This window comes from Cibotium barometz, chromosome 7 (assembly GCF_041138505.1).
Source record: "Cibotium barometz isolate CiBa-2024 chromosome 7, ASM4113850v1, whole genome shotgun sequence".
Classification (NCBI taxonomy): Eukaryota; Viridiplantae; Streptophyta; class Polypodiopsida; order Cyatheales; family Cibotiaceae; genus Cibotium; species Cibotium barometz.
Window position 1 is genome coordinate 35890379 of NC_141052.1, and position 115000 is coordinate 36005378.

The window sequence follows — 115000 nt, forward strand, 5'->3', positions numbered from 1 at the left end:
GATGATACTCTACAAAATTTACCCATAAGTTTCTGATCGTCCCCCCCTCCAAGTTAAGGTGACAGGGTTTGGATCTTGGAGTAAGCAGGCGCAGTCACAACCACTCAAGCTAGTAGGGCTGGCTTGCAATATTTCCTCTACTTAAAGACAGGGGACGGCTGATGATGATGATTTCATTGGCTACGGTTGTTTGTAAAAGACCCTCACGGTGTCACAGAGGTAACACAAATTCAATCATCGCACCACGGTCATTTCACAATTACCTGACGTGCTTAGTTGACCACATAACTTCACCAATGCTCGAGACTCTTCTTCAACATTACCTCTGGAACTTTGAAAACACACGACATTTGGCAAAGAATATCAAAAAATGAAGAGCAAAGATTTCTATATTTATTGGTTACTGAGGTCAAATTTTATTTGCATTATTAGTAACTAACATACATAAAAGAGTTGCAAAAGCTGCCAAATTTTGAAGTGTAAACATCTCTCTAGAAAGTTCAATGCATAATCCATACTGTGCCTTATAATAGTGGGTAAAATCACCGTGGGACCTAAAATTGAGCTTCCTCCAGCTGTTGCCAAAATATCATATTAACAAAACATGCTCAGTTGTACGTACCGTGCAGCACCACCTCTTATTGGTATCTCTAGTCTTGTTGCTAATCAACTTTCCATGGTCAATGACGCAAGTGCATTCACCTCCTCCTTTGTTAACAACGCATCTATGAAAATATCAAGTCCTTGTCCTTCCATGAACCGCTCGATTGAATGGGTTGTGATGCCTGCACGATGGTCTGTCACTCGGCCTTGAGGAAAATTATAGGTCCGAATCCGCTCTGACCTGTCTCCACTACCGATCTAGGCCATTGGCATACAGCAAACCAAAATAAGGGGACGTAAGAACAAGCTCCACAAGAACACAGGAAGCTGAGGGACATGCATGGGTTCACAGCCAAGCAATATGCTACCTGAAGCTGTCGCAATTCAGAGCGAGTTGCACTTAATCTTTTTCTCTCTGATTCATAAAGCCGAGCACGTAAGATACTCATTGCCCTTGCCTTGTTCTGAAACCACCTTGATCTCCTTAGCCAGCCACCACAAAGCATAGAAGCACACAACAATTCAAACCGGAAGAAAATCCTGCAACAGAACTATTACCAGATGCTGAGAGCGCTCATCTTGAATCGCAACAGCTATTCCACTAGGAATGTGAGTTATTCGCACAGCACTGCTGGTAGTATTCACATGCTGCCCTCCTGCTCCTCCTGCCCTGTAAGTATCAATACGCAGGTCCTCATTGCGTATTTGGACATCTACCTGACCTCATAAAGGCAACAAACAAACCCCGCACTGAGTGAACAATCTTTTTGTATCAATGGCTAAATACGTTCAAGCCTGAGGAACCACCCCATCCAAGAGACATCCCAATGAACAATCATGATTGAGTTCTGTACATTTCTGGTAGCATGTCCTGTGTCAAGGGAAACTTGAGAACAGTCTTTTTCCCAAGGAGAAAAATATCTTTCTATTAGTAAATAAAAGTACTTCTAAAAGAAAACGGAAAACAACCCTCAAAAACAGGTAAAGTCAGCAAATAAAGAGGGAGGGAATTCCTCCAGGGCTAACTGCTCTCCAACCATGACCTGTGATCATCGGTGGGAGTTGATCAGCAGCCTTGTAGCATGGCAGATACGCTGGCTAGGGTGCTGCAAGGAGGGCTTGTGGAACCCTCTCCTACGTCGACCTGTTTTTTTATAAAATGACCTAGTATCCACACTCTTTGCAACCGCTTGGAGCACCTCCAATGCAGCTCTAGGGCTATGCAGGGAAGATGGGTAGCCTTCCCGCACATCTGAAGCCCCAGCCTTTTCCAGACCAGAGCCAAGGGTGGCATTGTCTGGCAAGATAAGACACCACTTTGGCTCTTCCTCACAGTGAACAGCTGGGCCCGTCTCCATCTGTACCCCAAGTGATGAAGTGGCCGTCAGTCATACCTTGATGAAGAGGCGAAGCACATGGAGCAATTTTTTCCCCTGTAAAATCTCCTACTTATTGTGGCTCACTGCTCATTGAGGTAGGAGCCTGGCTGTACATGTAGACTCGCAGATTGCCGTCACTACAGAGCACTGTGGGAGTCCAAGAACCGCCGTCTTTGGGATTGTCCAGCCACTCATCAGAAAGTTTGGTGGAGGAAACATGTGTTTCAAGAAGTCTATAACAATGGGACATCCACATGTAAGTCTTGGCCTAGCAATGACTTGATCCATGTGAGAATGTCTTTTGAGGTCTTTATACTAACTCATTAAATAAAAACTGTTCAAAAATCGAAGTGCTCGCTTGACATGACATGCTCTTTAAGCTTAGTAATCACTTCAGTTCTTGGAAGATCTAGCAGGCTTCTTTGTCAATTTGTAAGCTTTGTTATATTCAGTATTATACACTTGAAGAAACCTGAAGTCTTCTGTGGTAGTTTTTCTTTCCTCTCTTTCTCTCCTCCATAAATTCTCAGTTAATGCTTGAAAATAGTTTAAAGGCCGCACTCTCATTAGTGCACCCTGACAGCAGACCAGGCATGTGTTACCATGGCTTGATCATGCATAAGTTATAGAGGCTCATGAGAGAGGGCACCCTGATTCTATGTGCCACTCCCGTTTTCTCAGCTTGCATCCACATCTCCACAAATTGGGTTCTGATGCAAGACCCGAATGAAATTCTTGGACTGTTCACTGAAGCTCATCTGAGTGCCGTGGAGGCATCTACTACAACCAGCACAATGGTTAAACATAGCCAGGCAGCAAGAGGAATTGTGAAGAGGCCTTCTGTGTGCAAGTTGAAAATGACGACTTGCTATGGGTCAGTGTTGCCAGGCGTTTCGGAAACGGCAGGTATGAAACGGGTTTCATACGTTTTGAAACGTTTCATAAAAGGTAAGAAACAGGTACAAAAAGGTTTCATACAAAATACAAAAAGCATGTATATTTTTAACTTGAAATATACAAAAGAAAAAACTGTTGACATAACTTATAAGAGACCACATTAAATTCATTTCAATAAAAACAAAATACATGTAAGATATGATGATATCACAAATCACGTGGGTGATCACTGATGACTAAACAGAAATCAAAAGGATCACCACGTGGGTGATGAGTCATGACTCAAAATCCAAGATCAAAATAAATAACATGTCCAAAGTTCAAACTAAATAACATGTCCAAATAAAATGATACTGGCAGCTGCTAGCTACTATCGGCATCCTCATGCTCATCCTCATCTGCATCTTCTGCCTCTGCAGCCTCACTCTCAAGGTCACTGTCGGTAGCCGAGTCCTCAAATGCCTCATCCTCTAGAGGTGCAGGTGCACCACTAGTACTAGCCTCTCGAGAAGATCATGTAGTGCGAGCCGGAGCCATGATCTCCTCATAGAGCATAGAATAGATGTCTCTCTCCTCTTGAGGAATGTCGGGAATCTCCTTGCACTTCATGATATCAACCTTATCTGGATTCACTTGGCGAGGCTCAACGGGATGACCCTTTTGTTCTAGCAATCGGAGATTGCAATGTCAAAAGACAAGCCTCTCCAATTGTGCTGTGGAGAGTCTATTTCTCTTTTTCGTGTGAAAAAGAGCCTATGTACTCCAATTCCTCTCACAAGGCCCTGAACTGCAATCCTGGGAGAGAACTCTCAATGCAATCCGTCTCTACATTGTACAAAAAAGAATGTTAAGTTAGAGTCAAAAAGAGAGTAGCATTTGAATGTAGATTTTGAAAGAATAGGAGACAAAGATACAAGATTCAAGAATCAAGAACCTTACCAAGTTGGGTATCCCAATACCGTATTTCTCCCACCAAGACACCGGCTCCAACTGTGTCTCCCTAAGCAATGCAGTAGCTCGCCCAAACATATGGCTACCGTTGCGGTAAATGAGAAGCTCCTCCTCAAGCTTTCTCATAAGCTGTATATCACCTCCCACTCCCACCAACTTGGTAATGTACTCGATCCATCCTGACTCTAGCTCCTCATTGAGGTATTGCTCCTCATTCCTCCAAAGGGGATGCAAAATGTGAGCAACAGCATGGATTGGCCTATGAAACCAATCCCAACGCCGATTCTAGATCTCCTTAATATCTTGAACTCTACATGTGACATACATAAGAGATCAAGATTTATAAAATAACTTATAAGAAGACTCAAGAGAAATACTCAAAGACTAAAGTTAAAGCCCAAGGGTGAGCACCTGTGACCTGTCACGCGACAAGGAAGTGAAATCATTGAGAGCTTCACCAATTCTGTCCATGAACTCATAAAGCAGCCCAACGGTACTCCCCTCCATGTCTGTGAGCCGAAGGACACTATACATGGGGTGAAGTGCCTTCACAAGTCCCTCTGCATCCTGCCACCAAGTATCTCTCATGACCATACGAGAGAATGCTATAGACTTGGGCTCATCCTTGTCCTCCCATGCTGTCCATTCACGACACACAATAGTGCGTAATAAGCCATGTCGCACTCTCACTAGTCTCTCCACCACAATAAACATATATGTAAACCGAGTTTTGGAGGGCTTTAGAAGCTCAAGATCACTATTGGCCCTGTACATGCTCAAAACCTTTAGCCTCTTTGTGACAAAGTTCACCATGGTAGATGCAGCTGAAAATACATGGCTCACCCAATCAAGCTTCCCCACATCCTCAATCATCAAGTCAAGGCTGTGTGCTGCACAAGGTGTCCACACAATCTTGGGGAACTCCTCCTCTAACATCCTGCCCATGGATACACAATTGGACCCATTGTCCGTGATCACCTGCACAATGTTATCAGGCCCAATTTCATTGATTGCCTGGCGCATGTGGGACATAATGAACTCCCCTGTAACCACTATCCCTGGCACCGATGCATCTATGGCACAAATGAACATTGTGCCTTTGCAAGAGGCAGGCTTAGTTCCGTACGTCGTACGGATCAGATCGTACGTATGATTCGTACCGTACGGTATCGTACGTTTCCGTACGATCAGGTACAATTTTGCTATTTTGTAACTTCTTGTCTACAATTTTTAAGTTTAGGAAGTATTTTTTTTTTAAAACGTACTAATATCGTACCGTACCTCAAAAAATTTTAAGGTACCAATTAGTACCGTATTTTATCGTACCTTTCGTACTAACTAAGCCTGGCAGGAGGACACAAGAATGTTGTACACATTTCTCTTCCGCACATCTGTCCATCCATCACAAAGCAAAGTACAACCATACTTTGCCCAAGTGGCCTTGAGAGGCTCCATCTCCATCTCCACAGCCAGTTGCTCCTTGCGAAGCTCAGTAGTGCGCAATGTCTCGTAGGAGGGGCCATCCCACTCACACCCAATGCGGGAGATAGCTCTTATTGCCTTCTTCCATCGAGGAGTCCTGACAATGTGGAAGGATAATCCACATTGAATAAACAACTTCATCAACTCCCTCATTGCCTCTTTCATGGCAGCCTTTTGCATCCCTACCTGTACATGTCCTTTCTTGAACACTGGAAGACTAGTTCTTTTGGCTTGAGGTGCCGAGCTAGAACCACCTGCAACACCACCTGCAACCTCACCACTGGTATCTTCCTCTCTGATACTGCGAGTCCTCTTGGAGACACTTTGACGTGCTTCAGGCTCTCCCAGATTGGGGATATCCTCAAGGGGGATACCTAGCTGCATGGCCTTCCAAGCCTTGAGGCTATCATAGATTTCTTGTGGCACATGCTTACATGGCACGATGCCAAAACCCTTTGTGACAAATGTGCCTTCAGCCTGGTGACACTGCCATGGTGCTTATCAGCACAAAAGTTGCATTTCCACTTTCCGGAGCCCGAGCCACCATATCTAGACTCGAAGGTGGCATTGTTCCAAAGAGAATCACCTGTTCGAGGTATCCTACAAGGCGGGGATAAATGCAGATTGTTGGCCCTGCAAGTGCGACACAGAACATAAACTAATCTCATTATATGATTCATGATTTTAACTGTCATCTTGGCCAACAATAGAGCAAGGGGAAGAGAAGGTAGATAGCCTTAGAAGTTAGGCCTCAATAGAGCAAGGGTGGACCGTGGAACATAGTTGTCACGGTACGAAAATACGATACCGTACGGTACGATACCGTACGGGAATATTCGGTACGATATGAAATTTTGGGATACGTTACGATAAAATACGGTTTTTATTTTTTACACTTACAAGCTATGGAGCTTCAAGCTTGAATGTGAGGGAAGGTTGGGAGGGGAGGAGTCTATAGTGCTTGAGAAACCAGTACATGGATATGTGTCTCTCCCGATTGTCTCCAAAAAAGAACCTGGATGGGTAATGCAATACCAAAGGTCTCCCAGTGTAGCGTTTATGACTAAGGGACCGTCCTTGCACAAATACGAGGAGTGCATCTAGGGTGATAAGTTTAGGGACTCCTCTCTAGATCAAAATGGCCATGTCCAAATGTTCTCCCTTGTGCATAACTTGAGAATCTAATTGTCTAGCCTACCTATACCAGGGATCCCCAAGTGATGTAGCAAGATTCTCTCATCCTACCAATCAAGTGTACACTACCAGTCTACCTCGCCAGATTTTTTAGGTCTCTCCACAACCCCATATGGAATACTGAGTGGACACGAAAGTTGCGAAGTATTGCGAGCATTTGGGATCTTCGTAAAGCAGGGTTTCTATTTTTTTTAGCATTTGGAAAAAAAATTTCAAGGAAAAAAAAAATTTGGGGAGAAAAAAAAAACCTTACTCGTACCGTACGATATCGTACGAATTCGTACGGTATCGTACCGTACGACTCAAACGTACGAACAGGTTCGTACGCGTACGAGAAACAACCATGCCGGCGTGGAAGATATGCCATGAATATTGATGGAAGAGAAAAAAGTGTGCTGCTTTGTGAGTTGTGCAGAGAAAACCAACATAAAGCAAAACATGACATTACCCCTTTGGAAGACCTCCACAAGGCCCAAGGACACCAAGGAGCAAGCGGGCTGACACGAGCAATGGCAGGCTGGCACACAAATCGGCGAAAAGTCACAGGCGGCCGCCAACTGGGAAACGTGAACGAAAGTGCGCCGTACGAAACGATTCGTTTTTGAGGTTTTAAAAATATGCATGATGAAAAAAGTTTCGTACATTTCGAACCTGTACGAAACGCGTTTCTATGCAACTGTGCTATGGGTAATAGTCACATGAAAACATGTTTAGCCCCTTCAAAACATGATGAAACATTAAACACACAGATTGTTATAGACATTTCAAAACCTGGCATTTTCCCAATTGAGGAAAGCTCATTTTTTCCATTTTTTGCCCAATTGAATGACCAACGCTTCCCATCCTACAGTCCGCCAACTCTCCTACACACAGCAGCCCTCTCCTGCAAACTCTTTTGCTCTCCTCCCAATCTCCTCCCCTTCTTGTCACATGCATCATCCTCAATCATTACATATGTGTCATGCTAGGCTTCCATCTAGGGTTCGGATTAAAGTATAGCAAAAGAATAAGCCCAAGCGATCCCTTATCAAAAGACGCTACGCTACATGTGAATGCAACTAATGCAAATCGTAACAAAAATTAATGCAAAGTTAGCCCACTAGTTAACCTACTACCCCTCCCCCATATTCTATCCATCTTCCGCAGACCACAAGTCTTTTGGGGCAGCCATCGTTAAGAAGAGTAGTAGATTCAGCGTCACCAACAACTACCAATGCAAATCGGTTCATATTTCAGCAATTGGGAGAGAATGGAGGATTTCCTACTCTCTTCACACTAAGCTTAGTATGCAGTTTAGTTTTCAGCAGATCTAGAACGATTCTTTTTTTTTTCCGGGAAAAAGATCCTTCAATTAGTTAAAGAAAAACAGCCGCAAAGGGCTAAGTACAACCATGACGGGCTAGATACAGCCTCACCTCATATAAGGGTGGGAGACAAATGATCAAAGGGGAAGAGATGCTTCTCCTACGGCTGGCCACTATGTGAGGAGAAGGCTATCTCATGGGGGGGGGAGGAAACAACCATACAGGTGCTTTGTAATGCCAAATGGGGTCACCGCCTCTATCTGTGAGGAAAGGGCCAAGCCTCCAAAGTCTCAAGAAGGCTTCCCGCCACTTCCGCATGCAATCAGAACCTCTCTGCAGCTTCTCCCACTGACCGTGGAGGGTGTGAATGATATCAAGCCATATGCTCTTGATGGTCTCAACCGGTGGAGTGTGGGTACCCTCGATGGCCTCACTGCATCTAGCACGCCAAATGTGCCAGGCTGCTATGCTACTGCAAATCTCCCATCGCTGGCATGAGCCTGGTCGCCAGACACCTGCCGGTGGGGCTGTGACTGGTACTGCTGCAACACGATGGTGGGAAGCCTGAAGGGCTAGTCCTCCCCCATCCTCCTCGTAAGCCTTGACCACTCTAGCCTCGGTGGCCCAAGCGACAGTACCCCAAGTGATGATCCGGGTCAATGCCCTGTCCATAACGAAGATGCGGAGAATCCGCTCCCAAATCTGATGAGCCTTAGGTCAATCCCAAAGGCAATGTCGTTGAGACTCCCTCAGGTGGCCGTACCTCGGGCAAGCTGCTAGTTGAGACTCCCTCAGGTGGCCGCACCTCGGGCAACGCACCTCGGGCAAGCTGCTAACCGACCTCCGACTGCCAGCCAAGTACTGACCGCCAAACTCCTGTGTGCCGTCAGCCAAAGAAATAGAGTGATCTTCCTCGGCCGAAAGCTGTCCCAAAGCCTCTTCCAAAAATCTGAAAGGAAGCAATCTAATAGGCCCTGAGACTCCCAATGTGTTGCTGTTGCCGGTGTGCCATCTATCTCAGGAATCTGGATCCTGCGGCCAAGCCGCGCTGTAGATGCAAAGAAAGGGGCATCCAGAGTCTCCACCCGATCTGTGGGATCATGCCAAGTGCACTCTCCAGCGTCCCACTACAACCGCGTGAGAGGTCGGCACTCCCAAATCCATAGTTGCCAAAGTCTCTCCCTAGCCACCTTGGCCGGTGCTGGATCTATGTGCCATGCCCGTGCCCGAAAACCAATCACCCTCCCCCTCTGCAAGGTGCAACCTCTGAAATCCTCCAAAGGGTGCTCTGATCTCTCTAGTCTACCATGGAATCCAATAGAAAGAGTGAGCAGACAACTGTCCTCATCTGCTCCATGGACCGCCACGAGGATATCATGTCTGGTGAACAAGCCTAGCCACACCGCGCCGGGGGGGGGGGGGGAGGGGGGGGGGTCCAGTCTAGAATAGGAGCCAGCCACTCTTGAGGAATAGCTGAGTCGATGTCGATGCTGAGTCTGTCTCTACTCGAGATCCCTGCCAAGCCTCTCTCCTGCTCTGCCTGAGGTAACTGTCTATGTGCAATCCCATCTCCGAGAGACCTAGCTGGTCCGATGCTCAAGGCGCCCCAAGATATATGCGGTCGGGCCCCTAGCATGTGGCCATTGGGTAAACGGATCAAGGGGTTCCAGATCAAAGGTTGCCGAAGATGCTCCTCTGAGGCCACTGGAACAATCTGTCTGAGGGCTGGCCTGAGATGATCCCAAGCACGAAGTAGAGTGGCTCCAAATCTGTCCTCAAAGGGTGGACTAGTACTTTGCGGCCACGGGCCTCCAAGGCTCAGAGTGCGGGCTGAAATCCAAGCCAAGAGGAAATCCTTCCAAGGCTCACCACCAAGTAGGAGTCCTCTAACAATCAACTTGCTCAACCTTGGCCCTAGCTGGCCTCCCATCACTTCCGGCCCACAAGAAGTTTCGGATCAAACAATGTACCTGGCCAATACATGCCCAAGAAAAGGCCCAGCACAAGGTGATGTACCACATGGTGGCAAGCAGTACTTGGTTCGCCACCACCACTCTGCCTGCTAGGAATAGCCTCGCCGAGCTCCAGTATAAAAGCTTCTTCCGAATACTCAGAAGAAGCGGAGGGAGCTGCTGCTCGGGAGAGATGTCAATGCCAACCTAGCAACCCGAGGTATCGAACTAGAGTGCCCCTCGCGATCCACTGGAAAGCCTCAATTGGTCGCCAAGTTGAGGTGGATACTGAGCCTACCCAAAAACCACACGACTTGTGCTAGTTGATCTGCGCTCTTGATGCACGGCAGAAAATCTCTATAGCCTCGATGAATTTCTGGAGATTCCCAACATCTCCAACAAGGAAGGCTGATGTGTCGTCTCCAAACTCTGAGTCCAGCAGCTCCTGGCGCAATCCCTAAAGTTTGGTCTCCTGGGCAGAGAGAAAACTATTCATGGCACACCTCCCAAAAGGTAAAGATGTTGTCTAGAATGCTCCAATCCTGAACAAAACCAATATGAGTGTCGTGGATCAGGTCTGGGAAAGAAGACTGAAGTCGCCTACAGATGGCCTTGGCCAAAATCTTATAGGCTGTCCCTAGAAGGGTGATGGGTCTCCACTGCCGGATCTCCAATCTATCACCACCCTCCTTGGGAATCAAATGTATCAAGCCCTCTATGAGCCTCTCTGGCATGGCACCTGTGAGCACAATCTCATTTAAGGCAACGCGAAGGCCACCTTCCATGAGGTCCCAATGGCGAAGAAAGACAGAAACAAGAAGCCCATCCACCCCCGGGCATTTTCCCCTAGGTAATGCCTTCACCGCCTCCGCCAACTCCTCTGAAGTGAAAGGGGTCAATAAGAAAGACCGAAAGGAGGGGGGAACCACCTCTCTCATGTGCCTCCAGACTCTCTCGCGCGCATCCATCACCTGGGGGGATAGGGGTCAATAAGAAAGACCGAAAGGAGGGGGGAACCACCTCTCTCATGTGCCTCCAGACTCTCTCGCGCGCATCCATCACCTGGGGGGATAATGGGGCACCAGTGAGAAGAGATTGGAAGAAATCCGTAGTGATGGCTCTCTCATGCGGGGGATTAGAAACAATAGCTCCATCCTGGCCACGCGGCTTGCGAATACCGTCTCTCCTCCTGTGGAGGCCAGCTATCTCAAAGAAATCTCCAGTAACTCTGTCACCGGCCTAAGTCCAGAATGAAGCCCTAGCATGGTATCTATACTCCACCCTCCTCTCCTCAATGGACCGAATCTCCGTGCGGGCGGCGGCAATCTGACTCTTAATCCACGGGATGTCTAGGGAACTCTCCTGAAGACGCTGTACAGAGGCTAGGCCCCTCCTCAGACTCCTCTCCTGCTCCCGAAATCCCTCCAATCTACTCTAGGCTGCCTCCTATAAGAAAACATTGATCTCCCCAAGGCCATCATCCAAAGTGCACGCTGTAGAGCCCGAGGAAAAGTTCAATCCCGCCCATATCTGCTCCATCCAGCTGCAGATCTCGAGGTCCTGAATGAGGCTGTCTGGAATCTTGGAGCCCACATGCCTGTCATGCCTCCATGGGTCCTCTAGGGACAGAATAACCGGGGCATGATCTGAAAATGTAGTGCTTGCTAGAATACCAACCATGCCTCCACGGCTGCAAGCCCACTCGTCGACATAAAACCTATCTAGCCAAGAGAGGTTGGGGCCAGTGCTCCGCCTATCTGATCAAGAGAAGCTAGGACTCCCAAGGCTAAGCCCAAACTCTGGAGGAAGATGCCAAGGGTCCTATCCCCTAAGAATTAGTATCATCTCCTCCCATGCGGAGTACTCCGCTCCTAAGACTATGGCCATGCCACCTCCAAGTCTGTCCTCTGCTGCCTATTATCATATTGAAGTCACCACCCATGCACCAAAAATCATCATGCGGCAGGGCCTGTCGGACAGTGCTCCAAAAGATAGCTCTACCTACAGCAGCATTCGGGGCATAAATGTTGAGGAAGCCAACGCTATCCTCCCCAATCAGAATGGTAACCCACTTAGCACGTCCTAGAACTATGGCTCCCGATCTTATCACAGACGGCAGAAGCTGCTCACTAACAAAGAGAGACACTCCCTGCGTCCTTGAAGGGCCAAGGATAGAGACCAAAAAGCATAACTCCTACCTGGTAGAATCTTCTCGCAGCGGCGGGTATGCCCTTCAGTAAGATAGTGCTTCTCGAGGAAAAGAATGTCGATAGGTCCCCCCACCATAGCTCGCTAAGCTCTCCTCTAAGGATGCCTCATCCCTGAAAGCACTGATACCCCCCTAAGCCCTGAATGTTCCATGAGACAATCCTCATATCAATCTTTGTGTGAGGCGGAACTATCGGAAGTCTTGGGTGCGGACTTAGATGGGGAATAGTCATAATCTGTCCTGGTGCGAAGTCGCGCCAAGTGGGCGTGGATCCTGCCCTCCATGTACTGCCACTCTGCCCGAGCGCGAGAGTATGCATACTCCGTGCTCCATCGATCACAATGGAGATATCTGTAAGAAGGGGGGAGAGGTACTGCGATAGAGGTATGCATGAACACAAAAAGCAACACCTCCAGGCTAGAGGTCACCATCTCCCCTCCCTGGTCTCTGTGGGCTGATCCACCAAACTCCATCCTGGCCAGAGGCCATAGATGAGTAAGAACGTTGATGATGCGGAGATCCTGCAGATGATGCGATAGCTCAACTGCTTGATCCTGAATGGTAGCGGACACCGACTCTGGATCCCACTTTGTCCCGGGGGCTGTGCTCAAGGGAAAAGAGATGATCATCGCGCCATTCTTTGGCGTGGAGGGTCTGGAGTGGTGGAAGACCACACATACCCGAATAGGGGCTACAGTCTCCTCAAACATGTATGTCCCTTCCATCGGAAGACACCAGAAGAAACTATAATCCGTAGGCTGCCCCAAGATCCTAGGGGTGCGCTGGAGACTCAGGTGGGAGAGCCCTCACTAGTGCGGCTGCAATGGTCACCTCCACCGCCTCTGAAAAACAATGAATCAGGCAACGATCAGAACTCGCCGTCTGTCTCCTCTGTGGGTTACGTCTGTCTCCTCTGTGGATTAGTGGCTGCAGGGGGCGACGAGAATGCTTTGGAGGGGCCGAGAGGGGGAGGGGAGGGGGGGAGGGGGAGGGGGAGGGGGGAGGGATAGTAGGCACGGAGGAAGAGAAAGGGGCAAATGGAGCAACTGCGGGTAGAGTCGGAGGCGAGAGTGGGGGAGGGGGGGGGGAGGAGGCGAGGGAGTGCGGGAAGGCGGAGAGGGACGTTGCTAAGAGGTATCCATCAAAGAGGAAGGCTGATGGGGAAGGCTCTACGAAGAGAGGGTGGGGTCAACCTGCCCCACTGGGCATTGAGGGCAAGAGGAGAAGTCGCGACGAGGAATCGGCCGCCACATCGAGGGGATGGAGGGGTCCTCTCCGTGACTGGAGAGGGTCGCTGTCTGCGGGCGGGTGCTGTTGTAAGTGCTCGAAACGGTTCTCTGACAAAACCGAATCCTCCTGCATGCTGCCAGCCTGGCGCGCGACGACGCTCAACTCTCGTGCTTGGTCGACAACCCGGGCGGGGGACAACCATCTGCTACTCTCTAGCTGAGGGTCATCCATGGTTGGAACATGGTGCTCCACGGCCTGGGAACCTACTCCTCCCTTGACCCCCTGGTGAGGATCTAAGTGGGAAGTTGGGGAGGGGAACCACCAGGGGCGGTCTCCTAGTCTGACACCGAAGTAAAGCTCTGGCTAGATGACCCATCTGCCTGTAGACATATGCTCACTTATGGTAGTGCTATGTGTGAACAGGGCTTAACCAAGGGCACTTTTTCCCATGTGGTTTTTCCCCTTGGACATCAAGTGTGAAAGGACACTCTAACATATAATAATTTGTACTTCTATATTATATGGATGTGGCACACATGCAAGGGTTGACTTGCATTTTGTGGATACCACACTTTTGGCTCTCTCTCTCTCTCTCTCTCATTTCTGTGTGTGAGCTTCTCTACCCTGCACCTAACCCTAATGTGCAAGTTTGTGTGTGTGAGTGTGTGAGTCCAACACCCAACAATTGGTATCAAAGCTCAGAGCTGGCCCTGTGGAGAATCTGCAACAAACCCGGCGAAATTCCGTCCATTTCTGAGCTCTGGGGCGTTCTCTGGTTTTCGCAGCCCTGTCGCCACCGTCGCTGGTCCTCTGCTCGCCGTCGCCGCCCAGTCGCGCCAGCGCTTCTAGTGCGCAGCGATCTACCAGTGCCCAGCCCAGTCAGCGCAGGAGCCCGCCACTGCCCAACCCGGCCGGCTGCGATAGTGGGCAGGTCCCCGCCTCCGCCAGCTCCTCGCCACGCCTCTGCCTGGCCCGCCCGTCCTGTGTTCCGCCGCCGTCGGGTCCCTGGCGCCGCCCGTCCTCCGCCTGCCTCGTCAGCTGCGTGCGCAGCTCCTCGACACTCTGCATGCCTCCATCAGGCTGCCAGGTACGCGCACCCGCCTGCAGCTCCAAGTGCTTCCCCTCGTCGACACCTGCCCAGCTGCAACGACTCCCACCAACGTCCATCCTCACCTTGGTCTTCCCGACTGTGCTTCCGTACTGCATCTTCCCGGCTGTGCATCAGTACTGCCCACACGTGCAAGTACCTTTGTTTCAGCAAACAGAAAAATTAAACAAAGTAAACAAAATAAGCTTTGCAGGCACTCCGCTCTAGATTCGACAAATTTTGGGGGTTTGCCAAGAAGATTTGAAAGTTTGCAGGTGGTGCGCACCTCGGAGGAGCTCCTAGACTCGGAGTTTGCGGATGACACTGCTGTCTATCTTCAGGGAGGGGAGGAGAACCTCCGCCGCTTCGCCTCAGCCATGGACAGGTTTTGAAGAGCTTCGGGCGCTTTGATCAACTGGCACAAGTCGTGTGGGTTGTGGGTCAGTTCTATGCCCCCCCCCCCCCCCCCCCCCCCCCCCCGACTTGGAGGCCAGTTGATGGGTTTCAGTGGCTAGCCCCCGGCACTACAGTGCGCTATTTGGGATGCTATGTGGGCATTGACATATCTCCGAAGCAGCAGATAGCCCCCCTTCTTCTGAGCATTCGGAAGAAGCTTCTGTATTGGAGTACCGCTCGTTTATCTCTGGCTGGCCGAGTGGTTGTGGCCAACCAGGTTCTGCTTGCTACCATGTGGTACATCACTTCTTGCTGGGCCTTCTCTCGAGCGTGCATTGGCCAGGTGCAGAGGCTCATCAGGAACTTTCTTTGGTCCGGTGGCGACGGGCGGCCCGCCAGGGCCAAGGTGGCATGGGCTGTGATCACTCAGCCGAGGGAGAGAGGCGGCTTGGGCATAGTTGATCCTATTTGTCAGAGCCGAGCTTTGCTTGGCAAGTTGGTGGTTCGTGGCCTCCTACCAGGCGCTGAGCCGTGGAAGGAGTTTCTTGTTTCCAGGATTCTCAGCCGCACTCCTTCTCTTAGCGGCCCCTGGACCCCCAGCATCAGGTGGATCTTTACAGAGCAGCGATCCAGAGGAGTGGGCCTTGGTTTCGAGGAGCGTTTTGCAGCTAGCCTTCTGAGGGCCTGGGAGCATCTGAGGCCGTCACTCTTCCAGACTCCCCCGGGCACCGATGAGGAGCGCTTGAGGCAGCCATTGACCTGGAACCCCTTGATCCGACTTCCCAGTGGTCATATGGTTGGATCGCGATCTCATGTGTCGTGGGGCCCGTTGAGCTCCGGCCCAGCCCAGTCCTTAGACGACTGGATATGTTTTCAGCAGCAGCTGCCTCTAGAGGTTCAGGAGAGGAGACTCAGCGGGATGAGGGGCAGAGAGTTGATGAGGCAGGACATTGAGGCGGCCATCCCCCGGGAGTGGCGGACTCCAGTACAGGACCCTCCACCTCCACAGTGGATAGGCGTCTTTACTCGGCATGAGATCCTTCTAGCGGTCTGCGGCTCAGCAGAGAGAGTCGCCCCACTCACCTTCGAGGTGGGAGAGGGAGGCCAGCTTCAGAGGACCCGACTAGATTTGGATGAGTTCCAGGGTTGTATCTTTCAGAGGGTGCGGGTGGTCGGCTTTCATCAGAGACAGTGGCATGTAGACCCCTCACCGGCCTCGATAGGGGAGGACTATTCTTGGAGATTATGGGCTTGGGACAACAGGCCTCTTATTCGCCTTCAGTGGGATCCGGGTGAGTGGCTTTGGCGAGATCCCTATTCGGCCCCTACCATCCCCGGCACCCCCTTTTTTCAGTACACAGCGAGGCTGGGGCAGCGGATCCAGAGGCACAGGATAGCGGACACCCCGGCGGCGGCCGAGCACTGGCGGCGACAGGGGCTCTCCCCTGCCTTCCTTAGGGACTTCTGGCAGCGCCTTTGGGACAGCTTCCGGCCCCGGAAGGTGACGCTTTTTCTCTGGCTTACAGCGCATAGAGGACTGGCTGTGGGGGCTTGGCTAGCTTTTGGCAGACACCCAACGTCCTGCCCTCGGTGCGGCCATGCACAGGAGTCGCAGCGGCACTACTTATGGGATTGCCCACAGGCACAGCAGGTCTGGCAGCGCGCTCTCAGGATGGTTTTTGCAGGCTCGCCAGGTGAGATGATGGTGACGTGGGGTGCGGTGGCTTGGGCCACGGACAGCGGCCCGGCCCTTGGATACGAGGACGTCCCTGGCAGTGTGACCATCCAGGTCTCTGACAGGGCGATGGCGGTGGTTCCGACGCCAGACTTCTCTTCGGCAGTCTCCCAGGAGGGGGACGGGCACAGATGGGAGATGAGCAGCATGACGGCTTGGCACATATGGAGAGCCCGATGCAGGGAGGCCATAGACCGCCACGCGACTCCACCGACGGAGGTCATACAGGCTCTTTGGGTGGACATCATTCACACCTTGAGAGGACAATGGGGGAAACTTCAGGGCGACTCGGATCGCATGAGAGGTCGCCGCAAGGCGTTCCTCCGCACTTGGCAGCCTGGCCCTTTCCTCACCGCGAGCCCCCCCCAGAGAGCGGCCAACCACGGGGGTGGAGCTCCGGTGTTCACTGTATTTATTATCCCTCCTTGTGAGGTGAGCTTTGTAGCTTTATGACGTCTTCTCATTAACTAATAGAAGGATCGTTTTTCCAAAAAAAAAATGTGGTCCAATGCGGACACCATCCATAGGGGGGCCTCTCTACTTCGTCACATTCATCGATGACTACTCCAGGTTTGCTTGGGCTTACCCCTTGAAAGCGAAAGCAGATGTGTTTACATGCTTTCGACACTTTGTAGCAATGGCTGAAAATATGTGTGGATGTAAAGTCCAAACACTCCGCTCAGATAGAGGTGGAGAATACATGTCAAATGCATTCATGGATTACATGCTTCAAAAGGGCATCAAACACCAATGTATTGTGCCTTATACACCACAGCAGAATGGTGTATCTGAAAGGAAAAATAGATCTCTCATGGAGATGGCAAGATGCATGGTGAAAGCACAAAAGTTGCCTCACAAATTTTGGATGGAAGCTATAATGTGTGCAACTCATGTGTTGAACAGGTGTCCAACAAAAGCTTTGAAAACCATAACACCATTTGAGGCTTGGTATAGCCGAGAGCCAACAGTGGATTATATGCGTACATTTGGGTGTTTGGCATATGCACATGTGCCAGAACAACTCCGAACAAAGCTAGATGACAAAGCAATTAAATGCATTTTTGTGGGCTACAGCAATGAGAGCAAAGGATACCGTCTTTATAATCCAACTACACGAAGGATTTTTGTCAGTAGAGATGTGATATTTGCTGAAAATTCAGAACAGCCCATGTACAGCTTGTATAAAAGCAATGATACAGGCATACAGGACATGTTTGATGGACTTTTACCCATTGCAATTAGGGGGGATTCAGATCAACCAGCCCCTACACAAGAAAATCCTCATGTAGAACATGTGGAACAGCCAGCCATTCAGCCCCCTTCTATGGAAGAAGTGGAAGATCTTGTCAAGGAAGAGCAAACAGCCATAGACACAGCCAAGTCAGTGCCAAGATGGTTGCTGAAAACTTTGCAAGAAAGCAAACTTGCAGCTCCACTCACAGGTAGAACAAGGGCTAGTTCCAGCCATGCTTTGAATATACATCGTGGGGAGTCTGCATTAGCAATGGGTGGTCTCTTTGATTCAGAAGAGCCTTCTTCTTATGAAGAAGCACATGAGAATGAGCATTGGTTGCAAGCTATGCAAGCTGAAATTTCTTCTATCATGAAGAACAATACATGGGATCTTGTGGAATTGCCTAAAGGCAAGCATGTAATTGGAACAAAGTGGGTGTACAAAGTCAAAAGAAAGTCTGATGGTACTATTGACAGGTACAAAGCAAGACTTGTGGCTAAAGGCTACTCCCAGAAAAAGGGAATAGATTATGAAGAGACTTTTGCTCCTACTTCGAGAATGACCACAATAAGATCAGTGATTGCATTGGCTGCACATAAAGGATGGAAAGTGCATCAATTGGACATCAAAACTGCATTCTTAAATGGGGATTTACAGGAGGAAGTATATGTAAATCAGCCCATTGGTTTTGTAGTTCCTGGCGAGGAACATAAAGTATGCAGGTTACACAAAGCATTGTATGGGTTAAAGCAAGCTCCAAGAGCTTGGTATGATAAGATACATGCTCATCTAACCAGCCAAGGTTATGAGAACTGGGCTTACTCTCATACTACAGAGAGTGATCTGCTACCTTGTACAGGTTCACACTTCCACTACAGGGGGGATTTGTAGGCATATGCTCACTTATGGTAGTGCTATGTGTGAACAGGGCTTAAGCAAGGGTACTTTTTCCCATGTGGTTTTTCCCCTTGGACATCAAGTGTGAAAGGACACTCTAACATATAATATTTTGTACTTCTATATTATATGGATGTGGCACACATGCAAGGGTTGACTTGCATTTTGTGGATACCACACTTTTGGCTCTCTCTCTCTCTCTCTCTCTCTCTCTCTCTCTCTCTCATTTCTGTGTGTGAGCTTCTCTACCCTGCACCTAACCCTAATGTGCAGGTTTGTGTGTGTGAGTGTGTGAGTCCAACACCCAACACTGCCTACAAATGAAACATTAGCCAAGGCCGGAATACTCCACTCTCTGTAAAATGGGGGTGCCTCGAAGGTTGGGAATTGATATCGTGTGAGGCACAGAATCCGGCGAGGCAACATAGATGCGGATAGATGGAATCCCGGCTGCTCGTGCAAGGGCCGAGGCAGCAGTGGGGAGGGATTCCATCACTCTCCCAATGGCACCACCTATTACCAGAAGAAGAGGAAGGTATTCCTTCCCGAGGCCTGGAAAGCAAACACTCACGGGAAAGCTTGAAACTCTAGCGAGAGGGTCGGATGCCCGGTCGAAGCCGTGTTGCCACCATGCAAAGAAGCCTGGGCCGTACGCAATGCAACGGGGCTCAGCTGCATGACAAGATCAGACACCGCTGGCGAGTCGAACTCAACTTGGTAGTAGCCACGCCCTAAAGGATGAATGTCTGCGATCTTTGCATGCGCACCTAGGAGGCTAGCCTGAAGAAGATCCCTGAGTTGGCCACGCCCGCGGGGCAGCTACCGACAATCTTGCAAACCAGGGTGGAGGCCTCTAGTGCTGCAATAGTCGTGGCAAGGATCTAAAGGTCCACATCGGAAAAAGATAAGCAAGCAATAGCGGCCTCGGTGGGGGATGATGGAGCGGCTGCCATGGAGTCCTTGTGAGGGAAAGACAAGAAAAAGCCGAGGCTTGCCGAATAAAACACCCTGAAGACCTGAAACAAACCTGTAGGGAACAGGAGAAAAAGAGGGTACGGAAAAAAGACAGAGAGGAAGGGGATGGGCAGGCTCAAGGGGGGCAGAAACCCCGGCAAAGTGGGGGAAGCCCGGAGGGGGGGGGTGGGGGAGCGGGGGCGGGCGAGAGCAAAAAAAGGGGGGGCTGGCAGGCAGGAGCAAGGGCTGGGGGGAGGAGTACAGAAGGGGAGGGGGGGGCAGATGGCGAAGGAGGGGAGCAGAAAGAGGGCACGGGGGGCGGACAGAGGCGAAGAAGGGGGGTGGACAGGGGAGAGAAGCACTGGGGGGGAGGAGGGCGGCGAAAACGAGGGGGGGGGGGAACGCGGGGGCAGAAGAAGACGGGGGCGGGGGGGAGGCACTGTGACGCGAAGAGGGGGGGCGCAGGGCGCAGGCGTGCAGGGATGGGGGGGAGCGCAGAGCTTCGCGCACAACTCTTGCCTGTAATTCACATCTGATCTTTATCGATTCCTTGTGGATATTTCAGCTTTTTTCAATCTAGAAATAGATAATAGATCAGGTAAAGAGAATCATGTCTTCAATTGTCATTCCCTTTCCTCTCTATATATTTTCAGTTATGTGTTTCAAAGAGATGGAAAGAACCACGCATTTGTTAATGCAACAACATTGGTATCAGAGCAAGGCTTAAGAAAGACAATGGTTTCGATAAGTAATTCTTCTCTTGTGGGAAGACTTTTTCACGTGTTGAGTGCAGACAATTGATGGTAAATTTACGTTTGGAGAAGACAGCCAACATGGAGAGCTCATCACATGACACTCAAGATCCTTGAGATGCTGTGGCAGATGGAGTAGATATGCATGGATTATAGAAGAAGAAGCCGAGATTACAAATCCAGATAGAGAGGAAGAGATCACCAAAGATGTTTTTCCACCATTGGTTAAAACTCAGCAAAAGGGACATCCCTCAATAGCCAAAGATTTTCAAAGGTACGGGTGTGTTTCAGTTGGACCAGTGATTCAGAACGAGAAGATACAATCGAAAGTTCTAGCAATTGTAGGTTAGGGTTAGGGTTTGTGAATCCATCTCCCTCACCCTCTGTATACAAGTGACTCTCTGGAACAGAGCCTCCATATAGGAGCCGCAGCAAACTATGCCTGGATGATCTGGTGGGGGAAAGGTGGCTTGCTGCGTATCATCCATGATAACGTCGTGATCTGAGGATGCTCTGTTATGCGCTGCCAATCTGCCAGGGATAAATTTGGTGCCCAGAAAGGAGCTGCATGCTGCATATCCTCTAGTGAGTCTATCCTCTACTGCCTAAGACATATAAGTGCACTAACTCAACCCTGCTACCCATGTAAGTGATCTCTGTACGGGCTGAAACTAGGTACGAGGTGTGGTCCGTGGAATACCATAACCTTGGCTTCCCCAAGATTGACTGAGAGTCCCCCTCTGTGTGCAAAAATCCTGTAAAGCATCCATGTGCTTCAGTAGCCCTCCTCAGAATCTGCAATGAGTATCAGCATATAACAGGATGGAAAGAAGAATACCTCCTAGAGAAGCTCCTCTACCTCCGGCTGTGCCAATTAAGTCTGAGATCTCATCTATGTAGAGTGTCCAAAGAGGTTCGGAGATAGTGGACATCCTTGTTTCACTCCGATGGTACTAGACTCTAGAGACCTCCTCAAAGAGTCTTCCCGGGCATCTCACCCTGCCAATAACTAACTCACATTAGACAGGACCCCAAGATGATGTAAGCACTGTAGGAGACGAGCCCGAGGCACTGTATCAAAAAGCTTTTGCAGAAGTCCACAAAGCAATGGTATAGTCGGCAGCCATCTTCCTTGGCCTGCTTGAAGATAGCTCCAAGCTAAATATGTGATCCAGCATGAGAAGGTCCTCCTCAATCCTCCCTGCCCTAGTGCCATGTATCCCTCTCTCTGTGCCAGTGTAATGAGCTCAAACTCAAGTATAGATCTATATGGCGTGGCCAAGATATGGCCGATCATGATGGTTCTATAGTTATTAGGATCTATGGGGTCTCCCACCTTATCAATAGGCACACTAGTGTGTGATAACCAGGTGGGCGAAAAGCCCTTTGAAACGGCCCTATTAAACATATGGGCTAGGAGGGGTGCCAGGGTCTCACTTGCATAAGAGAGGTGCTCAGCCATAAGCCCCTCGTGATCTTGTGATCGGCCGTTATGAAGCCTGCGTGTAACCTTCACCACAGCCACCTTGTGACGAAGGTGGTGGTGATGGGACGTGCAAGCAGTGGATGTGGGAGGGGGGATTTGGTGGGGTATGTGGTATAATGAGTGTGCATATGAGCGCCAGGTATGTGGGTCTATGAGGGGGTGGGTAAGCGCCGTTCTCGGATCCTACGCCAAGCCTTGTCAAAATTCCCGCTTAGGAAGAGCTGGTATAAGTCCTCGTGCAGTTTGTGCTCATTTCTTGTGGCGAGTAAGGTACAGGTTAATCCGTTCAACGCCACACTTCTGGCTTTGGCCAGTAGCTAACTCACACAAAAGACGAGCACGTGATACGGCATTCGTCATCATACCAACGATTATGAGGCATGGTATGTGTGCAGGGTTTGGCGGTGGACCAATGGGGGTGCGGAAAACTGCCGATAGCGGATGTGTGGATAATTGTTGTGAGCTGTGAGGTGAGGGTGGTGAATGGTGCAAAACATCCAAGAGATGACGGTAAGAGCTGATTTGCATAGATAAGATCACAATCATGGGTGAAATGGATCTAGGTGTAGTGTGAGATGGACGGTCCCTACAGTGGAGTAGGTGGTGTGCAGATGAGGGTGAGGCAAGGTAATTGTGGTTGGCACCAAGTGGCCATGGTGGGATGGTAAAGTCAGGTATCAGCGAGGCAAGTTCCGGTGATCCCATAAGATAATAAACTGTGCTGGTGTTGGTGAAACGAAAGGGCAATGGATAGCTTGAAGGTAATGAAAGAAGGCACACAATCGACCTACACAGAGAAAGTTGGCAAAGGAAGAAAACTCACATGTAAGTGTATTGTGTGTGAGAGTAATGCATTAACAAAACGTTATACATCTAACTAATGCCTATTGTGCCTAGCTTCAATAAAGCCTAACTCCTTCATACATGTCCATTACAAAATGTATATATCTCCTACAAATCCCCCCCGTAGTGGGCCACCTGTTTGGCTCTTTCCCCCCCCCATTGTATGATTTAGCCGCTCAGTCCTTTAGACTGATGCTTGTATTTTGCAGCACCTAGGGAGAGTCTCCCGGGCTGCCATGATGTTTTCACTGCTCTTCTCTCTGTTAGGAGCAGGAGAGATCTCTTTTGTAGCCCTACGGGCGTTTTTTTTACATAACTAATGAAAGGATCTTTTCTCGGAAAAAAAAATCCCCCCCGTAGTGGAAATGTATAAGTACAGAGAGTAGACCAATTCCCAAATGGAATCAAGCCCAAAGCTTTGTGGAAAGCTTCGAACTTCCCTCGAGGAAGCACCTTGGTGAAGAGATCTGCCATGTTGTCCTGTGATGGACAAAAGATAAGATTGATAACCCATGCATGAAGCCTCTCCCATATATAATGATAATGAACCTCTATATGATTGCTCCGTGCATGGATTCCTTGCCATAGCCATAGCACTCTGACCATCTATCAGTATAAGAGTAGCACCCTTTTGGCTAGCACACAAGTCAATAACCAATCTCCTCAACCATATGCACTCAACCATGGTTGTAAAGATTGCTTTGTAAGATCACGATTCAAGAATGTTGTCTTGATATCCGCATACTCCATCCATGGTGTGCTGCCAATGCAGTGACTGTCCTAATAATAGTCATCTTTGACGTGGGGGCAAAAGTCTATTCATAGTCTATTCCCTTCTCTTGAGAACGCCGTCTTGATATCCAATCAATGCATACTCCATTCACGGTGTCCTGACAATGCAATGATTGTCCTGATAGTAGTCATCTTTGATGTAGGGGCAAAAGTCTCTGCATATATATACCTAGATGAATCCAGGAACATGCCCAAATTCACCTTTTAGGAACGTGCATGTTGTATACTCATGGTAGTCAACCCACAAGACTATATAACTATCAACTCCATTATGCATAGTATGCACTAGATACTACGACATCCCCACTAACGTCATCAGTGCCCAATAGTGGGTGTAGAACTCTGTATCTAGATATGCTCTCACACGCGCACTCCACACACACACACACACACATAAGAGCATATATTCACACAAAGCCCTTCGTACTAAGTTTCTGTCAAACCTCCAAAGATGCAAGGCAGACTCAGCCATAATGAAGCCTAGCACTAAGGGAAGAAGGAAATAGAAAGAATTAGTACAGCAAATAAGTAGTTGATAGGGTAAATGCACCGCTAAAGAGAGAAAGAATTAGCAAAAGTCTTGAGAATATCCCTTAGCAACAAGTCTTGCTTTGAATCTATCAATAGATTCATCCAGCTTTTGTTCGCGACTTTGTACACCCATTTTGTACCAATGACATTTTCACCAAAAGGCAAGTCAACAAGTTCCCGTGTACCATTTTTGATAATGAAACTATATTCATCCCACATGGCCATTGCTCATTGCCTTGAGCTTGCTCATAAGAAGCTTGCTCCTCTAAACCATACAAACTACCCATACAAGCATAGTCACCCTCATGCTTGCTTCTTTTGCCTGCCCGTGTCCTGCTTTCCAAAGGAGTTGAAAGTTTGATATCTTCAAGGATCCGAATCAGCCATCTAGGAACTGATTTAGCCGCTTGTATGGCTGTCCTCTCTTCTTGTATAGCTTCTTCAAAACCTGTAGGTATCTCTGGCTGGTCAACGGTCTGATTTTGCACATCATTCTGAGGCATATGCTGTCCTATATCCTGACATCCAGAGGCTTCCAACAGTTTATTTATGTGTAGTAGAGAGGGGCTGACCTGAATTTTTAGCGAAGATAACATCTCTACCAGTAAGCACTTTGTGAGTAGCAAGGTCATATAACCTGTATCCTTTACTCTCACTACTACAGCCCAAAAAGATACACTTCATAGCTTTATCATCTATAGCTTTGATCTCTTCTCTTGAGGTACATGTGCATATGCCAGATAACCACACATAAATACCCACACCTAGTACTCTCTTATACACTTTTATCCATTCGGTATTATCCAAGGTACCAAAGTACAACCACTTTGAGCAAAAGGACTTAATGAGCTTGAGCAAGGAGACAAGCTGACAACATCATTCGGAGTTGCGAGAATGAGAGCGGAGAACGTCTCGTCGAACTTGCCATAATTTACCTCATCTCGATCTGCATGTATGATGCATGGATTGTATAGAGCTTGTCTTACTTGTTTAGACACTGTATTCATTGCTTGTTTTCTTGTGGAACACCTGTGAAGGATCTGCACAAGTGAGAGATTTTCCGTGCACATGCCACCCGAGTGGTGGCCGGACGTGGGTGTTCTCTGAGCATGATCGGTGTATCGTGTGAGGGACACAAGCGGCTCCCGCGGCATTGAGCACACTCTTGGCTCCTTATTGTACCAAGCTTCATACAGTGTGATTGAGTTCAAGGCTTTTGTAGGGCACTTATTACGTACATGTGCTGCACATAAGATTGCCTCAAGCCAAAAGTTTGTGTAGCAAACCTTGACCTTTGACCATGCATCTAGCCGTTTCCGTTAAAGATCTATTCTTGCATTTGGCCACACCATTTTGTTGAGGTGTGTATGGCACCGTACACTAATGCTTAATCCCCCTTTTATGCAAAAAATCCTTGAATACATTCGACATGTTTTCACCTCCTCTATCTGTGCGAAGAGTATGAATTTTGCACTTGTCTCATTCTCAACCAAAGCTACATAACGCTGAAAATGCATGAATACCTCAGGTTTTTCCTTCATGGGAAACACTCATGTGAACCTAGTGTAGTCATCCATGAATGTGACAATATATAGATGTTCCTCCAAAGATGGTGTCCTCATAGGACCACAAACATCACTATGAAATTTGAATGAGTTGTAATTTGCTATTAGATCTCATTGAACCATTTCTTGGGAATGGCTTTCTATGCATTTTGTCAAGAATGCAACCTTCACAAACATGATCATCCGGGATCTCTATATGAGGCATACATTCCACCATATTATGCTTTTGCAAAAGCATCAAACTTCTGAAAGTTACATGCCCAAACCTGGCATGCCATAATTCAGCTGCCTTCATTGCATTTGCATCTAATGCAACTGAACATACTTGATGTGTTTGTTTGTCACAGGTATCTAACCTATACAAACCATTGCAAAGTGAACCTGTGGATACAATCTGCAACTCTTTCGTAGGGTTCTTGACAAAACATTTCTCACCTGCAAACTCCACATGCATACCATGCTTGGCAATAGTAGACATTGACACTGAGTTCTTCTTTATGCCTCACATAAACAACACATCATTCATGCAACTCTGCTTCCCATTGGCCAATACCAAAAGCACCTTGCCTATACCTTTAACAAGGTACGCTGAGTGATCTGCACAAGAGACACTCCGATTGTAAAGTCCTTTGCCCAAAACCAAGGTCCTTAACGAAATCATGAGGTAACAGGCTAGCTCACCTCCCAACTGCGACCAGTATCCACCGATCTTCCCCAAGCCAAGGCTAGGGCTTCCTGCACAATCCCATAGGCATGTGTCTAACTCCGGCGTCCCATACCACCAAAGCTTGCCCATAGGCCTTCGACACGCCCACCCTACGTACTCACTATGTGCGTGGCATGAGCATGTCTACTCTCCTGGTCCAAGCCAGACTATTGGTGGTGCATCCGCACAACTATGTCTCACAATAACCCAAGCTCACCGATATAGTGATAACTACGCCATAAATAGCTAACTCGCTATAAAAGGCCATTAAGCTTGTTTTATAAATCCAAGAACCCTAGCCAAGTATTAGTTTATTACTCCCTAATCCTAGGATCCCCTAACCCCACTAGATTAGTTCCCTAATCCGTAGATTAGTATCTAGGTACATAACATTCTTCCCCTCTTCAAACATTTACTCTTAAATGAAATTAGGGAAGCACTTATTCAAACTATAGCTACCAACTCCCAAGTCAAGTCCTCCTCTGTTCTATCTTTCCACTTAATCTTATATTCAAGGATCAACTTGTTCCTATGTTGGCTTTCCCTGAAATCTATAACCCTCTTGGGTTCATGTGAAACATAGGACGAGTCCTTAACCTCAACAAGTTTCAGAGAGGTTACAACGTTATCTTCAACTCCCAGCATCTCTTTCAGTCGACTGACATAAAAGACTCGATGAATTTTCACATTCCGAGGCAACTCTAGTCGATAAGCAACCTCACCAATCTTTTTCAAGATCCTGTAAGGTCCACATTACCTAGGGGATAACTTTTTAACCTTCCCCATACATAACATCTTTGAACTCTTGGGCACTCTCAAATAAACTTCACTGAACTCCCTCGGTGAACGTTGCCTATCAACATAAATCATGTACGATCTTATGCACGCAGCAGCACTTCTAATAGCCTCTCGTGCACTAACTAGCATTTCCTACATATATGGTAAGAAATCCCTAGCCGCATCAATCTGAATACCCTTAAGTCCAATTGTTACTAGAGATCTAGCTTGGTATCCGTGAATCAACATAAACGGACTATAACTAGTAGGCGCATGCTTAGCACTGTTATAAGCAAACTCGACTATCAAGATGTGCTTCTCCCAATCTGATGGTCTCTTGGAGACGTATGCACGAAGCATATCCTCCAAAACCTGATTCACCCTCTCTAATTGCCCATCAAACTGAGGATGATCATAGGAACTCATACTCAACGTAGTCTCCAATCTCTAGAAAACTAGCTGCCAGAAATGTCCAAAAAAACTTGGAGTCTCCCTATCATCGACTATGAGCTCACGTGGATCTCCAGGTTCATGTGAAGCACATGTGCGAAGATAACGGCAATGTGAGGGCAACGCAAAGGTCGGCGGCGCTAGTCGTACACAACAGCGACGGGCAGATAGTACAAGCGGCAAGTCATGGCAGGCTGCAAATGCTGCATGAGGGCATCTTAGGCCAGCACTTAAGGCAAGGGTGGAGACAGGATAGTTGATAGATGCACCAGCTGGATGGCGAGGAGCAGCTCTACCAATGGCTCTCAACAACAGGCAAGTGCTAAGCAATTGTAGGTCATCGACAGTGCATCAACAATGAGGAGCGCGAGCTTGAAACCCAAAAAAGCAAAGAAACCCTAAAAACACTCGCATACTAATTGTAGGTTAGGGTGAGAATCTACACAAGTACAAGCCTAAGTGATACGGGATCAAAGAGATCCATCGTGTGTGTGTGTGTGTGTGTGTGTGTGTGTGTGTGTGGAGGGAGAGAGAGAGAGAGAGATTAGAGAGAGAATGCTCAAAGAGAGAGTATTGTACGACTCAAGGATGTGATTAATTGACAGAAGCCATAGAGCCCTCTTGAAGTTGGCGCCCATTTGTGAGAAGGAAGGAGAGAGAGGGAGACAGGGGTCCACATACAAAAGATAGCACAAAGGGGTGCAAGATGGAGGTCACACGTGGTTCGATACTTACTTTGGACAAAGGGATAAAGCTTGGGCACGTGGACACTAAGTTGTGACCACCCCGAGACTTCAATGAGTGTGTACACAAGGCTGGTCATAATTTGCCCGAAAACTTATTAAAGTGTGAATACACTCACTTATAAATTAACACTAAGTACTAAGAGATAAATTAACACAATTTGACCGATACTTACCACCCGTCCACATGCAACATGACCATGTTGGCAGATAGTTTCGCATCCATGGTGATAAAGTTGCACAATGCGAAAGCAAATTTTAGGAGACAAGAAGAGCAAAGGAGAGAGAGAGAGAGAGACATCAGACAATGAACATCATGTTATGTAGCAAGAGGCTTTTACAATGGCAATACCAGCCAACAGATGGTGTAGAACATGTGCTTGTGAATAGATTAGATGATAAACAAGTGAAAATGGGAGAGCAACATCAACTACCGTCATTCACATCAACCAAATTTCAATAAGTATGATGGTAAGTGTGATCATTTAGCAGTTAATCAGTTCATTCATCAATTTATTGCTCATTTTCCATTAGCTAGGATCACAGATCCTCAGGATAGAGTCCATGTAGTGGCTCCCCATCTCACTGGTGAGGCAGTCACTTGGTGGCAGCATTGGTCTAATCTTCGTAACAACCAGACACGTGTCACAGCTTTTAGCTGGGATACATTTGTCCATGACCCAAAGACCAGATTCCTCCCGCCCCAGTACATGACCGGCCTGGCAGATGAGTTCTATCCATAGTCACAGGGGACGGAAGGGACGGCTGCCTGGAACACGGGGACGCCGAATCGGGACGGACGGACGGACGTCCCCCACGACGCGTCACTCACAGGGGACGAGGACGGGGACGCCGCAAGGACGGACGGACGGACGTCCCCCACGACGCGTCACTCACAGGGGACGGGGACGGGGACGCTGGTGGGGGACGGCTCTGTGAGGGGACGGCAGAGGGCCGTTGCTGGCTGTTTTTTTGCCGTTGCGCTCGCCGTTTTTGGCCGTTGCGCTTGCCGTTTCTAGCCGTTTATGGCTGTTGGCTTGGCCTTGGGCCTTGGCCCTTGAGCCTTGAGCCTTTGAGCCTTGGCCCTCTCTCTCTCTCTCTCGCCTATCTCTTGCTCTCTCTCTCTCTCTCTCTCTCTCTCTCTCTCTCTCTCTCTCTTGCCCTTGAGGCTTTCCTCTCTCTCTCTCTTGCCTATCTATATAAGAACAAGCCTCTACAAGGCTACAAGCACACACAACTCTCAAGGCTCAAGCTTTCAAGCTTCTTTTAGCTTCCAACTTCCAAGTTCCAAGCCTCTAGGCTCTCACACAAGGCCCACGGGCCGCCGCCCTACTATCTAGATTCTAGAATCTAGACTCTCTCTCTCTCTCTCTCTCTCTCTCTCTCTCTCTCTCCCTCAAGCCTCTTGAGTCTTCCAACTTCCAAGCCTCTAGGCTCTAAGCTTCAATGCCCACACACAGAGCAGACAGTGTGAGGTGTATGACTATGATGACATGGAGATCCTCCACCCAGTGGATCCAGAGGAGATAGGGGCTAGTCGGGCATCAGAGGACACTGGACCAGACAGAGGACATTATGGGGACCACTTACTAGAGTTGGAAGCCAGGCATCGTCTCGTTATTTATAACGGGATGCTACAGTGGCCGGGAACAGGAGGGGTGACATGCTTCCCACATGGGGGTCATACACGGACCGGAGGCACGGTGGTAGACTACATTATGGGGTCTTTGGAGGCATCACAGCTTGTCACCTCATTCTCCATTCCACCTCGTCCTATTGGGGCAGATCATACATACTTGGCATTTTCACTAGCCGGATCATCAGTATCACCAACCCCCCACATACCGACGCCACACACTACCATCTACTTCACACATGACATGGCAGACATATACACTGGCAAAGTAGAGGATGGGCTCCTACTCATGGATCCCCTGGCACCTATGGATACCATTACCGCCCAACTGGCATCACTCCTACACACGGCTGCATTGCAGAGCTTCCCACATCGTGTCCACTCAGGAGAGCCTGCGAGATTTGGGACTATGCCCCAGAACAAATGGTATGATGACGAGTGCAGAGCCCTATACTCACGGCTCCGCATACAGAGAGCCTTGGGAGCCATCACAGAGCAGGAGTCGAGGAGAGAAATGAGGAGACTTACTCGCCGCAAAAGGCGGGCCATCGCAGAGATACAGGAGCTAGAGATCTTTCATTTCTTCATGAGTAGAGATAGCCCTGTCTCATGGCGGCACTTCAGAGAGCCCCGGACACCGACACCTATTGCAGACCCATAGACATGGCACACATATGCAGAGGGCCTATACCACGCCCCACAGCAGCCACCTATACCTCAGCCACAGGAGCCTCGACCTACCACAGCTAGCTTCTTTACCCACTCGATGGTACAGGAAGCTATCCGCCGCCTACATCATGGACGGGCCGCCGACCATATGGGCCTGCAGGGTGAGCATCTCATATATGCAGTAGATTCTTTGGCTCCTTTTCTTGCACACTTGTTTAACAGGGCACTAGCAGAGGGTTTGCCTGCGGAGTGGACGATTCAGGAGAGCTTTCTCTACCACTGACCATGTATTCACTTTGAGATGTATGATTGATCAGGCCAGAGTGAGGAAGAGAAAGCTCTATTGCTGCTTTGTGGATTTCTGCAAGGCATTTGACACAGTACCACGAGAGAGGCTCTTTCAGCGCCTGCAATCTCTTGGCATACCAGCAGCTATGACATGGGGCATCTATGCATTATATGAGTAGGTTTTTGGGCGAGTCAGATGTCCAGGAGGTATGTCCGAAACTATTGCTAGCACCATTGGTGTGAAGCAAGGATGCCCACTTTCCCCCACACTATTTGGGTTATACATTGATGAGGTGGCTGACTTCATTACACCGGGAGGCGGAGATGGAGTTGATTTAGCAGGTACCTCAGTACATATTATGCTTTATGCTGATGATATTGTATTAGTGTCTGAGTCTCCAGGTGGTCTATAGCAGCATCTACATGCACTCGATGATTTTTGCACACAGAGGGGTCTTACTGTGAACCTTGGGAAAACCAAGGTTATGGTCTTTCATACATCGAGACAGGGCAGGAGTCAGCTGACATTCACTCTCGCAGGACGCCAGGTGGAGGTGGTGACATCATACGTGTACCTAGGGGTTACCTTCTCTGCAGAGCAACCACCCGCTTCACCATGGGTTCAGCAGCCAGAGCTAGATTGGGAAGTATGGACAGGGAAGCCTCCGTCCTACAAGCACTAGAGAGTGTTTGGTTGCGTTGCGTACGTGCACATACGCAGGGAAATACGCACCAAACTTGATCCTAAGTCTCACAAATGCATATTCCTAGGATATGGTGACAGAGGTGAAATGGGGTATAGACTTTGGCATCCAGTGAATAGAAAGATTATACGCAGCAATGATGTCATTTTTGATGAAACATGCATGTATAAGGAGCCTGCAAGGCAACAGGAGCCTGGCAGAGTCATCTTTGATGATGATGGACATCATGGACAACAACCAAGGGCTGTAAATCAGCCATTACAGCAACAAAACCAGCCCTTAAATGGTGCTGAAAATGGTCCAAATGGACAGCCAGAGATGGCAGAAAATATCCCTATGGATATCCCACAGTTAGAGGAGATACCGGGCATGATCTTTCAACCTTATGGCATGGAACATGAGCCACCAATAGGTGATATGCAGGCTGGACAGCAACCTGCAAATGATGATCAATGGGTACGGAGGTCCACAAGACCCTCCAGAGCCCCTGACAGGTTTGTTCCAGGGGTTGACTACTTGATGCTCACTGACTGTGGGGAGCCTTCTTGTTATAAGGAGGCTTTACAGAGGGCAGACAAGGCTCTTTGGGAGCGCGCTATGAAGTCAGAGATGGATTCTCTGCACAAAAATGGAACATGGAAGTTGGTGCATTTGCCTACAGGCAAGAAGGTTTTGCCATGCAAGTGGGTTTACACGCTCAAAGTTGCACCTAATGCAAAGCCAAGATACAAAGCCAGGTCAGTGGCTAAGGACTTCAAGCAGGAATATGGTGTGGACTTTGATGAGATCTTCTCTCCAGTGGTCAAAATGACCACACTTAGAGCTGTATTAGCTTTGGTTGCTCATGATGATCTGGATTTGATTCAGATGGATGTGAAGACTGCTTTTCTTCACGGTGATCTCCATGAGGAGATATATATGCAACAGCCAGAGGGTTATGCGGTGAATGGAAAGGAGAAGCTTGTATGCAAGCTGAAAAAGAGTCTTTATGGGCTCAAATAGGCACCAAGGGAATGGTATCATAAATTTGATACATTCATGAAATCCTAGGATTTCAGGAGGAGTGACATAGATCACTGCTTATACACCAAGAAAGCTTTGGATGGCAGTCTATTGATTCTCATCTTGTATGTTGATGATATGTTGATTGCCGAGAAATCTCGTAAAGAGATGGATGCCTTGAACAAGAGGCTGCATCAGACCTTTGATATGAAGGATTTGGGTGATGCAAATCACATTTTGGGTATGCGGATACTTCGGGACAGAAATCAGCATGTGTTGTATTTGTCTCAGAAGGAATACATTGGCAAAGTTTTGCAGAGGTTCAATATGGAGGGGGGGAAGAAGACTAGTACTCCTTTGCCTCCATACGTGAAACTCAGTGCTATGGACAGCCCACAGTCGGATAGTGACAGGGCTGATATGGCCAAGATTCCGTATGCTTCAGCTTGTCTCATGTATGCCATGGTTGCTACCAGGCCGAACATTGCATTTGCAAGGCCGAACATTGCATTTGCAGTGGGAGTGGTTACTAGATACATGGCCAACCCTGGCAAGAAGCATTGGGAAGCAGTGAAAGGTGTCATGAGATACCTGAAGGGCACACAGGATATGTGCATCTGCTTTGGCAAACAGGATGCATTAGTGCATGGTTACACAGATTCGGATTATGCCGGTCATCCAGATAACCGGAAGTCTACTACCGGTTATGTGTTTACATTCACAGGAGGTGCTGTGTCATGGATATCCAAGATGCAGAAGTGCACTGCCTTATCTACTACAGAGGCCGAGTATATTGCAGCCACAGAGGCTTGCAAGGAGGCATTATGGCTATCTCGGTTAGTGGTTGATTTGGGTTATACAGGGGATATTCCATTGTTGCATTGTGACAGTCAGAGTGCCATCCAGTTGGCAAAGAACCCTGTCTTCCATGCAAAGACGAAGCATGTGGATGTGAAGTATCACTTCATCAGAGAGGTGATAGAGAACAAGCTGATTCAGCTTGTCAAGATTCATACGGATGACAACCCGGCTGATCTGTTGACAAAGAGTTTGCCTCCAGAGCGGTTTGCTCATTGCAGACACTTGATGGGCATTGGATGAGGCTAGTTTCAGCCTTGATATGGCCTTGTATATTATCATGTACATGCTGATTTTTTCTTTTCCTTCACTTAAGGGCACATTGCCTTTAAGTGGGAGGTTGTTGGGGTAAAGGCATTATGCCCACCCTTATATAATGTACTAAGTGCACTATGTGTACTAGTGCAAATATACATGTGTGATAGGGGAGTCACACACTCATACTAAGTGCACTATGTGTACTAGTGCAAATATACATGTGTGATAGGGGAGTCACACACTCATACTTTGTGAGTTGACTTATCCCCACATGTCTTTCTCTCTCTCTCTCTCTCCCCCTTCTTCTCTGTGTGTCTCCCACATCAAACCCTAACTGTTTCAGCTGAGCTTCTTTAGCTCCTTCAAGAATGTTACTCCATCCACGACGCCGGCACCCTCCATCTCCACGGCCTCTCAATCATTACGTGGCCCACGGCGACAATCTACACTTGGGGAGAATTGGAACCCCAAGTTGAAGGAGGAGGTGGATATGGCGGTGGCCCGCTTCTTCTTCCACGACCACATTGCCTTTCAAGCGGCTAGGTAAGTGCAATCGATCATTGCCAATTCATCATTCATGTTTTCATCATCCTAGTCCCCCTCTCATTAGTAAATTACTTTCTTGAATAGGTCGGAATACTTCAAGGTCATGGTTAAGAAGATTGGGGAGTATGGCTCAACCTATACGCCCCCCTCATGCGAGAGCTTGCGCACTACATTGCTCGAGAAGGAGAAGCGCATTGTAGAGCAAGCGGCCGACAACACAAAGCGGCCATGGGAGAGGAACGGAGTCTCCCTCATTATGGATGGATGGAGTGACACCCGCAAGAGGAGTGTTCACGGCATGGTTGCATATTCCCGCGGAGAGATGTACTTCATCTCATCTCATGATGCATCCGGCACTGGGAAGAGCTCGGATGTGCTTGCGGCGGAGTGGGCTACCACCATGGAGATCGTTGGCCCCAAGCATGTAGTGGGCTTTGTTGCGGATGGGGAGCCTTCCAATAGGGCGGCGGGAGCTATTCTCCAAGGTATGTATGGACATGTCAAGGTGTCCTTTTGTATGGCTCATTGCCTAAACAACCTCCTCAAGGACATCGGGGCATTACCATGGATCAGCCCGCTCATTGAGGAGGCCAACACCATGGTCTCCTTTGTCCTCAACCACCAAAGACTTCGGCATGAGTTCAACAAGAGGTCCTGTCTCTCTCTCCTAAAATATTCCGACACCCGGTTTGCCTACAACTTTCTCATGTTGGGCCGGTTGAAGGATTGTAGCGGTGCTTTGAGGGGGCTTTTCCTTAGCGACGAGTTTGTCACCATGCAAGAGTCCCATACAAACACTGGCCAAGAGTGTAGGCTACAAGCGGATGACACCTCTTGGTGGGAGCGTGTGAAGACCACAGATGCTATGGTGAGGCCCATAGTCCACCTATTGAGGATTGTAGACGCTATGCAACCATGCATAGGCAAGGTCTACGAGGTCATGGATCGCATGATAGAGAAGTTGAAAGACTTCATGCCTGACGAAGATAGATACGAGGAGATCCATGCCTTGTGTCTAGGAAGGTGGAATTCCTACTACTCTCCATTGCATGCAGCAGCTTATGTGGTGGACCCAAAATTCCAAGCAACAAGCAGGAGAGCGACCCGGAGGTGAGCGCTAGATGGAGGATCATCTTGGATCGTCTTGTGCCTGATGCATTGGTTAGGCGCAAGATCAGGGACCAGCTTTCGATGTACAGGTCATTTCATGGCTCCTATGGCTGTCATGATGCACAGGTTGACCGCTCCAAAGTTGGTGCTACTCTATGGTGGGAGGACTTTGGTTCAGATGGACCGGAGCTGCAGCAGCTTGCCATCCGCATACTTAGCCAGGCCGTCAGCTCCTCTTGCTTGGAGCAACTTTGGAGTACCTACAGCCACATTGCCTCTAGGAAGAGGAATCGACTCGGGGTAGAGCGTGCCAATGACCTTGTCTTCGTCAGCGCGAACTTGCGAATGCTTTGCAAGAGCGTGACCAAGAAGGCAGATTCCTTCACCAAGTGGGAGATGAGTCAACAATAAGAGCAACAAGAGGATGAGGTGCAGGAGCACCATGCCAGTGAGGATGAGACTGAGGATGAGCTTGATGCTTCTTTGGCACAAGCTACCCATGACCATGAGACGAGCACTTCACGTGGATGATCATTCATGGATCATGATTCATGGGCCTTACTACTTAGCTCTAGCCTCTAGCCTCTAGTCTTCAGCACTTTTTTGTCATTGACTCATTTGAGTCCGTCCATGTATTCTGCCTCCTTAAGGCTTAGTCCTGACTCCTGGCTCTTGAGTCATGACTCATTTTGTATCTACTTAATTATTAATATGACTCAAAAGCTTACCATTTTAGTGTAAATTTGTGCTCAATTTGATGTACTTCCAAAGTAGAATAAGTGTAGAGTAGAAAAATTTAAAAAAAAAAGTATTTTTTGAGTGCCGTTCCCTCCCCCGTCCCCGTTCCCTACTTATGGCCGTCCCCCGTCCCGTCCCCGTTCGCGTCCCCTGTCACCGTCCCCCGTCCCTTGTGACTATGGTTCTATCGACTTAGACAGAACGGATCGCCAGTGCTTCACTTTTCCGGGAAGGTTATCACTTTAGCACAGCATTTAGGGCTATCTGCGCAGGCCAAAATGGAACAATTCATTCGTGGATTGGATCCCAACATTCAGTTCACAGTTTGTAACTTTGAACCCAATACATATGACCGGGCTTTGACTCTCGCTCAGAATGAAGAAATGAAGATGAACGGAGGCAAGCCCAAGTAGTCATCCCAGTCCAGTACCAAACCCCAGCAACATCAATCTGCTGCGCACAGCCACGGAAAGGTAATGCATCTTCTAAAGATGCTAAGAAGGACGGCAGTAATAGCTCCAGCTCAGGAGGTAAGAAAGATAAAGAATCTAAGCCTAAGAAAACCCCCAATGAAAAGGCTAAAGCAGGCATTACTGGAGGTTATCTTCCTCCAAAGAAGCAAAAGAAATACCAGTCAAAAAATAGATGTTTTTTCTATCACATCATAGGGCACGGTAAGAAGGAATGCCACAAATGGCAAGCGGAACAAGCCGCCAAAGCCCCTTCTGCCCCAGTTGCCACAGCATCCCCAACTCCTCCAGCCCCGCCTACTACCACCAATGCGATTCAACTTTTACCTTCTATGCATCCTATGCCATCTGTGGTATTTGATGCTAAGCAAGAGCGATACTGCACAGAAAAGCCTCATCCGAGCTTATGGCTCTGCCAAGGGTCGACAGTTTGTAGTCCTTTTCAATATGGACAGTTCTAAGGACGCCATCTCTCCCCAGTTGGCTAACAACCATTAGTCCCATATCATCTGGATGTGGACGAGTTCACACCTGGTCTCCGCACCCACATTTCTCAAAAGGCACAGCAATTTGCCTTTGAAGTTCAGAAGGCATCATTCCAACAAGATTTCATTGTCTCGCCTCTGTTGGGGTGTGACATGATCTTAGGAATTCAATGGTTTCGTCAGTATGAGCCTATTCCCGATTGGGGACATGACACTTTTACTACTTGTAAAGGTTTTCCTGAGCCTGTCATGATTCGTGGGGATAGAAGCATTCTTGGTATCCCATTGATTTCGCATATCCAGGCCCGACGAGCTATCCGCAACAAGGGAGAAGAAGGAGCACTACTTTATGTTCGTGCTCAAACATCATCGGTAGCATCTCTCCCATCTTCAGTCCCACACTTAGCATACCTCTTATCCAAACATCAAGACATTATGCTTAGGGACGATCTCCCGCCCAGCCTCCCTCCATCCCGTCCTGAGAACCATCATATTGATTTTGGTCCCTGGATCAGAACCTCCTAGCAAGTTTCCCTATCATCTTTCCAAGACCTTAGAGGACGAGCTAGAACGACAGTTATCTGAGCTCCTCCGAGCCGGATTTGTTCGGCCTTCTTCCTCACCATTTGCTGCACCCATCCTATTTGTCCAAAAACAGGACAAGTCTGCACGTCTTTGTGTAGACTACAGGGCATTAAATAAACTCACCATTAAGAATAAGTTTCCTATGCCAAGGATTGAGAACATTTTGGAACATTTAGACGGTGCTAAATTTTTCACTAAGATCGACCTCAAGAGTGGTTATCATCAGGTCCGCATTTTTTAAGCTGACATTCCAAAAACAGCTTTTCGGACAGAGCGTGGTCACTACGAGTTCGTAGTCATGCCTTTTGGGCTTACAAATGCACCCGCAACCTTCAATAAAATGATGTCAAGGATTTTCGCAGTCCTCATTGGGAAGTGTGTTTTCATATTCCTTGATGACATACTAGTCTTCTCAACCACTGCGGAGCAGCATGAGAAAGATGTGAAGAAAGTCTTGCAACTCTTGCGAGATAATGGGCTCTACATAAACGCCAAAAAGTCTATCTTCAGCGTTAAGGAAGTTCAATACTTGGGTTATATCATCAGTTCCGATGGGATTAGACTGGATCCATCAAAGGTTTGGGAAATCTTAGATTGGGACATTCCTAAGACCGCCCAAGAGATCCGCTCATTTGTAGGTCTTTGCCAAGCCTATAGTACCCATGTCCATCAGTTTTCAAGCCTTGCAGCACCTCTCACCGACTTGCTCAAGGGGGTGAAGACTCGAAAGCAAAAAGTCTCAGTCACAAGCAAGGCGCTTGATGCATTCCATGCACTCCAAAAAGCTGCCTCAGAAGCGCCTGTATTAAAGTTAGCATCTTGGGATGAACCTTTCGAGGTCATTACCGATGCAAGCAATGTAGCCATACGTGCAGTTCTCCAGCAAGACAATAGACCCGTGGCATACTGCAGTAGAAAGTTGGATTCATGTATAGTCCTTTGCATCATATTTACCAACCTTACAATCTACCAATCGCTCTTTCTCAAACCATGCTGGTAATACCATGTGGTACGTGTGTCCATGTTCGAGGAAAGTTCTCTAGCACAACACGATATGTAGGAAAGCAACTTGTTTTGCTAATCAATCCTTGACCTTGTTAGGTATTCCACCTTACAAACCCTTTTTGCTAGAAAACACCGCCACAATCATAGATTCTACCAACAAAATCCTTTCCGTGATAATCTTGCACAATCCTCATCCATATTTATCATGGATTAATGTAACATGTAGCGGAAGTATTCGTATTGGAGGATCCTGTCACACAAATGCTCACACCGTCTTCTGTATCCTAAGTTTCGCGAGTTTAGCAATCCACTTTAATACTTCAAACTTTTGAGAGAGAGAGAGAGAGAGAGAGAGAGAGAGAGACTGTACACCGTATGGGGTCTCGAATTACCCACTGAAGGGCTCCCTATCTCGTTATCGAGATAGTATTTGCCTTATTATCTCTGAAGAGACTGACGGTGTGACTGACGATAAGCCAAACGCAAGACCTCTGAAGACCAATAGTTGGGTTGAACTGCACACGATTGTAGAAGCACCAATGATGTCCAATCTCGAGCCTATGCACTCTTCCCAATGGAATGAGGGAGGGGTGCAAAGCTGAGGCTGAGAGGGGTTGTTTGGGACTTTTCTAGACTGTGTATGAATGCTGTAAATGAGTATGAATGTTGCGTTTTACCTTCACCAAGTGGCTGGAGCAAAATGATGAGTAGATGAATGCTGAAAACTGTATGGATGCAGAAAACGCAAGGTTGAATGCTGGCTAAATGCTGAAATTGGTGCGTTTTGTTGATGCAGGGGCTGAATGCTCATGCGTTGATGCGCCTAGGGCTGTTGAAAATGCTGAGGTATAAGTGCTGAAATCTGCAATCGCTTTATGCTCCTTGTGTTGAAGGCTCCAAGCGTTTGATTGCTCTATGCTGAATATGATGCTAATCTATTTATATGGACCAAAGGAGCCAGTCGGCTGGCTACAGACCTGGCCGATTGCTCATGTCCACAATAAATGCATAAAAGATGTATAAAATGCTGAAAATGATGGAAAATTTACCAAAAAATTCCTAGTAAATATTCTGATAAATACTAGATCATATCTGGGGGTTCTGCAATGGTCTAGATGCAATGAATGAATGATATGCAATATGCAAAATGTTTTCTAATGCAAACCCCAAGGTTTCTACTGACTTTACATGCATGAATGCGTCTCTTCAAGTGGGTTAAGGGACTTGGACTGACTGACTGACTGACTTGATATGACTGAGAACCAAGAAACATGGAAAACATCATGCATCGTTCAACTGTTAGGCAATCTCAACTTCATGGAGACATCACTTAACTTTTTAACTATTGGGAAAGGTCCAAAACTACGGAACGAAAGCTTGGGACAACGTTTGCCCACTTGTTTCAATTTGTTTCATGATACGCAGATAGACCCAATCCCCTTCCTTGAAGTGGACATCTCGTCTTGACTTATTTGCCTGTCTGCTATAGACTTTCTGTGCTTTGGTCAAGCGGTCCCTGACTGACTCAATGATTTTGAAAAATGCTTTCGTGGTTTTATTAGCCTCTAGAGATGGAGACACCAATCTCGTCAAAAGAGAAGAGAAACGGCGACCAAAGGCTACTTCAAATGGAGTCCATCCGACACTGGATGAATGAGTGTCGTTCAAGATAGCCTGGACCAATAGAAGATAACGTTCCCATTTAGACTGCTGGTCATGACAATATGACTTGAGAACATCAAAGGCCAACTGGTTATAAATTTCTGTTTGGCCGTCTGTCTGTGGATGGAATGCACTAGACAACTGCAACTTAGTTCCAAAGTTTTCAAATAATGCCCTCCAGAAATGCGAGGTAAACTTGGAATCTCTATCTGATGCAATGGTACTAGGCAAACCACAAATTGGGTACCAATGCTTGAGAAAAAGACGGGCTACATTCTCGGCTGTGGTCGTATGCTTGCATGGGATGAGCATGCAGAATTTACTAAAGCGATCCCCAATGATGAAACACTGAGTGTTATGGGATTCGGTGGATGCTGGTAGAGGCCCTACAAAGTTCATAGATATGTCGATGAAAGGTCCGTCGGGGATAGGCAAAGGTTGAAGTAAACCAGCCTTGTATATGGAACCTTTACTTTTTGACAAATCTTACAGGCTTGAACATGTGAATATACATCACGCCTTATTTTGGCCACTTGTCTCACTTTGATCCACTTTCTGACAAGTGTGAGGCCACTTGTCTCACTTTGATCCACTTTCTTGTTGCCACATGTCCCAATCTAAGAGATGGGTTCTCCCATAATCTTTATCTCTAAAAATATCCCAACCAGTAGACATTCTGTCATAGGCACTTTGCCGATTCTTGGTATATGCTCAATTTCAGATGTAATGACGCGAACAGAATTTCCATCGGAGTTGGGCCAAAAATAGCAACTCTCCTAACTTTTAGGAGTGTGGTCCTTTGTATTCTAGGATAATCCCCCGTTCCCAAAGCTTGTACTTTCCAAATATTTAGACATCCTTGAGTCCACCAGACCCCTTTCATACTGGAAAATGTCTAGGCTGGTGACAGGTTGTCCTTGGTGGAACTCCTTACATTTCAATTTTTTATGTGTATCCAACTCCGACCTTAATGTTAGGATGGAATTGGATTATTAAGCAAGTCACTTTATAGGGATACTGTAATCCCAATATCACGGATCCACTAGAGGAGTTCCACTCTAGCTTAGGTAAGGACTAGGAAACTTATGTGGATGCTATGGTGGGATATAAGAATTCAAGATTAGGCTTGATTGTCTCCTACTTGGATTCATGAAGACATGAATCTAATATAAGGGGGAGATAATGTTACATCCCTAACTAGGCCTTGGGCCAAAGTTAATTGAACCTAGGGTTAAGGGGATGTGCTAACCTAGGGTTAGGAGGTTTAGGGCTTAGGTGGGTGTGGGGGTTGATAGGACCTGTCCAAGAGGCGAAGGGCTAGCAAGGATGAGATATGGATTCTCTTAGAGTAAATAAAAAGCCAGCAGAGGCTTATAATGGCTAAAAGCTTAATAATAAAAGCAGTGGGCCAATAATAGCTTGGTTATTACTATATAAGTGAGTTTGGGCTCACTATAATGATTATTATGAGGAATCCTCACGGCATGCAAGGGCTCAACAAAGGGGGTTTCTGCTACCCAAGGCTAAGGGAGCTCCAGATCGCTGTTCACTGGTGGGGTTTGTTCCCACAAAGAACTTGGAAACTGCCCTTCCCCGCCCCCCGCCCCCCCCCCCCCCCCCCCCGACTTCTTCAGTACTTATGTTTTAATTCTTCTTTATACCCCTGGCATTTTATGCCAATTTGTGGTGTTTAAACCAGGCTACTGTTACATTAGGAAGTGTAACCTTCCTACTTTCCATGCCAGCAGCCACACACATAAAAAGAAACCTTCAAAACAACCAAACAAAGAAACATATCTTGGGGCAATGTTGTGGAAAGCTAAAGTGAGCTTGGAAGCTTATACTGGATGCAATGTATCATTCTTTGATGGCAAACCACCATGCCATGTCCTTAAGTCTCCATTTGTTGTCCCTGCCTTGGTAACAAAGTATTATCCGTGCCTAAGAAAGTTGATGTATATTGACAATGACCTTCGTTCTTTAAATGTGTGATGCCCTAAGGGGGGCGAACCTAACTTCGGTCTCTAGTGGCATGTCCGTTCTCTTTACATATTATTCTTTAACCCTCTCATCTGATGTGTCTGGTGGAACTTCGTATATGAATAGGAGAGCTTATATGTAGGGGTTTATTGAATTTCAGTGACAGTCAGCCATCTCCTATTGCCACTTACCTCTACTCATAACCAGAAGCCACCACCAATTGATAAGTTCCTAGAATAAAAGCCATTTTCAGCTGCAGCAAGCAAACAGACCAAAGGCAGATAATCTTGGGAGTCCTAATTCATGAATAGAAGTATTGAACAATCTGATTAAAAGACAAGAATGTACCTCATCAGCTTGGGGTAGAATGACCACAGACGCCGCACTTGTATGAACTCGTCCACTCTTTTCAGTTATAGGAACACGCTACAGACATCCACAACACCGAAGGCAAAGACCTATCATACATATGCAAGCATGCCTGGAAAATACATAATTTTTCTATTGAAAGGCACCATGTAGTGTGATGTAGTGTGACTAAGTTGGTATCCGAGCAATTGTTCTTTTGAAATGCACCATGTAGTGTGACTAAGTTGTTATCCAAGCAAATACACAGGGCAACAACTACACCACTATGACTCCAAAACTCATCAAGTGGAGTCTTTTAAAGATTAGAGATGCCTTCTGAACACATATTACAAGTGGTTTGGCTAGAGTGAAGCTGATACCTGAACCCTGTGTACTCCACTCTCGAATTTTAACTTCCCATATGTACCACTTCCAGTTATAGAGGCACTTGCTTCCTTTTATGAAAAAAAGAAAGAAAATGATTTAGGAGCTCCGATCTGATCCTTGGGGACCCACAACCATGATAGAATGATAAATAAGCCTCTAACTTTGAAAATTTGTGGAAGTATTCATACGAAAACAACCAGCCTGGCCTCGTGCCCAAGGACCGGCCGAGGATTAGGCATGTACCAAGGACCTTTAACTAAAAGACTCCTTCACTAGTTGCTATCAGAAGCAGATTTGTGAAAGAATAAATTAAACCCAGGTTAAGGACTCTCAGAATCTCGGACATGCTTCCCGCAATGGCTATGGAACAGTGTTCCTCTCCTTACCCTCTGGAGGGTCTTAAATAATGTTGCCCCCAGAGGACTCAGGAGCCATGGAAGCCATAGCAAGCAGGCCCACCAAAACCCAAACAAAGGGCAAGGGGAAGAAACGAAGGTATAGACTTCTACAGAATAACCCTGTCAAGGGAAACGACAGTTTCCTTGTCAAGTCAATGCACAACCAAAAACCCTGATATGTCATCTAAATTGGAGATCTCCGAAGAAATCTTCTGACAATAAACCTGTCACATCGGTCCCGCACGCAGATGCCATGGACATACTACACCAACTCAAGAGAAAGGCCCTAAGGCTGGACACCTGTGTACCACCAAGGGGTTGTCAAGGTCAGTGTCATGCACATCCCGCACACATCAGCATCATGCTAGTCCCGAACACTTTGTAACCTTCTTGTAATATGTAGTGTCAGGGCGCTCCGAGCACTTATTAGACTAGTCACTAATTTGTCAGGTAGCTAGACCCATATCTCAGACATCTTATACCTGGCATACTGTTGTGGAGCACCAACAGGTCAAAACCAGCACCTCCCTACAAAACGCAAGTGCCTAGGAGGTCAAGAAGCAGCCCACAGCGGTGTTTATGCAGAAGCATATCTCATCTCAGCCTGTAAGAGAAAAATGCAAGGTTCAGGAGCTGCCGGGAGAAGGACACCTGGTCGGCCTGCAAATCAGCCCTCCACACCGTCCACTGTACTCATCTTGGTCAGCATACAGTCAGGTTTGCAGCCTGAAGTCAGTTCCTACATTCATTTACAGCAATACAAGCAAATACACCTGTGTGTGGTGGCCCTTCTGAGGGTTATTGGGACCCAATCCTGTGTACTGTTTTCTCTCTCTCTTCACTCCATATCTCTCTTGCATAATTTCAGTTTGTGAATGATCTCTGCTAATCAAGTAAAAGGTTCCACCAAGCTTCCACATGTAATATTAGTATCAGAGCTTTGACAGCCTTGCACAGTAGGTAAAAAAAACTCATCGCATGTGAATGGTTTATTTTTGCTCTATGGCAACCTATAGGTACACATTGTGGATGGTTTACTTATGTTCTGGAAAACTCCTAAATGCTCCAACTATGGAAAAGCAAGAGGACATTATAGAGACTGGGTCTATGGCATCTCCCAATGTACCCACGGGCCACTACATCGACTGACACCGCTACTCCAACGGTGGGTACTTCATCAAAGCTTGTGATGTCCAAGGAGAAGCATGATCGCCTAGTAGCGGAAGCCGTGGGTAAGGCCTTGGCTGCCTACGAAGCCAAACCAATGGTTGCACAACCATTGGTCGCACAACCATCACCACCACCACCACAACCTCCACCTCCACGTTCTCCTTTACCTTCACAACCACCAACTAGCGCACAACCCCAAACACCTAGTGCACAACTCATATCTTCAGCACCCACCCAACCCACTCCTTCACAACCCCAACCTCCTGTGTTTATTACTAAGCAATATCTCGCGACACGACTACAGTATGAACATTAGTTCAAAATGAAACAACTTCAAATGCAATTGCAATTGGTAATTACCCTCAAGACTAGAATCCGACTCCAAAAGGAGAGACCTCGGAAAAGCACCAACAAAGGGACCAACAACAGCAGAAGAAACCAAGCGACGAGAAGAAGGACGACGGCGACAAGTAGAGCACGAGGCCTTCCTCTTGGCTCTCAACCAAAGACTTGCTCCGAGCCAAGTGAACCCTTTTCCAGAAAAGGTCACCTTCAATAAGTATGATGGTAAACTCGACCCCTCCACATTGCATTCTTGGATTCACCAATCGAGGCCTATTTTTCTGCAGTACATAGCTCGGATAAGGAAAAGGTTACATTGCCTATCTATCACCTCACAAGCGATGCCCTTGTGCAGTGCCAAGCCTGTGTGGGACCAGTTGTAGCCGACATGAAAAAGCAGTTTCTACTACCACACTGCCTCCAAAGACTCAACACTGAGTTTTAAGGCTTGCATCGGAATGCTCAACCCATTATCAAGTTTGCCAATAAGATCACTCACCTATCTTTTGGTTACAGAAAATTGATGATGACCAAAAGGGGCCATTCCTGTATGGACTTGATACAAACATCCATTGGGATGTATAGATGTTTCAACCCACTTCATTCGACCATACCATTTTGCTTGCACAAAATGCAAAAATCAAGTACAATAATGAAAAAGCGCAAGACCACCAAAGGAATAATATAACAAGTAAATATAGAAGGAACCCTATAAGAAGTAAGTATAGAAGAAGGCAAATAAGGAGTACTTATGAGATACTGGAGTGAGTTAGTATTTTGAACAACTATGGATCTTAAAAGTAGCTCATAAGTAAACTAAAAACAAGCCATATTATTACCGTATCAAAGCACAACCACTATTGGCAAGCCATAATCAAGACTTAAAATTGGAGGTATATCTAGGATCAAATTGCAAGGGACTATTGGGACCAAAGGCAGACCTCGGGCGCATAGTTGCAATGAAATGTGTTTCATTGCAACTAAATGAAACGAAGCGTTTCATAAACGTTCCAAATGTATGAAATGCAATTCTTTCATGTCACCTAGAAAAAGATACGATTTCAGCGTTTTTTTTAACCAAAGCCCGTTTTTCGAAAAAAAACACTTGCATGCGCCTGTGAAATAGTTTCAAGGAGCTCTTGTGTTGCACAAATCAGCCCCTTCCAGCTCCTCCCGCACTTCCCAGGTTCCGTGCCCACCATCTCTCAAGTTGGTTGTGTTGATTTGTTCCTTTTTTCTTCGATTTTGCAAAAAAAACACAAATTTTGAAATTTGGGGGTTTTCGTGTGCCAGGGTGCCAATCCAACCCTGCCTTTGTCAAGATGCCTTGCACTAAGGATGCCATGTGGGCCCATGTCACTCCGTTATCAAAATATGCTGGTTCAGGCACCCAAACGTGGAAATGCAATTTTTGCGGGGTTTGCTCAAGAGGGTCCATAATCCATGTCAAGGCCCATTTCACAGGTTTAAGCCCCACAGGGGACGGGAATGGACCAAGGAGGAACGGAAAGAGGGAACGACCTAGATAATTCCTAGAAATGATAGTAAATCTTAACATACAGCGCTCATTTTAAAACCCGTATTGCGTAACCTTGAAACAAAAGTTTAGATATAACCAAATCAGAAACACACTAATGTCTAGTGTACCACACAATTTGCATGGCTAGATACTAATAGATCTCAAAGGTCAAAATAAACTAGCCCACATCATACATGACATAAGTGACAAAAGACACAAAATGTGGCCCACCACCTAGATAGAAGAAACAACCCAAGTCAAGAGTCCAAGCCTCAAAGTGACATGCAAATAGTAAGGAGATATCATGCATAGCTACTGCCAGTGATGCCTTCAAGGAGATTATCATCTATCTCATCCAAGAAAGCCATATCATCAAGACCAACATTTGTAGCATCCGAATCTTCAACCCCATCCTAACCAGGATCTGCAAGTCCATGTGTCTTCTCATCATCCGAGGACTCCTCATCAAGCAATATAAACTTCTATGGTTTGGGAGAAGCCATATCACCAAGCAAGCGCAAATTAGCACTTACAAAAATCAAGTCATTGACTTGTTTTGTCCCAAATTTGTTTCTCTTCTTGGGGCCAACATGACCAAACACACTCCATAGTTGCTCAATCGGAGAGAAGCTTGCACCTTGAGACAAGATTCTTACTGTCAATGATTGAAGCTCTAGTGTACGAGCCCCATAATCCTCCCACCATAAAGTAGTCCCTATCTTAAACCTCTCTCTCTGTGCATCGACCGATCCAAACCTTCCCAACTTGCTGCGATAAAATCCAAGTTGGTCTTTCACCAACCTTCGTTTTTCAGCATCACAAACCTGCCTAAAAAGCATTGTCTCCCAACCATCTATCATTAGCCTCTAGTCCATATCCTTGGAACTCGAGATCCAAGACATATGCAGCAGCATGCATGGGAGAATGATAACCATTCCATCATCATGCTTCACATAATTCTCGAACCTCTACATATTTCTCATCAAACAAGCCCATTTTCCCTATTTTCTCTATCATTCGGTAAGCCCCCTCATTAACCTTACCAATGCATGGCTCCCGTCCATTTGCAATCCGCATCAAGTGCATGATCGGCTTCATCACAGGATTGATAGTGTTGACTTCATCCCAAAATGTGAAGTCTTGTATGGTTCTCACAATCTCTATGCCGGCTCTTGACCGAGAAAGAGCTCATCCCATCCACTCATTGCATACAACCAATTGTTTCAAAGGTAAGTTCACTTTGCATAACCTCTTCATCATGAGAAAGTTATAACCAAAGCGTGTCTCCGAGTACTTCACGAGATCCTTTTTGGGCGATCTCTTGCGGAATTCATTCCAAATATCCATGGCAAGCTGACAATATCCTTCAGTAAGTTGCTCAAACAATAAACAAAGCATGGACTAAATGTGATATATGCGGATACCTATCTTCAAGCTTTAGACCAACAGCTGTATTTGTTGCCTCACCATCAACTAAGAACTAAATAACATTCTGTGGGCCAACTTTCTCAATACCTTGGGCCCACTCTTCCACAAGGTGATCTACAGTTTTTCTAGTCCCAGAAGCATCATGTGAGGAAATAATTCTTCCTCGAGAATAAGCAACCATGCCATGAATGGACCTTTTTCGAGTGTCGCTCCAACCATCTGCAATAAGTGACACACCATTCTTTGCTCAACTTTCATGCACAGATTCTAAAGCACATTCAATTGGGCTTTCTTCTTTTGCAACAAGGTGGTACGTAGGGTCTCATATGAAGGAGTCTTGTATGTTGGGCTATACCGTGCAATCTCCTGGACCATTTCAATAAAATATGGGGACCTCGCAACATTGAATGCTACATGATCATGATAAAAGAATCTTACGACAGCTGCATCTACCCTCTCTTTCTTGCGGGGATCCCAAGCTACTCCCAAGGTTTGCTGCTTGCCAAAGCATGAACCCATAGGCTGCGAATCCTGGGAAAATGCAAAGCTCCCAAGTCCTCCTATTGTTGTCCATCTCCCAAGTGTACATCTTCCCCACATCTACTGAAGTAAGATGCATCAATTGTTAGTTTATTTCATGCACATGCTTTCTTCTCTTCACTTGGGTACTTTGCCAAAAGCTCTCTACACATTTTAGGTGTTGTCCCTGGGCATTTATTCACTTGTGGTTTTTCATTGTTTACATAGTATAGATGTGCTCTCACACGGTTTGCTCCTCCTGACTTCTCTTTGTTACATTGCTTACATTTCCATCGTGTTGCACCTCCCTTCGATGAATACCATTCTAGCCTTTCAACCTCGTCCCACCAAGTAGCATTAGAAGCTGATCGCTTTGAGTCCAAGGAAGCCATGATTTGTGCAAATTCGGGCAACAAATTGATTAGACTTTCAAAGTTATCCATGAGAGAGAGCATGAGAGAAATGAGTCCTTTTTTGTCTACTATATAAGGGGGAGAGACTTGAGAGTTGAGAGAGAGTAAGAGGAGTTTTAAATTTTACTATTTGCTACAAACTCTGCAAACTGTGACATGTGTAATTTTTAAAAGACAAAGTTTCAAAGTTCAAACTGAGAAAGAGAGAGAGAGAGAGAGAGAGAGAAGAGAGAAAGAAAAGCTTGCTGCGTTGCCTTGGAACTATTGAAAGATAATAAGAGTCGCGACTATTGACACGCTCTATCAACACTGAACAACACAGGCCTGGACCTGGAGGCTGGTACACGTGTCACGAGCAGGGGCGACTGGCTGCAACTAGGCTGGTACGTACGGGCGTGAGCCTTGAGGCGACAACAGTACGCGCAAGCGACGGGTGAAACAGGTACGCAGGCGTACAGCACGCGGGAGACGGATAGGTACGAGCATCGGGTACGTTTTGCCTTTTTTTTTAAATTAACCATATCATTTCATTCCACATGGAAAACAGCAGCCTGGCGTTCCGTATGGGCGTTCCCCCTTTGTTCCTGGCATTCCCCCGGCTGTTCCACCTTCCATGCGTTCCCTTGCATTGTTCCACCTGTTTCTTGCATCTTGGCCATAGGGAAACACGTTCCACCGTTCCCGAAGGGGGGGGGGGGGGGGACAACGTTCCCCTGCTACTACGATTGGTGCATGCAAACTAGTGCCTGCAAACAACAAAGCCAAGCTACAAGAATGGAAAAGACAACAACTGGCAAGACATGGTTGTGGGTCTCTACCTAAGGATATTGAGGCTAGTGAGGATATAAGTGATGCACCAAAGAGAACACGATTGGATTCAGAGAAAGATGCACAGAGCCAAGCAGGATTCGGGGGTGCTAGTAGTTCCACTCCCACAGCAACACAAACCCCTTTACCCGCAGCACCTAGAGCCTCTCTAAAGAGAGAAAGCATTCAAGCAAGCATGCAAAAGCAAGCAATTAAAGATGCAACTACGGAAATCACTAGGCTTTTCATCCAATGCACTTTCTCTTTTCACATTGTGCGCACACCACGATGGAAACAGGCCATGAGAGCAATCAGCCGCATTGGATGTGAGTGGGAGGGACCCTCATATGAGGTCTTTGGGGCTATCACGTTCCTCTACTTTATTGTTGTCATGCATGATTGCATCTATCAACATGCTTTACTTTGTGTATTCCAAACTTCAGTTTTCTTTTTTTGTATCAGCTCAGGATTCAGACTTTTTGTGATCACTTTGAGTGCCATTATTGAGTAGTTGCCAGTAGTATTGATGAATGAAATCAAGATTTTGATTCTTGATGTTACCAGTTCATTTATGCCAATTGGTCAGTTGGGTGCCCATTGTAACTTGGTCACCCAAATTCTTTAGTTTTAGCTTATAAACATGTTTTAATGTGTAAATGATGCATGTTTAATGTTGTTTTGCAGGGAAGGTGTCATGTGCACAGAGTGTATCTACCGTGTGCTACACGCACACAAGACTAGCTTCGAGGCTTGGGGAAGCTTAGAGCTAGGCAGGCTGATAGGCAAGCTGGGCTACGGATAGACTGACAGGCGGGCACCCAAGTATGGACGGGCGGGCGCCCAAGAGTGGACGCCCTATAAAAGGGTGGCCAAGGTTAGTCAATAGTTCATAGAGTCTCGTTTTTTTTTTTTTACAACACGCCTTGCTTTTCGTTTTTTGAACCTTCGTTGAGGGGTTTTAAAAACAACCTTTCAAAAAGCATGTTTTTTTTAAGAACAAAAAAGCATCTGGTTTTTTTTTAGTTTTTATGCAACTTGTTATGTGTAGCTTATGTGTTTTTTTTTAATGTTTTTTTCCAAGCTTTATGTGTGGCTTTTATAAAAGCCCTCAAGCATGGTTTTTTGTATTTATTTATTTTATTTTTTTAAACACAAAAGCAAAGCATAAAAACACATGTTTTTTGGAAGGCCTATAAAATTCGCCTAAAGTGAGCTTCTTACCACATCTCCTCGTACTCTCTAGAACTCTTCTTTGTTTCCAGTCAAGGTTTTCTCTCACTTGCCCTCTTCAAGATGTCGACCCAAGAATCAGAGATTGAACCCATTCCCAAATGTGAAGACTTGCCAACTCCTGAGGCCACTGATAGCGATCTTTTCGAAGATTTTGTATCCAAATCTAATTTTCATGAGTTTAAAGTTGCTTTCGAAGCTTCTTTCTCAAAACGTCAGGCACAAGTCACCGCGCAGATGCAGGCTTTACAGAATTCCATCCCTTTATTGACCACTACCATGTCTACTCTCTCGAGCATGGATACCTTGGCATCTCCTTTAGGCCCTAACATTACTCCGAAACAGTTTGGGGACAAGCAAAAGCAGCGTACCAAGGAGATTGTGGACACATGGCTACATAAGTGGCAGGTCCACTTCCAGTTTCATCTATATGACGATGGCAAAAAGATTCAGTTAGCAACAGGTTTCCTCTTAGGCAAAGCTTTGCTTTGGTGGAAAGAACTCAAACCTAAACCAACAACCTGGGCACAGTTTGAAGAAGTCTTCAAGAAAGAATTCCTCAAGAAGGAGGATGACTACGATATCGTTGCTCAGTTTGCCAGTTTGACCATGACCTCTGAGAACCTCACTTATGAGGTCTGCCTCCAGAAATTTAGAGACTTGCAAATGAAAGCTACGAAGATGGATTCTACTACTCTTTTGGGTTTCTTCGTAGCCGGTTTACTCGACTCGTATCGTTTACAGATAAAAAAACAACAAATGCAAAACTTTGGACGAGGCCATTCATTCTCCTCGTATTTATGACGATACAATGGTCTCTTCCAAAACCAAACCCGTGACCAAGCAAGGAAACAAGCACAGAAGGAAGTTCTCCGTGCCAATGGCTAGCACGACAGAAGGAAAGTCTTCGGACCAACCTTCGAAGAATTCTACTACGACTCCAACAAAGAAAAACCGTCTCCTCAAGGCTTCAAAGCTCAAGAAGGAGAGACGACGTTTCATCCGCGAACAAAAAGGACATGCATAACGAGTGCCTGAAGAAGAAGGGTGCAAAGACTAATGCAGGACCCAAAACGAAGGCAACCAACCAGTTGTCTTTGACAGGTACTTCAGTCACTGTCCTTTCTTGCTCTAGTTCATGTTCTGATTGTATGTTCAATCTCTAAAGTTTTTGGCTTGCATGATCTTCTCCGAGTTTATGGAGAAGTGAATGGCCATAGAATCCACATTCTTCTGGACCCTCGCAGCTCACACAACTTTGTTAATTACAAACTTGTGCAGAAATTGGATCTGGACACAACACCTAGTGATCATACCTACGAGGTACGCCTACCTACGGATCGGCAAGTATGGGATCGAAAGGTGGAGAAGCTACCGATCCGGATTCAGGACTACGAAGATATTCTGGAGTGCTATGTTATGCATCTAGAGCATGTAAACTTGTTATTAGGGATTGAGTGGTTTAAGACTCTTCAAGTCCAAATAGATTGGTCTAGTCATACTTTTTCTTTTGAACATAAGAACACCCAGTATTGTATCTTAGGTGATTGTATACATCCCTCTCAGGGACCTCTTGTAAATAACATTGATTTTGGAAATATAATGGATTCTTCTTCTCCTTTCCACTTTGTCTTGATTCCACTTTCTTCATTTCTCATACCTACTATGGATGTCAATGAATTAAGTATGTTTGAAAGCAAAGAATTAAAGAAGATACTTGATTCGTTTCAAGATGTATTTCCTAAGGAGATGCCATCGAGCTTACCACCCGAAAGGGCAATAGATTATCGTATTGATATGGTCCCTGGTGCTCAACCTGTCACCATTCCACCTTACAAGATGAGCTAGGCTGAGGAAGATGAGTTGACAAACAACTCGCACATTATTTGAGGATGGGCCAGATCCGTCCAAGTAAATCACCTTGGGGTGCGCCTGTGTTACTTAGGAGAAAGAAGGACAATACCTGGAGAATGTGTATAGATTACAAGAGATTAAACAAACTAACAATCAAGAACCGTTATCCTCTCCCTAGATCAGATGACCTGATTGACCGTTTAGCCGGAGTGAAGTATTTCACAAAGATAGATTTATGTATTGGCTATCACCAGATACGTATTCATGGAAGACGGGGAAAGAATCACCTTTCGGACTAGGTATGGCCATTACGAGTTTTTCGTATTATCTTTTGGGTTAACCAATGCTCCAGCCACTTTCCACTAAACGATGAACGATCTTTTTGTGAACATTTGGAGAAATTCGTGGTTGTGTTCCTAGATGATATTTTAGTAGATAGTCGTACTCTTGAGAATCACGTTAGTGTAACACGCGGAAGCTCTATCTTTCAGCCCTAAACACCACTGAGAACATGCTGATCCAAAAACGCAGACAGAAGGGAGAGTAGAGAGAGAGAGAGAGAGAGATGCGAAAAATTCAGTATATTCATATGGTACAAAAAGGTACTCAGTCCACAACCCTAGGCTACCTTGTAAAAAGGGTGAGCATCACCAAAATCTGCCCTACTCTAAGGACCCTAAGGATCCACTCCATAAAGGAATGAATGATTCTAATGATGAGCCTGGACTGCCTTTTATAGGCCCTTTGGAATAATGGAGTGCTGGCTGAGCAGTAGAGTCGGCCAGCCAACTGGATATATAAATCATAAAAATGATGCGCTTTGCAGCCACCTTGCCATGTCATGATGCTCCTTCAGCCGCCTTGGTCTCTGGTACAGCCGACTTGCCATGTCATGATGCTCCTTCAGCCGCCTTGGTCTCTGGTACAACCGACGTCTCCTGAAAGCAGCCGACAATACCCCTTCATGCAACCGACAGCATCCTGGTCTTCTCCAAGTCCACACTAGCCAATCTCCACTCTGTGCTCCATAATCCTCGTTCTTATACTCTTTTTCTGGCTGCCTCTTCTGGACCAGCATCTGAGAATGTCCATGGCATTTTATGCACATGACAGTTAGACACCTCACGATTGTCTTGACTATTTTAAGACAGAATCGACTGTATGCTAAATTCAGTAAATGTGAGTTTTTCATGACAGAAATCATTTACTTGGGACACAAGATCACAAGAGACGGGTTGAGCATTGACTATGACCGAGTTCAGAAGGTTCTGGCCTAGCCTATACCGCAGACAGTGAGACAACTTCGTTCTTTTCTCGACTTTGTTGTTTTTCTTCGGAAATCTGTGCGGGAGTACTCTCAGCTCACACTACCGATAACCGACTTGTTGAAAGGTCATGGACGTAAGTCGAATCAGCCTATCACTTGGCATAACGATCTGGATATGGCCTTCAGACTTTTGAAAGATAAAGTCAAGGAAGCACCTATCTTAGCACTACCCGATCCTAGTCGGCCTTATGTTCTTGAGACTGACGCCAGTGACTGCGATCGGGGCTGCTCTATCCCAAGATGGTAGACCTATTGCTTTTGAGAGTAGAAAGCTGGACGACACTCAATCTCGTTGGCCAACCCTTGAGAAAGAGCTTTATGCTGTCATTCACGCTCCCAAGGTTTAGAGGCATTATTTATATGGTTCCAAGTTTGTAGTATTGACTGATCATCAGTCAATCAAGTATGTGTGTGCTGCAGATGATTTGAGAGAAGAAAAGCTCGATGGGCTGAGTTAATGCAAGATTTTGATTTTGAAATCGGTTTTCAAAAGGGATCCATGAATAGTGTCGCAGATGCGCTTAGTCCGATTAGAGAGGTGAATACTTTGTCGTTCACCGAGATTTCTACTGACTTCTTTCAATCATTGAGAGGGCTTTGTAGGACTGATAGTTATTTTGGTCCATATTGGCAAAGGATCCAAAACGGGAGCTCATTGATTGACCAAGACTCAATGACGGAGCAGCCTACCATTCAGGCTGCGGGAGGCCAGTGGATAATTCGGAATGGGTTACTATTCCATAATGACAAAATTTGTGTACCACACGTCCCGAACATTAGGTCCAAGATTCTTAAGGAGTGTCACGAAGCCCCTTATGCTTGACACCCTGGGATACACATGACATTAGCTTTAGTAAAACACACTTTTTATTGGCCAAAGATGAAAGGGTATGTAGAAGATTATGTCCTCAAGTGTCAGGTTTGTCAAGCAAATAAAGCTGAACGCTTTAGACAGGCTGGGATGTTGCATCCTTTGCAAATCCCAGGTAATAAATAGGAAAGTATTTCCATGGATTTTATTACCTGATTGCCACAAACCTGTCAAGGCCACGATTCTATTTGGGTTGTGGTAGATCACTTGACAAAAATGGCTAGCTTTTTACCGACACGGAAGACCGTTACAGCTACGCAATTAGCTAGGTAGTTTATCAAGCAATTATTTAGACTCTACGGGTTACCGCAAGACATAGTCAGTGATAGGGACTCTAAGTTTACAAGTGACTTTTGGAGGCTTGTTTTTGAGAAGTTGGAAACACAAACCAGAAAAGATACTTGGATTTCATGAAAGACAATTGTGAAATACGCTACTCACGGAATACAAGATCAAGTGGAAGGATCGTGTTGAGGAGGACGCTACATGGGAGACATTGACTACCCTTCAAAGGGACTACCCTGGGTTTTTACTGAGCTTAGGGAGTGAGCTCTTAGAGAAAGGGAAGTATGTCATGTGCGCAGAGCATATCTACCGTGTGCTACACGCACACAAGACTAGCTTCGAGGCTTGGGGAAGCTTGGAGCTATTCGGGCTAATTGGCGAGCTAGACTAAGGATAGACTGACGGGCAAGCATCCAAGTATGGACGGGCGAGCCCCCGAGTGTCGACGCCCAATGATTGGCCAAGAGCCTATAAAAGGGTGGCCAAGGTTAGTCAATAGTTCATAGAGTCTCGCGTGTCTTTGTGAGAGCTCTATGGTCAGGAGCCTGGATCTAGTGCAAACATGCAACCGCTTTATGCAGCCGAGGCCGGCAGCAGTCTTGAGGCCCGCAAGGGTAGCTCCGTGGCGGTATGGGACGTCACGGGGTAGAGATTGGTCGGTACGTCTTGCTCGTTAGCTCAGCTCATGGCTCAGTGGGACAGCCAGACTTGTGGGTTGCCCACGGCTGTCAAGGTTGGGTAGTGAGTAAGGCCTGCACCCACTTCACGTTATTTGGCTTTGATTTGCACGTTTCGAGTATTGTATCAGAAGCATTCTACGAGGAGATCCTTGGGGACTTCACAAAAGGCAACATATTTTTTACATATTATAAACTTATATATAAATTTTGGGGCCTCGTTTATGAACCGTTTTTGAAACATTTATGAAACACGTTTCATGAAACGCCTAGCAACTATGCTCGGGCGTGACCCCAAGACAGTCAATGAAATGCGACTTCCACATCTTCACCCAAACTTACCACAGACAAGAAAGCCACAAAGGGCATGATGGGTGGACACTTAAACCCAACAGCAAGGGCACAGTATCAGCGTGAGAAATTGTGTTTCAGTCCCAAGAAACTAAATCCTTCCACCCCGGTCTCAGCCTTGGCAATTGTTGTTGCCGTTGAACCTGTCAAATCTCCCCTGCCTGAACCAGTTGTTAGTACTGTTATTAGCAGGATACTTGAAATTCAGCTGTCGAGAACCACTCCTAAGCTCAGCAAGGGACTGCAGACAAGGAAGAGCATCTCCTTAAGTGCCATGGCACTTTAGCAGGACACCCCGTCATTGTCTTGTTTGACTGTGGCAGGCTTGGTTGGATTGGACAGCAGTAGACTAGACAGTCACCGGATTTTGAGAGAGAATGAGTCTACAGGTTAAGTGCATTGCCCAAAAGGCAACACTGGTATTCCCTCGGGTGGAGTTTACATGCAATTTCTTAGTCACACCATTGATTGATGCAAACATGATTTTGGGTGTAAAGTGGTTCGGACACTACAAACCACACGTTGACTGAGATGATAACTTTTTGTGGCACATAAAGACATTACTGAAATTGGTCATCATCCAAGGAGAATGTGAAGTGCTACCTATCATTTCTAGTGTACGGTCCAGTAGTCCTAGTACTGTGATTCTTCTTATCATTGTTAATGTAGTTGGGATTAGCCATCTGAATGGGACTAGCCATCTGAATGACATTTCTAAGGAGCATGCACAGCCAATACCACGTACCCGATGCAAAGGTAGAAGAACAAAGAAGACGAACCACCAACGAAACACTCACCCACAAGAACTTCGTCACCCACCTATGTGGCCACAAGGGACACTTCAATGGATTACCGAAGCACAAAACAACGGTACCTCTGGCCATTCCGAAGCAGTACCACAATCCAGCATCAATGTCCAGTACACAAGACCCTCAAGAAGATGATTCTATCCAACCACATTACCGACCATGTCATCAAGCTAACCAAGAGGAGATGTCACATGTGTGAAAATAGTATTTTGTCCAGCCCTAAAAAGGGTATTTTTTTGGACTTTTCAATCTTATTTCTTGTTTTGTGGGTCTATGCTGCTGGCCGACAGCCTTTAGCCTGGCTGACCAGCAGCCCCACACACTATATATTGCCTTGCCTCTTCACTTCACCGCTTGTACCACATCATAGATCATATCAGGTACCATCTGCTGCTGCTGCTGCTGCTGGCCCTACACTACATCTGCTTTATCATCACCGCCTGTCATCTCCAGTACTTCAGCGTTTTACATCAGGCCACACCTTGGGACAGCAGCCCACTCTGCTACAGCACAGTACTTCAGCGTTTTACATCTGGCTACACTTTGGGACGGCAGCCCTCTCTGCCACATAGATCATATCACCGTTACATATCTGTTCCTGGGACAGCAGCCCTCTCTGCTACAGTAGAGCATACCAGCGTTTTACCTCAGCTCATGGGACAGCAGCCCACTCTCTGCTACACTTCAGCACATCAGCGTTTATCTTCAGTTCACTCTCTGGGACAGCAGTCCACTATCTGCTACATCACACCATCAGGACGGCAGCCCACTCTCTGCTCACCATCTCACACCACTGGGGACAGCAGCCCTCTCTACTCCTCTCCATCCCTCAGGTATTGCAGCACCCTTGTCACCAGAGCTTGCACCACCACCACTTGGGATGGCAGCCCTCTCTGCTCCTCACCACCCCTCAGGTATTGCAGCACCCTTGTCACCAGAGCTTGCACCACTCGGGACGGCAGCCCTCTTTGCTCTTCATCACCACTCAGGTACCGCAGCACCCGTCACAAGAGTTGGCATCCCTTCTGCTGCTCACTACCACCTCGGAGTGCCTATTCATCTACTGACGCAAGCCTTCGACACCAGCCATGCTTCTGCTCCGACCACCTCTCGGAGTGCCTTTGCCTCACATCGACACGAGCCTTCGTCTCATCGACCATGCTTCTGCTCCGACATCGTCTTTGCTTCTGCACTCGTCTTCTACTCAAAGTCACCTCACATCAAAGGTCTCTTGTACATATGTTCACTCACCATTTCATGCTGTGTTGTTTTGCTCTAATCTCTCGTACATATGGTCCTTTCATCCTTTTGCCCTCACATGGTATCAGAGCTATCGTGAGAGCGAAGAGATTGAAAACCTTGAGAGCACACAGCATGGATCATCTAACGCACTCCCCCAGGACAAATTTTTCTCACCAGAAGTTGATTCTCCAAACTCTGATCTAGACCACACAAGGAATGGGACTTCTTACTCAAAGGAGAGCCCCGTTCAAGATCTTACTTTGGGAGATGATCAACCCATCTACATCAACTCACCTTCACCACCTTTGCCTTCACGACCACCCTCTCTCACTTTATCAGATTTTGTTTCCAGAGGGGGATACATTCCTTCTACCAGTGTGTCAGTGTGGGACCCTAGCATCCATCATCTTCTCTCATGGTCCCCTTTTTTTGCCTAAGAGGGGGTGTGAAAACAGTATTTTGTCCAGCCCTAAAAAGGGGATTTTTTAGGTCTTATTTCTTGTTTTGTGGGTCTTTGCTCCGACAGCCTTTAGCCTGGCCGACCAGCAGCCCCACACACTATATATTGCCTTGCCTCTTCACTTCACCACTTGTACCACATCATAGATCATATCAGGTGCCATCTGCTGCTGCTGCTGCTGCTGCCGGGCCCTGCACCACATCTGCTTTATCATCACCTGTCAGCTCCAATACTTCAGCGTTTTACATCAGGCCACACCTTGGGACAGCAGCCCGCTCTGCTAAAGCACAGTACTTCAGCGTTTTACATCTGGCTACACCTTGGGACAGCAGCCCTCTCTGCCACATAGATCATATCAGCGTTACATATCTGTTCATGGGACAGCAGCCCTCTCTGCTACAGTAGAGCATACCAGCGTTTTACCTCAGCTCATGGGACAGCAGCCCACTCTCTGCTACACTTTAGCACATCAGCGTTTATCTTCAGTTCACTCTCTGGGACAGCAGCCCACTCTCTGCTACATCACACCATCGGGACGGCAGCCCACTCTCTGCTCACCATCTCACACCACTCGGGACGGCAGCCCTCTCTACTCCTCTCCATCCCTCAGGTATTGCAGCACCCTTGTCACCAAAGCTTGCACCACCACCACTCCGGACGGCAGCCCTCTCTGCTCCTCACCACCCCTCAGGTATTGTAGCCCCTTGTCATCAGAGCTTGCACCACTCAGGACGACAGCCCTCTCTGCTCTTCATCACCACTCAGGTACCGCAGCACCCTTGTCACCAGAGTCTGCATCCCTTCCGTTGCTCACTACCACCTCGGAGTGCCTCTGCATTACTGACGTGAGCCTTCGACACCGACCACCTCTCGGAGTACCTTTGCCTCACATGCATCCCGCACTTGGATGCTATGTACATATCCCATCAACTCAGGTGCAAGGCCCTAAGGCCGGACACCAGGCATGTTATGAGCCCTTGTCCAAGGACGAGAAGCCGGTGCATTGCCAAGGGGTAGTCCGGGTCAGTGTCATGCACATCCCGCACAGGTCAGTGTCATGCACACATTGTAACCCTCTTGTAATATGTAATTGGTTTGATGTACACACCGCAAAGGGGAGATGGACTAAGGTTCATATAGATGAATAAGGCAGCCTCCACCTAAAAAGGGGGCCATGGGTGTGTGGGGGTGCCCCGAGGCCCGGGGCCAAGGACCCCCACCTTTTGCACACCTAAAAGAGCTTTTGCCAACCCATGACCACCTCCACGGGAGGCAGCCAACCCTACTACTTGGCATACTCTTGTGGAGCACCAGCAGGTCAAAACCAGCTGCTCCCTACAAAATGCAAGTGCACAGGGTCAGCCAGCAGACCAGCTCCCTTCTCCACTATATAAGGGGCGCTTACACTTGGCATACTCTTGTGGAGCACCAGCAGGTCAAAACCAGCTGCTCCCTACAAAATGCAAGTGTATGGGAGGTCAAGAAGCAGACCACAGCAGTGTTTATGCAAAAGCACACATCACCCAACCTGTAAGAGAAAAAAGTTTAAACGCAAGGCTCAGGAGCTGCCCATAGAAGGACACCTGGTCAGCCTGCAAATCATCCCTCCACATCGTCTTCTGTACTCATCTTGGTCAGCATACAGTCAAGTTTGCAGCCTGAAGTCAGTCCCTACATTCATTTACAGAAGTACAAGCAAATACATCTATGGGTGGGGGTCCTTCTGAGGGTTATTGGCACCCCGATCCTGTGTACTGTTTCCTCTCTCTCTCTCTCTCTCCACTCCATATCTCTTTTGCATAATTTCAGTTTGTGAATAATCTATGCTAATCAAGTAAAAGGTTCCACAAAGCTTCCACATGTAACAAAACCATGAATATCCATTCTATTGACAAGTTGCTGTCATCCTCAACAGCTGCTGTTGAGGATGACAGCAGCAACCACCTTGTTGCTGCTGTTGGAATGTCCTGCTGCAGTATAGCAAGTTGTGGCACAAAAGGTTTGGGCACTTAAGCCAAACGATCTTAAGTCAATGGGAGGACATCTTCCAGTCCATGAGGACGAATTTCGATCTAGAGTGCGAGAAGTGCATATTTTTCGGGCGATGGTGAAGCATTATAAAATCCCACCTTGTAACCTCGAAGGCTTGTCTCTGTGATGTCAATCACCTCAAACTTCCAAGAGTTATTTTCAGCATATGCCTCATACCTAGCATAAACATGTTGGTAAAGATGTCTTCTAAATCATAAGGATTTACAATGTGTTCAGACATGCCAAGCGAAAGGTTACAATAATCTACAGAAAGGGAGTGGCAGCACACATTTTGAAAAGATCCATTGCAAACAAAGAGGCCTCATCCCCACCAGTACCTGTTTCAATGCCCAAAAGTTCAAAAAAAAACAGTTAGCATGAATCCACCTGGTATTGCTATCTGTTAGCCCCTAAACCAAAATAGCCAAGAGCCCCCACACAACCACCACCCCCCCCCTTCCCCCTTTCACTTGCCCTTGGCCTACCCCAAAGCAACCCAAAACTTCCTAGAGGACAAACATCTATGGCTAAAATGTGATGAAAGATGCCCTCATGTCAGAACCTCCTGGAGCCGTGATTACACCAGTGAGTCCATGTTGAAACACTGACATCACCTGCTCTGACCTCAAGAATGCAGCTTCTGCTATCAGCCTCGTCCCTTGGAAGCATCTTCAATAGCAGTTCCGGCTGCATTGCTTTTTCTTCTTCAGCCGCGGAGTGAAGCGCCCCCCCCCCCCCCCCCCCCCCCCCTCACTTGCCCTTGGCCTACCCCAAAACAACCCAAAACTTCCCAGAGGACAAACATCTATGACTGAAATGTGATGAAAGATGCCCTCATGTCAGAACCTCCTGGAGCCATGATTACACCAGTGACTCTATGTTTAAACACTGACATCACCTGCTCTGACCTCAAGAATGCAGCTTCTGCTATCAGCCTCATCCCTTGGAAGCATCTTCAATAGCAGTTCCTGCTGCATTGCTTTTTCTTCTTCAGCCACAGAGTGAAGCTCTTCGCTTGCCATCTTGCAAATGTCCACCTCATCCACAGATTCCTTTAGAAGCTCTTTTAGATTTTTTATTTCCTGACTCAAGCAAAATTCCAAAAAAATGATTCCAGCATGGCTAAGGCCCTACAAGGTGGTAGGAAAAGCTTGCATTGATAAACAGAAAAAAGAAGACCTTTTGCTTCTCCCTCAGTGCTGAGATGCAATAGACAAGCTCTTCCAATTTGCTTAGCTCTTTGTTCAATCTCGCAATCTCATCCGGTGATGCATCTGGCTGCCTTCAAACAAACGTCAAAAATCAGCCAAAAAAGATTGAAGAAAACAGTGAAGGCATAGAAACTAACATCCAGTACATCCAACCAAGGTTAGCCAACCACAGACATCGCATAGTATAGCACACTTAAGAGCACAAAAGTGACTACTCTATGGCCAAACCCTAAGCAACAAAGCATAAAAGAATTTGTAGACTCAAGTAGGGTTTGCATCAATATAAGCATGACAAAAAGCATGCAATTTCCATCCATTAAATCGCAGAGCCAGATGTACTGAATTGGGCATTTTATGCTTTTGTTGTTCCATGCATCAGGCTGAAATGAAGAATTCAGCATACCCAATTTGTTTAAACGCTATAACAAGTTAATTCAAAAGCAAGAGAAGGGTGCAAGAAAAGCATGTACAGTACACAAGTGTTGCTTGCCAATAGAAACCCCCCCCCACCCCACCCCCAAAAAAAAAAGAATAACAAAAACAAATTCTTCACTAAGTGGGAGTGGAAGTACAGAATGAAAGAAGAATATCAAATACCCTCCCACCGCTCAAGCAAAGGGGCTAAAAACCTGCAGCACTCTGCCAACTACTCGTATCAACTGCAATTGAATCTCTTGACTAATCCATTTTCTATGCTACTATCATGGCTGTCTCAGGCTGTGAGGGCGCTAGAGAGAGCTAAATATTATGAGCTGGTGACATGGCTCCTCACATTTATACATGCTTCTGCTCCAACTTGGCCACATGAAGAGCTCTGCATGAGTGATTGATTTACACACATCTCCCATCTCACAAAGCATCGTTTCTCTTGCTTTCATCACAGATACAAACCTATCCTGCACTCAAGAGAGTTGCATGCTTGCAAAAGGATGGTTATTTTATGGCCTGAAAGGTCCTAGCATTGCTGGCATGGTATTTGAGGCTAGGATTACACCTATGGGCAGCCCTGGATTGGGACACTAAGGGTAATTTGTGATTCATGGGCTGCGAATTTCCCTAAGGCATTTAAAACTGTTTCACGCAAAAAGATCTTCCATTTGCTCAAAGAGCTTGCCTATCCACATGAGCCAATTTCAGCTGCAATGACTCTCAAGAGCAGGTTATTGGGTGTGTCGTAACTTCAGCAGGTATGCCCAAGAAGATTAGAAGCACTATTGGAGTTAAGCACTGTTGTGCGATATCTCTGGGCTATTTTTGAGCCTTATATTGATGAATATCTCATTTTAGCCAGCAGTCACAGAAGCTGATTCTCTCTCCAGAGATACGTTTCTTGCTATTCTAGCATAAGCAGATAATATCACCCTTATTTCCTCCTCATTCGAAAGGCTTCAAAACGCTTATTTCCTCCTCATTGGAAGGGCTTCAATCGCAATTGGGTGCACTAAAGAATCCGAAGATAAATCTCAAAAAGACCAAGGTAATCACCTTACATAATTCAGGGTGGGAATGAACACACACAATTTCACATACAAAGAACATCCAATAGAGGTGGTGGAGTCCTACCCAGATTTGGGGTTAATGTCTTCTGGCCCTTGCTTTACCATTAGGCGGCTACTAAGGTCCACTCGGTGGTTCCTTGCACATTTGAAGAGATAATGGTTTCATTCCCATTTTCAAGCTCTATATAATAAGACTTTAGTGTTGGACTCTGTGATTCATCAACAGCAACCTTCATAGACTTTAGTCCGATCATCTACCCATGATAGCATGTGCCACATCCATAGAGTTCACTTGGACAAGGTGATACTATTAGACCACTAGATGGCTTCTCCATAAACGCAACCAGATAGACTGATGAGCCGTATTATCCTCATGAAATCCTTTTCTCACATCATCTAAGATACACAACAAGATCGTACAAGGATCCATGATCATGGAGGGCTGCAAGCCATACAAGGAAAAATCAAATCAAACAAGCATAAACTCTTGGAATGCAGTCTACCATGCAGTCTCCGGTGTGATTAAATGCACGGACATACTTTTTTTAACGTATTTATGTAGCGATATGCAAATCTGAGTTTGGGGCTAGACTGGGGAACCCGCCCTGAAATTCAAACCCCATAGAACTGAGCTACACTGCGATGCCAAAACGACATGTTTATGTATGATGACTGAGCCTAGTTCTTACCTGCGAGGCAGCCCTAGTCAATCCAGCGTGCCGTGATTCAATGGCAAGGGCTCTGCTGTTGAGAACTCTTAGTGTTTCTTCCGAAAGCCATGGTTGCCGTGATGCTATGGTGACAGAAGTATAATAAATTAGGAGGAAAAAGACAGAAAAGCACAGAAACCTGTCAAAGGTCTTACCGGCGCTTGAGAAATGGCGAGCTGATGCAGATAAGCTCCAGAAGGGGCCTTTGCCAGAGTCCCCTCTGAATGCAGCAGGGCGAGCTCGCTGAACAAGACCAAACCAGACGCGCCACTTCATCTCCTTCACTGGTGCCCTGCAAAGCATACACAACGCACCTGCATTGCAAAGAAGAAGTTTGAACCGCTGTTATAGCTTAACTCTTTAAAGAGCTCTACATCTTATAAATTCCTCCTAGTGTTTTCACTTGTTGCATAATAAGGAAACAAGGCCTAGAGAGAGAGAGAGAGAGAGAGAGAGATCAAATCCAATGCAATAACAGGATGACTAACTTGATTGGATGATATAAATACACATTAGGCATGAGCCCTTACATTTTTGGTGCTATACCGAGTTGCATCCTCGTTGAACTGTTCATAGCATAATGATTTGACCATCCTACCTTGCTTCAAGTAATAACAACATCTACTATCTTCATCCTAGATTTTAGCTCTTTTGTTACCCAAAGCATAAGAGTTTAGCTTTATGTTACCCCAAACATTGAAAAGATCATTTGTCTCCCGAAAAAAATATAAGGAAACTTGTGTTTTCTCTATAAGCTACAAGATTATGTGAATATAGTTTGGTTCTTTTAAACCAAGCACGAGCATAGTCCTTTTCATGCCCATAAAAACAAGAAAACTTATAATTTTTCTTTGAGTTACACGATCATGCTAATATGGAGGATAGAGATAATATCTTGTAACTAAGGAAAACTTATATTTGTTCATTGAGTTACATAATCATGCCAATATGGAGGATAGAGACAATATCTTGTTACTAAGAAAGTTCAACGCTTGGTTTAAGCACTATCCACATAAGGTTGTAAAAAAGTTATATTTGTTCTTTGAGTTACATGATCATGCCAATATGAGGGATAGAGACACTAGGATAGAGATAGTATCTTGTTTTACTAAGGAAGTTCAATGCTTGTTTGAGCACTATCTACTTGGAAAAAATATAAGGGTCATGAGTATTCAAGAAAACTATCACTTCACCTCAAGGGATGTTAAAACCACGTGTTATTGTTGTATACCTTGCCACCTCCACTATCTTGCCACTTTCATCATTGTGCCCAATCATAAAAATCAAAGTTAATTTGAGTAAATTATTCATTCAAAATATAGAGTTGTGCGAAATTGAGTAGTAGCATTGCTATGATGTCCTTCATTTTTTTTCTTTAAATGCTCAATAACCTTGTTTTAAAGATATACCTGAATCAGATCCTAATCACATACTAGCATAAATTATGTTTAGCCACCTAAGGATTCTCTTTTCAGTGTAAACCGTCAGTTTGAATAAAAGCACTTTAAAACTAATTATTCCAATCACATTGCAAGGAGGGCCTTAGTGTTAAATTTGCATTGATGATAAATGCATTGTCCGTGTGACAGAGAACAAGATAAACAAATTGTAACCACACTGGTGGTTTATACAAATTGGACATGTATGACAAGTGAAAATATGCCCAATTGTGGCATGATAGGTTTGGCCACACTTTTATTGGTGGTTTGATGTTTTTATAAAAACATAAATGCAGCTGGCTTAAAATGCAGCTGGCTTAAAATGCAGCTGGCTTAAAATGCAGCTCGTTTAAAATGCAGCTGGCTTAAAATGCAGCTGGCTTAAAATGCAGCTGGCTTAAAATACAGCTGGCTTAAAATGCAGCTCGTTTAAAATGCAGCTCGTTTAAAATGCAACTCGTTTAAAATGCAGCTGGCTTAAAATGCAGCTGGCTTAAAAAATGCAGCTGGCTTAAAAAATACAGCTGGTTGAAAAATGCAGCTGGTTGAAAAAGCAGCTGGTTGGAAAATGCAGCTGGCTGAAAATGTAGCTGGCTTAAAATGCAGCTGGCTTAAAATGCAGCTAGCTTAAAAGTTCAAACTCTTCATGTAAACAAAGGAGAGGAAAGCATCAGCGTATAACTCCATACGTATAACTCCAATTTTGGTACTAAGTGGGTTTTCAAAATAAAAAGAAAGGAAGATGGATTTAAGGCTAGACTTCTTGCAAAAGGTTAAGCTCAATAGAAAGGGATTGATTATGATGAAACTATTGCTCCCACTTCTTGTATTACCACTATTCGATTTACTCCCATTTCTCGTATGACCACTATCTAATTTGTTATTGTTCTGCCAGCACATTGAAGCGCATTACCCACTATATCAGAGTGGGTAATGTATGTATACCCTACCACCCCTCACCCATTTTAAACTTGCCCCCTTGTGTGTGTGTGTGTGTGTGTGTGTGTGTGCGTGTACATATATATAACCCTACCCACCACCCTTCATTAACCCTACCCACCACCCTTCATTAACCCCCGATCCCCGTAGCGCATAATCATACAACCCCTTGCCCCCTAATGTTTAAAATTATTTTTAAACTATATCCCTCTCAAAGTTTTAAGATTTTGAGGGGATGATTTGGATATTGTATCTTATTTGGCTTGTCCTCTTAAAATTTAAAGATTTGGAGGATGATTGGGATGATAGTTTGTTTGATTCGGCCATCATAATGTGAGATGAGATAAGATTTAAAGGATGGTTAGGACACTCAGTCTTATTTGGCCCCGATTTAGCATCTGGTCAAAAGGTGGAATGCTCCATTATGACTAGTTTCTACCCCTTAAGAACTATATCTCATTCATATGTAGGCATGGAAATGGACAAAAGCTGTGGGGATACTTGCCTTGCTCGTTCAAACCTAGGAGATCTCCATAACCTCCAAGCTCTACACTAATGGTTTCTAGCTCCAAGCTTCCATGCCTCCTTTGCTAACAAGAGGTTTGCTACACCTCCTTCTAAGGACACATCTTTCTTGCTCTCTACACTCTCTCTCACAAAGCATAAAGGGGCATATATACTAAGAGAAAGCAAGCATCTCCTGTCAAAGAGCTCAAAAACTAACTAATAGGCTTTGGTCATGGCCAACTTTTCTTAAAATATTTATAACGTTTATAGTGCATTTTCATAACAATTATTACTACTACTGTATGTAGTAAAAGAGTGCTTTTGCTAACCCCAAAATGGGTTAACATCCTCCCTACCTGATGTAATTCCCATCCTCTAAACATTGTTAAGGCTTACTTTCCAAGCTTAAGTTTATAATGACTCCTTCTAGATTATAGCTTACATAGTGTCCTTCCAAAATAAGGATGCAGGATCCAAAATTATGTTTTTATTATGTCTTCAAATGTAATGTGTATATATCTTAGTAAGCATCAAAGATGATGGTCTATATGCCATCTTATGGGGATTATCCCTTGATAAGGGTGGGTTTACATTGTTCTATGCCTTAGACCAACTTTGGACTAAATTCATTTTGAAAGACTCAAGATTTCACTCTCTTAGCAAGGTTTATTATTAGATTTATTACTTTTATGATTAACCATGAATTATGGTATTCGTACTTATCATTATCATGAGTTTCACACAAGCAAATAGGTTCTAATAAGATTAGGCTCATATATATGTTTGCTATATGCACTTAGGGCACACATGAGAGTGAGGGTTATACTTAGGATGTGGTGGCCTGATGTGTTTGTTACATTATGAAAAGGATGAACCAAGATGACTATGGAAATTACTTAGGTTGGGTGGCCTTACTTGCTTGGTGCATACCTCAACTTTGTTGGAATGAGGGTTGCAGAAAAGCACATAAAGCTTGGAGAAGAAGAAGCAAGAATGCACACAACACACAGTGTATTAGATTGTGTCAATGTACAAAGATAAGTTAGCCCTAGAATAATGGGCATATATAGAAGCCGGGGGAAAAAACCTCCTAAAGAGGGAAAAAGTGCCCCGGCGGTCCTAAGTGTGTTCACACACATCGCTGCCTATATATATGGTAACAAATCCCCCCTGGGAGTGATGGTGTGAACGAGAGCTGGCACTCATGTATAGGGAAGTGCCATGCCCAAAGTAGATCAGTCCACAAAGGGAAGCAAGCCCAAAGCTTTGCGAAAAGCTTCAAACTTCTCACGAGGAAGCGCCTTTGTGAAAAGATCGGCGAGGTTGTCCTGTGTTGGCATATATGCCAAGCTGATCTCTCCTGCTGTGAGAGTCTCTCCTGACATAGTGACAATGCACCTCAATGTGCTTTGTGCGAGCATGAAAAACTGGGTTTCTCGCAACTGCCAATGCGCTTTGACTGTCAGTGTAGATAGAGGTGGCAGACTCCTGTCCAACACCCAAGTCAGCCAATAAGCCATCTGAGCCACACACACTCAACCGTAGCTGTAAAAGCTTCCTGTACTCAGCTTCACAACTAGAAGTGGCCAAAGTAAGTTACTTCTTGCTCAACCACGATATGTATGAGCTACTGAGCATGAAACAAAAACCACTTGTGTGGACACTCTTGTGTCATAGCAACCAGCCCAATCTGAGTCCGAAAAAGCATGTAAATCTGGCGGCAACGATCCCCCCTTGGGATAAACCAACCCAAGATGTATGGTGCCACTCAAGTAGCGAAAGATGCGTTTAACTGCCTTCCAATGTGCTGAGACCCTGGGCTATGCATAAACCTACTCACCTGTGAGACTGCAAACTGAATGTCCGGCCTCGTAATGCATACATAAATGAGGCAACCTGATAGAGTGTGACATCAAAGTGATCTCCAACATCATGAAGACTCAACTTCAAACCTGTCTCCATTGGAGTAGCAACAGGCTTACAGTTTTCAAGGCCAAATCTCCGCAACAATGTCTCAATATACTTTTTGTCTGACACAAAGCAATACCTCCATACACTGCTTAAATTGTATCCCCAAATAATGATGCAAATGCCCAAATCTGACATCTCAAAAGAGGCATTCAAATCAGCCTTAAAATTAGCAATATGACTCTCATTTGGTACTGTGAGCAGCATGTCATCGACATAGAGAGCAATGATTAGATGTACATCATCCACACGTTTAATATACAAAGTGCTTTCTGTTGGACTATTCTGAAAACCATGTGCAGTCAAATATGCATGTATCTTTTCATACCAAGCTCGTGGAGCTTTCTTTAAACCATATAAAGCCTTTTTCAACCTGCACACTTTGTTTTCCTGCCCTCTTTGAACAAAACCACGAGGTTGCGATACATACACCTCCTCATGCAAATCTCCATTCAAGAACGCAGTCTTTATGTCCAACTGATGTACATTCCAACCATTATGAGCTGCCAATGCACAAATGCTACGAATGGTAGTCATACGACAAGTGGGAGCAAAGGTCTCATCAAAATCAATGCCCTTTTCTTGAGCATAACCCTTTGCAACAAGTCTAGCCTTATAGTGATCAACACTGCCATCTGGCTTTCGTTTCAACTTAAAAACCTACTTACATCCAATGACCTTTTTACCAATAGGCAAATCACACAAAGACCATGTACCATTCTTCATTATAGCATCATATTCACTTTGCATTGCAGCCAACCAATTTTTTGATTTTTGTGCCTCATTAAATGAAAGAGGTTCTTCCTCTTCACACATACTAGACACAGCCAAAGCATAACAATCTGATGCATAAGAGGCATGCTGAAAACCTGAACGAGTACGACTAGACATAGGTGCATCAATTTTACCATCACGCAAGGTTTGCACCAACCATTGAGGCATACCTCTAGCCTGCTCATTTTCAGCCCTATCTTCATAAATTACCTCCTGTAAATTTGCATCAGAAATAGGCTGATCTATGATGTCGTTTGAAATCTGCATAGGCTAATATTTGCCTCATTAGGACTTACATTTAAATTCCCACCTGTAAACAGAGGCAACAACGTATCAAATACATCCCATGAGCTCACACCTGTCTCTTTGGTACATGATAACAAAGGCTGCACAGCATCTTCCACAAAAACAACATCTCGACTAATCAAGATACGCTTTGACTGCGGATGATACAATCTGTAACCCTTGCTCTCAGCACTGTAACCAACAAAAATGCATTTGACAGCCTTATCATCCAATTTTCTACGTTATTGCACAGGCACTAAAGCATAGGCCAAGCAACCAAAGACACGCAAGTGACCAATAGATAAGATGAAGACTTGAGTGAGTACAAAGTTTATTACTTAAAAATTATGAGATATTACTAAAAAAATGAGATATTTTAGAATAATGATGCATTTTTGACACCTTGGTAAGGAGAGGGGGACTCGAGGTAGGCGCCTATTTCACATGTGTGGAAGGGTTTTTAATTCAAAAAAATTGTGATATTTTTATCTCTCCTCTCTTCTGGATCAAACCAAATCAAAAAGGGAGCCAAACTAGTCCAAATCTTATCCAAATTGAGTCAAATTGAACCTAGAAAATTCTAGAACCAGTTGGACTTGGTTAGTGGCCTTCCTCACCTATAAATAGACCCTTAGTCTTTTGTAAAAAAATATTGGAGCTATACCATGTGAATATTATATTAAAATAATCATATTTTCTATTATCCCTTAAAATTTTCTCTCTCTTGGGAGCTTGGAGCTCTCTCTCTCAACAACTCTTGAGTTGCTCTTCTCCTCTTAGTGGACCAATTGATTGGTTGGGGGCTTCACTGCTAATAGAGAATCAAGCCAAACTTGGAGAGAAATTTAAAATTTATGGTTTTTTCTAATTTATCTCAATGACTTTCTTCTTCTCAACCCCTCTCAAGCTTGAGAAACTTTCTAAAAAATTGTTTTAATTCAAATCAAGCTTTCCCTTAAAGTCTTAATGCTTAATTAAGAGAAAGTTAATCTTTATCCTTATTTGTAATGCTTTCTTTAAGTAAATCTCTCTCTCTAACAGAATAGCCATCTTTATGGCTAAATCCTTTGAAAGAGAATGCTTCTCAATGATAGTCTCTTAATTCAAAGCTAAACTCTAGGCTTGATAAGCTATAGATTAAGAAAATGGTATTTTTATGATTTTGTGTTACCAAAATAATGGTTATTTCTTTTAGATTATTTATAAGTAGTTAAAAACTACTTTGATTGATTCTAAATGAGAAATAGATTATCCTATCAATTTGAAAAAAGAGAAATAATGGAATTAGCTTAATCTAGTGAGATAATCGTAATTAAGTTTATGATTATGGTTAAAATTATGATTTAAATTCATAATTTGATTTTAAGCATAAAAGAGGAACTACTATCATATATCCTTTAGAAGTTTTTATTCTTTAGAAAAAATTGAGAATTATCAATAATAGCAGGCAAACCTATGGTAAAATTTTCAAAAAATAATACATATCTTAGTTTTATGCATAATGCTAAAAGAGGACTTCCTACCATATTCTAGGATTAGACATCCTATGAAAAAAGAATGATTTTCATCATATTCACATGAGAAATAATATTTATTTTTGTAATTATGCATAATTAATTGATTATGAGAAAAGAGTAAATTTTGATAAATTTATTTTTATGCAAAAAGAGAAATTCTCATGATATTTGAGATCCAAGTAATTAAATGGTAAAAGAGAAATTTTTGGTAAATTTATTTTAATGCAAAAAGAGAAATTTCCATGATATTTGATATCCAAGTAATTAAATGGTAAAAGAGTAATTTTTGGAATAATTCAAATTATGAGTATTTATCAAAAGTGAAATTTTGAGCATTATTAATTTTATTGGAAAATATGGGTAGAATTGATTTTTGTAAATCCCATGAATCTTTTACTTAAAAGAAGAATATTGAATATATTTCACTTGAGAAATTTAAAAAACAAAATAAAAATATCCATCGAGAAAAAGTACCTTTAACTAGGCCAAGCAATTGGAAGAAACTTAGAAAAGTCCCATCGGTATTGAAAGTAGAAAACAGTACTAAAAGTGGATGTGATGAGATGTGATGTGATGTGGATGTGGATGTGATGAGATGTGATGATACGTGAATGGGTGTGATTTGATGTAAATGGATGATAATGAGATGTGAATGTAAATGGGTGTGATGTGATGTAAATGGATGATGTGAGATGTAAATGGGTGTGATGTGATGTAAATGGATGATAATGAGATGTTAAGTGATAGATGTGCATGTGAATGAATGGATGGATGTGGATAGATGTGCATGTGAACGAATGGATGGATGTGGATAAATGTGCATGTGAATGAATGGATGGATGTGGATAGATGTGAATGTGAATAAATGGATGGATGTGGATGAATGTGATGAGATGTGAATGGATGTGATGAGATATGGATAGATGTGGATGTGATGTAATGTGGATGGAATGAATGAGATATGATGTGGATAGATGTGGACGTGATGTAATGTGGATGAAATGAATGAGATGTGATGTGGATAGATGTGGACGTGATGTAATGTGAATGGAATGAATGAGATGTAATATGGATAGATGTGGACGTGATGTAATGTGGATAGATGTGGACGTGATGTAATGTGGATAAAATGAATGAGATGTGATGTGGATGGATGTGGACATGATGTAATGTGGATGGAATAAATGTGATGTGATAAGGATAGATGTGGATGAAATGTATGTGATGTGATGTGGATGCAATGAATGTGATAGATGTGAATGGGTGTGATGTGGATGCAATGAATGTGATGGATGTGAATGGGTATGATGGATGTGAATAGGTGTGATGAGATGTGAATGAGTGTGATGAGATATGAATGGATATGATGAGATGTGAGTGGATGTGATGAGATGTGAGTGGATGCGATGAGATGTGAATGTGATATGATGATATCTGAATGGATGTGAAGTAATGTGAATGGATGTGAATGTGATATGATGATATCTGGATGGATGTGAAGTAATGTGAATGGATAGATGTGATGAGGATGGATGTGAAGTAATGTGAATGGATAGATGTGATGAGGATGGATGTGACGTGATATGATGAGGATCTGAATAGACATAATTAGATGTGATGAGATGTGATGTGGATGAATGTGATGTGACGTGATGTGATGAGGATGTGGATGTGGATGAATGTGATGTGATGTGGATGTGGATGAATGTGATGTGGATAGATGTGATGTGATGTGATGTGGATGAATGTGATGTGATGTGATGTGGATAGATGTGATGAGATGTAATATGATATGATTGGATGAGAATGGATGAAGGATGATGGGAATAGATATGATTGGATGTGGAATAAGCAAAGTAAATTGATTTAGAAGAATGTGGAATAACGAGAAATGATGTGGAACAATGTGGAAAGATGAGAGTTTGTTAGAAACTGTATTTATGACCTGTTTTTAAATGACCGTTTTATGTCAATTTTATGTCAATAATGCTGGGGAAGCATTTTGACCATCTTGTGAATGAGGTCGTGGAGACCTAAGTGATAAAGTTGCAACAGCTGGCTGATAGAGAGTCAACGGAGGATGTCTCGCGTAGCAAGGTCTCGGTCGAGGTCGATTTAAATGGTGAGCTTCCAGTACGGTGGATGAGGGACCAAGGAAGCGGCCTGTGAGTGAAGTGCTAGGTGACTTGCGAAGGAGCCTAGAGGGTGCTGACCATACAGTGCTCGGGCTCTGGGTTGTCGAAGATACCCATGCGTGCGTCGAGGAAGAAAAATGGAACAAGGTGTTAGAGTTGTTTTCTGAACTTGGGCATGGATCTGGTTGATTGTCCTTGTTGCTGCTGGTCCTCAACAGATGAGTCCATGGCATGAGTCCATGGCTCTTTTATATGGATATGTTGATCTTGTCGATCTTCAACGGAGAGTCCATTTAGATTTTTTTATGTGATTATATTGCCAGGTTTTATGAGCTAGGAACTATTGAAAAGGCCCCTGAGTGAACAGGTGGTGAGCATTCTGGTTTCCAATGATGCCATAGGTACACCAATGAAGGAATGATTGGAAATTAGAATTCAAGCTGGATATTTTGGAGAATTATGATCAGTGATACTATGGTTTCATTAAAAGATTGTTTTAAAGACAGCTGAATATGTGAAACAGGCAATTTCATATTGGGGTGTGTAAGTGGTGTGACTATCTTAAAGTTTGCTTGAAGCGCTGGCTAGGGAGCCTGGGAACTCTTTTCCTTAGTACCTGGGACAAAACATAACCAAATTTCTAAATGGATCCTATCACCTAACCCATGGGTTAGGCGGGACTGATGGATCCCTAAAATGAGACTCAATTCTGTTAAGTTGCGATAGTTGAAGTAAATCCCGGATAACCCTTGTTCTATGGAAAAGAATCAACGGTTGTGCCTCTTGATGAGGAAAAAAGCGTTGGACTCTATGATCCAAGTGCAAGTCTTTTCCTTGATCTGACCATGTGACTTACGGGTTCGGTCAGATCAGTTTGGTTAGTTAAGGCTCTTGACTATGTTAGAATAAAAATATCCTCGAGGAATCGCCTATGTCTGCTAGGTGAGGGAAGTTTTTTCGAGTTCGGCTTTGGAAGAACCGAGGGATTAGTCTCTTGTCCGGATATCCGTGGGGCGAGGCCCTGAGTGAGAGGTTCTGCCCTACGCAAGAAGTGCTACTTCTGCTGGTAGCACCCTCGGAATTCGTTGCACGGAGGGGACAGGGATCTTTCATATCAGACAGCCTTCCGATGCTTCGAGACTACTTCAAGCACTTTGGTGATTGCGTTAGATGGCCACACCGCTCTTCTAATTTCCATGGGATTCAAAATCTTCAAAATCATTACCACGAGTGAAAAATCATATAAGTATTTCTAACTTTTTTCTATCTTTATTTCTTTTTAGCATTCATCTGATCTACTTGTACTTCCGTCTATTCAAGAGAAACTCACAGCTTTACAAGCACAATTAGTCAATGAACGAACTCATAAACTTGCATTAGAAGATCAATTGAAATCACGTAAGAGGCATAAGCATGACATCAAAGGGGCGATAGTGATGAAGATTCTATTCTTTGAACCGTGAAAGAAACTTTAGATGCTCAAACGACTCAAAAAGAATCTCGCATTAGTCGTCGCAAAGCTTTTTCTTTTTAGAATTTTGATGGAAAGAAGGATGCACACACTCTTTTGGCTTGGCTTAGCCAATTCAATGACTATTTTTCGAGAGAGAAATTTTTCGAGAAAGACAAGGTCAAATGTGCTGCGAATCACTTGATTCAAAATGCTGCTTTATAGTGGAATGGTCGGCTTAAACCTTGTACTTGGGAGGATTTTCAGCAGCAAGAAATTAAGAAACATTTTCTACCTCCTCAGTACAAGGCTAAAGCCCGCCGACAACATTTGGATACTCTTAGGCAATTGAAAGGAGAGGATGTCCAAACCTATATTGAAAAATTTTGGAATGATCTCATTCAAATACAATCTATAGAAAAAGTGCATGAAAAGCATCTTAAAAGGAAGTTCATCTCAGGTTTGGATCCAAAGATTAGAGCGGAGGTTAATATGTTTCGTCCTCACACTCTTTCCTCTGCTAAATCTCTTGCTCTAAATTGTGAAAAGAAAAACGGTGTGCTTGGTTCCAATAGGAGAATCGTTCTTCTAAATTCTCCAAAGATTCGACATCTTCTACTGGTTTTGACAGGCATTCTTCATTCAAGCAACCTTTTAACAAGGGTCAAGATCAAAGAGGCCAGCAATTCAACAACAACAACAAAGCAAAAATTGGCAACAATAACAATGGAACGAGTGGAGAATCAAAGAAGACAGATGTTCCAGATTCATTGACTCGAGATGAAAAAGCAAGCAATGTTTGATGTTACACTTGCCATCAAAGGGGCACTATGCTAATAAGTGTCCAAATGACACCAACAAAAACAACAACAACAAGCCATTGGCATGGCTTAATATGGTGGATGGAGATGAAAAAACTGGCAATGGAGACGATGATGATGCTTACGAGATGACGACTACGAGCCAGAGTCTGATAGTAACGAATTCAATGGTAAATCTGATCAAGAAGGTACTTCTAACCTTGATCCTCATTCTTTTTCACCACATACTTTACTTAAAATGAAGGAAAAAATTCAAGATAAGGAAATCACAATCTTGCATGATGATGGTAGCACACACGACTTTATTTCTGAACGTCTTGCACATGCTCTTCATCTTGACATGATTCCTTCTCATTTTAAAGTAAAGGCTGCTTTTCAAAATCAAAAGTATAATTGCACTAAGAAAATAAAGAATCTTGCTTTTTCTATTGCACAATTTTCGGATCAACGTACTATCTTAGTAGCACCTTTGCATGGTATTGACATGATTTTGAGAATGCCTTTTCGACATGAGTACACACCACAAATTGATTATGCAAAGCACACAATGTCTTTTATGCATCATGGAAAGAATGTTTGTTTGCAAGGAATTTTTGAGGGTAAAGATCGATCACTTTTGAGTCATACTCAGGCAAAAAGGACTTTGAGAAAGAGGGAGAAAACCTTTTTAATTTTGGTTAACCAGCTTAGTGCTCAAGAACCATCCTAGGGATACATCCCATGAATTTTTCATTTCCAAATTCTTTGACTGTTTTCTTAATGAGTTACCTCCTGGACTCCTTAGATCACGTCCTGAAGATCATCACATAGACATTATTCCAGGTAGTGCACCACCTTGTAGAGCACCTTATAGAGTTAACCATCTTGAGCAAAGAGAAATTCAGACTCAAATTGAGGAATTACTTTCTCGGGGACTTATTAGACCAAGTAGTTTACCATATGGAGCACCAATTCTTGTAAAAAAAAATTGGTACTTATCGTATGTGTGTAGACTACATGGCTCTCAATAAGAATAATATCAAGAATAGATTTCCAATTCCTAGAGTTAATGATCTACTTGATAAATTAAGAGGAGCCAGCGTCTTTAGTAAAATTGACCTAAAATCTAGATATCATTAAGTAAGAATGGCCGAGCAAGATATCTATAAGACTGCTTTTAGAACTCAGACTGGTCACTTTGAGTTTTTAGTAATGCCATTCAGTCTTACTAATGCTCCTGCGACTTTTAGTCGTATGATGAATAGAATCTTTCTTGAGCATCAAAACTTTGTGGTTGTCTTTTTTGATGATATCTTAGTTTTTAGTAAATCTGAAGAAGAGCACGAAAAACAGTTGAAAATTGTATTTAATTTGCTCAAGGAAAATGAATTTACATTAATCACGAAAAGAGTAGTTTCTTCCAGAGTGAGATTGAGTATTTGGGGCATATAGTTTCTACTAAGGGCATACATGTTGATCCCAAGAAAATAAAAACTATTATGACATGGCCACTTCCCAAGAACCTTCATGAATTACGATCTTTTCTAGGATTGTGTAGCTATTATAGCAAATTTGTCTGTAATTTTGCATATAAGACGCACTATCTCACTGAACTTCTCAAGAAAACCAAACCTTATGAGTGGACTGAACTTCAAGAGAAATCTTTTCTTGCATTAAAATATGCACTTACTCATGCACCTATGTTACAATTACTTGATTTTTCACGTCCTTTCTTTGTGGTTGTAACCGATGCTAGTGGTAAGGGCATTGGTGTTGTATTAATGCAAGATGGTCATCCTATTGCTTTTGAGAGTAGGAAATTTCATCCTGCTGAAAGTAAGTATAGCACCTCTATGATGACAAGGGGTTGTCTACTGTAGTCCATGCATTGAAATTTTGGAAACATTATTTGATGGGCTCAGAATTTCTTATAAAGACTGATCAATAGAGTATCAAACATTTTCTTTCTCAACCACTTATTTCGGATAGACATATTAAATGGGTAGCTTTTATTCAAAGTTTTTAGCCTATTATTCAATACCAACTTGGTAAAGAAAATGTAGTTGCTGACACTTTGGGTAGAAGACCTTCCATTCAAAATATTTCTATGATTGAGAATACATCTTTTGACTCTATGCATGAGACTTATGATGACCAAGACCCTGACTTTAGTGATATTTGGTCTAGATTGAGAGAAAATCATTGGACAACTTTTGCTGAGTATTTCTACAATGATGGATATGTTCTCTTCCACAAAAGATTATGCATTACTCCACCTTTTAGACATTCTATTTTAGAGGAATTACATCAGCCACCTTATGCGGAGTATCGAGGTGTTTCATCCACATTTCGGACTATCTCTAATGATTTTTATTGGCCTAAAATGAAAAATGATGTAGCTAAATTTGTGTCTGAATGTGATGTTTGTCAAAAAGTGAAAAGTTATAAGGGTAAGAAACTTGGTTTACTCATGCCACTTCCTATTCCTAACACTCCTTGGGAACAGATTTCTATGGATTTATCACCGATTTTCCATTGACTATGAACCATAATGATATGATTTGGACCATTGTTGATAGGTTTAGCAAACAAGAATATTTTATTCCTTGTAAAAAGACTCTTACTACACATCAAGCTGCACATTTGTTTGTTAAACATATCTTCACACATCATGGTTTACCTTAAGTGATTGTTTCTGATAGAGATTCTACATTTTGCAGTGATTTTTAGACTACATTGTTTGATAATCTAGACACTAAATTGGATTTTCCACTGCATTTCATCCTGAATCTAGTGATCAAACAGAAGTGACAAATAGCACAATATTAGATTTACTTCGTGCATACGTTTTATCACAACCTAAACAATTTGATAAGTATATCCATATTTTACAAATTGCATATAACAACACACCGCATTCATCCACTAGAAAGGCACCTTTTGCAATTATGTATGGAAAAGCTTTACCTACTCCTATCACTCATTTGTCACACACTATTAAAGCTGCAGATCAATTCACCATTGATTTCAATTCCATTCATGATCATGTTCGTAAAGCTATTTCTAATGCACAAGAGAAATACACTAAACAAGCCAATAAGAAAAGGAAGCACATGGTGTTTCAAGAAGGAAAATATGTTTTGCTTTGTATTGAAAAGAGACATCTTAAAAGTGTTGAATACTAATCCTGTTGTTAAGTTAGCTCCTCATTTTTATGGTCCTTTTAAAATTACTCTCATAAGATTAATGACCTAGCATATAGGCTTTCACTTCCTTCTCATTGGAGAATTCATAAATATTTTCATATTAGTCTTTTGAGGCCTTATAGGGGACCAATTCCTACACATTGTGTATATGAGGAAGCACCTAGTCTTGTTGACCAAGTAGAAGAACTTCAACTTAAGGCTATTATTGACCATGAGACCACTACTACTTGCACAGGTACTGTATATAATAGATATCTTTTGACCTTCAAAAATCATCCTCGCAAAACTGCTAAATGGATGCATGAGCGGTTTTTTCGCACCTATCCCGATATCATCCAATCTTACTTTCAAACATGGGCCGGTTGATATGATGCAACTAAGGACAATTGCTATTCCGAGCAAGAGGGATGTCACGGTTTTTTCGTCCATCCTTCTGTGGTTAATTGGAGACACCTAATTACCATTATGTTTAAAGCATGGCACTTGGGTGATTCTAAATATTCCATGTGTAGGACATATGAAATTAGGGATAGCTCGAACTAAGTGTGGATTTATTACTTATGTGCTGTCGTGGACTTGTGGCATGTGTTGCTAACTCGAAGAATGTTTGAATGGACAACCTTGTAGGTTGGTGAGATTGACGTGATGGCGGTGATATGGTGCGAGCTATTACCAGGATGGTCCTCATTTTGATATTTTTTTTCGTACTATTTACGAGGTTTTGTATTTGGCCATTTGCATATGAATTAGCCCTTGGGGTTCTTTTTGTAATTATCCTTTAGTGTTTAGATAGGAACACTTTAGCTAAGCTTGTGTTAAAAGCAACCCCTATTTTTGTAAAGGGCAAGCCCATGCATAAGCGTGCATCTATTTTTGGCTTATGGGCTATTTTTGATTAATAAAGCATAAATACTCAAGAAGTGGAAGGAAGCTACCGACATTTCTTTAGGGGGATAGATTGCACCCAATGATTATCTCTTGTGTTTTTATGCTATGTTATGTTTTTATGATATTTATTAATTTTTCGGTTATGATAATTTGATTGAAGTGATGAACTAGTTGGTATTTGGTTGGACGGTGTGTCTCCCCATGATCCTAGTGGTTTCACACCGCCAAGGGCATCACAATAATGGGAATCCTAGATGGTGGTGCAAGAGTGAGCATAATCACTAAAGTAATGCTGGGAGAAGATAGCCAAGCCACGTCTAAAAGTTTTAGACATCATTGTCAAGATGGCTGACGGAAGATCAAGGTTCTCAACTTAGTTACATTATACGTTAAATGAGATTCATTTTATATACAAATAATGTTCGTTTTATACATTTTTCCTCTTTATACAAGCGTATTATACAGTGATACATCACATATTTTGAGTTATATGTTTAGGCCCTTACATTCCAATCGATAACTTTATCGATCGATAAAGTTATCGATTGATAAAGTTATTGATCGAAATAAATCACTATAAAATAGTACATCATTCCCAATGTACTATGTGCACAACTTTCAATATCTGAAGGCCCTAAGCTAAAAAAAGAGGCATTTCCTTCCAAGGTAGTGCTTCTAAAATTGTAAAATTAAAAATATTTCTAATATATTAAGTAAAAAAACCTTAGATATAGGTTTAGATATATGTGTTCCTGTGTTCGAAGTTTACTTCACACTTGTACATATATTTTAGAAAACAAAAATTAGTTTTGTCTTTCATTGTGTTCGAAGTTTGCTTCACACTTGAAAGATAAAGTCTTAGAAATAGGTTTTATCTTTTATTGTGTTCGAAGCTTGCTTCACACTTAGAAGATAAAAGTTTAGGTTTAGGCTTTATCTTTTATTGTGTTCGAATCTTGCTTCACACTTAAAAGATAATGCAAAATATAGGTAGCAGGTTTTATCCTTTACTGTGTTCGAAGCTTGCTTCACACTTTAAAGAGATTTTTAGAGTTTACGATTTATCTTTTTTGTGTTCGAAGCTTGTTTCACACTCTAAAGATAAATATCAATGAGTACATTTTATTCTATTATTTGTATGAAGTGGGATGCTTCAATATTACATGCCCATGAACACAAGAGTAATTAATTAGGAGCGTGGGAGTTATTACATGCCCATGAACACAAGAGTAATTAATTAGGAGCATGGGAGTTATTATCACGAGCGGTCCATGATAACCTAGAGTAGCCCATGTCTTATCATCACCCTCTTTGTACCTTCGGTTTTAGTGATGGTGAGAATGTGGAAAGACTTTGGGCCCATGGGTAGACTAGTAGGTCATCTCAAGTGCACTGTTAACCCTATGAGACATTGACAGATTAGGAGGTGGGATCTTTGGATAGCCAAGAACTCAAAACATGTTGATGTTGCAACTAGGTGCCAAAATTTAATACACTCTCTAACATTTTGGCAAAATGTTGATAAAATTGTCAATATTACTAAGCCTCTTGTAGAACTTCTCAGGATTGTGGACACTAAGAAGTTTGTCATTGGATAACTTAGTGTATTGGTTAATGTCTGAAGCTATACGGGTGAAAGCAAGATAAGGTGGTACACTTTCTACCAATTGCATTTGTTGCTACCACACTTGAAGGCAATCAATATTAGTGGATTTAATATCATCATGAGATGTATTAGCAATTTATCTAGTGCCCTTTAGATATAATAAATGTGAAACAAGATTAAACAACCATGTTTTAATTTGATAACTTTGCATAAAAGTGTTTCACAACTAGTTTTAAACCATTGTCCAGGACACAGGTTTTCAGTCCACCTTATCATGCTTTCACCCATATGGCATGTATAAAAGAATTTAACTAATTCACTATTAGGGAGAAGGCACAAATGGAAACCCAAGCTAATGAAAGACGGCTTCAATTGCATACACCTTTGCATGGGGCTGCTTTTGCCTTGGAGCCTTGCTGTCAAACTCATTCTCAGCCAGCAAACAATGAAGTGAGTGGCAATTTTAAAACAGTATGTGGTCAATTGTTGCCGGGTGATGATGTGAAAGAAGCCTTCCACCAACGTGTGAAGTTGGCGAATAGAATTGGTAGCTTTGGGAATTTGTGGCACTTGGATGCAATTAAGAAATTGACTGCTTCAATGTGGTGAAAGGAGTATGGCAGTGAAACATTCGAGCTGCAGCATGTAGCCACACATGTGCTTTCAGTTCAGCCTCGTCACAGGAAGTTGTAAAAGAAATTGGTCAGCATTCGATTTCATTCACACCAAACGACGAAATTGATTAAAGGTATCGTGTGCAGCTGGCTTGGTATACATATTTTGCAATATAAGAATGTTACATGTACCTCAGAATATAGCTACTCGTGCTACATAATCTTGTATGCCATTGCCTTTGACTACTGATGCAATTGTGCAAAAGAGAGATGTAGTTAAGATGAGGATGAATGAGAAGTACGATCAAATGCCTCAGATATGGATGAAGTTGATGATATAGTGCCAGTGTGTTAGTAGAAGAATAATGTACTTGTACTCATCAACTTGAAATAATCAATCACTAACATGAAATGTAACTTGAAATACAACATCAAATTTTTACGAGTATATATTTTCAAAAATAGAGATTGCTATTATAGCTTTAAATCATCTTTTACAACTAAATGTTTTTGAGTCTTTTAAAAAATATCAAAAAAAGAGTTTGTGTCACTAAGATAAGTCTTCTGCATCCTCTTGGGTGATTTTGGACTAGTTTAGCTCCCTTTTTTATTTGGTTTGATCCAGGAGAGAGGAGAAATAAAAATATCACAATGTTTTTGAATTAAAAACTCTTCCACACATGTGAAATAGGCGCCTACCTCAAGAGTCCCCCTCTCCTACCAAGGTGTCAAAAATGCATCATTATTCTAGAATATCTCATTTTTTAGTAATATCTCATAATTTTTAACTAGTAAACTTTGTACTCACTCAAGTCTTCATCTTATGTGAGCATTTAATCATTTTTGGGTATTTTCTTTTATTCTTTGGATTTATCTCATCCCAACACTTAGATTAATCCAATTGGCCCATTGGAACCTTAATTGGACCATAATCCAAAAATTTCTAAAAATGTAGACCCTTAGGCTAAGGTCCCTTTACCATTTTCAATTAATTCCTAATGCACATTGGAAAGTTCATTTTGAACTTCTATTTTAGGGGAATCCATTTTAGACACTAGGAGGATTTTTATATCCAAAGATATCTAAATTTTGGATTATCTCTCTCTAGATATTTTCTCTCTCTAAGCCAAAATAGGGTAAAACAAGATCTTTCTCCTATTTCAGAGAGGGGAATAATTTCAAGAACAGAAGGGGAGGTTCTTACACCTTTACACCTCAAAAGCTCGAGGAATCTTACATGATAGAAAAAATATTAAGAATCGAGAGTGAATTTAAGCTTCGGGAAGGCGTAAAATGACCAAATTTAAAAATCCAGCAACTTTGAATTGCTGTAATTTTCTGAGCCAAACGAGAATAAAAAACTAAAAATATGTCGAGTTTGAAGCTGGGCCAAATTCAAACAAATTTCGGGCTGATTTTGATGAAGTTTTGGCTTGAAGAAGCTTTGCGTATGAATCTCCTCTTATCTTTTTAGACCTTTTTGAGTAAAGCAAATATGTAATTTTTCTCCACCCTTGATTTTTGCAGAGGTTTCTCCATCGTTGTGCAAATTTAAATGCTTGGATCTTCCACAAAACCTCTCACACAGGGTACAGGATTTGTGCAAGAGATCATGTCGGACGCATCTGCTGATGGAACAGATGTTTGATCCGGTTGTTGAACTGAGAGCTGAATTTCCAAGGAGAAGGTGATGCGCCGCGCCGTCTTGACGGGCGAGAATTCGCTCTACTGTGCGTTGAAGTTTTGGGTGAAATCTTAAGCTTAAGTTAAAGCTAAGCTTAAGCTTAAGCTTTAGTTAAGCTTTATACTATGCTTTGTCTAAAGCCTTGGATAAAGTCTTTATCTCTTGGATATTTCCTTGATGTGTAACTTGAAGAAGACCTCAACCAAGCCTTCAATTTTTTTATTTTTGTTTTCTTTCTCAGAAACCAGAAAGTTGCACGTACCTTCTCTCTTTCTTTTGCAAGCCTTCCTCCCTTTGATTTTTCTCAATATTTTTCACCTTCTCTCCCCCCTTTGCTCTGATACCACTGAAGCCACTAGGATCATGGGGAGACACACCATCCAACCAAATACCAACTCGTTCATCACTTCAATCAAATTACCATAACCAAAAAATTAATAAATATCATAAAAACATACATAGCATAAAAACACAAGAGATAATCATTGGGTGCAATCTATCCCCCCTCAAGAAGTGTCGACTTCCTTACACTTCTTGAGTATTTATGCTTTATTACTCAAAAATAGCCCATAAGCCAGAAATAGATGCAGGCTTATGCATTGGCTTGCCCTTTACAAAAATGGGAGTTGCTTTTAACACAAGCTTAGCTAAAGTGTTCCTATCTAAACACTAATAAAGGATAATTACAAAAAGAAGCCCAAGGGCTAATTCATGTGCAAATAAATAAATCCACGCCCAATATAACAAAAGTGGGCAGCTCAATAGGTCCACGCCGCCCGAATACATCAAAATGGGCGGCCAAATACAAAACCTCGTTTTAGTAAACACTACGGCAAAAATATCAAAATGAGAACCATCCCGGTAATAGCTCGCACCATATTGTTGCCATCACGTCAATCTCACCAACCTACAAGGTTGTCCATTCAAACACTCTACAAGTCAACAACACATGCCACAAGTCCACGACAGCACATAAGTAATAAATCCACACTTAGTTCCAGCTATCCCTAATTTCATATGTCCTACACATGGAATATTTGGAATCACCCAAGTGCCATGCTTTGAACATAGTGGTAATTAGGTGTCCCCAATTAACCACAGAAGGATGGACGGATAAACCGTGACACGGTGAGACTGGTAATAGTGCGTTAGACATGGCTTGGCCATCTTCTCCTAGCATTTCTTTGGTTGTGATGCCCTTGGCAATGACTGGTACTTGGGCTATGGCAAAATCCACAAGAGTCTTTGTTGATGCGTCATACTCCCAATCATTTGTGGTAATACATTAATCAAAGATTTGCAAGCATAACTCTTTCCCTGAGGTAGACGCAATGTTATTATCTAGATTGAGACTGTCGAGACGGGGCAGTACTTGTGCAGTCCTATCTAGGGACTCATTTTTAGTGTACTAGGCTATTTGGGCTACTAAAATCGTTGTTGTTGTGAAACTTTTAAGGTCTCTTCTTCCTTTGTTCTGGTAACTTGGATTAGTTCCTCTAATACCTACACTTCTTCTGATGTCCTACCATTAGGCATAAGCAATTGTGCAAGGGGTGGTTCGATGGTCACAGTTGCAGTGCAACAAGAGCTGTATATGGACAAAGATATCAACGTGAATGCTCTCTGCTTACAACGATGACAGTATAGCATGTGTCTCTTTGGAGTTTACTGCAACTCCTTCCATGTGGCATGTATGTAGTAAGATTTGGTTCTCAGAGGTAGCGGTCAAGGCCGACGAACCTCTGAAGTAGCTAGCTATGCGGGCAAAAAGACTAGTAGCTGGCTTGGTTGGTGAGGCCTAGTTAGGATTCTCACTTTTTGGGACACTGAGGATCCTTCCATTGATGCAAAATCTAATGAAGTATCATTGGCCCCTAGTGCATGTGAATATGGTGTGTTGGAAGGTCCTACAAATGCCCAAACAAGTTTGAGAATTTTTTTAAATTTTTGAATTTTTCTTCATCAAATTTTTTTTGGATTGTCCAGAGTTTTTCGAAACACGTTTCTCAGGTTTTTTTAACCCGTCTAGCCTAAAAATAGTGTACTTTTTCAAGTTAGTCAAGCGCTACGGGCACTAGCTCCCATAGTTAAGGGAGCTCCTTAAATATGTTTAAAAAAATGTACATTTTTGGGGTGTCATACATCAATACGATCGCAACAACCTAAAACATATATTAGGCAAGTTTGTGCATGCACTTTTTGAAAAATCTCTATACTCGGACCTTTTTCCTTTTACCTTTTCTCTTTTTTATTTTTTATTTTTTATTTTTATTTTTTTTTTATGTTTTGGTTTACTGTTTATGGTTTCAATTTTTGGTTTTACCCAAAAGGGGTTTTTCTAGAATCTTTGACTTGGGGCCTGTCTAAAAGCTTACATGCCTTGAATGTAACTAGCCCATCAAAACTCACCCGAAAATGGGTATTTGACAAGCTTTTGGGATTTTTGGGCTAGTGGCCTAAAAGCCTACATGCATTATAAATGCGGACAACTAGTTAAGATGTCCCAAATTAGGAAGTGGATTAAGCTTAATTAACACATTAATTACACTAATGCAAAAATATAGAATGTGCAAAAAACATAGAAATTTCTATATGTTGCAAATCCTCCCCTAATTTTTGTTTTTATCCCATAAGGATTTAAAATTGGGATAAATACTATGCTAGGAAACTGATATTATGGTCTATTAACCCAATTCTTCCAATTTCATGTTCAATTTCATGTTTTTTTTCTTTTTGAAATTGAAAACTGTAGAACAACAGAAAATACAGAAAACTAAAAATTAAACTTGTAAATGATAAGTGGGAGAAGAGTTAACCTAAATGCACAAATTATAGAACTGACAGAAATTGTAAAACATGCAGAAATTAAAAAATCATGCAAAAATTACAAAACATGTAGAAATTACAGAAATTGAATATAACTTTCAACAACAATGCAACAAAATGGACAATTTTTAGAATTTTGTTTCTATGATTCTTAAAAAAACACAGAAAATAGAAATATAACAGAAATCAATCATGCACACACACAATGCAAGCTGTGTGCTAAATAATCCCTTCATAAAAAAGAGTACTCATTAGGTTAAACTATGAAATTATTTTTGCAATATGGAGAAAATGAACTGAATCTTATTTGGTGAGAGTAATTTATCACGAATGAATGTTGGCAGATCTAATTAAAGTGCATAGTAGAGGGCTGGAACATAAGGTTGAATTTTTAAAAAAAACTTTGAATCGTGAGAGATATGTAAAGAATATATTGTTTCACAAAAATAATATATATTGAATCGTGAGAGATATGTAAAGAATATATTGTTTCACAAAACAAGATCAAGAGCATAAGGAATATTTTTGCTGCATAAAGAGATAAAATTAATAAAGCATTGGATTCAAATTGTAAAAGTTTTGTAAAAGGGACCTACACTCTCTATAGGATTTTCTAGAATGAAAACCTTTATGTAAATTTATAATTTGGAACCTTATTGAGTGATCAATATATAATGTTTGTTATTTTAAAGAAACTCTTAAACATGCATAGATCAATCTTCTATTTTTGTTCTTTTTAAGCACATAGTTTTATACTTAAGATTGTTGGGACATACTACATGTAAATAGTTCTATACTTAATATGGTTGGGATGCACTACAAAAATTAACATTGTAATCACTAGCCTAGATTGAGTAAAGTATTCATGTATCCTTTCACAACTAAATATCCCACAAAATCACCCCCCAATACTACCCGCCCAACAACCCGAAAACCCAATAATCCACCCCTACACTCACCCAAGAGAAAGAAAAAAAAACCTTAATTATGATCATATTTTATTCCTTTTGTGTGAATATGGAATTAAAGTTGGTAGGTTTTATTTAGAGAGAGATAAGGGCTTACATGTCTCCTCCCATTGGCTTTGTTAGAGAGAGAGAGAGAGAGAGAGATAGAGAGGGAGAGAGAGAGAGCATGCTGGGACTATGAGAAAACAGTCATGTATTGATTCATTGATAAAATCCCTCCATTCAAAAAACAAAAACCAAACTACTAAGGTTCAAACCTTTAGCTCCTGTACACATATTTCTAAAGAAAAGATTAAGGTAATTCAAGAAAAATAATCTCCTTTTTTCGAGAACATAATTATAATTATATTTATAAACCACCTAGATACATATTTATAAACCACCCAGATACATATAGAATAGTCTATTTTTTACAAAAGTCATTTTATATCCCATCAAAAGATCTAGAACAACTCTTCACTATTAAGTAAACCACAAATCTGATCCCACCTCTCCTCCTCTCACACAAAAGATGAATGCTAGAAATAGAGTTTATGGAGGGGAAGACTCCTAAGGGTGCACCACTGAGTCTCTAATCTTGTTAATTAATTGGTCACAAAAATTACATTTTGGTACCTTATTATGTTCCCCTAAAGGGTAGTTTTAAGACTATTTTATATGTCTTGTAAATGTAAGAAAAATATCACAAGCTCAAAAATAAATATTTCTGTAAAACATACATAAAGATATGTTTAACAATAGAGGTTATGGAGGGGCAGACTCCTAAGGGGTGCATTACTACGTCTCTAATATTGTTAATTAATTGGTCACAAAAATTACTTTTTAGCATTATAGATAAAATTTGGTTACTTTGGCTCTTTTTAAAAAGTGAAAACTAAAGTGGGATTTGTGCATAGAGGAAACTATCATTAGGGGGCATTTGAGCATAAAAAGGGCCCTCTAAGTATCCCTAATTTTAAGGAATTAAGACTAATTTTATTGAGGGTTTAGGAGACAAATCTCATGACGCCTACCTTTGGGCCTAAAAGTAGGGGATCTCTCTTAATCTTGAACTAGGATTCTCTCTAGGATTCTCTTTCTAGCTATTAAAACCCCCTACTAAGATCATTGATACCCATGTTTTCATTCTTATTTACTCCATTTTAATAGTCATATTTAAAATTTCCCCCACATTTAGTTTCTTTCAATTATTACTATTATTAATCACATTTCCTATCAACCTCTGCAATAAGATTCTCTCTCTCTCTCTCTCTCTCTCTCTCTCTCTCTCTCTCTCTCTCTCTCTCTCTCTCTCTCTCTCTCCCTTTTTTCTAAGCTCTCTTCTCCTATTGTGCGAATACAATAGGACAGCCCTAAGTCTATCTCCCTCTCTCTCCCTCTTCACAATAGAATAGCCCTATTGAGAATATAATAGGATAGCCTTGAGTCACTTCAGATTAGTCTCTTCCATTTTGGTTATGACAGAAATTCTCGATTTAACAAGAGTGCAGAAGGTGGACTTGCATATTTGCATATTGAATGAATATGCACCAATCAAGAAAGAGCATCTGAATGCACATGAGAAGCATGCAAGAAGACAACAGGGTCGGACTAATGTGGATCTTTGGATTGATTGGTGCACATTGAATGAATATGCACCAATCAAGAAAGAGCATCTGAATGCACATGAGAAGCATGCAAGAAGACAACAGGGTTGGACTAATGTGGATCTTTGGATTGATGGATATTTATATCCTAATGATCCTTCTTCGCATTGTCCTCCACCCTTCACTGATCTCCCTTCATTTATTCAGTTTGTTGGAGAGGGTGAGAATGGGCTGCTTGGATATTGTAGAAGGTTAAGCAAGCATGAGCGATGCATGGAGAGTCTAATTCCTCCACTCACAAACACAAAGCTTACACAAATCACTTTGAGTAGTACACCACATGCACTACAAGATGCACAAAATAATATTCTAGAGCTAGAGAAAAGAGACAAAGAGAAAGAGACTCGTGTTATGAAGCTACAAGATACAATCTCTCGCATGAAGAGCACCCCCGTGTGGGAGCAAGAGAGCAAAAGAGAACAATCAATAACATTCAAAAACTCGTAGTTGGTGGTGGTGCTCACAAGCGAAGAAACCATGTAGCAAGGTTTGTTTTTTTAATTTTTGATTAAGGAATTTTTGGTTGTTGTGGTTGTTATAAGCAATAGATTAAGCTTTTTTTGGTAATCTTTATATGGTTTTTGTGATAGGAACTTTTTGAAAGAAGCATGTGGTGATAATGGTCCTCAAGATTTTGGAGAAATATTACGTAGTTGTGTGAGGAGACGTAACATTCTTTCCATTATTCGAGACCCACGCCACAAGAAAATATGATAGGTACTTGCAAATGAGATAATGGATGACATTACCAATCTTCTAAGCATTGAGGAGGTTCGGAATGCATGCGATGAGGTGGGCATTAGCACAAAAGGATATCAATCCCTCCATCAATTTTGCTAAAAGATACACTCCGCAAACAAGGCATCACAAGGAATATTTTTCATGTCCCTAGAAAGATAAGATTAGCAACGATGACATGCAATGATGATGTGCAATGAAAATTGGAGAGTACTATTGCAATAACAATGATACATTAACCATTGGAGCTTGGGGGAAAAAACGAAGCACAAATGGTAAGATTATGTATCCCTACAATGAGTTCAACGACATATTTGTTGATCTACAACGTCTTCAGAGAGCTATAATCTTATTCTATGGACTGCCTAAACAATGTAAGTAATTTTTTACATTCTTTGCAAACTAAAAAAAATCTTTCAAGTACTAAAACTTATCTACTTTTGTTTGTCATGCAAGGTGACAAGGTAAGTTTTGTGTTGAAAGTGGATGAGTGTCAGATTGTAAAAGGTAAGAGGTTAGAACGAATGAGTATCACACTTATGAATGAGGCAATGGCATATGCAAAGAGTGAGATCAACATGACAGAGGAGACTGAGTTACCTTTGGAAGGTTTTAATGAAAACCCAGACAATCAGACAAGCAATAGGGAGAGGGTTTGCAAGTTAAGTTTTCCCTCTTTTAGTGTCCAATCTGAGAGAGAGATATGGTGGGGCTTGGGACGTTTGAAGTACCGAAGGAGACACATGAAGTACTGGCTTGGATGTTTGATAGGATACCATGGATTACCAATGTTATTAAAGCATAGATTCAAAGGAAAAAATTAGAAGTGGAGGGTAAGGGCAATTATACAATAGACTGGCATTTAGGAGGTGACTTGAAGACAATAAAGTGGCTTCTTGGGTGTCCCCACAAGGTGCTAACACCCCAAATCCTTGTCCATGGTGGATGAGAATGGTGAGAGAAAAGAAACAAAAGGCAGGAAGGAAGAGGAAGCTAGAGAATCAAGATGATGAGAATGACATAGTGGATGATAATGCTGGCAATTGGGTTGGTGGTGTCTTGTCTGCTAACATGCTAGCTAAGCCAAACATGCATTTGAGAGACCCCAAATGGAATCTTGTAATTCCATTTGAACTCAAGAATGTCCACTTTTGTACTTTTCATGCATTCATGCATGTGTTTGATCGTCTTCTCAAGTGTCATGTTGATTATGCATTACTATGTAAGGCAAGGAAAGACAACACACGAAGCTCTTCAAAAATTAGAGGAACTACTGAACTCAATTAGATGCCATGGTGGCAATGTGCAGATTACTGTTAACAAGAAGACCTCTGGAATTAGTGGCCCAACAGGTGTCAATGAGTGGATATAAGGCAAGACATTTCTAGAGAGGCCAGAAAAAGTAAAGAACTCAAAGTCCTGGGACTTGTGGAAGGATTTGTGTAAATGTACAACATTTGACTACACCAATCCAAGCCTTGTAGTTCTACATGAGAAAGTTTCGTCAAACTTCAATAAGATGGTTAAATTAATGAGCAAAAGCAGGATAACTATAGAGGAGCACCAAAAATTTCAAGGAGAGCTTCAAAATTTTACAAAAGCCATGGTCGATACATGGGGTGATACCAACATTACGCATTACATGTGGTAAACGAGTTTCTTTCTACTCATCAATTTGAAATGATTATAAGGTATAAAGTATAGCTTCTAAATTGGTCATGTTTTCTTTTGCAGCACATTTTGTATGCACACAGTGCATACTTCATGAATGAATATGGTTCTCTTGACATGTGGAGCACCCAAGGAATGGAAAAATCTCACTACCGAGCTAGAGGAGTATATTTCAAAAACACCCGACATGGAGGAGGAAAGACTCGTACAAATTACCTCAAAGAAATGTTCAATTGGTTCTACAAATATACTTTTGGGCGAAAACTATCAATGGAAAAGGCTCGTACGAGTGATTTAGCAAAGGCAACACAAAATCAAGCCCAAATGAGGAGATCACTGAAGTGGAAAGCTGGAACTGGACCAACACGCTATGTAGCATGGAGATCATCAAGAAGATGAGAAGGAAGAATTTGGATTTAGTGTATCGAAATTTTGTATGCAAAATTTATAACATTTTGAAGTGTTGTAAACATTTTTGCTTAATAGACTTGTAATTAAAACTTATTCGTATCATTTCATTACATAAAAGATATAACAAAATATTTACAATGACAAGATAATTAACTCCTCTTGAGTCTCTTCTTTACTTGCTCTTCCTCTTCACTAGGCATTTTTCCTCTATAACGCAAAAACTTATTGCGACTATAACCCTTCAGTGCATTTACATCTTCTAGTCTAGCACCTAGAGCATAGCTAGCATAACAGAGGAAGTATCCGGTCCTGGAAGGCCAAAATCCTGTACCGTGTCTCCAAAGATACGCATAGCAACACACTTTTCTATCAGCATGACCTTATGTGTATTGTAAGGGATAAAGGAATAGCCCAAATATCTAGTTAGTGCCTTGAGTGTGAAGTGGAATTTCAGCATCACTAGAATATTTGCTGTGGGGGTAGATAGTAAATATTTCTTTGTCAATAGATGGGATGTAGTGTGCAAGAGCAACACCTTGGCACCAACTCTTACACGGGTAGCACCTCCACATCCAAGAAAACCATCAACATCATCAAGCTCAATCTACAATAAACAAAGAATAAGCTTTCACATAAATCCAGTCAATACCAAAACATAAATTCACTCAAGAACAAATAAATTACCTTCTGGTTCTTATCCTCTTCCAACTTCAATGCAACCCAAAGGTTGATGGATCCTTCTTCATTTCCTTGATCAAGGGTGGGCAATGGCTCTCTTCCTATTTCAATAATTCCTAACTCCTCTTGAAGATTTTGAAATTCTAGCTCTGTGTGGAAAGAGAAGATTCAGTTTCCTTGGCTCTTTCAAAGCACAATGACATGGCTCTAGGGGCTTCAATGAAGTTCTCTGTCATTTCAGTGTCCAATTTTAGAAACTCCTCTTTATGTTCATTTTCCACATCTAGTAACCCCTTGGCAGTTTCACAACCATCTGCTATAATTACAAGGCAATAATCCTCCCTTAAATTATAAAGCTTTTGTATGTGGGAGAGAAGAATAAAATTCTTGCCATTAATAAGAAAGGAGGGCAGCCCAGGGAGGATGAAGTTTGATTTCAAGTGTTCTCCATGCACAAATGATCCCTCATCAATAACAGTGGTGGATGCCTTAAAATCTGCCACATCAAAACATGTGCTTAGAAGCTTCTCCTCACACCAAAAACTAGGTCCATAACTTCATCACTCATCAGATTCAATCTCTGTGAGACAAATGAAGCTTTTGCAACCTTTTGACCCTTTTGAACTTCCAGTTCATCCTTTGTGTAGTCCTCTTTGTCTACATGAAGAAAAAGATAAGCCACAAATCCAAAGTAGTACTCAAGAACTTTGCAATTTTTCTTGTGAAGAGGGCAGTGTTCAAGACATATCTTTATCCTCTTATCTTCTGAATAGGCATCCCACCTGCCTGACATGCTCTTCTTTTCAGATGAGGATAGGGCAAAGCTAGGCATGTGAACATATTGTGATGATCCCTCATTTATAATTTCTGTACTAACAAATTTACTATATGCCTCCCACTCTCTCTAACATGGAGCTTGCCATGTTAGAGAGAGCTTCCCTCATTTATAATTTTTGTACTAACAAATTTACTATATGCCTCCCACTCTCTCTAACATGGCTCAACATCTGGAAGACGCTCATCGTGCCCAGCTCTCCTTAATAAATCAAATAGGGGCACTAGGCTCATCTTTTACCTCTTCAAGTGCCTCTACATCTTCTAAAGGATCATAGGAGTGAACCACTTGCTTCATGCTGGCTAGCAACGCGATGACAAATAACTAGTGAGAAGTGGGATTGTCTATCGCACACAATGAACCGCAGATGCGAGGGAAGCCAATCCACGGCGCACGGACAAAGAAACAACTATAAAACAAACCCTCTTATTGCACGGTGAACAGAACTATAAAGCGCGTGTGGAAGGGGCAAAAAGGATAAAAATTTTAAAAAAATTAAATTTAAACAAGGCATGAATATATATAGATCTTATTAGGGCTGACATCATACATGTACGACAGAAGTGAAGGGCTGACGTCAACAAATTGTGCCATTGTGCCACGTGTAGGACTGACATCATCACAAGAGTGCCACGTGTAGGACTGACATCATCACCGAAGTGACACGTGTAGGGCTAATCTCATCACCGGAGTGACACGTTGTAAGGCTTACGTCACACTTGCAATGATGACATCGCATTCTATAAAATGGGTAAAATATTCAAAAAAATTTATCCGGCACGAAAGTTTTATCGGGTACCATTCCGTAATCTCCATCTACGGTGCGAATACTACCATCTGTCAAGCACTCAGCACGCTTTTCGCACCGTGGACAGCGTCCTCCCTCGACGGCGTGAATAGCTTCGTCCAATCACGCTTTTCGCACCGAGGACAGTGTCCTCCCTCGAAAGTGACTAGTCTCACTCTGAATTCCTTCTCGCCCTCCTCCCACGACGCGAGTAGACACATCCGACAGTCTCGAGAACCTTCTATCGTACCGTGGACGGCTAGCCTCTCGCCCTCAACACCTTCTCACCCTCCTCCCATGGCGCGAGTAGACACATCCGACAGTCTCGAGAACCTTCTATCGTACCGTGGACGGCTAGCCTCTCGCCCTTAACACCTTCTCACCCTCCTCCCATGGCGCGAGTAGACACATCTGGCACGATCTGATATCTCCTATCACACCGTGGCTTCCTCGCAGTATGGCTTGTACTACAAAGCAAACTGTGAGGATGGTTTACCCAGATCCCTCTCTTCCTAGAGATTTAGTGCCAGAGCAAGAGGCAACCACTTCAAAGCAACCATTAGAGAAGAAACAAGTAAAGGGCAGAATCAATTTATCCACGATAAGAACTTTCCTCCACAGACAAAAGAAATTGTTTGTTGAGATTAGGCAAGCACAGGATGCTACACATCTGCTCATCCCTAGGGCACCATTCCTTAGAATTGTAAGAACAGTTAGTGACAGTATCAAGGGACAAAGACATTATAGATGGCAAAGCAGTGCACTAGCATGTCTTCAAAAGAAGCCTGTGAATACTTTCTTATAGACTTCAAGAATGATAGCGTCATATGTGCTACCCATGTAAGAAGAGACACTTTGATGGACAGAGACATGACACTTGTTAGTAGGGTGAGGTACAGGTTTGATAAATTTCTTCATCCCTTACCAATGAGGGATAGGAGAGCCTTTGAGATCCTTGCAATTCCCCTAGCATATTGAAAAGGAAATCAAAGACACATGATAGTAAAGTTGAAGAAGTTACTTCCCCTCCCAAGAAGAAAAGGAAAAGAAAGTTGGTTAAGAAATCTTAGCCAGATGATAAGAGTTATGAGGAGGAGGAGGAGATGGAAGAGGAGGTGAAGGAAAAGGAGGAGGAGGTGATTGAAAAGGTCTCACATGTGTGTGATAGCTTAGAGACCCTTGTGCAGCTGGAGCCAATACTTAGAGGCTTGCCCAAGTACCAGGGCAACGAATCTGCAATGTTGGGACAGTGGAGGAAGACTATCTCTATATTGCACCTCGGGACCTCTACATGCTTTTAGATAAGGATGTGGAGATCAATGACAGTGTTGTTTTCATGTGTATAAGGTATTACATTTCACATATGTATATTTTATTATATGTTTATTTTCTCGTATGTTAATATTTTCTCATATTTTGTTCATTGAATCTTCATAAACTCTTGCAGGGCACTTATAAAGGAATTGCTTCCAAATCAAGTCAACAAAATATTTATTGGTGATCCCTTAGTGTCGCTTGCATTGATTGATATATGAAGAAGAAGACTTCCGAGCTGGCATCCTATTTCAGGCCAATGAGAAATAAGAACATTTGTTTTGTTGTTTTGCCATATGTAGAGAGGTTTGTCTCTAAACTGATGATTCCTTTGTGTTTTGAAAATATTTGACATACGATATTTACTTTCTTATATCTTTTTCTTTTTTCCATCGAGTTCTTGTGTTATTAATCTTCTGAGAAGGAGTGTTATTTTCATGGAACAGTCTAACTGGCATGCATGGGCAGATTAAATTGTAAGTTCTCCCTTAATAACTTGAATATTAAACTTTATTCTCTATTTTTCCTTATATTCAATTTGTAAGTAGTTCTCCTTGATAACTTGAATATTGAGCTTTATTATTTATTTTTCCTTATATTCAAATTTGGTTTTTAATAGGGCATGTAAAGGAGGTATTGCAGCTATTGAAGATGAATATCCAAATTATAAAAAGGAGGCAGAGTATAAGTTTTAGAATCAACTAGTGGCTTTACAAAAAGATTATACCTCATGTGGATGGCAAGTTATTGCCAATGTGTGAAGATATATTTTATCTAAATATACCGAGATTGATAGCAATGTAGGTTAAATTAAACACCCACTATTTTTGCAGTAAATTTTTACTTAATTTTCGAACTTATTTTCTGTAGTTCTTGGTTCTTAAATCTGAGAAGTTTTTTTAATTTGACAGACTCTTGGATCTCACGAGTTTTGGATGTGGAGTGTTCTTGCAAGAGCTATCAATACAATTTTGAATAATTCAATCACTCCAAATGATCGAGATTCTCCACCTCCCCCAAGGCAAGCCACTCCATCTAAGAAGAAGAAGAAAATGCCTTTACATTCACCTTTAAAGCATTTTATGTTTAAGCAACAAGGAACTGTACAAAAAGAAACCAAGGGTGCTCCTCAACAAGGCACACATAAAGAAACCAAAGGTATTAAAGCAGGAAATACCTCAAAGAAAAGTGGTCTTCAAGTAGGTGCCAAGAAGGGTGTTGGCAAGAAAGCTAAGAAGAAGGAACTCAAGTTCAAGTTTACAAAGGAGGCCACAAAACCAGAGAAGACAAAGGGGGACATGGAGACAAAACCAAAGGAAATGGAGACAAAATAGAAAGCTTCATTCTCCTCCCTATTTATCATTGTAAATAGTTATAAATTTTTTTCTAATTTTATAATCTTGCATGTAAATTCTCTTCTCATGTTGTGATGTTTTTTACTCAAAACACATTTGTACTTAAGTTTGTAATGGTTTTGAGATATTGTGCCATAATTGTCATCTCATGACTCGAGTACATCTCTAAAAGGAAAATATTAGAACTCTTAAAGGGATTCATAAAAAAGAGGTCTGAATATTGTAATTCTAAAAGAACAACCTTAAAAATTACAAAGACACAGCAATTACAAGACAAAACTTTTCATTGATGAATTACATACGTAAATTTATAAAATCCAAAGATTAAAGAGACTTCATAAAAAACTCCAAAGCTGTCTTATTAAGTCATGCTTATACAATCATATTCCCAATCAGCATCTACCAAGGTCTTCGACTCCATTTGCATTCGAATCTTTCTATTTTTCACCTTGAACTGTGCCCCACTTATATCTTCACTTCCCATGATATATTGAGGTGCTCCAATTGCCTGCTTGCACTTACAATTTCCACCACACCATTGGGTAACCTAACACATATGTCAAGAGGAAAAACAACTTGTTCATCTGCTTGCAATGGGACCAACTACTATTTTTCTTCATCCACCGTTCGTAAATAAAAGCAAATGTATAAGGTAGCACGAGCTTTAAGATACCGAAATGTAACACTGGACTCTACTATTTTGCACTTGAATGTATCATCCTTATGCTGCCCCTCTACAATGTCCCACTGCTCTCCAAGCAAGGCAACCATGTCATCACCTAGTACTTTCTTGCACACAAACATGGTAAGTGTTCGTGAGAAAGTAAATTGATTGAACGTCTTAATAAAAAGATGAATTGGACATACCCAACTGAGACCCACAGATCGATATGGCTTTGTAAACTTCAAAGATCCTTGTATGTCACAAAGCATCTTTGATTTCATAACCATAACCATCCAAGCATCAGGAGTTGGCCATTCAACAGAAGAGAGGAGAGGAGATGTGATGATCTCTAGCTTACCAAACCCACCATCATGCATTGGCACCACATAGGAGTGTCGGTAAAAGAAGATCTTTTCCTTAAGAAGGTCTGCACTGGTTTTACAAGAAAACAATGCCTCACCAATGTCTGCATGGAGTGCTTGAAATGTTCCGGTAAGGCTTCGTATTGGTTGCTTCTCTGTCAAGTTGGAAGGAAAAATATCTACAACCCAAAAATAAGATCATTAAACATGAAAGATGTAGTTATTGTAATATCACAAGCCTCCTTCCTTCCCTATGATACTTACAATGTATGGGAATCGAGTTTGTTTACAAAGATGTATGTCTCGTGTCGTGTACACATGTACAATGGCCACTAGGTCTCCATTGCTCGATTTTTTGAATCCCTCTAAATGACCCTTCCAATGAAGCTCCATCACATCTCGTCGTCAAACTCGGTGGACCAATAGCAGTAGGCTGCTGGAAAACCCAAGCACCATCATCGTCCCTCTTATTGTATAGTGAGATCTCATCAATCTCATCTTTTTGTCTTCTTCGTGGTTCAGACATATCAATTGTCAAGCTATAGTAGTAAGATTAAGGTTGGGCAAATGAGATAGAGAAAGAAAACGCGAAGATGCTATGTAGATTAGGGTTTTGCACTTGATGGTTCCATTAGGGTTGGGCAAATGAGATAGAGATGGAAGAGGAAGGGAGGAAGAGTTTAATTTGGATGTTCAAGAGGGAAAGCGAACTTAAAAATGAAAATTTTGACTACAATGAAATTTGAGATTGGTTTTTGGGGGGAAAGGTGAGTTTTGGGGGAATCTCAAAAATTTCAAAATTTTAAGGATTTTTTAAGCCACGAAAATGGTGGGACCATACCTACCCTAAACCCCCTACTTTTTTAGAGGGACAAGTATAATTATTAGTACTAAAAGCCTAGTCCCCCTCCCTATAGCCTAGTCTCCCTCCCTATATTCAAAGGAGACCAAATGTGCACAATCCTCTATTCCTATTGGTCTGTTGCTAATTACTTTCATTATCAAAAGGCCCAAAATATGTTCAAATGCCCCCTAATGTGCAAGAGAATATGCCTTCTTTGACCTTAACTAAACCTCTCTCTCTCTCTCTCTCTCTCTCTCTCGTTTTGGGGGAGAAATGAACTTGTGAACATCTTGAAAAGATGCAGGGAGGGAGAGAGCTTGAGCTCTTGCAAGCACACACACACTCCACACAAACCCTAGAAGAGAACACACAAGATGAAAGGCTAAAAATTGTTCTTCTTCTTCTTCACAACAAAAAGCTTCTAACAAAAGATAAGGGAAATACAACAAAAGTACTAAATTACTATGTACATGTGGTCCATAATATGAACACGCTAAGTGAGTCAGCTGGCTAAATAAGTATGCCATAACTCAATGGTGGACTAGTAGAGCTGGTGTAGTCCCAGCTGTAGAATCACTAGTGAAGATCTATCATGTCAACATTCTACCAAACATGCCAGTGATGTAAGTGGCAAAAATGGTCACCCAGGCATATCATAAGTGTCAGCTCATGTTGAGCTTGACATCTCAACACATCTCACAAAGTCTCATGGAAGGTGAAGCTTGTTTGAGTTAGGAGTATTCCATTATATAATGCCGCCCATTAACTTATAAATGAAAGATTTTATAAGAGAAAAGTAACCGAGACATGTTTTATGATGGTGTTCCTCTAAAAGAGTGCTTGTCATTTGCGTACCTTGAACTTTAAAGATTATGATGTTCCACATCATATATTTTCAATATTCCAAAACCTCTTAGAATTTCTAACCTTGTATGAATTAAAACTCACAACACATAGTAAGTTATCAAATGAAGAAACACTATTGGTGAAAAGTCTCAATTGATTGCATTTTTAAAGGGGCTCAAAATAGAAGGGGGAAGGGGGGGGGGATGCTTGGATACACCTAAATTGTAAATGTATTTCATCTCCATACATTGGTTGGTGCCTTTCCAAATGTTTTCAACCTTGATAGAGTAAAAAGGGGCTCAAAATAGTCTCAATTGATTGCATTTTTAAAGGGGCTCAAAATAGAAGGGGGAAGGGGGGGGGGGATGCTTGGATACACCTAAATTGTAAATGTATTTCATCTCCATACATTGGTTGGTGCCTTTTCAAATGTTTTCAACCTTGATAGAGTAAAATGGGATTTATAAATCATGCATGAAAGAAAGCATTAGATTTTACAATTTGCATAGTATTGGATGACTCCAATATTTTGGCGTTCATGTGTATATGATTTAAAACCAAAGAATATTATGATCAAAACACATTTTTAGCCAAGCCTTCATAAAAATGTGTGGTTTTAGGCTATCACATCAATATAAAAAATTGGGACATTTCTTTTGGTTATTTGATTACATCATTATATAAGTAAGCTCTTCTAAAAGAAGGTTCTCTTTTATGTTGTTTCTCTTGAGTGCTAGTACAAACACTAGACAAACTTTGTTTTCAACCTTTAAGGTTGACCACTTTTTCTTTTTCTTTTATTCACCATGTAAGTGAGTAGTATTTTAAAAAATTGATGGATATATGGTTCCATGCTTGCACGATTCTTTCCTTTTGTTTTCTTGCTTAATTCATATGAAAAATACGTCAGAACTTTTTGGAAGTTGGTTATGCTAATGATGAGACTCACATTTTTAAAGCTAATAATTCTAATAATAGAACTTACATCTATTATACACAAAGGTTTACCTTAAGTGAGAAGGGTGGGCAATCAGTCAACATATAAAGGGTGGGATATCTATCAAGGTTTTTCATTTGAAAAAGATAGAAGAACACCATGAAGTTGATTATTAACTAGGGCCACGCGGCTTATGCCATTGAACAACATGAATATGGGCTAACAATAACTACAAGGCCTATAATTGTCAAGGTTGATGAGTATTTATACTAGCATATAGTTTGAGACCGACTACTACATGTGCTATGTGATAGGTCTCTAAGAGAGTCAACATTCAAGAAACGTTTTTTTAAGAAAACATACAAATTTCCATTTAACTTTCCATGAAGTTGGAAAGTAGCCTTACTTTTTGAAAATTTACACTATTACTATATTTTTTTCAACTGGTTGAATTCCCTTCTAAGCAACTCATAGCCACCAATTTTGAATTTTCAACTAGGTGAAGGATAAGATCATAGATGAGGCTACCCTTTCCTGAATGTTATTGTCTAATGCTTTGCCAAGAAAACAATGTTTGGGGTACGTATCCATTTGGGTTGTTTGTTGTTAATACTTTGCTAAGAGACAACGTGTGCCTTCCCTATAGTCTGCAAAGCCGTCTCTTATATTTTGTTAATAGTGAAATGGGAGAGGTCCTCAAAATTTAAAGTGTGAAAGGCGCCCACCTACATTTGAAGTGTGAAAGGCGCCCACCTACATTTGAAAGTGAAGGGTGTTGTTTGCACGTGTGGTGGAAAGCATATGGGTGCACTCTAAAAGACAATAATGAGTAAAATAAATGGGCACCTAATAACTATATTGATGAGGGGAGTTGAAAGGAAATAATTCTAATTAAAGATGAATTATTGAAATATACTATTTTTAAGTGATTTTTTAAATTAATTTTTTTAAGAATGAGGTAGGTGCTTCTAGTGGTGGGTGTTTATAGAGGGGTTACGTTTCAAAGGAGGGAGTTTTTAGGGTAGGAAGCTTTAAGTGTGTGGTTTAGGAGGAGCTCACACGATGATGTGGTTGGATGTATGATGAAAGAGTCAACGGGAAGCCTAGAAAAGAACTAGTAAAAGAGCACGAGCAAGAAGAGAAGAGAAAACTAAAATGGAAAGGAGAGAGAGAGAGAGAGAGAGAGAGAGAGAGAGAGAGACATGTAGTTTTGAACGGAGATACTTAGGAGAGAGAGTCTGCAAAGAGAGAGAGGACAAAGAGAGTGGTAGTCTAGAGATAAATGGAGAAAGAGAGAAGGTTTGAATGGAGAGAGTCAACAAAGAGAAAGAATGAAGAGAGTCTGCAAAGAGAGAGAGGACAAAGAGAGTGGTAGTCTAGAGATAAATGGAGAAAGAGAGAAGGTTTGAATAGAGAGAGTCAACAAAGAGAAAGAATGAAGAGAGGGGAGATGAATGACAAGGAGAGAGAGAGAAATGGAGAAGAGAGGGGTGAGAAGGTTTGAAAGGAGAGTCTACAAAGAGAGAGAATAAAGAGAGGGAGAGGAGAAAGGGTGGGGTGGAGAGAGAAGGTTTGAATGAAGAGGAGAGAGAAGGAAGAGAAGACATAGGGTCTAGAGAGAGAAGGATAGAATGAAGAGGGAGAGAGGAGAAAGGACCAAAGGTCTAAGGAGAGAGATAGGAGAAGAAAGAGAGGAGGACTACAAAGAGGAAGGTGTGTGTGTGTGTGTGTGTGTGTGTGTGTGTGTGTGAGAGAGAGAGAGAGAGAGAGAGAGAGAGAGAGAGAGAGAAAGGATAGGAGAGAGAAGACAGAGGGTCTACGAGTAGAGAGAGAGAGAGAGCTTGAAACCTCTCTCTCTCTCTCTCTCTCACACACACACACACATTATAATAGAACAAACTGGGATGTTTCTTTTGGTTATTTGATTACATCATACTATAAGTAAGCTCTTTTAAAAGAAGGTTTTAGGCTACCACATATAACAAATTGGCAAAGCATTAGATAGTAACAACCACGAGAAAGGGTAGCCTCATCTATGACCTTATCCTTCACCTAGTTGAAAATTCAAAATTGGCGGTTATGAGTTTCTCATAAGGGAATTAAACCGGTTGAAAAAATTATAGTAATAATTTAAATTTTTAAAAAGTAAGGCTACTTTCCAGCTTCATGGAAAGTTAAATGGAAATTTGTATGTTTTCTAAAAAAAAGTTTCTTGACTATTGACTCACTTAGGGACCTGTCACATAGCACATGTAGTAGTCAATCTCAACTATATGCTAGCATAAATACTCATCAACCTAACAAATTGTAATCCTTGTAGTTGTTGTTAGCCCATATTCACGTTGTTCAATGGCATAAGCCGCCCGCAAGCCCTAGTTAATAATCAACTTCATGGTGTTCTTCTAGATTTTTCAAGTGCAAAACCTTAATAGATTTCCCACCCTTTATATGTTGACCAATTGTCCTCCCTTCTCTCTTAAGGTAAATGTATGTGTATAATAGATGCAAGTTCTGTCATTAGCATTATTAGGTTTAAAAAAGAGAGTCTCATCATTAGCATAACCAACTTCAAAAAAAGTTTCGACGTATTTTTCATATGAATCAAGCAAGTAAACTAAGAAAAGGATCATTCAAGCATGGAACCATACATCCATCAATTTTTTAAAATACTACTCACTTACATGGTGAATAAAAGCAAAAGTGAAAGTGGTCAACCTTAAAGGTTGAAAAACAAAGTTTGTCTAATGTTTGTTCTAGCACCCAAGAGAAACAACACACAAGAGAACCTTCTTTAAAAAGAAGAGCTTACTTATATTATGAAGTAATCAAAAAACCAAAAGTTGAAAAACAAAGTTTGTGTAATGTTTGTACTAGCACTCAAGAGAAACAAAAGAGAAGAGAATCTTCTTTTAGAAGAGCTTACTTATATTATGATGTAATCAAAGAACCAAAAGAAACATCCCACTAAACAATGTGTCGGGTAGGTCTACATTTGGGATCTGCTTTGCCAAGGGGCAATGTGTGTCTGAAGACCTTGTGGTTGGCAAGGCCATTTCTTATATTTTGTTAATAATGAAATGGGGGGCCTCTAGAGAGGTCCTCAAAATTTCAAGTGTGAAAGGCGCCCACCTACATTTGAAAGTGAAGGGTGTTGTTCAGACGAGGTGGAAAGCATATGGGTGCACAAAAATGAATAAAATAAATGGGTAATTAATAACTATATTGATGAGGGGAGTTGAAAAGAAAGGGCCATGGTAGGTGCTTCTAGTGTTACGTGTGAAAGGGGGGAGTGACTTTGTAGGGTAGAAGCTTTTAAGTGTGTGGTTTAGTAGGGGGGTCACACGGCGATGTGGTTGGATGCACGATGAAAGAGTCAAAGGGGAGTTTAGAAGAGAACTAGTAAAAGAGCACGAGAAAGAAGTCTCCAAAGAGAGAGAGAACTAAGAGAGGGGGTAGTATAGAGAGAAGTGTAGAGAGAGAGAAGGTTTGAATGGAGAGAGTCGACAAAGAGAGAGAATGAAGAGAGGGGAGATGAATGAAAAGGACGGTCAACAAAGAGAGGGAATGAAGAGAGAGAAGGGTGGAGAGACGAAGGTTTGAATGAAGAGGAGAGAGAAGGGTGGAGAGGCTAGAAGAGGGAGAGAGAGAGGGGAGAGAGGAGAGAGACGGTTTCTTTTTCAATCATCGTGATTTGAAAAACTGGGTCGGAGAACACTTCTCACACGGAGTCACCCCTCAAATGTCGCCTCTGTGCTCGCCCTTACCATCCCCCCTCCCCGCACAGAACTCCCCACACTTCACTCACAATCTTTGTTGCTTCCCCTCCTCACTTCCCTCTGCTTTTTTCCCCTTTTACTCCCCCCTCCATCGCCCACACCCCCACGCTTCTACTTTTTTTTGTTTTCTTCTTCTCCCTCCTCTCCCCGACACTCGTTTTTGCATTCCCTTCCATCGCCCGCCTCATTGATTTACCTTAGAAATGAGGTTTGCTTTCTGCTTTTTGCTTTGCCCCCTGCTCATGTAGAGAGCAATGGCTACCCACCTGGTTTGCTGCCCTCAACACCCAATGAACCCCTCTCATCCCACCCGAGCTTGCTGATGGAAGCAGCAGAAAATGGCTACACAGGTGTAGCTAAAACCCACACTTCAAAGATCGGCCAGTATTTAATTACAACATCATCTTTTAAGCCATCAAAGGCTTCCCACCCTGCAGCCATTAACCACTCTGTCAGCAGATTACCACCAAAAAATGGCTACCCAGTTGCCCTTATTGAAGTGATTAACCACTGTTTAGCCAGACTTTCAACTCTTAATCCACCCAGCTTTGTAATTTTCTCTATTGTGAGAAGCTCGGTAGTGTTTTACACATGTTTGGTTTTTGCCTTTCTGATCAGTGGGGCTTGTGGGCTGGGCTCAATGGCCACCATAGCTGTCAGCTATGATGGCAATGGAGGAGCTTTTGTATGTGGGATTATGCGGGGACCTGTACAGAGCATACAATGCTGGAATTCTTCTTCCAACAATTCGGCTACCAGCGCTTTGCCTTCCCAAGTGTCATACTCGGGAATCTCCGGTGGCAAAGGTTTCTTCTGTGGCCTCCGGTGGGACAGTGGCCGCCCCCTTTGCTGGAACACTAACAACATCAGCTCCCCCAAAAGGCTTAAAGACCAAGCTTACTCTGACCTTGTTGCTGGAACCTCCCATGTCTGTGCATTGTCAGAGATTTCTACGACAGCAAACTCTACGGCAGTCACCAACGGAAGTTTTGCCACATGCTGGAGAAACGACAGCATAAAGTCGGGCATCCCTACCCAGCAGGCTTTCTCCTCTCTTGCCTCTGGTGGTGATTTTGTATGTGGGATCAAATCCTCTGACAGAACAGTGCAATGCTGGGGCAACTCTGTTGTAGCTCAGTGGCCAAATGTGACTTTCCGTACGATCCAGGCTGGTTCCAGCCATGCCTGTGGCCTCACCGATTCTTCCAATCCACAGTGTTGGGGGGACAACACTTACAAACAGCTGCTATTCCCTGATGGCAAACAGTTTCTGTCCCTTGCTCTGGGTGACCGCCATAGCTGTGGAATCGAAGCCTTCTCCCACAATGTCATATGCTGGGGAGACAGTAGCTTGAACAAAACCTCACCGCCTGCAAACCTTACATTTTCCACCATTGCAGCGGGGGATGACTTCACGTGTGGGATCCTGGTCAACTTCTCCATCATCTGCTGGGGTGCTTTATTTGGAGACGGCAGTCCACTACCTCTGAATTTAACCATCCCCAGTTCCTGCACTGACTTGACTTGTGATTCCGGGAGCTTTCAGCCCTCAAATGGCAACAGCAGTATATGTTCTAGCCCTGAGCTCCATGTTTGCACACTTTGCAGAATTGGATGCCAGAGCTCCTTCCAACCGATAAGCCTATGTACATCTCAACACGACATCACTTGTGCACCGTTGCCGACAACAAGCAGTGCATCCCCTTCACCCTCTCCAACCACAAGCAGTCCACCCCCTTCACCCTCTCAAACCACCAGAATTGTAATCCAGAACAAGTTGAGTAAGGGCCTCATCGCTCTTGTTGCCCTGGGTGCTCTTGGTGCACTTTGTGGCCTTCTGACTGTAGGGTGGTGCATGTGGGCAAAATTCCACGGGCCTATCGGGTTTTCTTTTGATGGCTCTCAAGGCAGAGTGCACAACTCTACAACAGGTGGGGCAGGGGCCTTGTCAAGGCCTTCATCCAGAGTGATTAGGAGACAGAGGAGCTCAACATCGTCAGTGCGAGGCAGAGGAGAGGCTGCCTCAGGAAGGTCACAGGCCTTCACCATAGACGACATGGAGGCGGCAACAATGGGCTTCTCAGAGGACAACAAGATAGCAGCAGGGAGCTTTGGAATAGTATATAGGGGTATTCTAACAGATGGTAGAGAAGTAGCAATCAAGAGGAGGGAGAAAGAAACAGTAGCCAATGATAGGAAGATGGAAGAGAAAGAGAGTGCTTTTCAGTCAGAGCTTGAGTTTTTGTCAAGGCTTCATCACAAGCATTTGGTGAGCTTGGTGGGCTACTGCGATGAAGAGGATGAGAGGATGCTAGTATATGATTACATGCCCAATGGCACTCTTCATGATCATCTTCATGGAAGAGGCAATTTAAAGGGAGAAGGTGGGGTTTTGCCATGGCAGATGAGGATCAAGATAGCCCTTGAAGCAGCAAGAGGAGTAGAGTATCTTCACAACTATGCATTGCCGCCTATCATTCATAGAGACATCAAGAGCTCCAACATATTGTTGGATAGCAGGTGGAATGCGAGGGTTTCGGATTTTGGGCTTTCCACTTTTGGCCCTGGTGAGAATTCACATCTCTCTCTCATGGCAGCAGGCACTCTAGGCTACATGGATCCTGAGTATTACCGCCTTCAACACCTCACCACCAAAAGCGATGTCTACAGCTTTGGTGTCGTCCTTCTTGAGCTCCTCACAGGAGAGCGTGCCATCCACAAACAGAGCCATGGTCCTGTGAACATAGTGGATTTTGCAGTGCCCAGAATAGTCAACAATGATCTAGCCTCAGTATTGGATCAACGGCCAGGTGCTCCTGCAGCTAATGTGCTTAAAGCATTGGAGATCATTGCCCAGCTTGCTGCCAAGTGTGTGAGGCTGGAGGGTAAGGAAAGGCCCACTATGACAGACATTGTGGTAGTATTAGAGGAGGCCATGGCCTACGGCAGCAATGGTCAGAGTCGAAGCCAATCAGCTACTACTGCTCTTTCTTTCGTCCCAATTGAAGCTGCCTCTGGTGCCATTTTTACATCTTTTGAACCTCTTGAAGTTTCCACTGATACTATCTCTTTCCCTTTTGAACCTCTTGACACTGCCACTGATACCATCTCTTTCCCATTTGAACCTCTTGAAACTGCCACTGACACCCTTACTGCTGCTGAGCCTCTCCAAGTTGCAACTGATACCATTAATGCTGTTGTTGCTGAGCCTCTCGAAGCCATGACTGATACTGTTGGTGATGTTGCTGCTGAGCCTGCTGAGCCTCATGAAACCACGACTGATAATGTTGGTGGTGGTGCTACTGATGCTGCTGAGCCTGCTGAGCCTCTGGAAGTTGTGACTGATACTATTCATGGTGCTGCTGCTGAGCCTCTTGAAGCTGTGACTGATACCATTTTGCTTGCCTGATCCTTTATAGCTTTAGCCCTTTGGAACCTCTTGAAGCTGCCACTGAGACCATTGCTGCTTCTGCTGCACCTCTCAAAGGGTGACTTTTACCATTTTGCCTGATCCTGATTTAGCCCATTCGTGCTCTGTGGGCTGGGGCACAAGTGAATGCCAACCATCGTGGATATTTACAGGCAGCAGCCATGCCATCGCAGCTCTATTTCATCTGGATGAGGTGGTGGTTTTGCTTCACTACAATTTTTTTGACGCCATGAGACCCAATTCCTCGCACTCCTCTCAACAGTGCTAGGATACCTATTGAAGCTTTGGCTGCAGCATTAGACCATTTTTACAATGGCTACCTGCTGCTCTGTCATAGTTCACATTTTAAGTCCATTGTTAATCATAATTGAGTGAGCTTAGTCTCCATGAAAAGTTTAGGCTGCTAGATAATCACATTGGAGAACATGTATGGGCAATTGAGTTTAGCCCTTCTGTAGCCAAGGCTTATCATCTTGCACATGCTCTTTTGTCGGCGGGCATTCAAGCTCAGCTCGGGCCGCCCCACCCCATTCCAAAACCCATTGAAATCTGCTCATTGTTACATGCCCAAGATTCATTCATTTTTGTACCATATTTTTTGACAAGAGTACATGAGGCCTAGGGACAAGCATTTTCTCTGATTTTTGGCAATTGAAGCCACTGCTCAATTTTTGTAGGCATCTTGTCTAATTAATTAGGCTTGCTGGCTCTATTGATTGAGTCAGACCCAAAGATTGTGTTGGAATTTTTACATTGTCAGGGTGCAAACTTCAAAGATGCTTATAGACATGAGGTTTGACTTGTTTGTCATTATGGGGGCTGTTCACACATATGCCACTAGTTGCTGGTGCCAGGTGCTGTCGCCACTGGGGGACTCAATCTCAAATGGGGCCAGCCGCCATACGTACAGATTTCCAGGCCACTGGTGGCCGAAAATGCGTGCATTTCTGACCCGCGTGAGCAAGCATGTACGCAGGTTGCACATGAGAAAGTTAGTCCATGGCACGTGCCGATGCCGTACGGGGAAAAAGCGTCACGGCAAGGACCAAGTCTGTGTACGGCCAAGGGCTAAAGCTACAAGATTGAGTCAACTCGTGGTGTTAAGTGATTGGTTACTTTACACGTGTGACCATGCCCACCAATGGGACGTGCACTTTTAAGTACCTTCGGTTCACGCCTTTTCCAGGCGATATGGTTTCTTTTTTATATTAATTATTATTATAAATATATAACTGCACACTTGGATCCTAGTATCTATACAGGATTAAGGGAGAGTGGCCCTCCCTCCACGTGGGCAAAGGAGGGGGGACTATTTCAAAATGGCCACTTCTCCCACAAGCGTGAAGTTCACGCTTCCCGCGACGTGACGGGACGTGACACTCGCCTACTGTTCCAAGCGTTCTGCTGTTCCAGTCTGTTCATCACCTCCGGCCGTTCCAATCGTCTCATCACGTCCGGGTCGCGTCGAGCTCTCACAGGTATCTTCGTACTGCCAGTTTCTCACTGACAACTGCATTTCACCTCCTAGGCGGTGTCCGTCCTGGTGTCAAGGGGTCCCATGGCAATGGTTGGGATTCGGCAGGAGAGGGCGTCCACAACTACACCCTCCTGCTCTCATGGAAAGAGTTGAGCAGGAGGTAGGGTGCCAGACTGCGTGGGGGGAGGCCGGGGATTCCAGTGATAAGGGGATCATTTGCACCCTCTGTCTCTGTAAAGAAATGGGTGTTGCGCACCTACTGGGACACCGAGGCCCTGGGCGCGGCGAGGTCAGAGAAGTGGAGGATATCTTGGGGCGGCTCTTAAGCCCTGTAGCCATGCAGCTACGGGGGAGAGCCCCCCGCGATGGATACCAGACTGCGTGAACTTGCCGGCTTCATCCCACAACTTCGGGAGGAGATGCAGATGCGTGGGGGGGAGGCCGGGGATTCCAGTGATAAGGGGATCATTTGCACCCTCTGTCTCTGTAAAGAAATGGGTGTTGCGCACCTACTGGGACACCAAGGCCCTGGGCGCGGCGAGGTCGGAGAAGTGGAGGATAGGGTGCCAGACTGCGTGAACTTGTCGGCTTCATCCCACAGCTTCGGGAGGAGATGCAGATGCATGGGGGGGAGGCCGGGGATTCCAGTGATAAGGGGATCATTTGCACCCTTTGTCTCTGTAAAGAAATGGGTGTTGCGCACCTACTGGGACACCGAGGCCCTGGGCGCGGCGAGGTTGGAGAAGTGGGGGCGGCTCTTAAGCCCTGTAGCCATGCAGCTACGGGGGAGAGCCCCCCGCGATGGATACCCAGGCAGCTCTTAAGCCCTGTAGCCATGTAGCTCCAGGGGAGAGCCCCCCGCCCACCACACCCACGTGTTGATTGCAAAGCTGGCTTTAGAGCCATGCAGCTCGGGGGGGAGAGCCTCTGGACCTTTTTGGCTCTCTTCAGAAGACGTATCAATTAAATAAGCCACAATATATATATTTCTAAAAACAAGTATAAAAGTATTTCTTTGCATTAATTAATTGCTCTTCTCAATTTTAAATTTTGACGTACTCATACCCCCCCCCCCCCAAAAAAAAGGAGCAGCGGATTGATGTGGCCTTGGGCCGGATAAGGAATGGTGAGGACATGAAAATCTATACAAGATTAACCACATCCCCACCTCCTTCCACGTGGGCAGCAAAGGAGGTGCGCAACCCCTATGCTATCGATAGAGAGCAGCTGAGGCAAAACCTAATCTCACCAAAATCCTAGCCTGTTCAAACCCTAGGTTGTCCAAGCCCTAATTTGTTGATCCTTGGAGGTCGATGAGAAGAGCTGCGACGGACAACGATGATAATGTAGAGAAAAAGACGACAAGGAGGACCAATAAAACTAAAACTAGGAATTGAAGGGCATTTTGGTTTCCTAAAGAAAAACATAGAATAGCATATATATAATATGTATATATATATCAATACCAATAAAACTAAAACTAGAAATTGAAGGGCATATATATATATATATATATATATATAGAGAGAGAGAGAGAGAGAGAGAGAGAGAGAGAGAGAGTGTAGAATAATTTGGATTTTTAATAAAAAAATGATTGAGAAAAAGTGGTTTAGACTTTCGATTTTTAAAAATTTTGGTTGTTCTATGTATCCCAGGCACCTCAGTCTGCCAGCTTTGAGCTCCATGTGGTCGTGCCTTCGCCTCCTCAAGCTCCTCGACTGACTTTGCCTCCTCCAAGTGCTTCATTGCTCAAGGTCATTTTATATATATACAAACAAAGTGTATACAAGATAAAGGGAGAGTGTAGAATGATTTGTTTTGTTATAAATTTACGCATCAATAAAAAAGCATTATCATATCTGATGACCTATAATTACTAATTAAGGTCAAATTGTATACATGAGTGTTGTAATGAATTGTTTTATAATTAATGATTTAACCTAATATAAACATCAATTCAAAACCTTTCTAAAAAGTTAAAGACAGATGACATAACCCTACTAGAAAGTTAAGGGCATGATTAATTCGGACAAAGTGTATACAAGCTAAAGGAGAGTGTAGAATGATTCGTTTTGTTTTGAATAAAAGATATATATATATATATATATATATATATATATATGACTACCTAAAGATTTGAAACAAAATGTATTAAAAATTTTGGTTATTCTATGTATCCAAGGCACCTCAGTTTGCCAGCTTTGAGCTCCACGTGGTCGTGCCTTCGTCTCCTCGAGCTCCTCGACCTCCTTTGCCTCCTCCAAGTGCTTCATTGCTCAAGGTCTTTTATTTTGCTCAAGGTGATTTTATATATATATAATGTATTATATGAGAGTGTAGAATGATTTGTTTTGTTTTAAATTAGCGCATCAATAAAAAAGCATTATCATATCTGACAACTTATGGTCGAATTGTATACATGAGTGTTGTAATGAATTGTTTTATAATTAATAATTTAACCTAATATAAACATCAATTCAAAACCTTTCTAAAAAGTTAAAGGTTGATGACTTTTGATTAATGTTAGTGTGTATATAACCCTACTAGAAAGTTAAGGGCATGATTAATTCAGACAAAGTGTATACAAGATAAAGGAAGAGTATAAAATGATTCATTTTGTTTAAATAAAGAGATTTATTTATATATAATATAAATATATATATGACTACCTAAAGATTCGAAACAAAATGTATTATATATATCTATCTATACAAGATAAACCATAACCCCACCTCCCTCCATGTGGGCAAAGGAGGTGGGGTTAATTTAAAATAAAAAACATGGAGGTGTTTTAAATATACCCATTTAGTTAACTTTAATGTAATATACTACTGCCAGCTTTGAGCTCCACGTGGTGGTGCCTTCGCCTCCTCGAGCTCCTTGACCGCCTTTGCCTCCTCCAAATGCTTCATTGCTCAAGGTCTTTTATTTTGCTCAAGGTCATTTTATATATATAAAATGTATTATATAAACAAAGTGTATCTATACAGGATTAAGGGAATATATATATATATATATATATATAGAGGACTACCTAAAGATTTCAAACAAAATGTATTATATATACCTATTTATATCTATACAAGATTAACCACAACTCCCCCTCCCTCCACGTGGCCAGCCAAAAGCGGGGTTAATTCAAAAGGAGGGTTAATTAGCGCAAAATACGGAGGTGCTTTGTTTTTGAAAATATGTGCTCCAGCCAAAAGTGTGATCACGCTTGCACTTCACGCCTGCGGTCCACCTCCATGTTCACCTGCTCCACTCCACGTCCACATTCTACAGTCCGTACCCGTATAATGGTGATGCTAATATGAGGGCACAACCGTCCAGCCACGTGACACATCATCGGTGTGCGTCTCTCTAAAGGTTGTCTGGCATCTCCTGTCGCTCAGTTGTGCAATTGTGTTAATTGATTGAAGGCCTCACTTCCCGTCTGCGTTGCAAACCAAGCCCAGAACTGGGATAGCCTCTGCAGAGTGTGCATCGAGGTGGCCAGCTTTGAAGGCAAGCATGCAAAAGGAGGTATAATTTGACAGTAGGAGGCAGAAGAAGGTTTTAAAACGCACACAAAAATGCACTGCAAACCAGAACTGGTACTGCACTGTTACCTTGAACTCGATGCATTCATGGATGGGAGAGGAGGCTATTCATGAACGGCTCGATGTCAACGGTGCGGCCAACAGCAACCCCTTCGCCATGGCCTCTGCAGACTGTGCATCGAGGTGGCCAGCTTTGAAGGCAAGCATGCAGAAGGAGGTATAATTTGATAAGTAAGCAATGCCATGTTCGGCTTGGTTTTATAATTTGACAGTAGGAGGCAGAAGAAGGTTTTAAAACGCACACAAAAATACGCTGCAAACCAGAACTGGTACTGCGCTGTTACCTTGAACTCGATGCATTCATGGATGGGAGAGGAGGCTATTCATCATGAACGGCTCGATGTCAATGGTGCGGCCAACGTAGCCCCTTCGCCATGGTCAGAAGGAAACGATCGATCATTGCCTTGGTTTTTGTTGTGATACCTGAGAAGCCCATGGGACCAAATCCCTTCTGCATTGACGGCTATTGCCTTGCAATTGATCCCGCGACCTGCATGTCAACGGTGCGGCCAACGCAGCCCCTTCGCCATGGCTAGAAGGAAACGATCGATCATTGCCTTGGTTTTTGTTGTGATACCTGAGAAGCCCATGGGACCAAATCCCTTCTGCATTGACGGCTATTGCCTTGCAATTGATCCAGCGACTTGTATGATGATCGGCGTGTATGTTGAAAGGCTTCTTGGTGTTGGTGACCCAGAGAGCATTGCCCCTCATACCTCTTATGCTCGAATTATTGACATGAACGCCTTCAAGAACAGATTTCTTTATGAAAGTTGACACAATATGTGTCCTCTACATGGGGAACATGCATGTTGTTCAAACAATATGTGTCCTCTACATGGGGACATGCATGTTGTTGAGACAAAGAGAGTGGTTCTCACGATAAGTGTAACGGAGTTCACTAAAGGAGTAGTTTAAAACTCTTTGATCTATGAAGCTTGATGTTTCAAATATACCCATTTTGTTAACTTCAAGGTAATAAACTACGGTTAAACTTACAACTTTTTTCATTCTTTGTATTTAAAAAATCAAGGATGTATGTAAAACTTTATGTAAGTCGATGAAATTGTAAGCTCCTTTTGTTTAACTCACATGATATTTTACATATTCCTAGGTGAATTCCTTGAGCCCGCACTCTCATCCATCTTTTTAAATGAGTTTCCTAAAAGCTAAAATTAGGTGAACCGCCTTCAGACATATATAGATATATATACAAATACATATACATATACATATACAAATACGTATACATACATATATGTATGTATATGCATATGCATATACATATACATATACATATACATATACATATATATATACATTCATGTGGATACCGTTTTACCATTCATTCACTTGGGCGTAGTTGGGTCTTAATCTATTCTACATACGTGTGATTTAGTTTGTGATTCATCGTTTGGATTATTTTCATAATCCATAATTTCTTCTAGATTAAAAAAATTTTAAATAATATATTTCTTAATGATGTATAGTATGGATACCGAGGGAAAAATTGTGAGGTATTCCATGGACGTTGAGGATAGAAGCCATCGTGCAGAGTATTCAAGACCTCAACAATCTGAGGTAAGAGAAGATAATGAGAAGACTGAACGAATAATGCATGCTTTTAATAAGCAATGCCAGAGGAAACTAAAAACCTCTACTAAGTGGGTGCGACGTAACCATGGTAAGAAGACTCGAAATGGAAAGAAGATAATAAATGTAACATCAGAGAATATACTCCATTTGGTCAACGACACAAACTCCCATGTGTTAAATGTGGAGAGCTTGATTGCTGGTCTTGGTCAGTGCATAAGAAATCATGGAAGTGTGGAGAGCAGTTCAACTCGAGAATCAGTTTCTGCCATTATAAGTGGCAAACATGAGATCAAGGATATTGTCGAAGCTACCTACCTCCGCATAATGGATACATGTGGTGCTTTCGGAGAAGCACACCTTTGTGATATTGGTTGTCGAAAGACAATTGATGC

At 43.2% G+C, this 115000-nt stretch overlaps 3 protein-coding genes across 5 annotated transcripts; 1 reads left to right on the forward strand and 2 right to left on the reverse strand.

Annotated features, from left to right (window-relative positions):
* Positions 1-374: 374 nt before the first annotated feature.
* Positions 375-64396, reverse strand: LOC147636930 (peptide chain release factor 1, mitochondrial-like). 3 transcript variants are annotated; one of them, XM_086800515.1, is made up of 11 exons: positions 64189-64391; positions 64013-64116; positions 61793-61891; positions 61512-61695; positions 60903-60951; positions 60712-60790; positions 42874-42948; positions 42494-42571; positions 1162-1320; positions 972-1067; positions 375-861 (listed from the first exon to the last, which is right to left on the reverse strand). In XM_086800515.1, the coding sequence occupies exons 1-11, from the start codon at positions 64334-64336 to the stop codon at positions 667-669; spliced, it is 1266 nt and encodes a 421-aa protein (XP_086656641.1). In that variant the 5' UTR covers positions 64337-64391; the 3' UTR covers positions 375-666. The 3 variants fall into 3 exon arrangements, with proteins under 3 accessions (XP_086656641.1, XP_086656642.1, XP_086656643.1); XM_086800516.1 differs by lacking the exon at positions 42874-42948 and having other exon boundaries at positions 64189-64394; XM_086800517.1 differs by lacking the exons at positions 375-861; positions 972-1067; positions 1162-1320 and adding an exon at positions 41846-42398 and having other exon boundaries at positions 64189-64396.
* On the reverse strand, positions 3040-5037 carry LOC147636931 (uncharacterized). Its single transcript, XM_086800518.1, has 2 exons — positions 3819-5037; positions 3040-3704 (listed from the first exon to the last, which is right to left on the reverse strand). The coding sequence occupies exon 1, from the start codon at positions 4920-4922 to the stop codon at positions 4221-4223; it is 702 nt and encodes a 233-aa protein (XP_086656644.1). The 5' UTR covers positions 4923-5037; the 3' UTR covers positions 3040-3704; positions 3819-4220.
* Positions 64397-104450: 40054 nt separating the features above from the next.
* On the forward strand, positions 104451-108737 carry LOC147636932 (putative receptor protein kinase CRINKLY4). The gene has a single exon (XM_086800519.1). The coding sequence runs from the start codon at positions 104826-104828 to the stop codon at positions 107910-107912; it is 3087 nt and encodes a 1028-aa protein (XP_086656645.1). The 5' UTR covers positions 104451-104825; the 3' UTR covers positions 107913-108737.
* The last annotated feature ends 6263 nt before the right edge of the window (positions 108738-115000 follow it).

What these genes read in the sequence shown, in the direction of transcription:
- LOC147636932 (XM_086800519.1), top strand. Translation starts at nt 104,826, where the DNA reads ATGGAAGCAGCAGAAAATGGCTACACAGGTGTAGCTAAAACCCACACT.
- LOC147636930 (XM_086800515.1), bottom strand. Translation starts at nt 64,336, where the DNA reads ATGCTTTGCAGGGCACCAGTGAAGGAGATGAAGTGGCGCGTCTGGTTT. An exon ending in CATTCTTGAGGTCAGAGCAG is followed by an intron (nt 60,952 to 61,511) that starts GTGATGTCAGTG and finishes GCATTGAAACAG; the next exon opens with GTACTGGTGGGGATGAGGCC. An exon ending in GTGGAGTACACAGGGTTCAG is followed by an intron (nt 42,572 to 42,873) that starts GTATCAGCTTCA and finishes GGATGTCTGTAG; the next exon opens with CGTGTTCCTATAACTGAAAA.
- LOC147636931 (XM_086800518.1), bottom strand. Translation starts at nt 4,922, where the DNA reads ATGTTCATTTGTGCCATAGATGCATCGGTGCCAGGGATAGTGGTTACA.